Below are 144,179 nucleotides of genomic sequence, written 5' to 3' on the forward strand. Positions count from 1 at the left end.
GACTAGAGCTGTTTTATTTTCAACACACCAGCCTTATTTGCTACTCACGCATGTGCGGACTCTCATTCACACACACACACACACACACACACACACACACACACACACACACACACACACACACACACACACACACACACACATACACACACACACACACACACACACACACACACACACACACACACACACACACACACACACACACACACACACACACACACACACACTTGAAAAACACTTGCAAGTTGCTGCCAAGAACACACATGTAGACAAATGACAGAGAAAGACAGATCACCAGATCACCACATCTTAGTCATATTTCTATTAGTATGACTAAGTTTGTTATGACTAGATAATATTTAAAAAATGTCAAGCAACACAATGTCAACAACGTGTTCCAAGTCATAGGCTACGTAATATCAGAGCATTATCACAGCATCACAGACATAATACATGACTAGTCACAGAGTTCACAAATAGTCAGTCAGTGGCTCTCTAAGGCTGTGTTGACACAGTTAGCCCAATTCTGATATTTTTCCACAAGTTGGTCTTTTGACCAATCAGAGCTGATCTGATTGGTAAAAAGACCAATTAGTGAAAGAAATATCAGAATTGGGCTGCCCGTATGCATGCAGCCTTACTCTCCCAAGCTAATTGTTAACTGAGTTAACCCAGACCATTTTTTATCTAATTTTGAATTATTAACCTGCTTGAATTATTCAACACGCATAATTAGTCCTGAACGCACACTAATAAATAATTGAGTGACAATAATTTAAAAGGACATTTTCTGGGGAATGGTATAGCTTGATGCCTGGCAGTGTATAAATAGGAGCTGACATTTTAGAGCAGGGTTCCCCAACTGTGAGCTGAATTTGGCCCAAAGGTGGTTTTATTTGGCCCCAAGTTTTCTGAGCACATCAAAATAAAAAAAGTATATATTTTTATATTTTCATTGCTGGACATCAAAGACTGTAAAAACACCAGGAAATCAGCTCCAAATGATTTTATTTTATGAAATCTGTTCCCAAGTATTCCCACACATAATAGAAAGACACGTGATAGTATACAAATATTTTATGTTTTAATCAAATATTATATCCGTTTGGGATACTTGTGGTCAATTTGCAGTCCACAAATGATTTTAAATTGTGTTCCGGCCCCCGACCATCTGCTCAAGAAAAAAAAACGGCCCGCGGCTGAATCTAGTTGATGGTCCCTGTTTTAATGACAGAGCGGGTCCAGGCTGGGGCGAGGTCACTGTCTCACCCCTGACCCTGATTTACACCATGTAAATGTGTCCCTGGACACATTTATTATAGTTAGCCCCCATCATATCCAATAGAGAGACAGTTACTGTAGATAACCGCATGAGCACAGTAACGAAAGAAAGTTCTCCCTCTAGTTCTCTTTCAATTATTGTCACTATTGGGATTACTGGTATAACAATGGTAGAGGAAGATAAACACTTTTTCCTCGGGATTATAATGTAATTATTAATTAATGTACAGTCAGGGAGAAATTCTGGAATGCTTTTAGAAGTTTCAGAAGTTATGACGGCTAGGGATAGGTTAGCTGTTGAATCGGAGACCCGTATATGGAAAAACAAAGCCATATTACAACCTATATGTGATAATTGTGTTTTTGGCTCTATAACCTGTTAAATTCATAAGCCTTGCAACCGTAATATATACAGCCTAAAGGCCCAGACAATAAGAAGACACTGTGGCAGAATAAATTCAACTACGCCTTTGTTTTTATCACAAAACCGGATAGCAACCTCTGTCCAGTGTTGTGTCTTTGGCTATGCCGGATTAAGTGATATGACATGCTATTCTATAAAATCCTTTCTCCGTAATTAATATTACCTGATTGAGCTAATCATGTAAATGTAATTAACCTCTAGCGTTGAGCAATCCCGTATCCGGGAGCGTAATCATAGCCTCAAGCTCATTACCATAACGCAACGTTTCCTATTCATGAAAATCGCAAATGAAATGAAATAAATATATTCAAACACAAGCTTAGCCTTTTGTTAACAACACTGTCATCTCAGATTTTCAAAATATGCTTTTCAACCAAAGCTACACAAGCAATAGTATTGATAGCCTAGCATAGCATTAAGCCTAGCATTCAGCAGGCAACATTTTCACAAAAACAAGAAAAGCATTCAAATAAAATCAGAACTTTGGATGTTTTCAATGACGAGACTCTTAGTTAGATAGCAAATGTTCATTTTTCCCAAAAATATTATTTGTGTAGACGAAATAGCTCCGTTTTGTTCATCACGTTTGGCTTAGAAAAAGACCGGAAAATGCAGTCACTTACAACGCCAAACTTTTTTCCAAATTAGTTCTATAATATCGACAGAAACATGGCAAACGTTGTTTAGAATCAATCCTCAAGGTGTTTTTCACATATCTATTCGATAATCTATCAGTGGTGGCAGTTGGCTTCTCATCAGAAGCAAAGGAAAAATACTGCAGCTGGAGATTACGCAATAATTGCGACTGAGGACACCAAGCGACCACCTGGTAGATGTAGTCTCTTATGGTCAATCTTCCAATGATATGCCTACAAATACGTCACAATGCTGCAGACACCTTGGGGAAAACGTGGAAAAGGTAAGCTGACTCCTAGCTCCTTCACAGCCATATAACGAGTCATTGGCATGAGGCGGTTTTAAAAAATGCGGCACTTCCTGATTGGATTTTTATCTGGGTTTTTTCTGTTACATCAGTTCTCTGGCACTCACAGACAATATCTTTGCAGTTTTGGAAACGTCAGAGTGTTTTCTTTCCAAAGCTGTCAATTATATGCATAGTCGAGCATCTTTTTCATGACAAAATATCTTGTTTAAAAATTCCCCGTTTTGGGTAACACGCGCCATAGTCTGTTAGCCCGTTATACTAAGTTCTAATCAATAGCCTTGAATGTGTTTTTATGTATGTGTATCTTTTATCATCATTTTAGCTTTATAGTAAATACATACTCAACTAAGATTGGTGTGGTACGAACTCATTGGTGAGTCCCGGGTCCGTGCAGATTCCCGGATTATGCGACGTTCAGAATGAGACTGTAGAGGAAACTGATTAATTAGCGACTGTTGTAAAATCGACATTCCGATATTCTTTGAGTTAATTTGGGAAATAGAAACTCAATAAAACTACATTTCCCATGGTCCCCCAGGTTAATGAGTTCATAATTGCTTGATTCAGTTAGTCACGCAATTAGAAACCTTTTATTTAATTTTATTTAATTAGGATCTCTTTTAGTCCCCATTTGGACTAATCTTCCAAGAGTCCTTAACATTAAAATACAATTTATAATACAAACACACTTTCACATATAACACACTATTACAAACATACAAAATACACTGGCATAATGACCCAATAAATACTCAATCTAAAAAAATATTGATTCTTCATCTACTATAGTCCCACATTTCTATATACTATATTTAAATTGTTTTTAAATAATGTTTAAACCTCTATATTGAAAGGTTTCTAGTTTGCTCAGTTAATTTATTCCATTTCTTTATTGCTCTAAATCGAAATGTTCTTAAGCCCATTTATTTTTTCTGTCTGGATAACGCATAGATGGTGGACAATCTATTCCTAGTATTTACGGAATGTCTGTCTCTTACCAACTGAATACCATTGTGAATAGAACTTGGCCGTTGTAAGTGATGTATATTATAAAATAAGATAGGCATGTTTTTTTCAATTATCTTGTCGATTGATGACCAACCAAGAACACTGCGCATGACTGCAACAGAAGAACCATATCTCCGCCTTAAAACAATCCTTGCTGCTTTATTCTGTGCATTCTGCAGCCTCCTAACTTCACTAGATGATGCATTTCCCCAGACCACCGAACAATAGTTCACTTGACTCTCAACCAATGCCTGTGTTATTTGCTGAAGGATTTTCCCTGGTAAATATTTAGCTATCCTTCTGATTATGCATGCTGTTTTAATATTTTTTTACATAGATTAGTTATTTGAGACGACCATGATAAGCAGTTGTCTAGCTGCACTCCCAGTAGTTTGGTTTCTGCCACTTCTTCAATTTGTACTCCTCCCATACTTAATTGTATCCCATGCTGTTTTGGCCTTTTCCTAGTTGAACAGACCAACATAACTTTGGTTTTCTTGGTGTTTAAAGCAAGTTTGTTTTGGCAAACCCATTTCCTGATAATCTCCAAATCTCCTTGCAAAGCTTGCTGTACCTGTTGAACCGATTGTCTTGCTGCAGAAATTGTAGTATCATCTGCAAATATAGTAGTTTGAGTTTCAACCAAGGCACAGGAAAGGTCGTTGGTGTATATTAAGTAGAGAAGTGGCCCAAGGCAGCTGCCCTGCGTTATTCCACAGTTTAACACATTAGGGGAAGAAAATGAACCATTGATATAGGTAGACTGTTTCCTGTCAGTTAGATATGACTGTACCCAATTCAATGCTACCTCCTTAAAACCATAATGCATTAATTTTGTCAAAATAATTTCATGATCCACTAAATCAAATGCTGCACTGAAATCTAAAAATAGTACACCTACAAACCTGCCATTATCCATAGCATTGAACCACTGGTCAGTCATGTCAACCAATGCAGTGGTAGTGGAATGGTTTTTGCGATAAGCATGCTGATTGGCTGTAATCAGATCATTCTTTTCCATATACTCCCACATTTGTCTACTCACAATACCCTCAGATATCTTACTGAGTGTAGGGAGTAGACTAATTGGTCGACTATTGGCAGGAGTACTGGGTTCTTTGCAGTATTTTGGAATAGGACACAGTTTCGCATGCTTCCATACATTTGCAAACAACCCCTTTTCCAGTGACCAATTAAATATGTATCTCAGTGGAACTGCAATCTGGGGAGCAGCACAGCGAAGCAAAAAATTGTCCATAAGACCATAGATTTACCATCAGGTAATGACTTCAATATCATGACCTTTAATCATTCGATGAGCAACAGTCGTCACATTAACTAATACAACATCACGACATGTACCTTCGTGCAAGTATAACAACATGTTGACTCACCCTACTTCGCCAATGCCATCATCCTCTCTTTCGTGTTGACGAAACAGTCTATCACTCATACAGTACATACATACAGTACACGCTTTTATTTTTTGCTGTCATAGGCTACCAGGCTAAATTGCTTGCTCGCTAGCCTAACTTCCATTCGTGGGCAACATTAGCTAGTTAACATTAGCCTTCTACATCTAGCTACATATTGAACTTCCATCCTCTCAGGCCAGGGGCTCAACAATGTATGAATTAATGGTTGGATCAGAATTGCTGTTATAATCATTGACCAGTAAGGAGAATCAAGTAAAATCACAAGTCCAAATCCCTGTCTCCATCCATGGCTAATTTAAGAAAGGGACCATTTAGGAAGCTGGCTAGCTAGCCACAGGAGGACAATAACACAACTAGATGAAACAATTCAAGTTTTTCTGTCAATGAAGTATTGATATGAGTGACGCCAAATCCAATCTGGCTTCCCTTGACACTTTATTTTGGTGCGCCAGGACCATTCGGAGTTGATCTTGCTCAGTTTAGCTCAAAGCTGACTGGCAATTTATTTATTTTGGTGCGCCAGAACCATTCGAAGTTGAGCTCGCTCGGTTTAGATCAACCCTGATTTGCAATTTATTTAATTGTATAAATAAATTGGCTGACTTCCCTTGCCTTCAATACTACGGGCGGCAACAATGTCACACTGGTTTGGACCGAACAGCAGATGCAAAATATAGTATTTGTTTCTCCCCAGAAAGTGATCCAGGCAATAATATATTTAGATTTTGTTTCCTAAAAAAGAAGGTTCAGGCAAGGTTGAGAGAAGCTGATCCTAGATCAAGCCTTTGCTATTAACTCCCCCTGGAGCAGGTACCACTGTTGAGTTCATCACTATTTAGACATGTCCAAGAGCTATGACATGCTACTGTTTTGTTAACTTCAGTGCGGCTTCTGACATTGTCAATCATAGTCTGTTGATGGAAAAATGTATGTGTTATGGCTTTACACCCCCTGCTATATTGTGGATAAAGAGTTACCTGTCTAACAGAATCCAGAGGGTGTTCTTTAATGGAAGGCTCTCCAACATAATCCAGGTAGAATCAGGAATTCCCCAGGGCAGCTGTCTAGGCCCCTTACTTCTTTCAATCTTTACTAATGACATTCCATTGACCTTGAGGAAAGCCAGTGTGTCTACATATGTGATGACTCAACACTATACACATCAGCTACTACAGCGAGTGAAATCACTGCAACATTTAACAAATAGCTGCAGTTAGTTTCAGAATGGGTGGCAAGGAATAAGTTAGTCCTAAATATTTCAAAAACTAAAAGCATTGCATTAAGAACAAAACAAAAATATTGTAATAAATAATGTGAACATTTAGCAAGATGAGGTGACTAAACTGCTAAACATGTTGATACAACAGTAGCTAAGATCGGGAGAAGTCTCTCCATCATAAAGCACTGCTCTGCCTTTTTAATAACACTATCAACAAGGCAAGTCCTACAGTCCCTAGTTTTGTCACACCTGGACTACTGTTCAGTCATGTGGTCAGGTACCACAAAGAGAGACCTCAGAAAATTACAATAGACTCAGAACAGGGCAGTACGGCTGTCCCTTAAATGTACACGGAGAGCTAATATTAATAATATGCATGTAAATCTCTCATGGCTCAAAGTGGAGGAGAGATTAACTTCATCACTACTCGTTTTTGTAAGAAGTGTTGACATACTGAATGCTCTGAGGTGTCTGTTTAAACTACTAGCACACAGCTTGTACACCCATCCATAACCCACAAGACATGCCACCAGAGGTCTCTTCACAATCCCCAAGTCAAGAACAGACTATGGGAGGCACACAGTACTACATAGAGCCATGGATACATGGAACTCCACATTCCACAGCAGGTAACTGATGCGATCAGTAGACTTAAAAACTGATAAAAATACACCTTATGTAATAATGGCTACTGTAAAGAGACACACACACACAGGCACAGACACACATATACATGAAAAGACACGCACTCTACACACACGTACACATGGATGTTGTATTGTAAATATGTGATAGTGGAGTAGTGGCCTGAGGGAACACGCTAAATGTATTGGGTAAAGTGTTATGAAATGTAATGTCATATTTAAAATAGTATATCACTGCCTTCATTTTTCTGGACCCCAGGAAGACTATCTGCTGCCATGGCAGGAACTAATGGGGATCCCTAATAAAATACCAAAGTACAAATAGTGTTCCACCCTTACATGACCTCCGTCCTCCTCCTCCTGGCCAGTGATGATGACCTCACAGTACGGTTGCTCTATGTGCAGTTGTTGCTCGCCAGGAGAGCAGTTCCATTTCATTACAACCACAGTCCCTTAATTCATCCAGCCCATTAGAGTCATGTCCATTCAATTCATCCATTTGAAAAGAGACATACTTATTCAATAAAACCATCAAACCATGACTGTGGCTTCTGCTTGTCTCACGCCAATGTCAAACCCAGTCCAATGTCCTTTAGATCAGAGGTAAAAGTGAATCATTGCATGACCTATAATGCCTGTTTGTCCCATCAGCGTTGACTGTGCCCAGACATCAATTAATATTTGATACTGTGTATAGGTTTGAAAGGATTGTTTGCTGTGTATGGATTTGAACTGGATCTGTCTCTGCTCTCTCTGCCTCTTCGTGTCTGTTTTATTCTCTGTATTCATATGTGTTTTCTTCCTAGACTCTATATACAGTATATCTCTGTATGTCAGAGTGTTATTTGTCCTAGGTCTAACAGAGTAAATCTGTATCCGTCCTCTCTGTGTGTGTCTATACCATCCTTTATCTCAGGGCCTCTCTGTATCCCCGTTGTCCATGGTTACCTTCAAGTCTGTCTGTGTCTGGTTGTTTGCTCTCTCTGGGTGTCCATATGTCTGTGTCTGCTCTCTCTGGGTGTCCGTATGTCTGTGTCTGCTCTCTGTGGGTGTCTGTATGTCTGGATCTGCTCTCTCTGGGTTTCCGTATGTCTGTGTCTGCTCTCTGTGGGTGTCCGTATCTCTGTGTCTGCTCTCTCTGGGTGTCCGTATGTCTGTATCTGCTCTCTCTGGGTTTCCGTATGTCTGTATCTGCTCTCTCTGGGTTTCCTTATGTCTGTATCTGCTATCTCTGGGTATCTGTATGTCTGTTTCTGCTATCTCTGGGTATCTGTATGTCTGTATCTGCTATCTCTGGGTATCTTTATGTCTGTATCTGCTCTCTCTGAAACTTTCTCTGTATTTGTCAGTTCCTCCTCTACCTCCTTCTGTTTTCTGTCTGTCCTCGCTCTGGGTTTTGTCTCTGTAGGTCACCTCTGCTCCTGTTTCATTCGTCTCCAGTTAGGCTGCTGTCATTTCTGATCCCCCTCCTGCTGTTCTTACAGCCCTGCTCACCTTCCTCCTAACAACACACTCACGTCCCTAACCCCCTCATTCCCTCTTTCCCTCTCTCTCATTTTCAACCTTTCATTCCCTTTGCTCATCTCTTTTTCTCATTTCCTCTCCATCACCTTCTCTCACATCACCTTTCGTCCCAACCTCCTACGTACTTGTTCTGACTGTGTCTCATTCTGCCCTACAGTGCAGGAATGTGCAATTGTTTATATTACTGATATGAAGAATTATTCTGGTCCATTAGTCTTTTTCTCTCTCTCAGTCAGTCACTCCGATGATGTGATTAATCAGTGACACTGTCGCTCTCATCTGATGAAATATTGAAGCCATTTAAAATATGCTTAATACCTGCAAAAATATCCAACCCTCTTATTCCCCATCTTCCTTCGTAATTAACACTGTGTTGCTGTTCAGCAGGGCTCTCCAACCCTGTTCCTGGAGAGCTACCCTCCTATAGGTTTTCATTTCAACTCCTGTTGTAACGAATCTGATTAATCTTATCAACCAGCTAATAATTAGAATCAGGTGCGCTAGATTATGGTTGAAGCGGAAACCTACAGGACGGTAGCTCTCCAGAAAAAGGGTTGAAGCCCTGCTCTACGGGATCTCTCTTTTGAAAAGGCCAAAGTTTGCCTCCAACTTTGCTCACTTCAATTAATATTACGTCGCTTTTCACAATTAATATTTAATCTGACATAGAGTTGGTTCAATTATTCATCGGCCATGTGTGATTTTCTTCAAACTTTGTGTTGAATTATGAAGAAATGAGACTACAAACTTTATGACGAAGGCCATGAGGCCGACATTTAAGATTAATTTTAAAAAAGGGATATGAGCAGCGTGTAGGTTTCTCTTTTCTTTGAAGTAATTTCATTGTTCCCACCTGAAATGAGATAACTCCGATGTGAGAGTGCTTTTTAGAGTTTTTAGTTATGAAGAAATCAAAGAGAAGAGATATTTTTATTGCATTCCGTTATGGTTAATATGCTAATGTGCGTTCATGTGCTGTCGGAGTTAAGTTCAGAGTTCCGACTGGACAGTTTCACTTGAATGACCCTCCAAGTTGTAATTATAAGAGGGAAACTCAGATATGTAGTTGTTACCTGAGTTGCAACAATTCACCACTAACCTTTCACACTTTCTTCCAGAAGATGAAAGCAAATCCTATTTTAACGATTACAAACTTATCAGTGTGCATAATGTGTAGATATTTTGACCATATTGTCAATCTTAAAGTAACTGTCCGTGAAAATCTCATTTTTAAAAGATCATATTCTGTTTGCTCATACCCAAATAATGTTGTTGACTCATCCTTTACTTTTAGTTACGGCCAAAGCATAAATTAGAGTAAAACCCTCAAACGTGTATTTGAAACAAACCGTTGCTGTATTCGAAACAAATGCTTGACATTTGCTTGAAACATGACATTATCCTCTTTGACCAAGACAGCCCCATCTGTGATTTGTCGAAATGTCCAGCAGCTTTTTCCTTCCCCCAAATTCTCTGGTGTGAAGAAGGTGGGATACACAGGCTCAGGATTGCGCACAGCACACAAGCTAACTAGCTAGCAAGCCAAGCAATCCTCAGCTGGTGTTAGCAAAACTCCTACACAACTATCTTGCCAGCCATGTCAATTTCAAATGATGTAGTTTGTAGCTAAAATTTGGATGTCAAGAGGAAACATAGTTACCTAGGTTGCAGCAGTTAGCTAGCTAGCTTAGCTGCTAGTGAGCATGATTAGCTAGCTAGTTAGCAACTAAAGTGGAATAGTGACAATAATGTGAAATAATCCGTCTGTATTTATTGCTGTTATAGTAAAGTGCCCTAGTAGTTCCATCGTGCATTTCCAAATCCTGAATCCATCAATACTATTTTACTTGGTTTGCTAAAACCTGGGGAAAGGGCAAGCCTGTCGGGCAGTTCGGCAGTGACTCCGCCGAGAGAGGAGATACGGACATGCCTGGTGCCCAAATTGATAACGTACAGTGAGGGAAAAAAGTATTTGATCCCCAGGCTGATTTTGTACGTTTGCCCACTGACAAAGAAATTATCAGTCTATCATTTTAATTTTAATTTTTGTTTTTTTTTGTTGAATTTTTTACCCCTTTTTCTCCCCAATTTCATGGTATCCAATTGTTGTAGTAGCTACTATCTTGTCTCATCGCTACAACTCCCGTACGGGCTCGGGAGAGACGAAGGTTGAAAGTCATGCGTCCTCCGATACACAACCCAACCAGCCGTACTGCTTCTTAACACAGCGCGCATCCAACCCGGAAGCCAGCCGCACCAATGTGTCCACAATCATCTCCTTTGTTTTGTTGAGTGTGAGGTTATTTTCCTGACACCACACTCCGAGGGCCCTCACCTCCTTCCTGTAGGCCATCTCGTCATTGTTGGTAATGAAGCCTACTGTAGTGTCGTCTGCAAACTTGATAATTGAGTTGGAGGCGTGCATGGCCACGCAGTCGTGGGTGAACAGGGAGTACAGGAGAGGGCTCAGAACGCACCCTTGTGGGGTCCCAATGTTGAGATTCAGCGGGGTAGAGATGTTGTTACCTACCCTCACCACCTGGAAGCGGCCCGTCAGGAAGTCCAGTACCCAGTTGCACAGGGCGGGGTCGAGACTCAGGGTCTCGAGCTTGATGACGAGTTTGAAGGGTACTATGGTGTTAAATGCTGAGCTGTAGTCGATGAACAGCATTCTCACATAGGTATTCCTCTTGTCCAGATGGGTAGGGGCAGTGTGCAGTGTGGTTGCGATTGCGTCGTCTGTGGACCTATTGGGGCGGTAAGCAAATTGGAGTGGGTCTAGGGTGTCAGGTAGGGTGGAGGTGATATGGTCGTTGACTAGTCTCTCAAAGCACTTCAAGATGACGGAAGTGAGTGCAACGGGGCGGTAGTCGTTTAGCTCAGTTACCTTAGCTTTCTTGGGAACAGGAACAATGGTGGCCCTCTTGAAACATGTGGGAACAGCAGACTGGGATAAGGATTAATTGAATATGTCCGTAAACACACCAGCCAGCTGGTCTGCGCATGCTCTGAGGACGTGGCTGGGGATGCCGTCTGGGCCTGCAGCCTTGCGAGGGTTAACACGTTTAAATGTTTTACTCACGTCGGCTGCAGTGAAGGAGAGTCCGCAGGTTTTGGTAGCGGGCCGTGTCAGTGGCAGTGTATTGTCCTCAAAGCGAGCAAAAAAGTTATTTAGTCTGTCTGGGAGCAGGACATCCTGGTCCTTGTTTGACGGGGCTGTTTGTATTTAGGGGGTTTTCTGATTAGCCTTGTTAAAATCCCCAGCTACAATGAATGCAGCCTTAGGGTTTCCAGTTCATAAAGTTCTTGAAGTTCAGGGCCATCGATGTGTCTGCTTGGGGGAACATATTTCGGCTATTATAATCTAAGAGAATTCCCTTGGTAGATAATGCGTCTTGTTTTCGACATTTGATTGTGAGGAATTCTAAGTCAGGTGAACAGAAGGACTTGAGTTCCTGTATGTTGTTATGATCACACCACGTCTCGTTAATCCTGTCGGTGCGATGCGTGAAGAAACCAGCTGGCTGCACCGATAGAGTCTCTCGAGTGAGCCATGTTTCTGTGAAGCAAAGAACGTTACAGTCTCTGATGTCTCTCTGGAATGCTAACCTTGCTCGGAATTTCATCAACCTTGTTGTCAAGAGACTGGACATTGGCAAGTAGTATGATAGGGAGTGGTGCGCGATGTGCCCGTCTCCGGAGCCTGACCAGAAGACCGCTTCGTTTGCCCCTTTTACGACCTCGTTGTTTTGGATCGCAGGCTGGGATCCGATCCATTGTCCTGGGTGGAAGGCAGAACACAGGATCCGCTTTGGGAAAGTCATATTCCTGGTCGTAATGATGGTGAGTTGACGTTGCTCTTATATTCAGTAGTTACCCCCGACTGTATGTAATGAAACCTAAGATTACCTGGGGTACCAATGTCAGAAATAACACGTTAAAAAAACTAAATACTGCATAGTTTCCTAGGAACGCGAAGCGAGGCGGCCATCTCTGTTGGCGCCGTGGGAGCACATTTTAATATCCAGGTGTATGCGCATCTCATTGGCTGAGCAAATCAGCTGTTTTTGACCGGTATACACACAAACTACTTTGTTGTTTCATAACAGGCAAAGCAGGGGCAGAGATAAAAACTGCTTTTAACATCCTTATGTCATGACTTCCGCAGTAGTTGGTTCCTCTCCTTGTTCGGGCGGCGGTCGGCGTCGCCGGTCTTCTAGCCATCATTGATCCACTTTTCATTTTCCATTTGTTTTGATTTGTCTTCCCACACACCTGGTTTCAATTCCATCATTACATGTTGTGTATTTAACCCTCTGTTCCCCCCATGTCCTTGTCCGGAATAGTTTATTGTAAGTGCTTGTGCACGTTATGTCTGGAATGCGACGGGTTTTGTACCCATTGTATTGATTGTTTTTGTTTAAGGTGATTTTTATTATTAAACTGCACCGTTGTACAGTATTTACTCTCCTGCGCCTGACTTCTCTTCCACCAGTACGCACCCCTTACACCTTAAAACTTCTTAGGGCTGCAATCCCGTTAAAGGTGAAAGTGAAAGTGCAGGGCACCAAATTCAAAACATCAGAAATCGCATAATTAAAATTCCTCAAACATACGTATCTTATACCATTTTGAAGGTAATCTTGTTGTTTATCCCACCACAGTCTCCGATTTCATATAGGCTTTACAGCAAAAGCACCACAAACGATTATGTTAGGTCAAAGCCAAGTCACAACACAAAGCCAAAGCCAGAACAACACAGCCATTTTTCCAGCCAAAGAGGGGAGTCACAAAAATCAGAAATAGAGATAAAATTCATCACTAAGCTTTCATCAGATGACACTCATAGGACTTCATGTTACACAATACATGTACATGTACAATACATGTATGTTTTGTTTGATAAAGTTCATATTTATATTTAAAAATCTCAGTATACATTGGCGCATTACGTTCACTAGTTCCAAAAACATCCGGTGATATTGTAGAGAGCCACATCATTTTACAGAAATACTCATGATAAATGTCGATAAATACAATTGCTACACATGGAAATTTAGATATACCTCTCCCTAATGCAACCACTGTGTCAGATTTCAAAATAACTTTATGGAAAAAGCATACCTTGCAATAATCTGAGACGGTGCTCAGAAAATAAATAAAATTATCTGCCATGTTGGAGTCAACAGAAATCAGAAATCACATTATAAATATTCCCTTACCTTTGACAATCTTCATCAGAATGCACTCCCAGGAATCCTAGTTCCACAATAAATGCTTGATTTGTTCGATAATGTCCATTATTTATGTCCAAGTAGCTACTTTTGTGAGCGCGTTTAGAACGCAAATCCAAACGCTCGTGCAGGTCCATCCGAACATCGGACGAAAACTTCAAAAAATTATATTACAGGTCGAAGAAACTTGTCAAACTAAGTATAGAATAAATCTTTAGGATGTTGTTATCATAAATCTTCAATAAAGTTTCAACTGGAGAATTCCTATGTCTGTAGAGAAGCCTTGGAACGCAGGTCGCTATCATGTGATATGCGCATGACCATGACCTGGCTCTCTGCCAGACCACTGACTCAAAGAGCTCCCATCTGGCTCCACAACACAGTAGAAGCCTCAATCAAGTTTCTAAAGGTGGTTGACATCTAGTGGAAGCCCTAGGAAGTGCAACTTTATCCATATCCCACTGTGTAGTCAATAGGGGCTGGGTTGAAAATCGACCAACTTCCACTTCCTGTTTGGATTTCTTCTCAGGTTTTTGCCTGCCATATGAGTTCTGTTATACTCACAGACATCATTCAAACAGTTTTAGAAACGTCAGAGTGCTTTCTATCCAATACTAAAAATAATATGCATATATTAGCAACTGGGACTGAGGAGCAGGCCGTTGACTCTGGGCACCTCTGGGCACCTTTCGTCCAAGCTACTCAATACTGCCCCTGCAGCCATAAGAAGTTAATTATATTTTTTAAACATTTGATTCATATTGTAATACATTTGAGGTAATATTTCATAGAAATCTGTAACACTGGACAGATACCTCAAGCAAACTAACTTTATTAGCAATGTTAGCTAGTTCATCTAGCTAGCTAATTTTATTGGTTGAAGATTTCTTCCAAAAAGCACTTGAACACAATCATGTCGGACTTAAGATTTCCTTATTTTTTTATCCCCTTTTTCTCCCCAATTTCGTGATTAAAATCTTGTCTCATCGCTGCAACTCCCAATGGGCTCGGGAGAGGCGAAGGTCGAGTCATCCGTCCTCCGAAACATGACCCGCCCAACCGCGCTTCTTAACACTCGCTCGCTTAACCCGGAAGCCAGCTGCAGCAATGTGTCAGAGGAAACACCCCTCAACCGAAATCAGCCTGCAGGCGCCTGGCCCGCCACAAGAAGTCACTAGAGTGAGATGAGCCAAGTAAAGCCCCCACGGCCAAACCCTCCCCTAACCCAGACGACGCTGGGCCAATTTTGCACAGCCCTATGGGACTCCTGGTCACGGCCAGTAATGACAAAGCCTTGAATGACACAGCCACAGCCTGATGCTTTCTTCAGCACTAATATTTGTAATGGGTGTTTCAGGGACGAAAAGAAATCACAGGAAATGGCCAGAGGACCTGCCAATACTTTGTCTCATGTTTTGCCAAGCCCTAATGTGACAGCCTTCAATTTGATTATGGCTGGATATCACTTCAGTTAAATGAAGGTTGGGCAATCACTTGGATTGGGATATGTTCCACATTGCGTCCAACAACAACATTGACGAATGCGCTGGCAGCTCTTACAAAGTACACAGACAAATTTTCCTCCAAATGGAACGGGAGACACTAAGTTGGTAAGTCTCTTTTCCCCAGAAAAGCAATTATTTCATATCAATAGTCTTAAATAAAATGTCTCAAGCTAAATGGCTATGGAGTGATATACCTGGAGAGGAAAACAGCATATGCCTGGGAAGATAAATTATAATTTCACCCATGAGACTCCACCTGGTTGAAATAGTTTATCTCTATGCATGAGGAGCAAGTGAATACACCAAAAGCATCTACAAGCCCCTATTATAAGTTGCTTTCTTACAATGGTCTCGCCATTTTTCCTAAATAAAACCCTTTTTGGATCGAAAGGTTCCCATCATTGGTAGATTCTGTTCAGTGAGTTTCCTGAGGGGTAGAAAAAGGTTGGATCCCTGGGTCCTCTCTCTCTTTCTCTCTCTCCCGCTCTACTTCCATCCGCCCCTGTCTCTCTCTTTCCCTTCCTCCCCTCCTTCCCGCTCTTGCCTCAGTAGCTACCAGAGTCAGTGGCTTGGTCCAGAGCTGCATGGTGCTAACAGGCACATATCGATCCCAGTCAGGTTGCGCACTAAATCAGACTTCTAAAGGTCTCTTTGGAGATTACAGGCTGATATCAATCAATGTGAGGGCTGGAGGCTTGCTCCCCATCAACACCTTCAGGATCCCTTCAGGAACAGCCTGGCCTGGACAGTAGACTCTGGACTGGATATGGATAGGAGGGACAGTGACTCCGTGTGTATGGATATACTGTACCTGTCTGTCTGTCTGCATGTATGTGCTAATTTAATGTTTCAAAACTGGTTTTGCCTCACCTTTTTTAGTCAGTCTTTTTGTGAAGAAGCCCTCTGTGTGTGTAACTTAGCTTGATAACCGTGGCAGTTAACGCCCTTCCATAAAAAAACAAATCTTGATATTATTGCTTTCACTGTCACTCCTTTGATTGCAACGAAGAAAAGCAATGTAATGCCGTAACAATTACACTGAATAGCATGCAATTGCGAATCACACCGTGGATATTTTACCCACCTCGCCACACAGCAATTACAGCTGAGCCATACGGCAGGAGTGATGGGTGACCCGCTGCACACACAAAAAAGGCCCCAGCCGGTAGCCCGAGGAAGGGTAATTATACATAGCAGGGTGAATAGAGTGTGATTATGGAAGTGTCTATCACAGACCAGGACGAAAGGCCTGGGGAACTGATGAAAAATAGCATGCAGCTCTAAACTAGACTGAAGCTTGAAGTGTCCACCAATCTAGTCCCCTGAGCCTGCTAGGCCAGACAGATGAGGTGAAGTGATAGACTTGTCCCTCTTGTAAGAAAAGAGTCATTACAATGTAATTACAGTGTCATTACAGTCATGCGTCATTGCAAAGTGATATTGACAATGTTTCAGAACATATTTGAATGGATATGATTCATTATTTTGCTCCAAAATAAAGTAGTGATATGTCAAACTTGATCAAAAGATAATCTGTGGAGTATAATTGGCACTGGAAAGTTATCCATTCTATCACTTAAAAAAAGCACGGATGGCTGGGAGTGAGAAACCTATAACTATTTGTTCATTTAGATTCTTAGTTCATTATGCTTATGCAACACCTGCATCAATATGATAAGATATAGCTCTCCTGCCTCCTACAATGCCCCATATGAGTGCTGTAGCTTCACTCAGGTCTGACAGTCAGCCCAGACGAGTAAACACTCACATTTACACTTAGAAAAAGGCTGTAAATTTGTAATCAAGATCCCAGGAAGAGCAGATAATGATAATGATGGAACCTGAAGTATTTTCAAATGTACTCTGTAATTGCCTTATTCGAACCCTGTAGATTTTATAATTCATTTTAAGGGGAAAAAGCTTGAACTGTCCTTGTTGCACTGACAGTGGGAGAGGAACCTTCAAGAATCTTAATTTGTTTCCTGTCATATTCCCGGAAAATTGCAGAAGCCTGGGTCTGGTGATGCACTGAGGCTTATCCTGTTGGACAGGAGTTTATCATGCTGATGTTAAGGTTTTCTTCCGGTGAAGGAGAGGACCAAAATGTAGCGTGGTTATTTTGATTAATCTTTAATAAAAGATAAACACGAACAATACAAAACAAGAAACGTGACATGAAAACCTAAACAGCCTTATCTGGTGCAAACAAACACAGAGACAAGAACAATCACCCACGAAACACTCAAAGAATATAGCTGCCTAAAAATGGTTCCCAATCAGAGACAACGATAAACACCTGCCTCTGATTGAGAACCACTCCAGGCAACCATAGACTTTTCTAGACAACCCCACTAACCACAATCCCATAACCTACAAAAAAACCCTAGACAAAACACACCACATAAATAACCCATGTCACACCTTGGCCTGACCAAAATAATAAAGAAAACACAAAATACTAAGACCAGGGCGTGACAGAACCCCCAAGGTGCGGACTCCCGGCCGCACACCTAAACCCATAGGGGAGGGACCGGGTGGGCGTCTGTCCACTCCAACAAAGTCTTAGTCCGCTTAATTTGCGTCCTTAGATTGGTGACCCTCACCGCCAACCTTGGCCTAGTAGCCCTAACCAAGGACCCCACTGAACTGAGGGGGAGCTCGGGACTGAGGGGTAGCTCGGGACTGAGGGGTAGCTCGGGACTTGAGAGGAAGCTCGGGACTGAGAGGAAGCTCGGGACTGAGAGGAAACTCAGGCAGGTAGATGGCTCTGGCAGATCCTGGCTGGCTGGTGGTTCTGGCAGATCCTGGCTGACTGGCAGCTCTGGAAGATCCTGGCTGACTGGCAGATCCTGGCAGACTGGCGGCTCTGGCTGCTCCATGCTGACTGGCGGCTCTGGCTGCTCCATGCTGACTGGCGGCTCCATGCTGACTGGCGGCTCTGGCTGCTCCATGCTGACTGGCGGCTCTGGCTGCTCCATGCTGACTGGCGGCTCTGGCTGCTCCATGCTGACTGGCGGCTCTGGCTGCTCCATGCTGACTGGCGGCTCTGGCTGCTCCATGCTGACTGGCGGCTCTGGCTGCTCCATGCTGACTGGCGGCTCTGGCTGCTCCATGCTGACTGGCGGCTCTGGCTACTCCATGCTGACTGGCGGATCTAGCTGCTTCATGCTGACTGGCAGCTCTGGAGGATCCTTGCAGACTGGCAGCTCTGGCGGATCCTTGCAGACTGGCAGCGCTGAACAGGCGGGAGACTCCGGAGGCGCTGTAGAGGAGGAAGGCTCTGGCAGCGCTGGACAGGCGGGAGACTCCTGGCAGCGCTGTAGAGGAGGAAGGCTCTGACAGCGCTGGACAGCCGGGAGACTCCGGCAGCGCTGAACAGGCGAAGCGCACTGTAGGCCTGGTGCGTGGTGCTGGCACTGGTGGTACTGGGCCGAGGACACGCACATGAAGCCTGGTGCGGGGAGCTGCCACCGGAGGGCTGGTGCGTGGAGGTGGTACTGGATAGACCGGACCGTGCAGGCGCACTGGAGCTTTTGAGCACCGAGCCTGCCCAACCTTACCCGGTTGAATGCTTACTCTATGGTTCCCAATCAGAGACAACGATAAACACCTGCCTCTGATTGAGAACCACTCCAGGCAACCATAGACTTTTCTAGACAACCCCACTAACCACAATCCCGTGACCTACAAAAAACTCCTAGACAAAACACACCACATAAATAACCCATGTCACACCCTGGCCTGACCAAAATAATAAAGAAAACACAAAATACTAAGACCAGGGAGTGACAGCTGATGGAGCTATGTTGATTTGTATTCACATCCCCAGGTTCCTTTCCTGACCTTTCTTTCTCTTTGTCCAACAGCAGGCAAGGTAGGTAGGTAGATAAATTGTAAAAATGGCAACAAGAAAATCCACATACAGTACCAGTCAAAAGTTTAGACACACCTACTTATTCCAGGGTTTTTCTTAATTTTTACTATTTTCTACATTGTAGAATAATAGTGAAGACATCAGAACTATGAAATAACACATATGGAATCTTCTAGTAATCAAAAAAGTGTTAAACAAATCAAAATATATTTTATATGTGACCGATCAGCTAAAATCGGTCTTATGAAGCAAAATGTTAAATTGTGTTTTTTTGGATAAAAATAGACTCAGAGCTACAAAATGGTATATCATTCACTACAGTTGAGGAACAATGAGAGAGTAATTTTGCTTTGAAAGTTGATAAACTTGTAAACTCACTTTTGAGAAAATGGCCTTTGAATCTTTTGGTACTACTACTGGAGAGCCCTTCTTTGTCTATGCCCATTCAGCATCGTTCACACCCTCTTAAGTTTTAGCCCCACCCATCTCTTTAAGGGTTGATCCGAGCATTCTGTAATAACAACAGAAGTGAAGCACTCTACCAACCCCAGAAATCGTTTCCCTTAGAAATCACAGCCTAAATAAATGCTTCACAAAGTTCAAGTAACAGACACATCTCAACATCAACTGTTCAGAGGAGACTGTGTGAATCAGGCCCTCATGGTTGAATTGCTGACAAAGAAACCACTACTAAAGGACACCAATAATAATAAGAGAATTGCTTGGGCCAAGAAACACATGCAATGGACATTAGACCGGTGGAAATCTGTCCTTTGGTCTGATGAGTCCAAATTTGAGATTTTTGGTTCCAACCGCCATGTCTTTGTGAGATGCAGAGTAGGTGAATGGATGATCTCCGCATGTGTGGTTCCCAACATGAAGCATGGGGGAGGAGGTGTGATGGTGCTTTGCTGGTGACACTGTCTGTAATATATTTAGAATTCAAGGCACACTTAACCAGCATGGCTACCACAGCATTCTGCAGCGATACGCCATCCCATCTGGTTTTCGCTTAGTGGCACTACCATTTGTTTTTCAACAAGACAATGACCCAATGCACCTCCAGGCTGTATAAGGGCTATTTGACCAAAAATGAGAGTGATGGAGTGCTGTATCAGATGACCTGGCCGCCACAATTACCCGACCTCAACTCAATTGAGATAGTTTGGGATGCGTTGGACCACAGAGTGAAGGCAAACTCCTTCAAGACTGTTGGGAAAGCATTCCAGGTGAAACTGGTTGAGAGAATGCCAAGAGTGTGCAAAACTGTCATCAAGGCAAAGGGTGGCTACTTTTAAAAATCTCAAATATAAAATATATTTTGATTTGTTTAGCACTTTTTTGGTTACTACATGATTACATATGTGTTATTTCATAGTTTTGATGTCTTCACTATTATTCTACAATGTAGAAAATAGTCCAAATAAAGAAAGACCCTGGAATGAGTAGGTATGTCCAAACCTTTGACTGGTACTGTACATAAATTCCCATTTCCATTCCATGTAATAAAGAGAGACAAGAGCTGTAACAGGATATTCTGACTAAGAAGACGTTTTTATTTTCACATTTCACTTCTTGCCTACTGCAGGTGTTAGAAGTCTCATTAAATGCTGAAACTGTTTGTAATTAGAACACACAGTGGCAATAAGCATAGCAGGAGCCATGCTCTTTGAGTTGAACCTGTGAACAAGGGCATATAAGCCGGGGGGGACCGAGAGGGCATGTCCCCCTACCCCAATGTTAGAAGCAGGTAAAATGCCCCCCTGTTGTCATAGAGATACAGTAGATGGAGGACTCATCATGGATATAACCTGTATTAGCATGGAGATTGCCACTGAGGGCTTCCACCATTTGAAAGTAGTCAACTGTGTGGTGATTCCTAAGAGTTGGGAACAATCAGCCAATGAAGAAGAATAACATTTACTACATTAAATGGAGATAGCCTCAATAGTGCTGCCCATGCGGTCACAGAAGCTATAATGGGAGAAAAAGCACTGTGCACATCCACCATCATTACTCACCGCACCGGGTAAAGTAATTGATGGCAACAACAAAGTAAGTTTAAGTAAAAAGTGTATGAATGTAAATAACCTTTTATATGTTAGTACAAAAGTCAGCAACCATTAGCTTTCTCCTGGCTATGAGCTAGTTTGTCAGGGATTCCCCTGGTACTGCTGCTCATTCCGTGCACCAGGGGGTCTACGTCACAGGCCTCTAGGCTTCACTGAACTGTTTCATTACACACACCTGGTTCCCATTTCCCCTGATTAGTAATTGTATATATGTGCCCTCTGTTCACCATTGTCTTGTGGGTTACTGTTCCCATGTTCGTCGATCTTGTGTGTACCTGTGCTTTGTGGTTTCTGCTTTCGTGCTGCGTGTATTGTGTACTCGTTATTACGAGTCTCGTCACGTGTATTTATTAGAGGTTTAACCTCGCCCTTTGTTTGGGTTACTTCCCTGTGTTTTTGTGTACGTGTTTGTTTTGGGATTTGTCCCTGTGTCTTTCTTGGCATGTTGTATTTTTGGGTGGAGTATTAAAAAACCCTATTACGTATTCCTGCGCCTGTCTCCTATCATTTATACAACGTGACATAGCTTTACATTTACAGTTGAGTCATTTTTAGCTGTGTCAGGTTTAATCTAACTAGCTAGCGCTGGGTAGTTCTGGCTGTGTGAAAAACTGATGGTGAATGTTATGAAGCCAAGAACTTGCTAGCAACAGAATGACTTGCACAATCACTGTCTCAGTCTTCATTATAGGGTCAGCAAGTTAGCAATGGATGTGCTACCAGACAAGAAGAGAAAATAAAGATGACAAGAGTTTTTTTTCAAAGGAGAGCAAAGGACTGTCAGTAAGGTTCTTGGCAGCTGGCAAATTTGAGTGCTATCAGCTTACAGTGTCTTCGGAAAGTATTCAGACCCCTTTAGTTTTTCCACATTTTGTTACAGCCTTATTCTAAAATGGATTAAATAAATAAAAATACTCAACAATCTACACACAATACCCAATAATGACAAAGCGAAAACAGTTTTGCAAATGTATTAAAAGTATTCAGACCCTTTGCTAGGAAACTCGAAATTGAACTCATGTGCATCCTGTATCCACTGATTATCCTTGAGATGTTTCTACAACTTGATTGGAGTCCACCTGTGGTAAATGCAATTGATTGGACATGATTTGGAAAGGCACACACCTGTCTATATAAGGTCCATGAGGTCGAAGGAATTGTCCGTAGAGCTCCGAGACAGGATTGTGTCGAGGCATAAATCTGGGGAAGGGTACCAAAACATTTCTGCATCATTGAATATCCCAGAGAACAGAATGTCCTCCATCATTCTTACGTGGAAGAAGTTAGGAACAACCAAGAATCTTCCTAGAACTGACCGCCCAAGCCAAACTGAGATATCGGGGGCGAAGGGCCTTGGTCCGGGAGGTGGCTAAGAACCCAATGGTCACTCTGACAGAGCTCTAGAGTTCCTCTGTGGATATGGGATAACCTTCCAGAAGGACAACCATCTCTGCCGCACTATACCAATCAGGCCTTTACGGTAGTAGGGCCAGACGGAAGCCACTCCTCAATAAAATGCACCTGGAGTTTGCCAAAAGGTACTTAAAGACTCTCAGACGATGAGAATAAGATCCTCTGGTCTGAGGAAACCAAGATTGAACTCTTTAGCCTGAATGCCAGGCATCACGACTGGAGGTCTGCACCATTCCTACGTTGAAGCATGGTGGTGGCAGCATCATGCTGTGGGGACGTTTTTCAGCTGCGGGGACTGGGAGACTAGTCAGGATCGAGGCAAAGATGAATGGAGCAAAGTACAGACATTCCTTGATGAAAACCTGCTATGGAGCACTCAGGACCTCAAACTGGGGTGAAGGTTCACCTTTCAACAGGACAACGACCCTAAGCACACAGCCAAGACAACGCAGGAGTGGCTTCTGGACAAGTCTCTGAATGTCCTTGAGTGGCCCAGCCAGAGACGGACTTGAAACTGATCAAACATCTCTGGAGAGGCCTGAAAATAGCTGTGCAGCAATGCTCCCCATCCAACCTGACCGAGCTTGAGAGGATCTGCAGAGAAGAATGGGAGAAACTCCACAAATACAGGTGTGCCAAGCTTGTATCGTCATACCCAAGAATACTCGAGGCTGTAATCACTGCCAAACGTGCTTCAACAAAGTACTGAGTAAAGGGTCTGAATACTCATGTAAATGTGCTATAGCAGGTTTTTTTGAAATATATACATTCGCAACATTTTGTAAAAACCTGGTTTTGATTTGTCATTATGAGGTATTGTGTGTAGATTGATGAGGATTAAAAGCTATTTCATCCATTTTAGAATAAGGCTGTAACGTAACAAAATGTTGAAAAAGTCAATGGTTCTTAATACTTTCCGAAGGCACTGGAGATGTCTTTAACTTCATCAGAGTGATTATGGGTCACGAAGGCGTGTTCCATGTGTTAAGACTTTGTTTGGTGCTATCATGATCATGGCAGGAACAGAGACTGGGGTTTAATGGCGGGAACCAGGTCACAGAGACTTCGCGCTCAAACCCACTCCCGTTTCCCAGGATAAATAACTGTGAGAAACTGGTCAATTATGATATATTATTTATATGTATAGCGTGACATGAAATGAAACTGTTAAATTATATGCAAGGTCTAAATCTGGCTTCTCTATGGCCTTTTCTGCTCTGCTATATACATCAACACTCAGTGTGTGTCTATGGGTGTGTACTCTGTTGTAATAACATATCTTATTCACTTTTTGTTTATGCATATTGTTTATGCTGAAACTGTACACACTACTTTGAAATGCAGTTAATAGGCCTAAAACTGTCTCCCCATTTTTACTTACTGGCAGGGGCGGTTCTAGGAATATTCTGATGGGGTGCCAATGGGGGACCTAAAACCAGTCATGGGTGGCCATGGGAAATCAGCAAATAGTATCACAAATAGCATTGAAAATTGGATTAAACTACAATCAACTGTTAATTTGTATGTTCCCTAATTGATTAAAATAAATACATTTGATCCATGTTAAAGTTAGATACATGTTGAGTGTTGTCTCCCCTCCAAATGTAATAGATGGAGCTATACACCTTTAATGATTGTCCATAACTCTCTTGTGTTTAACAGCCAACCAGTAACACTCGAGGTTGAAGGTCAAGGGGATATGTAAATGAGCAGTCTTACAGTTGGAAGTGTGCCTGCGTTAACAGTGTTAATTGTTACCATGCTTCAGATATAAAGCTAAAAGTATTAGTACTTCAGTCTCCATTGTGAAGTTAATTCTACCGTGCCATCTAGAACAGGACACCAAGGATGCCCCTCCCCCCAAAGGAAGCGACGTTACTGCATTTCTGCTAAAAAAATATATATATTTTTTTTATTTATTTCACCTTTATTTAACCAGGTAGGCAAGTTGAGAACAAGTTCTCATTCACAATTGCGACCTGGCCAAGATAAAGCAAAGCAGTTCGACACATACAACGACACAGTGTTACACATGGAGTAAAACAAACATACAGTCAATAATTCAGTATAAACAAGTCTATATACGATGAGATGTAAAATCTCTCAAAAACTATGTGGAGAACAGCAAATACAAGTAAAAATTACTCCAGCCATTATCACCATAGCTGCTGTAGTGTCATTAATCTCAGTCGATAAATCCTCTTAAGTCGACCCTCTACTTTTTCGAACATTCTGTTAAAAATCGCGCAACATTTTGGCGTCCTGCTACTCATGCCAGGAATATAGTATATGCATATGATTAGTATGTGTGGATAGAAAACACTCTCACGTTTCTAAAACTGGTTAAATCACCGCTGTGACTATAACAGAGCGTCTGTTTCATCGAAAAGCGCAAGAAAAACTGATCACTGAAAACTGAAAAAAATATCCATGCGCCACTTGCATGTATTGTTCAAGGGGCACGAAATTAAATGGGGCCGAGATTGCAAGTCCTACAGCTTCCACACGATGTCACCACTCTTGTCAATTGCCTTCTCGTTGTTTCTTGGTCAAACGAGGAAGAGAGACCACTTTCCATCCGGCCTCCGACAGGAAGTTTTGGAAGAGAGATTTTGGAAGATGATTTGAAAGCGTGGAGCTATTGAATACACATCGCCTCGTGATCAATTTGATAGATTATTAACGTTTACTAATACCTAAAGTTGGATTACAAAAGTATTTCGAAGTGTTTTGTGAAAGTTTATCGTCAACTTTTTTCATTTAAAAAAAAAAAAAAAAAAAAAATGACGTAGCGTTTTGAAACTGTGTTTTTTCTGAATCACACAGTTTCCATAGATGGATATTTTGGGTATATATGGACCGATTTAATCGAAAAAAAGACCCAATAGTGATGTTTATGGGACATATAGGAGTGCCAACAAAGAAGCTCGTCCAAGGTAATGAAAGTTTAATATTTTATTTCTGCTATTTGTGTAGCGCCGGCCACGCTAATTCTTTTGTTTACGTCGCCTTCAGGTATTTCGGGGAGTTGCATGCTATCAGATAATAGCTTCTCATGCTTCTCATGCTTTCGCCGAAAAGCATTTTAATAATCTGACTTGTTGGCTAGATTCACAACGAGTGTAGCTTTAATTCAGTGCCCTGCATGTGTGTTTTGATGAACGTTTGAGTTTTAACGAGTGCTATTAGCATTTGGCGTAGCGCATTTGCATTTCCAGATGCCTAGATGGGACGTCTGCGTCTCAGGTCGACGCAAGAAAACAAACATACAGTCAATAATTCAGTATAAACAAGTCTATATACGATGAGATGTAAAAGCTCTCAAAAACTATGTGGAGAACAGCAAATACAAGTAAAAGTTACTCCAGCCATTATCACCATAGCTGCTGTAGTGTCATTAATCTCAGTCGATAAGGAACATACATAACATTTTATAACAAATTTACAGAAATTAGCTATTAGCTAGCTCAGCACCGTGATTAAACCCGAATTTAGTTTCCTTTCAAGTCAAACAGCAGTTATCTAGCTATCTTCTTGTCTGCACTGCTTTCATCAACTCAAGTGTGAGAGAAGTTGCGCTGTTCGACAACTGCAGCTGTGCACTTCAAAGTCCTAAAGCCAGCCAGCCAGCCAATCAATCAGCCTTCCCACCGGCTCCGAGCCTTCCGCATGGTCCTAAAGTCAGCCACAATACTTCAGAACTGCCTTAACAAACGTACCCTTCTAAAACTGCCTCTGGCTACGGGTAGGGTAGGGTTACATACTGTGTAGCAGAGTTTCACTTTATTCTGCAAGTGCAGAATAAAATGTAGCCTATATATTCAACAAGTGGATTAATCCGACATGCAGGCCCCTACCACCAAGTGCAGACAGGGCGCTTCAGCTACTGCAGAAAAACATCCTATGAAGATGCAGTTTTACCTCAATTTGACGGAAGCACTGGATGAAATTGTAGCAGAAATGGCTGCGAGTGATGGGTTCCCCTACCATGCCATTGCAAACAGCATTGTGCTACACACAATATCTACCTTATCTGCCAGACAGTTCCACCGTGTGCTGCAGTCCAATTTCATCTTGAGCTCTGCAGTCCAATTTCATCTTGAGCTCATTCCTTAACTCTTCATATAACCTACCCCTGTAGCTTGTCATCACTGACCCCTGACTTGTGAAAGTGACACGCAATCTTCCTTACTTTCTTCACTGTGCTGTGCAGGTCTCCTCTTAGCTTGGGTGCAGTTTTATTTATGCTCCCCATCTTCTTCAGCATCAGAAGGCTCACATTTATTTTATTTTATATTGTGGTTATATTTGGATATGATGTAGGCTAGCCTATGTGTTTTGATGAACATTTGATTTGGTGAAACGCTTGATTTGTATTTATTTAATTATCATAACATTTCTATGAATAGCCTATGCCTATGTTAACAAAGAACGCCTTGATGTACCCTTAATTTGTTTTATAAAGTGTTTTGTTCATATGAACCTGTTATTTTTTTGCCTCTGTGATTCAGTCAGTTTAAAAAATACATAAATAAAACATTTAAAACAAGATCTTGAGAGATGACCAATAACTTGAATGATAACAAATGCAATAAGAAAATGTTAGATTTTATTCTCAGAATGGACCATTGGTAAAATAACAGGAAAATATGAAATCCTGACAGAGACGGGCAGAGAGGGGGAGAGAAAGAGGCCACAAACCAACAGGTAAGATAGTGTGAATCAACAGACTGTGACACAATCTTAATTATTGTATGACTTAACTTAATGCAGGTGAGAAGCAGTCATGAATATATTATATTACATTTTTTATAAGAATTTCAGTTTGCCTACTTTTAAAAAATTACAATTGTTTTTGACTGTGTATGTTGCTGGTTATTATTAAGGTATAATAACTAGATTTTAAGTTGAAAATATTATGCTAAATTTGAAGCCATACAGTATGTAGAGCAGCAGTAGTAACAACCTGACAGGGGAAGTGGGAAGAATCCTAGAACATTAATCAGTAGCAGGGAAAGAGTACAAAATGGTTGTTTAATATAATATATCAACATAAACAGTCACACTGGTATTGTGGGATTCTGTGTTTTACATTATAGCCAATACCATATATATGATTAAATATTATTTGATGTTGGCTGTGTGAAGTATCTGCATTTGTGCACTTGAGCATCATCATGAGATTAAACAACTGGTGCTACATCTACTTGTTGTTACGGGTTTCTTCCGCCGAAGGAGAGTCGGACCAAAATGCAGCGTGGTTATATCGATACATGTTTAATAGAAGAATAAACACGATAAATACAAAAAACAATAAACGTACGTGAAAACCGAATCAGCCTAAACTGGTGCAATAACACAGAGATAGGAACAATCACCCACAAACACACAGTGAAACCCGGGCTACCTAAATATGGTTCCCAATCAGAGACAACGAAAATCACCTGACTCTGATTGAGAACCGCCTCAGGCAGCCATAGACTTTCCTAGACAACCCTACTCAGCCACAATCCCAATACCTACTAAAACCCCAATACAAAAACACACCACAAAATGTGAAACCCCCCCCAGGTGCGGACTCCCGGCCGCACACCTAAACCCGTAGGGGAGGGTCCGGGTGGGCGTCTGTCCACAGTGGCGGCTCCGCACTGGGGGAAGCTCAGCATTGGGGGAAAGCTCAGCACTGAGGGGAAGCTCAGCACTGAGGGGAAGCCCAGCACTGAGGGGAAGCCCAGCACTGAGGGGAAGCCCAGCACTGAGAGGAAGCCCAGCACTGAGGGGAAGCCCAGTACTGAGAGGAAGCCCAGTACTGAGAGGAAGCCCAGTACTCAGAGGAAGCCCAGTACTCAGAGGAAGCCCAGTACTGAGAGGAAGCTCAGGCAGGTAGTAGGCTCTGACAGATCCTGGCTAGCTGGTGGTTCTGGCAGATCCTGGCTGACTGGCGAATCCTGGCTGACTGGCGGATCTGGAAGATCCTGGCTGACTGGTGATTGTCTATGTTGATGGCTTGTTTCAGCGCAGCTCGCATTAGCTTCACGGTTGTTATTTTGTTTACTGTTTTTGTATAGTGTTCAGTGTTTTCTTTATTAAAATTCATGATGAGCACATATCACGCCGCATTTTGGTCCTCCGATCCTTCTCGCCTCTCCTCTTCAGATGAAGAGGAGGACGACCGTGACAACTTGCCTGTTTGTGTGTGTGACAAGAACTGAGTAACATGGTGTGACCTGCATGTTGCAAAACTGTAGATAACAGCCCAGGAGATGCTTTGTCCTTGTGTTTGTATGTGACAATATTGAGTACATGGTGTGACTTGCTGTATCTTACAAAGTTGTGGTTAATCAGGTATAGGGAGGGGTGGTCATCACGAGGTTTAATTGAGATGGAAGAATACTGAACCATACAATAGCAGGAACTGAGCAACTGTTATAACTAGGGGGTGATACCAGAACAGTGAGAATCTATACATCGACAGAGGGTGGACTCCAAGAGGCGCCAAGAGGCGGGGACCAGCCTGAGCGCCTGCGATAGGCTGAGCAAGTCTAAACCACGCTCAGCCTCTACTGTGATAGGCCAACAGACGGGTTGGAACTATGTCTATCACAGTATAAGAACAGCTGTTTACGTGCATCCTGTCAGTTCCCTGTTCTGCCCTGCGTGGTATTACAGTGAGCCCGTATATACGAAAATTGCATTTGCCATTTATTGCTTAGCTAATAAAAGTACATAGAGTACAATCAGTGACTCAGTGTTATAACTTGTTCTGATACCAGATTCGAATTGACGCAACCCTAACAGTATTCAGTACAGTATTTCATGGCCATGGTACTAAGACTGATTAGACTGTACCAGATTTTAAGTTCCCCTCTGCAAGGCCCCCCTTAGCCTTGTAAATTTTCCCAATTGTAAATTAAGATTTGTCTGTATTCTTTCCCTTTAAAAAATAAAAATCTATAGAAATTAGCATTTAAAACCTGATAAAAATGTGCAAATGTGTCACAAATAGCCAGAAGAAATCGAGCTAATTTATTTGTACAGCTATTTCACACTGAATAATAGGGTTAGAGTATATGCCATCCCACCCAATAATTATTAACCAATCAGCCCTATACCAATATCAGATGTTGGACAGATGTAGCCTACACGCGTAAAATCAAAACACTGTACTTCATTAGCTATAACTTTCATTACATTTCATATAGCTTTCATCTAAATGCATTTTAAACATATTTACCTGTAGTTTATCAATAATGTAACGTTATCTCGTTTCCCAATTAAACAAACTCAATCATATTCATTCTTTACAGGCACATCTCAGCCTACCTGTTATGCTACTCAGGACCTTTCACAACATCAAGATGGCGGCGTCCATACGGGTGTGCTGTGCCCTCCGAATTACGCTGGGAGGTGAATATATTTCCTAAATTACAAATTTCTGTCACACAGATGTTTTACCCAAAAAGGGCCCTAGAATATGTAATCGGATTTTATACTGAACTGTGCAGTCTATTGGAATAATGTATATTTTCATAGACAAATTCTGCACACTATGCTATGGCTAATACTAGCTAGCTATAGCTTGTCATCCTCGGCTTGTCATTTAGCCAGACAGCCAGCTAGCTATGTAAACTAACCATTCCATCACAATGGGATTCTTATCCGTATTTCGTTTGGATCGCATTCTAATGAATGCCTGGTCCATCGCGTGACGACAATAACTAGTTGCCTAGGCCAGGGGTATTCAACCGGGGGTCGACGAAGGTACTGCACGGAGTCCGCAAAAATGTGAATAAATAAAAAAGTGGAAAAAGGTTAAATGTTTTTATGAATATTGCTAGAAACAACATAATAAACGAGTTTTGAATTACATACCTACACTAGAAAAAACTATATATTCTAATCACCTTTTATTTCTCAAATGATTTTGAGCAAATTAGAGTTGCTACTGTCTTTGGTATTACACTCACTGGAGTGTCTGACATAGGCTTTGAAAAAGCACCAGCGAATTGGCTACCAGTGTGGCAAGTCCTGCTGGCTACCAGTAAGCTTTCTTGACTTGGACATAAATGTTTGCCTACACATGGCTAACATTTGTTTAACCAGCTAAACAGCTGCTCTTGGCGAAAATGTGTTTTGAGTTACCTTTCTAGCTACTAGGTTATGTAAGAGTTTACAGTTCTTCTAATTTATAATGTGGGGAGGTCAAAATAATGAGAAACTTTTTACAAAATTAATTTTAAAATGTTGGTTGCTTCTCCTTGCTGTTATCATTCCACTGATAAGACAAGACTTTAATAGTTTTTTTTGCTAATGTATTATGGGGGTTGACGGTTTGCCTGGGAGGGGTGCTGAGGAATATTTCTGTCTGTAATAAAGTACTTTAGTAGGGAAAACTCATTTGGATTGGCTGATGGTTGGGCCTATGCCCACCCATTGCTGCACCCCTCCCCAGTCATATGAAATTCATAGGATAGTGGAAAATTTATTTATTTCAATTAACTGATTTCCTTCTATGAACTGTAACTCAGTAAAATCTTTGAAATTGTTGCATATTGCGTTTTGTATTTTTGTTCAGTATATATTCACGTCTATTTGTCCTAATCTTTAGCCTCACCCGGGATATACTCACCGGACAGTTTATTAGGTACACCCATCTATTACTAGGTCGTACCTCGCTTTGCCTCCAGAAAAGCATGAATTCTTCGGTGTATTCTACAATATGTCGGAAATATTCCACAGGGTTATTGGTCCATGCTGACGTGAACAGCCTGTTCCGTCTCATCCCAAAGATGCTGTATTGCTTGAGGTCTGAGGACTGTGCAGGCCACTCAAGTAAACTGAACTCGCTTATCATGTTCCAGGCAATGTTTTTCCGCTCCTCAATTGTCCATTGTTGGATATCGCGTACCCACTGGAGCCGCTTCTTCTTGTTTTTAGCTGATAGTAGTGGAACCCGGTCTGGTCATCTGCTGCAATAGCAGCAGGATCGATGAGTTGTGCGTTCTGAGATGCCGTTCTGCACACCACTGTTGTACTGTGCCATTATGTCTGTTTGTGGCCTGCCTGTTAGCTTGCACGATATTTCCCATTCTCTTTTTTGTGTGTATTTTGCATCATTCTCGGTAAACCCTACACAAGCCCAGGGAGGCGGATGTTTCTGAGACACTCGAACCTGGCACCGACGTTCATACCATGCTCAAAGTCACTTAAGTCCCATGTTTTGCCCATTCTAACGTTAAATTGAACAGTAACTGAATGCCTGTATGCCTGCTTTATATAGTAAGCCATGGCCACATGACTAATAAACTGTCTGGTGAGTGTATTTCATCACACAGACAAACAGCCATAGTGAAGGAAGTTTACATAGTGCATAAAACATTGCCACCAGAGGAGCTTACTTCTCTGCTCCGGAGAGATCGCAGGTAGTTGGTCAGAAGGCTCTGGAGGTCCATGGAATATTATCTCTGTAGCAAATGTAGCGAGATGGATAGAGATACTGAATACACTGGAACTAGAGCGAGCTATAAGGGTGCCTTCCAATCACACAAATGGATGCCAGTGTTTCCCTTATATGTACTTAGCAGCGGCGTACCGCCATTGGGGGGAGGAATCATTTTCAGGATGCTAAAAGTTTTCAGTGTATACTTACAGTTAGCAAGACATTTCTGGAGTGGTTGAAAAACAAGTTTTAATGACTCCAACCAAAGTCCGACTTCAACTGTAAATGGCTAAAACCACATAAATTGTCATAAATATAATGGAGCAATATATTTTTAAACAAGATCATCTTTGAGAACTATCACCAAAATAAAAAAAAATAGACAGGGAGAATAAAACATTCCAGAAATATCATGACATCGATGCGGTAAAAATAACTGCAGTTTTGAAGCAGTTTTGAACCACCACGACTCTTCCTAGAGCAGGACGCACGGCCAAACTGAGCAATTGGGGGAGGAAGGGCCTTGGTCAGGGAGGTGACCAAGAACCCGATGGTCACTCATCCTGTGGGGATGTTTTTCAGCAGCAGGGACAGGGACACTAGTCAGAATGGAAGTAAAGATGAACAGAGCAAAGTGATCCTTGATGAAAACCTGCTCCAGAGCGCTCTGGTCCTCAGACAGGGCAAAGGTTCACCTTCTAACAGGACAACGACCCTAAGCACACAGCCAAGACAATGCAGGAGTGGCATCGGAACTAGTCTGTATGTCCTTGAGTGGCCCAGCCAGAGCCCGGACTTGAACCTGAGAGAACATCTCTGGAGAGAACTGAAAATAGCTGTGCAGTGACACTCCCCATCCAGCCTGACAGAGCTTGAGAGGATCTGCAGAGAAGAATGGGAGAAACTCCCCAAATACAGTGTAGCGTTATACCCAAGAAGACTCGAGGCTGTAATCACTGCCAATAAAATAAACGGTTTTTGCTTTGTCATTATGGGGTATTGTGTGTAGATTGATGAGGGGGGAAAGGATTTAATCCATTCTAGAATAATGTAACAAAATGTGGAAAAAGTAAAGAGTTCTGAATACTTTCCAGAGGGACTGTATATGTGATTCTGGATGACAACATAAAGATGTTTGTTTTCAACATTAGGGATCTTTTCCTAAACAAGTTAAATCCGCTTCGTGTTTTGTTTCCTTGCCACGATACTAACGAGTATCACGATACTAACGAGTATCACGATACTAACGAGTATCACGATACTAACGAGTATCGTGATACTGATATCGTTCCGGACCTGTCATTAACACCCAGAATAAACAAGACAGGATCATTTGCATTAGCTGATTTATAACTGTTCTAGGTAATTTTACACTAGTAAATGGCATTACCTCTATGCTGTGTTTCAGGGGTAGCACCACTTCGGACAGCAGGGGGCGCCCTGCCTCTCTCTCACCTAGCCAGACCCACTGCCTCTCTATGTACTGCTACTCCACCAGCCCCTGCTACCTGGATACAGACCAGACATAGCAGTTTCTTCAACAAACGTAAGTGCTGATGTTCCCTAACTCTCAAGTGTCGATAGAACACCTATATTGAAGCTTTCCAATCAATAAAATCATTGTCATTATCAGCTAAGCTCTTCAAGTGAACAAATCAAGTCATTATTTGCTGACATCAGCTCTGACTGTGTTGCTGATATTCACAATGCTAATCATCTCTGACTCGGATCTGGTCTACGAATGTAATATCTTGATACTGCCCCAGTATTACCAGAGGCAGCACTAATATAGGCTTAACTACTTGAGCGTTTTAATAGGACTCACATAAAATGGCCTGAGCTCACTAAGTGATACCTATTCACAGTGGTTGAACCTGTCAAATGCAGAGCTTCCACAGGAAGGTGTGTGTCTATCAGCGCAACACAGCAGTGGCAGGCAGCCACGCTATTTCCTGCAGCATCTCACTGAGATAATTACTCATGCTACATCTGTCACCACCAGCTCCGTCTCAGCCAATGCATGGAAACCCCAAAACACCCACCATTCCTCCCACTTTATTAACCTGCCACCTTCAGTTGACACTCATATTTCTATTTGCAGTGTACGTACTCAAGAGAAATTGTTACTTTGATTGCTTTGTATCATCATACTTTGCTTTGGTGTATACTGATGTTTCGGAACACTTTTTTAAAGATTTTGTTGACAAATGATTTTTTAGCAATGGGTTTTCACAATTGACTGACATCCATTTGAACTTCTTTGGGAAGACTGCTTTGGTTCTTTTTTTGATAGGAAAAGGTCCACTTTTCCACAAAATGTGGAATTGCAGAATTATCACTAGATTCTATGTTACCTTTAGTTAGTTACCTTTATCACATAAGTTGAGCTAAAAACCTAGGCTGATGTGATGCTGGGTTTAGTAATGTAAAAGATGAGGGAAATGAATTGTCCCAGTGGGACTCAAATGATTGTTTCTCTGCCTGACGCCAGGCGCTCTAATAGCTGGTCGTGGCAGCCTAACACGGGATCATTACTACTGCGAATGAAAGATGCTGACTGACGGACTGGTGGCAGAGCAGATGCTGCTGATGCATATATATAGATTTTAAATTGTAGAATCACATAATGGTGTCACATCTGAGTGGCCAGCTTTACTGACTGGCCACAGAGAAGGAATCAAGGGAGAAGGGAAAACAGGGTCCCTCTGCTTGTACATGGTGTCAATGTAAGAACTGTTGTGAAAAGGTATCACTGAGTGATGAACTTTTCAACAGACCTCTGCTAGAGGGCTTGGTGCTTTGAAGATAATATTTTCATTAGTTCATGACATTGTTGGAGATGAGCTGGAATCTTTTTGTTGAATACTCATAACTCTGTTCAGAACTGTTCAGAGTTCATGTTTGATTATATTTAGTCTCTGAACAAACGTTACTGGATTAGAAATGCAGTATGCCTGTTAGCTGCTTTAGTTTGCGTCCTATTTTAAGTTTTGTAGCAAATAAGTCTCCTTGCCATGGGCAAAGTGAGGGAAAACAAACTTGCATACTGAGAGGGAAGCCTGGCCTGTTCTTGTGCCTTTCAACTTGTTTGTATACCTCATCCCTTTAGTGGCATGACTGGCATCTGTTGTAGCATGGTTGTGCCATCCAAAAGGAGAGATGGAGGAAAATCATCAAAGTTGGTGTGCATTGGCACCCCAGGAGTGAGACTATTGAAGCGCTCCAAGCTGCCAGCATAGGTTCGTTTTTTTTGATTGACCGGTAGTATTGTTAAGTGCATTGATCTAGAATGGATTAATTTCCACACTATCTATCTAGGTCTAGGACTCCCTTTTCAGACTTTCCTCACAGCGAGGACACGAGATTTAGCTTCAAGCAAGGTTTGGCTCTTTGACAATCATAGCTTTTATTGGCCTAGTGCCTTGTTGCTTTGCTGTAGTACAAAGCTCCATTAAATTCTCAAACACACTGGTTACATCTCCCTTCACATGCTTTAATTAACTCCTAATCGATTCTCTGTGCGGCACCGAGCATCTCCTTCTAAATCCTTGAGAAGCGAGCAGCCCGGCTGAAAATAGATTTTATTTGGGAAAAACAAACTAGCATTCTCGCTCTCTGAGTAATAGCAGGTGTTTGTTTTGCTGGAATGCATAGTGCGCTCTATCTAGCAGGTTTGATTAGTGTATGACTGTAGATGCAGATTGGAATTATTTCTTCTTTTGTTGGAGGTCGATCCCAGTCTTGTTGCAGAGAGATTGTGCTGCTTCTGTAAACTAAAGTCGAAAAACATTTTTTGTACTTGCAAATAGTAATATTATGCCGACTGTGTTTAGACACTCAGGTCCGTGAGGACAAGGGCGGCCTGTTGCGACGTTAACTAGTTTCCTTGTTTACTTTCTTGGTCTGGACAAGTAAAGCTACATCAAAGAGAAGGTTCAATATATTTCAAACTCTTTAGTGTTCTAATTTTCTATTCCTAGAGTTTTGTAGGTAGGTAAAACATATATATAGGCTAAGATGATCCCTGGTCGTGACCCCACTCTCTGACTGTGTCTCATGGGGAGTGAGATATGCAAAAAACACATTTCCATTTCACACCACGCACGTGTACAGGTGTGTGAAACAGGACAAATATAAGCACCCCCTTTTTAAATATCTTTAAAAAAAATCTGTATCCTACAGGCAACCAGACGATAGTTTTCAATATTCTGGACAAAGATGCTGCATTGAGGTTGCCAGAATAGTTTGATTTGGCAATTAAATTCCCCTTTCTGTGTGTTATCATTGCAGTGACAGCAGAGGAGCTTTGGAGGGGAGTCCTGGCAGAGACTGGTGCCGGTGCTCGAAAGGGCCGAGGGAAGAGGACCAAGAGGAAGATGAAGAAGGATCTGAACCGAGGCCAGAATATCGGAGAGGGTAAGATGGATATATTGTTTTAGATCTATTTCATTCATAGTTAGTTCTATATCCCTGTAACCCAAACATTTGACTTTGTTGGGGAAAGAGTAAACCCACTACGATTGGTTGGTATCATGTATATTTCTGTCTCTAAGGCCAAACCTGAATTCGAGTTTGAATATTGGTGGCTAAAGTTTGATCTGAATTTCCTTATGCTAATGGACAGTAGACTATTCATCTGTTACCAGTAGTATTTTAATTAATTACATTAATTTATAATGAACAGATTAGTCCTCTCTCTTTTCATCTATCTCAGTGCAGTTTAAAAAGTGGAAATTCATTGAGAGTGTTTTATTGCTGAGCTGTCTACGGCCCAGTCAGTCTCCCTCTTTCTTTTCTGGCCCTGTTCAAATCCATCAAACCCTACAGATGTGACAAGATTGTGTAATCAGTACCGCATTGGAAGAGAATAGGCGTGACTTCTCTTCCAATGTTCTTGTGATTTTTGTCTGCACCTCGTCACACTGGTTGAAGTGCTGTCTACTCCCTGTAATCATTGCCCCATTTCTCCCGTCTGTGTCTGTCTCTGAAGACTATTCTTTATACAGTCTGTAACGTATAATAAAGTTGAAGTTAGTGCTCCGTTTGAGTTGAGTTAGTGCAGTGGAGCGTTTAGGACAAATTAATGCTCCTTCCCATAACAAACCCCCTACCCTCTCTCTGTCTCTCTCTCAGGGCGCGGGGGGTTCCTGTGGCCGGGGTTGAACTCTCCCATCCTGAAGAGCGGGACCATACAGATCATGTCTCGCCGCGGGGAGTCAGAGCAACAGGAACTGCAGGCAGAGCTTCTGCGACAGCGTGACGAATGGGATCGCAGGAGGAAGATGAGGGTGAAGAGGGAGCGAGGCTGGACCGGCAACTCCTGGGGCGGCATCAGTCTGGGGCCCCCTGACCCTGGACCCAACGGAGGTACTGCGCGTGTAAAGCATGCACATTAGGGATGTAACGATTTCCCCAATACACATTGGTCCCCGGTTCAAATGTTTAAAATATGAGCGATCCAAATGTAGCATGCATCGGTATGAAAATAGATGAAATGTTATGAATTGGCTGTTTTTAGCTCAAATTACTTTTTTTCTACCTTCCGAAAATACCTCATCTTCTGTGACGACTGCGTCCTCTCCTTCAGTGTCAAACTAAGCATGTCATTATGTTGACAGTTATTGATCTAGAAGTCATTATGCATGCTGAACAACCCAGGCAATACAAATAGCCTAGTCAAACTGCACGCTGAGCAACGAGAGGTAGGCCTATTCCTGATCTGGCACATACAGTGCCTTCAGAAAGTATTCAGACCCTTTGACTTTTACCACATTTTGTTACGGTACAGCCTTATTCTAAAATGGATTAAATACAAAAGAATTATGTGCAATCTACACACAATACCCAATAATTACAAAGCGAAAACAGGTTTTTTGAATTTTTTGTTCATGTATTATTAGATTTTTTTTTTTAAATACTGAAATACTTTTATATAACATTTCAGACACTTTTTTATTATGAGACTCAATTTCAAATTGAGCTCATCTGCATCCTGTTTCCATTGGTCATCCTTGAGATGTTTCTATGACTTGATTGGAGTCCACCTGTGGTAAACTCAATTGATTGGACATGATTTGGAAAGGCACACACCTGTCTATCAATGTCCCACAGTAGACAGTTCATGTCAGATCAAAAATCAAGCCATGAGGTTGAAGGAATTGTCCGTAGAGCTCCGAGACAGGATTGTGTTGAGGCACATATCTTTGGAAGGGTACCAAAAAATGTCTGCGCCATCGAAGGTCCCAGAGAACACAGTGGCCTCCATCATTCTTAAATGGAAGCAGTTTGGAACCACAAAGACACTTCCTAGAGCTGGCTGCCTGCCCAAACTGTGCAATCGGGGGAGAAGGGCCTTGGTCCAGAAGGTGACCAAGAACCCGATGGTCACTTTGACAGAGCTCTGAAGTTCCTCTGTGGAGATGGGAGAACCTACCAGAACGACAACCATCTCTGCAGCACTCCACCAATCAGGCCATTAAGGTAGAGTGGCCAGACGAATGCCACTCAGTAAAAGCACATGACAGCCCATTTGGAGTTTTGCCAAAAGGTACCTAAAGACTCTGACCATGAGAAACAAGATTCTCTGGTCTGATGAATCCAAGATTGAACTCTTTGGCCTGAATTCCAGGCGTCACATCTGGAGAAAACCTGGCACCATCCCTACGGTGAAGCATGGTGGGAGCATCATGCTGTGGGGATGTCTTTTCTGTTCCAGGGACTGGGAGACTAGTCAGGATCGAGGCAAAGATGAACTGAGCACAGAGAGATCCTTGATGAAAACCTGCTCCAGAGAGCTCAGGACTGTTCACCTTCCAACATGACAATGACCTTAAGCACACGGCCAAGACAACGCATGAGTGGCTTTGGGACAAGTCTCTGAATGTCCTTGAGTGGCACCACCAGACAAAGGGTGGCTACTCTGAAGAATCTCAAATATATTTTAATTTGTTTAACCCTTTTTTTGTTACTACATCATTCCATATGTGCTATTTCATAGTTTTGATATCTTCACTATTATTCTACAATGTAGAAAATAGTCCAAATAAAGAATAACCCTGGAATGAGTAGGTGTCCAAACTTTGACTGGTACTGTATATGAAAGTGATGTCTGGGTTTTACATTTTCTATACATTTTCAATCAAAAAAATATTGAAAAAACTATTTTTGCTTTGTCATTGTGGGGTATTGTGTAACGAAAACGATTGAATCCATTGTAGAACAAGGCTGTAACATAAATTGTGTAAAAAGTCAAGGGGTGAGGCCTCTCCCGGGTGTCGCAGTGGTCTAAGGCATTGCAGTGCTAGCTGTGGCACCAGAGACTCTGGGTTTGAGCCAGGCTCTATCGCAGCCAGCCGCGACCGGGAGGTCCATGGGGCGATGCACAATTGGCCTAGCGTCGTCCGGGTTAGGGAGGGTTTGGCCGGTAGGGATATCCTTGTCTCATCGCGCACTAGTGAATCCTGTGGCGGGCTGGGCGCAGTGCACGCTAACCAGGTCGCCAGCTGCACGGTGTTTCCTCTGACACATTGGTGAGACTGGCTTCCGGGTTGGATGTGCGCTGTGTTAAGAAGCAGTGCGGCTTGGTTGGGTTGTGTATCGGAGGACGCATGGCTTTCGACCTTCGTCTCTCCCAAGCCCGTATGGGAGTTGTAGCGATGAGACAAAATAGTAGCTACTAACAATTGGATACCACGAAATTGGGGAGAAAAGGGGGTAAAATTCAACAACAACAAAAAAGTCAAGGGGTCTGAATACTTTCTGAACGCAAAATTAAGCTCTGGAACAGGTTTTCATCAAGGATCTCTCCATTCATCTTTGCCTCGATCCTGACTAGTCTCCCAGTCCCTGTCACTGAAAAGACACCCCCACAGTTGAGTGACAACCATGTATTATTTTTTATTTTTTTAAATGCGCCAATTAAAAATTTGTGATTTACCTGAATAAAAGTAACCTAAGCTACTGCTGGAGACACAACTCATCTGGCTATAGGTAGACTACATGCTGATCGGGCCTTACATTAGATTTTATTTAGATTGTTCAGGTTCACCATTGTTCAAGCAAAACTACCCAAACTGTCAGTGTGTATATATGGTTATTTTTAGATATACAGGGTAAAGTTGATAATTTGGTAACGAGGTCCGATCACTTTTGTTACCCGCACTGCATGGTCGAAGTGGAAGAAGAGACTCACTCCGAGTCTGTCAACTTCCAAACGGTCTTAACCATTCGATCATGAGACGGGGGTGAAATCCAAAGTTGTGCTATGTATTCATTGACTATGGCATAGCAAAAAAAATTAAGATGAATATTATACATTACTAGCTCAAACTTTTAATCTGCAAAAATGTTAAATTAATTAATGGGTGATGGTGATTTCAGATCAAAAGTGTATGTGCGGGGGGCAAAAGGCAAACATTGCCCCCTAACTGACAGTGTGGTGGTAGATGCTCAGTGCCACGCCACGCTCCCCCCACACACACACACACGTCAGCTCAGGAAGATCCAGCTTAAAGGCCCAGCTCATGAGCTCCAACAGCAGATTTACATTTCGAATGGAGAATGAATGCGTTTATGCAGCAAATGTTGAATCGTTTCCCTAATCAAATCAACTTACACCAAATCGTTTCAAACTAAAACATATCGTTCCTGTATTGTATGGAAGCCCATGTTTCTAGATACGTATCAAATCGTTTTAAAAGGGAAAGATGCACATTCCTAGTGCACATACTTTGAAGGTCTGTTTTTACATCAAACATCAATCACTATTATTGTGTAGTAGCATTGCTTTGGATCAGATTGAATATTGTTGCTACGTTATTGAAGCAAAGAGCTCTGCATTCATCATACACACTGATTTGCTTCCATACGTCACCTTTGCCCTAGCTGTACTATAGTAATGACCGAACGTATTCCTCCAGTCAGACATATTCACAACACTGGGCCATTTCTCCCAGCATTCTATCGGCTCTGGTAATCAATACCCCTGGTGGTAGTGAAATGGCAGGTTGGGTCACTCTTTTCCTTCTGAAAGCTCCAAATGCCAACAGCCTCCACAACTCGGCGCCTTTCAAACGCTGCACCACACGGTAAAGGCTCAATCCACTGGGGAGAGCACAGCCCGTACCTCTGTCTGGAAAGGGCAAATGTCACCTGGAGCTAGCAGTTTCCTGCTTGACGTCCTGAGAGCCAAGCGAAACACAATGAAAGGCCAGACAGACTGACAGGTCTCTTTCCCACTAGAGACCCTTCCCCTCCCACCAACCCTCTCCAACACTAAGGCTAACCAAAACATGATGATTTAAATTCATTATATATAAACAATATTTCTATGAAATTATCAAAAAACGTTGAGATTATTTTGATCAAGTCTTTGTCGTTTAAAATTATGTTTGAGATCAAGGCCTGTTGATAGATTCTAGATAAAGTGTAAGTCATTTTAAAGGAGGAAGGATGAGCGGGGTCGTCTGTAGGTCTGAGGGATAGCCCTGCATGCAGGCCCATTAGCACCTCATGACTGATGGAGAGCAAGATTTAACAGGAGGGACAGTGCGGCTTTGTCCACATTTAGAAAGTAATCCCTCTACCACCCACTCACCCCCTCCCTTCCTTCCTCTCTCGTTTTTCAGCTCTGTCCATCTGGCTCTTCACCCCTCCGAGGGACATCTTATTTAGGGCTTGGAATACTAAAGTAGTCAATAAGCTTAAACATTCAGAACTGCAGAACTTGAGAATATAAGTAAGTTGCCTGAGTAACATATTGATGGTGTTCCTCTGTCATAGAGTTCTCTTTCAGTTGTGTCTTCACACTATGTCTCTGCATCCCCTCATATCCCTGTGAGATGAACACTGGTATCAAATGGGTATTGTTCACCTGCCTCTCCAACCTTTCCTCATCCCCCTCCTCCCTCCACCCCTACCACTGTTACTACGGTAACACACCACAGACAGAACAATCTCTGTTGAATTGAAGTCGTCCTCACACCGCACGGCCAGGATTGATTTGTTATACATACACTACCGTTCAAAAGTTTGGGGTCACTTAGAAATGTCCTTGTTTTTGAAAGAAAAACACTTTTTTTGTCCATTAAAATAACATTAAATTGATCAGAAATACAGTGTAGACATTGATAATGTTGTAAATGACTATTGTAGCTGGAAACGGCTGATTTTGGAATATCTACATAGGCGTATAGAGGCCCATTGTTCCAATGGCACGTTGTGTTAGCTAATCCAAGTTTTTCATTTTAAATGATCATTTAGAAAACCCTTTTACAATTATGTTAGCACAGCTGAAAACTGTTGTCCTGATTAAAGAAGCAATAAAACTGGCCTTTAGACTAGTTGAGTATCTGGAGCATGAGCATTTGTGGGTTCAATTACAGGTTCAAAATGGCCAGAAACAAAGAACTTTCTTCTGAAACTCGTCAGTCTATTCTTGTTCTAAGAAATGAAGGCTATTCCATGAGAAATAGCCAAGAAACTGAAGATCTTGTATAACGCTGTGTACTTCTCCATTCACAGAACAGCGTAAACTGTCTCTAACCAGAATAGAAAGAGGAGTGGAAGACCCTGGTGCACAACTGAGCAAGAGGACAAGTACATTAGAGTGTCTAGTTTGAGAAACAGACGCCTCACAGGTCCTCAACTGGCAGCTTCATTAAATAGTAACACCAGTCTAAACGTTAACAGTGAAGACGTGACTCCGGGATGCTGAACTTCTAACTTCTAAGCAGAGTTACAAAGAAAAAGCCATATCTCAGACTGGCCAATAAAAAAAGAAAAGATTAAGATGGGCAAAAGAACACCGACACTGGACAGAGAAACTCTGCCTAGAAGTCCAGCATCCCAGAGTCGCCTCTTCACTGTTGACGTTTAGACTGGTGTTTTGCGGGTACTATTTAATGAAGCTGCCAGTTGAGGACCAATGAAGTGTCTGTTTCTCAAACCAGACACTCTAATGTACTTGTCCTCTTGCTCAGTTGTGACCGGGGCCTCGCACTCTTTCTATTCTGGTTAGAGCCCGTTTGCGCTCTTCTGTGTAGGGAGTAGTACACAGCGTTGTATGAGATCTTCAGTTTCTTGGCTATTTCTCACATGGAATAGCCATCATTTCTCAGAACGAGAAAAGACTGACAAGTTTCAGAAGAAAGTTATTTGTTTCTGGACATTTTGAGCCTGTAATCAAACCCACAAATGCTGATGCTCTAGATACTCAACTACTCTAAAGAAGGCCTGTTGTATTGCTTCTTTAATCAGGACAACATTTTTCAGCTGTGCTAACATAATTGTAAAAGGGTTTTCTAATGATCAATTAGCATTTTAAAATGATAAACTTGGATTAGCTAACACAACGTGCCATTGGAACACAGGAGTGATGGTTGCTGATAATGGGCCTCTGTACGCCTATGTAGATACTCCATAAAAAAATCTGCCATTTCCAGCAACAGTAGTCAAATACAACATTAACAATGTCTACAATGTATTTCTGATAAATTTGATATTTTAATGGACAAAAAATGTGCTTTTCTTTCAAATCAAGGACATTTCTAAGTGATCCCAAACTTTTAACGGGTAGTGTATATTTATTTCCTCCACTCTTCTGGGCTGGGTTGGTTATTACATTTCCTGCCTTCCGATTGCGCTCTCTCTGTCTGCTAGTCACCACAGTGATGGATTACCATGCGATGGCGTGGACGGGAGCCTAAATCACAGCTCTGGATAGGAGCTGGGAACGCTTGACCTTCGACCTTCATCCTCCTCTTTCTCATGCTAGGGTTACCCCACCTCCTCACAGATACCTTCACCAAGCCCTGCTCTTAAATCCAGGAAATGTCCTGTCGCCGCCTGTCTCTGTTAGAATCCCTTGTTAGAGTATTGAGGGAATGACTGACATGTTGCTGTTGGCAAACCTGAGCTAAATCACTGACAGATTTACCTTACTGGATTTATTTACCTCTCATCAAAAGTGGAAAAATGAATCCTCTTATGGTGACCTACCGTAAAACCTTCCATTTAAACTAGCCCCGTGTAGTGAACGTCATGTGTTTGTTAACAATTGGTTTTGGATGGGTTTACCACAGACATTCTCTACTGTTTTAGCGATGGAGTACACTAATAAGCAAGTCCGATTTACCCATGCCATCAAATAAGTCAATAAACCCTTTCCTCTCTCCCTCTGAGAAGTCTGCCTCATCTCCCCTTTATTTGTCTCGCTAAAAGCTGACTGCTAATTTGCTTTGATCAGCTCTGAGAGTTGCTTCTGTGGCTCCTATTACACATGTAATCTAAGGCCAATTTCTTTGGATTGAATTTGCCTCATAAACCCAATCAGCACAGGTGAACCTTGTCATGTTTAGTGTCTGATAGAAGGTGATGTTGCAGTTTAACAGTACACAATCAGAGGTATTCGCATTGGGGAAACAGGGACTTTATCAGTCCAAATAGTTCTTCTCATAAAGGTCATATAAAATGTTTATTTTTTTTAAGTGACATATTGTTTATTGGAAACTGTAACCTGGGTTAACATGTCATGCCAGTGGGAGTCACCTTTTACCTCCATGTTACTCTGTTTTTTACTAACTTATTTTCCTTTCTTTTTTTTAGAGACTTACAATGACTTTGACTCCCGAGTGATCGAGGTGAGTGCTCTTCAAATACTAACCCAAAATGTTGGAATCGGTTACCATGGTATTAACCCAGCCCAAAAGGGTATGTCGGCGCATCTAGCAAAGTCTGTAGTTTTGAAAAAGCAGGGCAGACACAATGCAGTAGCGTAGTGCTATTTGGTGGCTTTGAAGAAAAGTGGATGGGATCCCTTTGATGGTTGTTCCCGGGACTTGGGAGAGCTGGGTTTGATCTGTGGAGGCTGGCTGGGAGTCTGTCTTGAGTGTCCTCTGCTGCTTGTCGTAACTCCTTGCTCGGTGAGGAACAGCACCCAGTTGAGGAGCTGGGTGCTGACGGGCCTCTGAACCTCCCTGATCGAAGAACATGACCCACAGCTGAACTCACCGGGCTAAGACGCAGAGATGAACAGGAGAGGATACGACCATGGAGCGCACGCACACAAACCCTACCACAGTACCCTACCACTATAGTCGGTGTATTAGACACAGTGTGGAAAAAGGGCAAATTAATCGTATGTTTACACTCACCGATACGTCTCACCTCGACATGCATCACTCCTACTCGGGCACAAACTGAAGGTTGGTTGGAGGGGGGGCTACAGGAAACGGCAACCCACCTTCCACCCTCCAAAAATAGAGCATAACATGGTTCCACTTGCATGCTCTCTGTCTCCCAAAGGACTGTTCTATGCCATGGTTGCATGAGAGAGACTGTAGGCATAGCCATGTTGTCAACACCGAGGTCTCACTACAACTCAACCCACCTAACTGAGGAAATGATGTCGTTTTCTATTTTGGTAAATGGAGGAAAGTACGGTGATATGAATATGGTGGCGACATGGATATTACTAACACGTTGTTATCAGGGGCACCCCTCTGTGAGGATATTGGAATATAGACGTAGTCGATTACAAAACACTTTGATAAACAGATTAACAAGCCAACCGTCACCCAAAACAAACTCCTCGCCATCATCATCAATCCTCATTATGTGGCAGAGAGAGAGAGAAGAGGGGCTACAGAGATTCAGGGTTACGTTTAGCTTTCCCATCCAGTCGGAAGAGATCTCATGGTAATGATGGTCTTTCCATTTAGGCTAATTTAATAAAAATTGATGTTGTGGAGGGCCCAAACAAACAGGGACCATCCATAGAGTTTTTCAAAAGAGCTGAAGAATGAGATTTGGTAATCCAATTTGACCTTTTAATCTGGAATAAAGGTTCATTAAGTAAAATTGATGGCAGTATGGGTATAAGGTCAGTTGTTATAATGAGGAGTGTTAAATGTGTATTTATAAGGGATGTATGCAGGCTCTATTTTTAATCTAGCTACCTTTATGTGGTTTACTCATCGCCGTTTCCCAGTGACAGTGTAGAAGTAGTACCATAAACTGTCCAGTCGATGGCAAGGTGTTCAAAGCACTGAAAATACGCATTCTGTGAGCATAATACTTTGGTATGGATCAGAATCATCTTATCTGAATATTTTCTGAAAAAACGGCTCAAAAACAGCCAGATTGATCTGATCCTGAATTGCAAAAAAAGAGGATTACTGAATGCGGATCATTCAAATTCTGAAAACCTGGGCCTAGGGATGTGATACACAGAGCTACTGAAGTCCACCCCAAGGCATTAAGCCATTGTAAGCCATTGTCGGCGCCGACAGAGATGGCCGCCTCGCTTCGCGTTCCTAGGAAACTATGCAGTTTTTTGTTTTTTTACGTGTTATTTCTTACATTAGTACCCCAGGTCATTTTAGGTTTCATTACATACAGTCGAGAAGAACTACTGAATATAAGATCAGCGTCAACTCGCCATCAGTACGACCAAGAATATGACGCGGATCCTGTGTTCTGCCTTACAAACAGGACAACGGAGTGGATTCCATGCAGCGACCCAAAAAGTTGTTACTCTAACTTCCGCGACGCATATAAGGCCCTGCCCCGCCCCCCTTTCGGAAAAGCTGACCACGACTCCATTTTGTTGATCCCTGCCTACAGACAGAAACTAAAACATGAAGCTCCCACGCTGAGGTCTGTCCAACGCTGGTCCGACCAAGCTGACTCCACACTCCAAGACTGCTTCCATCACGTGGACTGGGATATGTTTCGTATTGCGTCAGATAACAATATTGACGAATACGCTGATTTGGTGTGCGAGTTCATTAGAACGTGCGTTGAAGATGTCGTTCCCATAGCAACGATTAAAACATTCCCTAACCAGAAACCGTGGATTGATGGCAGCATTTGCGTGAAACTGAAAGCGCGAACCACTGCTTTTAATCAGGGCAAGGTGTCTGGTAACATGACCGAATACAAACAGTGCAGCTATTCCCTCCGCAAGGCTATCAAACAAGCTAAGCGTCAGTACAGAGACAAAGTAGAATCTCAATTCAACGGCTCAGACACAAGAGGCATGTGGCAGGGTCTACAGTCAATCACGGACTACAGGAAGAAATCCAGCCCAGTCACGGACCAGGATGTCTTGCTCCCAGGCAGACTAAATAACTTTTTTGCCCGCTTTGAGGACAATACAGTGCCACTGACACGGCCTGCAACGAAAACATGCGGTCTCTCCTTCACTGCAGCCGAGGTGAGTAAGACATTTAAACGTGTTAACCCTCGCAAGGTTGCAGGCCCAGACGGCATCCCCAGCCGCGCCCTCAGAGCATGCGCAGACCAGCTGGCCGGTGTGTTTACGGACATATTCAATCAATCCTTATACCAGTCTGCGTTCCCACATGCTTCAAGAGGGTCACCATTGTTCCTGTTCCCAAGAAAGCTAAGGTAACTGAGCTAAACGACTACCGCCCCGTAGCACTCACTTCCGTCATCTTGAAGTGCTTTGAGAGACTAGTCAAGGACCATATCACCTCCACCCTACCTGACACCCTAGACCCACTCCAATTTGCTTACCGCCCAAATAGGTCCACAGACGATGCAATCTCAACCACACTGCACACTGCCCTAACCCATCTGGACAAGAGGAATACCTATGTGAGAATGCTGTTCATCGACTACAGCTCGGCATTCAACACCATAGTACCCTCCAAGCTCGTCATCAAGCTCGAGACCCTGGGTCTTGACCCCGCCCTGTGCAACTGGGTACTGGACTTCCTGACGGGCCGCCCCCAGGTGGTGAGGGTAGGTAACAACATCTCCTCCCCGCTGATCCTCAACACTGGGGCCCCACAAGGGTGCGTTCTGAGCCCTCTCCTGTACTCCCTGTTCACCCACGACTGCGTGGCCACGCACGCCTCCAACTCAATCATCAAGTTTGCGGACGACACAACAGTGGTAGGCTTGATTACCAACAACGACGAGACGGCCTACAGGGAGGAGGTGAGGGCCCTCGGAGTGTGGTGTCAGGAAAATAACCTCACACTCAACATCAACAAAACCAAGGAGATGATTGTGGACTTCAGGAAACAGCAGAGGGAACACCCCCCTATCCACATCGATGGAACAGTAGTGGAGAGGGTAGCAAGTTTTAAGTTCCTCGGCATACACATCACAGACAAACTGAATTGGTCCACTCACACAGACAGCATCGTGAAGAAGGCGCAGCAGCGCCTCTTCAACCTCAGGAGGCTGAAGAAATTCGGCTTGTCACCAAAAGCACTCACAAACTTCTACAGATGCACAATCGAGAGCATCCTGGCGGGCTATATCACCGCCTGGTACGGCAACTGCTCCGCCCTCAACCATAAGGCTCTCCAGAGGGTAGTGAGGTCTGCACAACGCATCACCGGAGGCAAACTACCTGCCCTCCAGGACACCTACACCACCCGATGTTACAGGAAGGCCATAAAGATCATCAAGGACATCAACCACCCGAGCCACTGCCTGTTCACCCCGCTATCATCCAGAAGGCGAGGTCAGTACAGGTGCATCAAAGCTGGGACCGAGAGACTGAAATACAGCTTCTATCTCAAGGCCATCAGACTGTTAAACAGCCACCACTAACATTGAGTGGCTGCTGCCAACACACTGACACTGACACTGACTCAACTCCAGCCACTTTAATAATGGGAATTGATGGGAAATGATGTAAATATATCACTAGCCACTTTAAACAATGCTACCTTATATAATGTTACTTACCCTACATTATTCATCTCATATGCATACGTATATACTGTACTCTATATCATCGACTGCATCCTTATGTAATACAGGTATCACTAGCCACTTTAACTATGCCACTTTGTTTACATACTCATCTCATATGTATACACTGTACTCGATACCATCTACTGTATCTTGCCTATGCTGCTCTGTACCGTCACTCATTCAAATATCCTTATGTACATATTCTTTATCCCCTTACACTGTGTATAAGACAGTAGTTTTGGAATTGTTAGTTAGATTACTTGTTCGTTATTACTGCATTGTCGGAACTAGAAGCACAAGCATTTCGCTACACTCGCATTAACATCTGCTAACCATGTGTATGTGACAAATAAAATGTGATTTGATTTGATAAAGTCAATTTATACCTGCTGCAATGGACCTGCACCGCATTTCCTTTTTTACTGTGTAATTCCACAGTGATTCTTAAAGGGTAGACGAATTGGTTGCCATTTTAATTTTTCATCCCCGAGTTAAGGTGCATAATGCATTTCGGATTGTTTTTGAGGGTCAAGTTGCCGTTTGAAATGTCTGCGGGTATCAGTTTTAAGATGGATAACATGGGTCTGAGAATGCTGCAGTCCTCTCCATTTCAGTCCTCTCCGTTGTACTCCCTCTCCTTCTCTTTTTCCCAAAGTGAGTGCTAGACCCCCTACTCAGCATGATGCTACAGTCCACATTAGATCATCTCCGTGACCCTTGAGCCACTAATAGATGCGGTAAAGAGGTCAATTGAACTCAACCAAAACAATGGAATTTGCCATGGAAACGCTGGAGGTAAAGAGACGTGGGGCAAAGATAGTCTCCTCATTGCCCCCCAGAAAAAATGGCTACATTTTAGGCTATTATTTATATGTGTATTTTTCACTATGTTGAGGTAAAAAATCTGAGTATTATTCTTGTATGGATGTCAACCCCAACACATGTTCATGTCATTGTTGCCAATTAACTGCATTACAGTTGAAAACAACTTTGACTACCATCAATGATTTCTTTATGCTACCATCTTATACGAACGGGAGTTAGCATTACCAGTCACTTCTTCTAAACCTGAAAAGTGTTATGTAGCAAAACTTAAGCACATTGTGGGCTTGTTATAATAGATAAATCAATACGGATTTGATGAATATCCACTTTGTTAGATCAGGTTTGTTGAATGTGTGCCAATCTGGTCAACCTCTGCGTTCCATTGTCTCCTTTACCACATCTATGTGTTTGTTCTGTTCTAAAGACACTACTGCCTGACCAGGTTTCACACACCTCCCTTTTCCAATCTGTCAATCATGTCCCTGAGCTGTGATTGACCAGTAAGCGGCTGAATGGTGTAGCAAGCCACCTGGCAGATGTTTAGTTGGCTGATGAGGCATTTGGATGAAATACAGAGCGGCGATGTCCCTATATCTCTGTTTCTCCAAGATAGAGCAATGCTGTAATTGTTTTCTTAACATGGTGGTGATATTTATTTTGAATCTGAACATTAGGCTGAGTACTTGACATTCCCCTCAAAGCCTGGCAGGCTGATTAAAGCACTCATTCCTTAACATGTGAGCTGTGGTTGCCTGTACAGTATTTACCATCTTCTTCAACATAAAGGTACCGCTATAGATTTCTATTGACTTGGAGACAGAGAGGGAAAAGTGTTGGGAAAATAGAGAGTTAAGATGAAAGGAGCGAAATGAGGGGAACTGAGGGGATGTGAAGGAACGCAATGGATGTTTCTCTTGCGTAAGAGATTTTGCTGGAATGGCCTTAAAGGTCCATGTCGGCCTTCTGTTTTGTTGCTGTTTGTCGTTCATTCTGTTTAGACAGCATTATGACAGCTGTATTCAGAGGTTGGGCATGTGTTGGGCCCAGTGCCCAGCTGTCATATATCGTAATGCGGTCAGCATTGACCCAGGCCTGCAGCAATCAACTAATTAAATATGTCCTGCATTCATTGCACTGATAATCCTCCCCAGCCTCTGCATGTGCTCCTCTTTACATAAATAATACAGAGCCACAGACACTCGTGTCCCCCGGAAACTGATGGATCAGTTTATGAGTTCCATCTCCCTATAAATATACATGAATTATATGAAATGCTTCCTGGAAAGGGGGAGGATTTCTTCCCAAGGACAATAGCACCATGTCATTAGTTAGTCAGTGGGTTGGGACAGGAGAGTGCACTTCCATAGGAGATGGCCTGGCTCCAATGGCACGGAGACTCAGGCCTCTCACAACTCATTTCATTAAAAGGGGATGAATACCATTACGGATGTATTATATAACTACTAGCTACACAACCTTCAAAGTATCCCCAAAAGTCAAAGATTTGTTTGAAAAGATGCACCACTCTTGCAGTAGAATGGAATGTGTGCTTTGTTTTATATACCCATGGTCGTTAATCCATTCCATACAGTAGCTCAGTGATTCTCCAGTATGCACATAGTGAAGTGGAGCACTGTCCATTAGTCCAGTGCCAGCCAACATGGCTCACTGTTTATAGTACTATATTGTTAATTATAAACTGGGCGATTCGAGCCCTGAATGCTGATTGGCTGAAAGCTGTGGTATATCAAACCGTATAACACAGGTATGACAAAATGTATTTTTACTGCTCTTATTACATTGGTAACCAGTTTATAATAGCAATAAGGCACCTCGGGTTTGTGATATATGGCCAATATACCACGGCTAAGGGCTTTATCCAGCAACTCCGCATTGCGTCGTTCCTAAGAACAGCCCTTAGCCGTGGTATAATGGCCATATACCACACCTCCTCAGGCTTAATCAACACATAACAGTAGAGTTTAGTTAAATCTTCCTCCACAGTCCAGGGATGTATTCATTCCACCGATTTATTTTGCTAAATGTTTCTTAAATGGAAGCAAACGAAACGGGTAGGACCTACCTGAATTTGTCCAATAGAAACTCTCCAATAGTTTGCTTCCATTTTGGTTCTTAAACAGTAAACAGTTTTCCTAAAACACTACTGATGAGACCCGCCATGACACTCAGCACCAGCTCCTCTAAGATATCACTTCCCAACTCTCCCTCTCTGCCTCGCATTGCACTGGCAAACTTTCATTGTATGACTTCATGCATGTTTAACTGTTGCAATTATGTTTTCTGCAATGCAATTTGCCAGGGCACGCGCTAACTCGAGTTAAATAAGTATGAGGGTTCTAGAGACAATGTTGGTTCCTAATTGTATCCGGGTGAATAGAAAACAGTTCTCTGCGACTTCGTAATAAGCAGCAAATGGCAACAAGAACATAATGGCAAAGTGGCTTAATGACACTGCCAATACATTAGCTTGCAACTGGAGCTCTCGTTGTCTGACTCTCTCTTTCTTGCTATTCCCCCCTCTCTCGCTCTCTTTTTCTCTCTCTCCCTCCCTCTCTGTGGGTCTAAACACATTCACATTGGGAGTCATGTTTTTATAGTGAAATACCCAGCTGTTATGGTTTCCTCCTTTTTAAATGGAGTCATAATATGTTGGGTTTTTAGCAGGCTTTTAATGTATTGCTGTAATGAGAGCTCTTTCTCTCTCATGCACACACATACACGCCTACCTACCTTCAGACAGACAGGATCTGCAGTGGGGTTGTGTCTCTCTGGCTGGCCACTGGCAGTTCCCTGTCACATAGGGAACAGCTGGCCCGCAAAGGCTAGACAGGGGGGCACAAAGGGAACTTCTGAAGTCGGTGTTGTTGAGTTATGAGCAGAGTTCTGTTGGACCGGTACCAGCTCTACATCTGTTCTGTCTGTGACTGCTGTGAGCCCTGGGAGGATCTCTTACTGTCCAGCTGTACCAGCTCCCATGGGGGGAGGGAGCGAGTGGAGAGGTTGAATTGGATGAGGTAGGGATGAGGGTACTAGTAGGATGGGTTAGGGTGTGATGGGGTTAGTAACCTAGTAGTAGTGGACGGGGTAGGCTAGGACTGGGTGAATAAGCTGTGTGCGTGCAAATAAACGTTTCACGGTTAGTCTACGCCTGTTTACGACGCACATTCTTTTAACCTTTTTATTTAACTAGGCAAAACGGTTAAGAACAAATTCTTATTTACAATAACGGACAATCCCGGATGATGCTGGGCCAATTCTGCGCCGCCCTATGGGACTCCCAATCACGACCCCATGTGATACAGCCTGGATACAATGTGATTTGGTGTGTGTTGGGGGAGGGGAGTTGGTGCATAATAATTATGCTATACCTCCCTCTCGTTTTCCCTCTCTAGCTTATGTATCTGCCTCTCAATCTCATCTCTCACTGGTCTCTCTTTAATCCTGTCTCTTTAACCTCTAAAGAGTCTCTTACCCATCTTGCCACTCATTTTTCCCTCTTCTGGGTTTGGCCGGAAAGGGGGAGAGCTGTCATGGTTTCTTCATGTCTCATCAAACTCCTCCACATCACACTGAAGAGCACAGACACTTATTGTACACACTCAAACTTTCTGGATGTACTGTAGGTAGCCCAGGAGTACACTAGTATCACATCCAGTCTACCACATGGAGGGCCAGGAGTTTTTCTCCAGGGAAACAAACTCTGGAAAAAAATCCCCTCCGTGTAACCTCACACTCACATGCACACACACATAATCAAACATGTTTATTCTTGTTTACTGCTTATATTATGTACAATTAGAATTCATTTGCTTTGTTTTAACTGATCGAACACACTCTTTTATTTGTTTTACCTGCATCCGTGGTGTGGTTTTCCTATAAACCCTTTTGGGCTTCTCACCTGTGCACCGTCTTTACCAGTTTCATTTTTTGGTCTGTACAGTTTTGTCTCACTTAATTTCTTTGGTGCGAATAAATAAAACCTAAAATGGTGGCAGTGATGGTCTATATCAGAGGATATTGTCTCAGTATGTTTGCCGTGTGTGTTCTTGTGCGTCTGTGTGTGTGTTAAATGTATGTTCTATGTCAATGTGTTTGTGTGTTACAGGTGTGAATGTGTGTAGAGCAGCCATTGTCTCTCCTCCAGTGCTGTATGTATGGCTAACCCTTAGCTCTGAAATATGCTCACACTGCCCCCTGCTGCCTCCAATGTCACACTGCAGCTCGTAAATCTGTCCGGAAGGAGGGGAACAGAGTGAATGGACAGGGAAGGCCAGCACTCGTCTGTCTATACCGATCGATGGGAGGCAATTAAATCTTGAGAGGGTGTCTGGGAGGGATGAGATGGGCTGTTTCCCCAGGAGCAAACCCACAGACCATCTCCAGACACCGGCAGGAACTTTACTCAGTCGAAACATCGGACACAAAGTGGACACTGGCGACTCGGGCCTTGAAGGAAAGGTCAAGCCCTCTTAAAAAGCCAAAGTTTTAATAAGGTGCTACCTGCATTATTTTTGATAACAATCATTTGTTCGTTTGATTATACTCTGGTCTGTTTTATCCATAGGACTTTTAGGAGGAAAGCAATTACAAAGAGAGGGAATACGTTTATCACCAAATCCAATGAACCTGGGGCCTGCCTCCCTTTAGTTCTGCCCCAGGGCCCATCCTCTGTTTTATAATAGCATGTATATGGAATTCACTGACATTCTGTCTCCCATAAATACATGTTTCACATTGTTCTGGTCTGCAGTAATGGGTGTTTTTAGTTCTGACTGTCCTCTAGGGGTCAGTCTAAGCTATTTTAACCTGGTGGTGGTTGTTTGAGTTTCAAGTTTTATTATTGACAGGTGAAGAGTGTGTTCAACATGACAGCCAAAGAGGGCCGGAAGAGGTCCATCAGCTGCCTGGTAGCTGTTGGCAATGGGAACGGGGCAGCAGGTGAGTCCAAACCCTGCTGAAGAGTAGCTCCAGGGAGAAGTGGTGGCCACTCCTGAGCTAGCTACACTCAGGTTGCAAAGCCTCTCTACTTTTTCCTCCGTGTGGCACTCGAAAGCTTTCAGTTCACTGAGACAGAAGAGGAAGTGTCTTTCATGGATTGGAAAGGGACTGGTTGATCTGTAGAAGCTGTCAGTTTAATGAATTATAAAAAATGTAAAAAGATCAAGTGACAGCAGCATGAAAAGATGAACCATAAAGCAATCAGATATGGAAACTATGACAGGCAGTGATGCTGATGTGGATGAAACTAAAAACATAATTCTTAAGATTATTATATATTTTTATATACTTATTTCCATCTTTTCTCCTGCAGGTTTTGCCTTGGGTAAGGCGGCAGACCGTCAAACTGCACTGAGAAAGGTAAAATGTTTCCCTGTTACCTGGAAAATACCCATACTGGCACTCTACAGCAGGGCTGCCCAACCCTCTTCCTGGAGATCTACTGTCCTGTAGGTTTTCAGTCCAACCCTCTTCCTGGAGATCTACTGTCCTGTAGGTTTTCAGTCCAACCCTCTTCCTGGAGATCTACTGTCCTGTAGATTTTCAGTCCAACCCTAATTTAGCATATCTGATTCAGCTAGTTAATGTCTTGTTGAGCAGCTAATTAGTAGAATCAGGTGTGTTAAATTCGGATTGGACTGAAACCCATAGGATGGTAGATCTCCAGGAGAGGGTTGGACTGAAAACCCACAGGATTGTAGATCTCCAGGAAGAGGGTTGGACTGGAAACCCACAGGATGGTAGATCTCCAGGAAGAGGGTTGGACTGAAAACCCACAGGATGGTAGATCTCCAGGAAGAGGGTTGGACTGAAAACCCACAGGATGGTAGATCTCCAGGAAGAGGGTTGGACTGAAAACCCACAGGATGGTAGTTCTCCAGGAGAGGGTTGGACTGAAAACCCACAGGATGGTAGATCTCTAGGAAGAGGGTTGGACTGAAAACACACAGGATGGTAGATCTCCAGGAAGAGGGTTGGACTGAAAACCCACAGGATGGTAGATCTCCAGGAGAGGGTTGGACTGAAAACCCACAGGATGGTAGATCTCTAGGAAGAGGGTTGGACTGAAAACCCACAGGATGGTAGATCTCTAGGAAGAGGGTTGGACTGAAAACCCACAGGATGGTAGATCTCCAGGAAGAGGGTTGGACTGAAAACCCACAGGATGGTAGATCTCCAGGAGAGGGTTGGACTGAAAACCCACAGGATGGTAGATCTCTAGGAAGAGGGTTGGACTGAAAACACACAGGATGGTAGATCTCTAGGAAGAGGGTTGGGCAGCCCTGTTATACAGTACGTGTTCAATAATGGAAGTGGCTGTGTTGAAATGTGGATACACTGACAATGGTCTTCTTACCATAACAGGCAAAGAACCGAGCAGTGCACTATTTGTACTACATTGAGAGATACAACGACCACACTAGTAAGTCACAATTTTTGTGGGAGGGTCTCTGCGTGCATTGAGTTTGAGGGTGAGATCAGAAAGTTTTGAGGCTTCCTCTCTCATCCTTCTTACTCCTCCTTCTCCTCTTGGCCCATTCAGACACAGGGCTGTTGAATAGGGGTCTGTTCTGGTTTTTGTGCTTACTGTCTGAACAGCGAACCAGGCTTGTTCTATGCAAACCCTTGTACTGCAAGTGAGCGAGCTGAAATAATATCTTTGCTATTTCGTCAGCATAGACTAATCAAACTATGTCAACGGTAGTCATGTTGCTAAAGGCTTTCTGCAGAGGAGCTGTTGCTACAAATCGGTAGATCAAAGAGAAGTGTTTTCACTCTAGGGGTTTGGGCATATTTCTCTTGTTGTAAGTTTGTGTCTGTGTGAGTGTCTCACTCTCTCACACACACACACACTGAAAGAGGCTGTTCCTAACAGGCCCAGACCTACTGCAGCAGCTACTGTAAATGTTCTGTTCTGTGGGTGATGGGTTCGTGACCAGGGTTCATGACCCAGTCTAACAGAGGCTGGCTCTTAGACTGCCATCACTAACCCACACAGTTACATTTGCTCAAGGCTCTGACTCATCATCCAAGGTTCATCAGGAGTAGGGTTGCAAACAGAGGGTATATTACTGGTAACTTTGAACGTTTATCGTTAACCTTCAAGTTTTTTATTGTATTTTATCACCTGGCATTTAGGGGCCTTTTTGGGTACTTCAGATTGTCACAGGTGTCTGTAATTATCTCTGGCCTGCTGTCTGACATTATCACATAAAATGAAATGTATAAAATAATCAAATAAGATGATTGCAAAAAAAATGAATGACAAAGCTGTAAAACATGATCTTAAATATAAACCATCAACTTAGTGAATACCATTGGTGTATGAGGGTTTCAGCATGAAATATCCTTTATTTGTTTTTACAAACTTTTATCTATACTATGTTAATATGTATTTGTTGTCAATGTTTTGACATAAAAACAGTCAATAATTGGAAGAGTTGCAGAGTTCATTTTTAAAAAATCCTTTGTTGATTAGATGCTTTTTTTCATTAATTAGGCCATTGTCTCTTGAACCTTGTAGTCTATCCACTTGAAACTGATGGACAGATGTAAAAAAATATATATGTAGTTATTCAAGTATAAATTACCAATGTTACCATAGATGACTTATTAATTACCAAATTAGCGATAGTCACTGGTAGTTTTACAACCCTAATCAGGAGAAATCAGAAAATGCCCCCTATTCACTACTTAGTGCACTTTTTTTGGCAAGAGGTAAAGTGCAGGACAGGCTGGGATGAACTGACAGCTGGGTTGACTTTGATGGTTTGTTTCTTCTGTTTTTAACAGTTTACCATGATATCAATTCCACTTTCAAGAGGACTACCCTACTCATGAAGAAACAGCATAAAGGTATAGTAGAGGGGGGGGGGTGTTCAGGGCTGCCCCTAACAGAATGTGTTCCACCTAAAAGAGCAACAAGTTGATGAGAGTTGAACTGACAATGCACTGAGAAATGATACCATGACAATGCTGCTCTCATACCCTATACACAAACACACACAGTCTCTCTGATACTGTTCACATAGACACAGTCACAAATCTATTCACTCACACAAAGGAACCCACACATCTCTCTCTCATTTATGCCCTGTCATGTAAACCGCCTAAGAGGCAGTTGGGGTCTTGTGTAAAGGATTATGAAACTCCAGTGTAGTTGTGACACTGGCTTTTGGAGTAGTATCCACTCAGACCTTTGTCCTCACTCACAACACTAGTGTTAGTGTCTGCTCCCCAGTCTTAGACTCAAGCGATATAGGCACAACCTCTCCTAAATATATCACTTATCAGAGATTAGTTTGGTGTCAGTTAATACTCTTAAACCGTGCATGTTTTTCATGTCTATGAGTATATGTGCTTCTGTGAATGTCATTTGTTCGCATTGGAAGAGTCATTGACAACACCGTGATAGGCATGGAGGTTGGCTACTAGTCTGACTAGTCTCTCTCTCTAGGTTACGGACTACACTGTCACCGTGCGGTCATCACCATCTGTAAGCTGATTGGTATAGAGGACATGTACGCCAAGGTAGAGGGCTCCGTCAACCTGCTTAACATCACCAGGGCTCTGTTCACCGGACTGGCTAATCAGGTGAGCCGTTGTCATCATCGTCAGGGAGACCTGCTGGCTCTGGCCAATCGCAGGAAATCTTCCTGCAAAAACATAGACGAGCTCTAAACACACGCACACAGACACTGCTTTAGACTAACCCTCTCCCCTTCTCTCTGTGTAGGAGACCCACCAGTCCCTGGCTGAAAAGAAGCAGCTCCACGTGGTAGAGTTTCAGCCGGAGCGTGGGCCCCTGCCCCTCATCGTGGCCACCCCTAAGAAGGGTGTGCGACCCGACCCTGAACCTGAGGAGGAGATCCCCAACACGCGGCTCAATTGGGACGACGTCCGTGCCTCTCAGGGCATGAAACGCTCTGTCTGGGCCGGGCTCAAGAGGACCATCTGGTGACCACAACACAACCATAACAGTAGACCCGCCCTATGGACCGGTTGAGATAGGTTAGGGCGATGTTTGGCTGGGTTCAGGTTGTTGGGTTGAGAGTGTTACTAGGAAGGAAGCCTGTCTCTCAGGCATCATACGACTCGTAAGATTGGACCCCAGTGGAAATATCATCAAACCGAGACATTTACTGTATGCATATGTATAGCATCATGACTTAGTATTTCACCAAAGGTTGTGAAATACTCCCAAAAGAGTTTCACATCTAAACAGTTTAATTCAACCAGTGGATCTTTTAGGCTCTGTAAGAATAGTGTTGTTTCAAAATCACTTGTTCATGTGACATTGCTGAAAATCTGAGTTGTCTAATTAAACATTGAAACTCTCCAAAATGGTTTGTGTTGTGATGTATTGCTTTTGAAAGAGCTGTCGGGACATTTTATGCTAAGATCACAGTTGTGATTGTGTGTGTATACCATTTCTCCTCAGCGTCTGTCTGTCGCTCGCTCCGGAGGCTCTTGATGTTTTAGCTTTTCAGGGATTTCGGCCTACACTTCCAGTATGCCACTTCTAACATATTCGCCACATTTTACAAACATGAAAACGAAACTCAGTGGTAACAATGCACCAAGAAAATGGCTTCAAAGAACTAGTGCTTTTAACAGTGAATGACTTGGTAAACACAAAGTATTAAGTTCTGCCATACTTTACCGTACTCTGGCTTTCCATGTTATCTCTCCTTGACTCAATCTGACTGTTAATGTGTATAATTATTCTCTTTAATGGCGCCTGTAGTCAATTTACAAATTATAAATAATTATGTGTGTGTGTGGCAGGGAGTCTCTCTTGGTTTGAAGAAGTATGAAGAAGCATTAATTCACACATGAGAAGTTCTCCAAAGAAGAGATCCTACCAATAGTGCCATCTGTCTTAAGCCGGACAGGCATTTCAATAATGTTCTATTCATGTGATTTTGAATTTGCCTTGAACTTGGTGGTGGATATCATGGTAGGATTCAAACAAAGTAGTAAACTCTTTCAGCTGAAAATGTAGGGTAGCACAGGACTAGGGTTGCAAAGCTACCAGTAATTTACAGAAAAATCTTTGGTAATTGGGTGGGACTTTACATCTTCGTCATACTTTTTTCTTCTTCTGCACACTACTCTTTTACACGTTTAATCTCTACGGGATTGGTGGCCTATTTTTGGACTATTAGGCCTAGTCCAGTAAATCTTGCATGCGTTCTATTCAGTTTGAGAAGGAGAGCATGAAGATGAGGACCGGAGGTCAACTTTGATAGCTTTAAAAACATGTTAATTGCCCATGATGTATTTATCAGAGTTATTGACCTCACAAAAAGCCAGATTTGAGTAATTTACATTGTGGTCCTAAAACTTGAAGCAGCAGCCGTGGCACAAATAAATCGGAAAAGGACCGCTCATGGTGCTGAAAGTAGACACATTTGAGTAGACATAATTAATTTCAAACATCAAATCCGAGACACCCCAATCAGTATGATATGTTAGGTTTTATATGGTATGTATTAATTTTTGGGTGTCCATCACCAATTTTGTATGATATGTTACTAATTAGAATTCATATTGTATGTTACGAATTTGAAAAACGTACAATATGTTATGAATTTGCAGAAGGTATGATAGGTATGAAGGTATGAATTTAGCTAGCTCACTAACTCACTAACGCTCACCCATCCACCCCGACCAACCATCCTACAAACGTAACATATAATACTAAATGGGGTGTTTCAGATTTACGTACAGAATGATATGAAATGCTCTTCGACCAGGTTGCAACAGGATATCAACGTTTCATTTCTTTGACATTCAGAGGCTGAACTACAAACTATAGCCAAGGGGAAGTAACCTAATTTTGTCACTATCAATTGATTAAGCTATTCACTTTTCCATATGGTTCAATATCATTTCTTATTTAACATTTATTTAACTAGGCAAGTCAGTTAAGAACAAATTCTTATTTACAATGACGACATACCCCGGCCTAACCTGTTCTTAACTGACTTGCCTAGTTAAATAAAGGTAAAATAAAATACATTTTAAAAACCCGGACAACGCTGGGCCACTTGTGTGCCGCCATATGGGACTCCCAATCATGGCCAGTTGTGATACAGCCTGGAATCAAACCAGGGTCTGTAGTGATGCCTCTAGCACTGAGTTGCAGTGCCTTAGATCACTGTGCCACTCGGGAGTCCTAAACCCAATACAAAAGACCCATGGGTAGAGTAGACATACCGGCACTGCTAAAACCATGTCATGTTTTACAGCTTTGTCATTCTATATATAATTTTAAATCATCTTATTTAATTATTTCATATTTTAAATGTGATAAGGCCACAGAGGACCAGATATGATTACAGACACCTGTGATAATCTGAAGTACCCAAAAAAGGCCAGTAGATGTCACCTTATAAATTCCTAATAAACTGTGAACGTTACCACAATTCTGGTAGTTTACTGGTAATATACCTTCCATTTGCAACCCTACACAGGACAGGTGCATTGTGTCATGTGACCTCTCCACCACCTGGGGGTGTTACTACTAGTATATCTGATATTCAGGCTTCTCATTATTGTTTGTCTTTATTTGTAGATACAGATAGGATTATTTTTTTGGTCATGATTGATATGGAAAAAAACAACGTAAATGTCTCTATTGAATTATCTTATAGCTCAAGTTCCTTCATGGAAAATCTGTAGATGTATTGTAAAGAATTACAATAGCTGTATCATCAGAGGGACTAGGTTGCTTTCTATAGGTAGTACATGTGACTAAAAGCAGATATGTCACACTTATTGTTAACAGTGGGATCTATATCCATTCTCTGATTGAGTTTCTGTAGTGCTAGCAGAGCAGATACCACAGACTGTGTAAAGGTTCACTAGCAGTGCCGGCATGTTTACTCGAACCCTGGGTCTTTTGTGTTGGGTGAGGCCCTACAGAGGCCCACTTATACTTATACCATTTAAATATTTACATACACCTTTACTTGGCCCTGGGGCCCCACATACAGTCCAGCATGCCCGCTCTCTCATGGAAATGGCTGGAGTTAGGGTTACGTTTGGGGTTGGAGAGAAGGCTAGGGTTAGAGTAGACAGTAGATTATGGTTGGAGACAGGGTTAGGTTAGAAATAGCACAGCCCATTATCTCTGATAAGTAAACACACAATGTACCTAACAAACCTACACACTTAGCACAAGTATGACTTATAACACAATTGACCAACATCATATAAATGCAATCAAGATAATTAAGCATATTTAACAAAACTAGTCAGAGAGCATGGCATGTTGAAATAGTTTTTTTATGCAGTCTAATGAATATCATATAAAGAATTGCTAAACTAAAGAGTAATTTCAGTCGCAAGACTATACCTTTCACTCATTTTGTACCATATCACATTAAACATTCAATAGCCTTTGCCAAAATGAATTGTGCAATAGTTATAAAACATATATCATTGGTAAAAATGTGAATTGGTATGTAAAGTGATGGTAAAAGATGGGGTGCCCAGACAGTGGCTGTTTGGTTAGTCAAGTGTACTTTAAAAAAAGGAATTACAGACATACATATATCACCAATGGACTACAGTATGTGACAATATTGCATATAAAAAACAAAAATAAACAACAGGATGATGAGTTCCTTAAAGGCCCAATGCAGCCATTTTTATATCATTATCAAAAATCATTTCTGGCTAACAATGACCGCTGCCACCCATCCACCCTTGTTTTTGTGTCCTCTGGTGGCGAAGATGACGAACCAGAGGAAGGTCATAATGAAGCAGAACACAGACACAAACAGCCCTGTGGGTTCCCTGGCTTTACATGAGTGGATGCCACCAGGATCCACACCAAACCCCCGAATATCTGTACACTCGCACACACACACACAAACACTCACACAACCACAACAGCCTGCTCAAAAACGAATCAAAACAATCCTGTCCATACATGCTACTCATCTGTACTCTCTACAAAGGTCTCCTGAAGCCTTCATTGACTTGGAATGACATCAAGTGCAAGGCTGTGTCCCAATAGTCTTCAATTACTCTTGTCGGGGATCACTGATTTGTTATGGCTGGAGAGGGAAAAGCAATATGGTGTGAATTCATCTCTTTCCCCCTTCAGTCAGTCTTCTTAGTTCCAACTCAAAAACAGGTAGTAATAATAATAATAATTGATTGGATGTACAGTATATATAAACTCTGCTGTACTCATTTCAAAGAAGTGAGAACCCATCTAAAGCAACTTCTACTGCAGAGCATATACATTTGAACTATTTTGTGATAACAAGAGACTGACAAATGTATGTAAAGTACAGAAAAGAGACAGCGATTGTCTTTCATTATCACCAATCTTCAGATAAAATGATGATCTTTCTGTGATGTAGCACTTAGATAAGTGGCATCTACATATTATGCAATGATGAGGCTATCATCTGGCACTAAAACGACCATACATTACATATGTAAAATGAACTGATGACAAAGTTAAAGCTGCAATCCTTAACTGAAACAATAACAAAGTAGCCAACCTGCCTGTGTTTTGGTAAAAAGCTGAAGGATGGGCTTGGAGAAATGTAACCACTCTCAAATTCAAAGCGAGAGCTATGTATGCAATGACTGACCATCCATAATATCAAAATTCCAGTGTTAACCCTGTTTTGAGGCTATACAGTGTTTGTTTATAATGACTTTGTTTACAAACAGAGTATAATAAGCTTATATTTTAACTAAGCTCATTAGGCATTTATAATTTATATTGTTGAAGAATCAATGCCGTTTATTCAATTTGTAGGTTATATCATTAAGTTATATGTCCAAAAATTGATGTAGCAACTAAAGATTGTAGCTTTAACTTTTTCGACAATTGACAGGAAAAATGTGAAAGAGATCATGCATATTTGAGTGGAATAAAAGCTGTATTGTGAAATTAGGGATGGCGAACGTTCAGGCAGCTGCACATACTCAAAAACTACAATATTATAAGCTCTAGTCAGTGCACCCAGTTCAATTCTGTTTGAGATACTTTTTAAACTCTCTAAATGGTTAAATGAGTAATAAATAGATGTAATTGTTGCAGTAGTTTGTGAGTGGGCAGTACATAGATACAATATACAGTGCATTGGGAAAGTATTGAGACCCCTTGACTTTTTCCGCATTTTGTTACGTTACAGCCTTATTCTAAAATGTATTACATTGTTTTTTCCCCTCACCAATCTACACAGAATACCCCATAAAACAGCCACATTTAATAAGTGTTCTGCTCTCAGCTGTGACTGGACCACTGGCATTGCTCTACTCTAGAAATATTGGAATGAATTCACTTTACATTAACAGAGGGAGATAAAGTCATTTGATTGTTTCATGTAATATTTGGGTATGCATGCATGATGTAATTCAGAGTATACTGTGAGAAAGGAGTTTTACTTTAGAATGGCAAATACTTTGCATAGACTCATACCAAGCACTTAAAGGCAAACTTGTGGATGAACCCTTGCCCAAGAACCCTTGCCCTGTGCCCAAGAACGCCAACGTAACCTGTATAATTCACTATTGCCCCATAGCACTCACATCTGTAGCCATGAAATGCTTTGAAAGTCTGGTCATGGCTCACATCAACACCATCATCCCAGGGTAGCACTCACATCTGTAGGCAAGAAATGCTTTGAAAGGCTGGTCATGGCTCACATCAACACCATCATCCCAGGGTAGCACTCACATCTGTAGGCAAGAAATGCTTTGAAAGGCTGGTCATGGCTCACATCAACACCATCATCCCAGGGTAGCACTCACATCTGTAGCCAAATGCTTTGAAAGGCTGGTCATGACTCACATTAACACCATCATCCAAACACACTAAGACAGTTGTGAAGAGGGCACGACAAAGCCTATTACCCCTCAGGAAATTGAAAAGATTTAGCATGGGTCCTCTGATCCTCAAAAGGTTCTACAGCTGCACCATCGAGAGCATCCTGACTGGTTGCATCACTGCCTGGTATGGCAACTGCTCGGCCTCTGACCGCAAGGCTCTACAGAGGGTAGTGCGCACGGCCCAGTACATCGCTGGGGCCAAGCTTCCTGCCATCCAGGACCTCTATACCAGGCGGCGTCAGAGGAAGGCCCTAAAAATTGTCGAAGACTCCAGCCACCCAAGTCATAGACTGTTCTCTCTGCTGCCGCACGGCAAGCGGTACCGGAGCACCAAGTCTAGGTCCAAAAGGCTTCTTAACAGCTTAACAGCTTAACAGCCATAAGACTCCTGAACATCAAAGGGCTACCTAGACCTCTCTTTTACGGTGCTGCTACTCTCTGTTTATAATCTATGTATAGTCACTTTAACTCTACCTACATCTACATATTATCTCAATTACCTCGACTAACCGGTGCCCCCGCACATTGACTTTGTACAGGTACCCCCTGTATATAGCCTCGCTATTTTTATTTTACTGCTGCTGTTTAATTCAAATCAAATTAAATCAAATCCAATGTATTTATATATCCCTTCGTACATCAGCTGATATCTCAAAGTGCTGTACAGAAACCCAGCCTAAAACCCCAAACAGCAAGCAATGCAGGTGTAGAAGCACGGTGGCTAGAAAAAAACTCCCTAGAAAGGTCAAAACCTAGGAAGAAACCTAGAGAGGAACCAGGCTATGAGGGGTGGCCAGTCCTCTTCTGGTTGTGCCGGGTGGAGATTATAACAGAACATGGCCAAGATGTTCAAATGTTCATAAATGACCAGCATGGTCAAATAATAATGATCACATGCAGAACAGTTGAATCTGGAGCAGCAGCACGGCCAGGTGGACTCGGGACAGCAAGGAGTCATCATGCCAGGTAGTCCTGAGGCATGGTCCTAGGGCTCAGGTCCTCCGAGAGAGAGAAAGAAAGAGAGAAAGAGAGAATTAGAGAGAGCATACTTAAATTCACACAGGACACCGGATAGGACAGGAGAAGTACTCCAGATACAACAAACTGACCCTAGCTCCCCGACACATAAATTATTGCAGCATAAATACTGGAGGCTGAGACAGGAGGGGTCAGGAGACACTGTGGCCCTCGGACAGGGCCAAACAGGAAGAATATAACCCCACCCACTTTGCCAAAGCACAGCCCCCACACCACTAGAGGGATATCTTCAACCACCAACTTACCATCCTGAGACAAGGCTGAGTATAGCCCACAAAGATCTCTGCCACAGCACAACCCAAGGGGGGGCGCCAACCCAAGACAGAAAGATCCCCTCCTAGGGACGGCATGAAAGAGCACCAGCAAGCCAGTGACTCAGCCCCTGTAATAGGGTTAGAGGCAGAGAATCCCAGTGGAAAGAGGGGAACCGGCCAGGCAGAGACAGCAAGGGCGGTTCGTTTCTCCAGAGCCTTTCCGTTCACCTTCACACTCCTGGGCCAGACTACACTCAATCATATGATCCACTGAAGAGATTCCATTGAAGCAGGTCGAAGCAGCGAAGGAGGGACAGCGACAACACTGGAGTTCGCGGCCACGACATAGGCCCAGTCCGGAGCCTCCAGCGATGGTTCCCAGTCCGGAGCCTCCAGCGACGGTTCCCAGTCCGGAGCCTCCAGTGATGATCCATGGCCCGGAGCCTCCAGTGATGATCCATGGTCCAGAGCCTCCTGCGAGGGTTCCCAGTCCAGAGCCTCCTGCGAGGGTTCCCAGTCCAGAGCCTTCAACGAGGGTTCCCAGTCCGGAGCTTCCGGCGACGATCCACGGTCCGGTTCCTCCGGCGACGATCCACAGTCCGGTTCCTCCGGCGACGATCCACGGTCCAGTTCCTCCGCCGACGATCTACGGGCCGGAGCTTCCGGCGACGATCCACGGCTCGGTTCCTCTGGCGACGATCCACGGTCCGGTTCCTCCGGCGACGATCCACGGTCCGGTTCCTCTGGCGATGATCCACGGTCCGGTTCCTCCGGCGACGCTCCATGGGCCAGAGCTTCGGCGACGATCCCCGCACCAGAGTCGCCACCGAAGCGGGAGGCTCCGCGAGCAGAGTGGGGTCGACGTCCCGCACCAGAGCCGCCACCGAGGCTAGATGCCCACCCGGACCCTCCCCTATAGAGTCAGGTTTTGCGGTCGGAGTCTGCACCTTTGGGGGGGTCCAGTTCTCATGGGGTACTGTCACGCCCTGACCTTAGAGATCCTTTATTCTCTATTTTGGTTAGGTCGGGTGTGATTAGGGTGGGCATTCTAGTTTCTTTATTTCTAGGTTGGCTTGGTATGGTTCCCAATCAGAGGCAGCTGTCTATCATTGTCTCTGATTGGGGATCATATTTAGGCAGCCTTTTCCCACCTGTTTGTCATGGGATCTTGTTTTGTGTATAGTTGCTGTTGAGCACTGCATTTACTTCACGCTTCATTTGTTCTGTATTGTTTTGGTGAGTTTAATTTATTAAACATGTGGAACTCTATGCACGCTGCGCCTTGGTCCATTTATTCCAACGATCGTGACAATATGTGAGACAAAAAGTGTCGGGAAAATTAATGATGTGAGAAATGGAGGTGGAAACTATTGACATAATATTAACATAATATCCATCATAACAAAGTAAACTTGGAGTCACTTGATGATATGTTGTGTGGTTTTCCCACTACGACTTGGGGAAAGCATACGGTTTATTAGGATACAGATGAAATAAGTTATGATGAACTTCATAGGATGGTGAAAGCATACGGTTTATTAGGATACAGATGAAATAAGTTATGATGAACTTCATAGGATGGTGAAAGCATACGGTTTATTAGGATACAGATGAAATAAGTTATGATGAACTTCATAGGATGGTGAAAGTGAACGGTGATGAGCTTGATGCTCCATTTAAATATCAAGGATCTTATTCTGGGGACATGATGATCGATGCTTGGCTGCTGTTTGACAAATAAAAATAACCTCGTACTTTTATCCATAATAATATCATCATATCGGCAGTGGTGGAAAAAGTATGCAATTGTCATACTTGAGTAAAGATGCCTTAACAGAAAATGACTCAAGTAAAAGTGAAAGTTACCCAGTAAAATACTACTTGAGTAAAAGTCTAAAAGTATCTGGTTTTAAATGTACTTAAGTACAGTGGTAGAAAAAAGTACCAAATTGTCATACTTAAGTAAAAGTACAAAGTAAAAGTAAATGCTATACATTATATTAAGCAAACTAGACACTATTTTTAATTACGGACAGAAAGGGGCACACTCCAACACTCAGAAATCATTTACAAACACAGTAGTTGTGTTTGGTGAGTCCATCAGATCAGCGGCAGTAGGGATGACAAAGCGTTATATTGATAGGTGCCATAATTCTGTCCTGCTTTAGCATTTTAAATGTAACGAGTACTTTGTGTGTCAGGGAAAAGGTAAGGAATAAAAAGTACATTATTTTCTTTAGGAATGTAGTGGACTAAAAGTAAAAGTTGTCAAAAATATAAATAGTAAAGTAAAGTACAGATACCCCAAAAAATGACTTAAGTAGTACTTAAAAGTATTTTTTCCTTAAGTACACCACTGCATATCGGCTATACCAGCACTGTATCTGCAAGCTGTTGGCTAGAGCACACATGCCAATACCAGAGTGGATCCATTCGCTATACCCACCCAACATTTTTAGTGGCTGTATTGGCATCAATATGGTTACAGATGAAAATATGATGGAAACCCATTTCATTTGTATTTTTTATTTGGTACATGGAAATGAGTATTTTTATGTGCACTACGTCATCACACACAGCTTTTTATCTGCAACAAGTCCGTCTCTGGTGGGAAAATGTGCATATTGTTTTTATGCGGAGATTCAAATATTCACATGAAAATATGTTGCCAATTGGATGGAAACCTAACTAGTGCTAAAGTAAATTGGTTGCATTTCAACCCATTCTGCCATGGGGCTGAGCAAAAATGTAAAATGCTGTAGTTTCAAAGGTAATATCTGCCTATTCTACATATTTCGCCATCTGGCGGTAAGAAACTTTGGCAGTTGTAAAGCTAATTTCCTGCAATTCTACACATTTTGCCATGACTTACGCCAGGTTCATTATATCTGAATGAGTGTGACTAGCAAAATCAATGACTGCCCCGCTGGAGGTCAAGGACCCTGGGCACATGCCCTACTGTATGTGTCTGGTTGTTGATGATTGGGCCAACTACACGGTTTAGATTTGAGTGACTATCAGACTGACATAACAAGTGGAAAACTGCTGATGCACTACCAAATGTCGAAATTGCACCTTGTTTATTCTACCTTTCTAACACTCAACAGTAAATTGAGTACCCCCTCCAAAAACAAAAGTCTGTAATCTGCATATAGGCAGAGGCGCTTCGGTCATGAGGGCCAAACGTCAAGGTTAAATGCACGAATGAGAACTGGAATTTATCTGTGGAGAAACAGTGCCCTCTTGCGTGTAAAAATGAATCTACACAAAGGAGGAGGTCATGGTTAGTGACTCAGTGAAACCATTGTGCATTGTGCACTAGTGCATTTTGCATTTGCCTAAGATCCTACAGACACACTGTTAGTTTGGTGCTGCTACTGAATCTGCTATTTCTGGCACATTTCACACAATACATAATTTCTCAACAGGCGCTTATCGAGCGCCGTGCGCTCCTCACGTTACCACGCAACAACCATCCATGGTCATGCAAGACTGCGCGCGTTGCGTAATGGGAGAATCTCGGTGATGCTGATTCAGAGGAGTAGAGGCGTATAACGGGGAGGATGGAGAATGGTGCAACGATAACCGACACATATGTCATTAACACGACCTCGCACAAGGACTGATGCACCTCTCAAATGCCTCGCGAACCGAGACCCTACAACGATGTCAGAAAATCAGGTCTGGATACAATGTTTTGCTCTTTGTTGAATTGATGTAGATGATCTTGCGGACATAAAGAACATCCAAGGCATTGGCACTTTGTCAATAATGATGCTGAATACAAGGTCGCTCGCTTTGGTATGATAACTTGGGAGAGCAACGCCACTTCGATGCGCTGTTTCTAGAGAATAAAGCAATCTGGAATAGATCACGGTGTCACTCCACAACACAGTTATTGGCAATGATGCCAGATGACGTAAGGAGCTTGAACATAACAATTAGTATTTTTTACATCTATATAACAAGAATAATGAATAATTTAGAAAGGACCATCATAATGCAGACTTACGTCAGTGATTTGAGTCGCTCACACAGGAGGTGTAGTCTTTTACAAGCATCTAGTCGGGTCCCTTTGCATCCGGCTTTCCCGACTATAAACGACATTTCCCAAAGTGCAACTCGCGGCTTACCGTGCAGTGGAACGTTCCATGGCGGCTGATTGACTGATATTGATCCAATGGGTGATTCCTGAAATATGTTTTAGGGGCGGAGTAAAGGTACACAACCTGTCCATTGGGCCAGGAAGGCAGGGCGATGGTGAATGTTGATACTTAGAAAACGTCACTCCTAGAATTAGAACTCTGTATGGGCTGTGCGCACCGCCTGCCGCTTGGATGGTAACCCTCCCTACCCGTTGAGAGAGCGCCGGAACTGCAGTGCGGAGAAAATGTAACAGTAGGAGGAGAATGATAGTAGAGCTTATGGGCCTGGGGACTTCTGTTAGTTGCGATGGAGGAGAGGTTGTGTCTTATGGAATGATATCCAAGGAAAGCCTATTGGAATCAGAACGTTTCCCACCCTGTGATTGTAGCAGTAAGGTGAGAGCGCAAATTACAAGTAATTCATAGGCCCAACATTAGACAGTGCAGTGGCCTACTAAAATGTTACACCCTTTTCCTAATTCTAAATATAAATGTAGCTGTAAAATGTAGCCTAGTTACATACTTGAAAATGATCACAGGGTTTTCTTAGTAGCCTGCTATGATAATTGATTTGGGGTGTTGCAATTGACCAGTCTATTTTTTGTGATGGGGTTCGTTATAGATTTGGAAGAATATAAAGACATGGTTTAAATATTGGCCTACTAAAAGTGTTTTGCCAACACTGGGTGTGTGGTATTGGAGTTGTTCAATCCAAAGTCTCCAATGCAGGTGTAGTTAACTTTAATCACCCAAGTGTAAAAGTTATATTGAAATCAGGTGCTTCGACACAGGTGTGGTTACTGAGTTATTTAAGCAATTAACATTCTATCATGCTGAGGGTCATGTATAAAAATGCCCAGTTGTCCATTATTTTGGCTACCATGACTAGAAGAGATCTCAGTGACTATGAAAGAGGGGTCTAAAAGGAGCATAGGGGGTTTAAAGGGTGTGTGTGTGTGTGTTTATCTCACCAGATCTCAACCCAATTGAACACTCGTGGGAGATTCTGGAGCAGTGCCTGATATAGCACTGTCCACCACCATCAACAAAACAATAAATATGTCATGTCTTGTGGAAAAATTGTTGCATCTCTCCAATAGAGTTTCAGACACTTGTAGAATCTATGCCAAGGTGCATTGAAGCTGTTCTGGTTCGTGGTGTTCCCAACACCCTATTATGACACTTAATGTTGGTGTTTCCTTGATTTTAGTAGTTACCTGTAGGTATGCTGTCTGGCAGGCATCGCAAGCCTAAAGCAGTGTTTCCCAACTACAGTCCTCTAGTACCCCAAACAGCACACATTTCTGTAGTTGCCCTGCACAAACCCACTTATTTCAACTCATTGAGTGCTTGATGATTAGTTGAATCAGGTGTGCTTGTCTGGGGCTACAACAAAAAAGTGTACTTGAGGAGTGGGGAAACACTGGCCTAGAGAATGCCAGCAAGTGTGTTAAATGAGGGGTGCTGCGGCGCTGTCCTTGGCCAGCACGTTGCTGTAATGAGTGGTGCTGTCCAATGTGCTGAAAAGACAGCTTCAGTCACACCTATGCCTATGGATTCCATTTGTAGCAAAATTGCATGCAATCTATCTAATATTTTAGCGCTAACTGTTGTTGTCCCTAGTGCTGAATCTGTGACCAACATATTTGTTTTAAACGCGGGTCGCAGTGCTTTCCGTGGTGCTGAATTGTTGTTAAGCGAGGATAGTGGTGCTGTCTGTGGTGCTGAATGTTTGTTAAGCACGGAGAGCGGTGCTGTCCATTGGGCCAAATTGTTTACTTATGACCAAATAGACATATTTGGGGTTCAGAGACGTTAGTGACATGTCGACAGTTTACCAGGAGACCGAGGCTAAATCTGCTGCTCTTCCTGACATATTGGTTTTGTGGCCTCATTGTATTGTCAAGCTTGTACCTTGTTGTTTTAAAATGAGTTAGTCAGTTTAGAGAATACTTTTTTTATTCATAATGTATGTGTTGTATACTCTATTTGTGTATGTTGTAGCTTACATTACTGTGTTCTTCTTCACAGGTAAATGGCTGAATCAAGTTGGGAGCTGCTGTGTCTCTGTCTGGCCGGCCAATGCAGTGCGTAGGGACGGCCGCCCAGCCCGACGAAAACATGAACGGAGCGGGGGAGCAGGTGGACATCCTGCCCCCAAACTGCTTGGTAAAGGACCGATGGAAAGTGGTGAGTTTGGTTTTATCTTCAGAGACATTTTGACCATGTAATTGACTCTCAGCTGAGTGACTGGTGGAATAATTAAGCAATTGATTAAAATTAAACACATAATGCAAGAGTTGAGAGTCCCTGATTTAGAATGTTCCTTCACCTGATGAGAACTAGCATGGTCACAGATCTGTTGGTGCTGTCTTGCCAAATGATATGGTCATTGTTAGGCGTGACAAATTGGCAAGACAACACCAACCGATCTGGGACCAGGTTAGTGGAGAACTAGCATTTTCTAAATGTTCACTTCAAAGAACAGGCAGCAAACAGTAAGAAGCAGGCATCCACAATCCTGACTTTTCTGCTGTGTTTATTCCACCCTTGTCTCTCCTCTGCCACCATTCCCAGCTGAAGAAAATTGGCGGGGGAGGTTTCGGGGAGATCTATGAGGCGTTGGACCTGCTGACCAGGGAGAATGTGGCTCTCAAGGTAGAGTCAGCCCAGCAGCCTAAACAGGTCCTCAAGATGGAGGTGGCTGTCCTCAAAAAACTGCAAGGTAAGGGCCTATGTGTTTAAGCAGTAACACACAATCACATATACAGCTGTGTTTGTGTGGTTAAGTGGTAACGCCACTAATACAAGCATGTATTAGAAACTCAAAGGTTGTGGGTTCAATCCCTGTGACCTTTGCCACTTTCTCTTCTCCTGCACTATATATCACCCTTTGTGATGAAATTCCACTTTACTGTTATGAAAAAGAAACTGCAAGGTAAGGGCAGGGCAGGCAGATACCGGGGACAGATTGGGTTCACTAAGGACATGATCAATCAATGACAACATCACCTTGTACATGAATAAGCATGGCATGGTTAATTAAGTTGTCTGGCTATGGTCTGATGTGACATCTGTCTGTCTAGCCATTTGATTAGTGTGATAGGCAAGGTTGTAGGTGTGGTGATTGTTTGTTCTGTTCTGGGGTTTGATGAGTTAGCTAGTCAATCAGTTGACATGCCTGCTGCACTGGGGTTTATACTGCTTTGTGCAAAATTATATTTTGGCAGTGAGTGTTTCACATCGTCGATCTCTTAGGCAGTATTTATTTTGGGCTATTTCTGTGTCTGTCAGCTTTGCTTGTTCTGGTCTGTTGTCCCAAAAACAGATGCAAAAAGAAAGTAATCTTAATCTTAAACATCCAATTGAATCAGTTGTTTTACTGTGATGGTACAAGGAGATTCGTAGATAGCTCATTTTATATTGACTGTATAATCACATTTACACTAACCTCTCACTTCTGTCACAGGAAAAAATCATGTCTGTAAATTCATTGGATGTGGAAGGAACGAGAAGTTTAACTATGTGGTCATGCAACTTCAGGTAACCATTTATCAGAACAGTCTGATACAATTGCTTTAGGTAGAGAGAATCGTAGCCAAGGCTACAACTAAGTAGAAAAAAATGAATGAAAAATATTTCTCTCCCTCTATCTCCCCGCTCTCCCTCTCTCCATCCCCCCTCTCCCTCCCCCTGTTTTCTCTCATCTCTCTCTACCCTCCCTCCCTCTGACCCCTCCATCTCACTTTCTCCCCCCACCTTCCCCCTCTTTCCCTCCCCCTTCTCTCCACCCCAGCAGGGGAGAAACCTAGCGGACCTGAGGAGGAGTCAACCCCGCGGCACTTTCACCATGAGCACCACGCTACGCCTGGGCAAACAGATCCTGGAGTCCATAGAGGCAATCCACTCTGTGGGCTTCCTGCACAGAGACATCAAGCCTGTAGGTGGTCCTCTCTGTAGCACTTTACCTAAAGCTTGCAGGTATAAGGAATTGTGATGTGTGGTTATAATGCATTGTAAGACTATTTAATCTATTCTAGAGTTCATAAAGGTCATTGACTCTGGGGGATTCCTGCACTAAGACATCAAGCATGTAGGGGGCACTTTACATGTCAGCGATAGAGAGGGGTGGGTGAGAGAAAGAGCAAAGATGTGAGATAGAGAGAAATGGGGGTGAGATAGAGAGAGTGGGTGTGAGATAGAGAGAGTGGGTGTGAGATAGAGAGAGAGAGAGAGTGTGTGTGTGTGTGTGTGTGTGTGTGTGTGTGTGTGTGTGTGTGTGTGTGTGTGTGTGTGTGTGTGTGTGTGTGAGAGAGAGAAGGGTGAGAGAGAGAGGGTGTGAGCTAGGGTCATGTCTATACAATGACAGAGAGAAACACTGCTTTGGGCTTCACTTGTTGATATGCCTGTGATGTCCTCGACTCAACTCTGTTTTTCTGTTGTTTTTTTCCCAGTCAAACTTTGCCATGGGTCGACTCCCCTCCACCTATAGAAAGTGCTTCATGTTAGACTTTGGCCTGGCTCGCCAGTACACCAACACTACCGGAGAGGTCCGACCGGTAAGTAGCCGTGGAAGGATTTTCTTCATTTAATTTATTATGTTATGAATATAGCAAGAATATAGGACATGGGGTATAAGGTTTGCTGTTTTGGTGTTGAGTTAGGAGGACTAGTTCACACAACCTGGGGGTAGTGGCAATGTTTTTTTTGCACAGGAAATGCTTGGTCCTCAGGGCACAGTGGGTAGGAGAATAGGAAAGCACAGGGCATGTGCCTTTTTGTGATGTGATTAATAGTTGGCTAGCCTGATACAGACGGATCTAGAGTTGGCTAGCCTGATACAGGCTGATGTAGAGTTGGCTAGCCTGATACAGTCTGATGTAGAGTTGGCTAGCCTGATACAGGCTGATGGAGAGTTGGCTAGGCTGATACAGGCTGATGGAGAGTTGGCTAGCCTGATACAGGCTGATGGAGAGTTGGCTAGGCTGATACAGTCTGATGTAGAGTTGGCTAGCCTGATACAGGCTGTTGGAGAGTTGGCTAGCCTGATACAGGCTGTTGGAGAGTTGGCTAGCCTGATACAGGCTGATGGAGAGTTAGCTAGCCTGATACAGGCTGATGGACAGTTGGCTAGCCTGATACAGGCTGATGGAGAGTTGACTAGGCTGATACAGGCTGATGGAGAGTTGGCTAGGCTGATATAGGTTGATGTAGAGTTGGCTGATATAGTTTGATGGAGTTGGCTAGCCTGATATAGGCTGATGTAGAGTTGGCTAGCCTGATATAGGCTGATGGAGAGTTGGCTAGTCTGATATAGGTTGATGTAGTTGGCTAGGCTGATATAGGCTGATGTAGAGTTGGCTAGCCTGATATAGGCTGATGGAGAGTTGGCTAGTCTGATATAGGTTGATGTAGTTGGCTAGGCTGATATAGGCTGATGTAGAGTTGGCTAGCCTGATATAGGTTGATGTAGTTGGCTAGGCTGAAATAGGCTGATGGAGAGTTGGCTAGGCTGATATAGGCTGATGTAGTTGGCTAGGCTGATATAGGCTGATGGAGAGTTGGCTAGCTTGATATAGGTTGATATAGCCTGATGGAGAGTTGGCTAGGCTGATATAGGCTGATGGAGAGTTAGCTAGCCTGATATAGGTTGATGTAGTTGGCTTGGCTGATATAGGCTGATGGAAAGTTGGCTAGCCTGATATAGGCTGATGTAGGGTTGGCTAGCCTGATATAGGTTGATGTAGTTGGCTAGGCTGATATAGCCTGATGGAGAGTTGGCTAGCCTGATATAGGTTGATATAGTTGGCTAGGCTGACATAGGCTGATGGAGAGTTGGCTAGCCTGATATAGGTTGATGTAGTTGGCTAGGCTGATATAGGCTGATGGAGAGTTGGCTAGCCTGATATAGGTTGATGTAGTTGGCTAGCCTGATATAGGTTGATGTAGTTGGCTAGGCTGCTATAGGTTGATGAAGTTGGCTAGGCTGATATAGGCTGATGGAGAGTTGGCTAGGCTGATATAGGTTGATGTAGTTGGCTAGCCTGATATAGGCTGATGGAGAGTTGGATAGCCTGATATAGGTTGATGTAGTTGGCTAGCCTGATATAGGTTGATGTAGTTGGCTAGGCTGATATAGGTTGATGAAGTTGGCTAGGCTGATTTAGGTTGATGAAGTTGGCTAGGCTGATATAGGTTGATGAAGTTGGCTAGGCTGATATAGGTTGATGAAGTTGGCTAGGCTGATATAGGCTGATGGAGAGTTGGCTAGCCTGATATAGGTTGATGTAGTTGGCTAGCCTGATATAGGTTGATGTAGTTGGCTAGGCTGCTATAGGTTGATGAAGTTGGCTAGGCTGATATAGGCTGATGGAGAGTTGGCTAGGCTGATATAGGTTGATGTAGTTGGCTAGACTGATATAGGCTGATGGAGAGTTGGATAGCCTGATATAGGTTGATGTAGTTGGCTAGCCTGATATAGGTTGATGTAGTTGGCTAGGCTGATATAGGTTGATGAAGTTGGCTAGGCTGATTTAGGTTGATGAAGTTGGCTAGGCTGATATAGGTTGATGAAGTTGGCTAGGCTGATATAGGTTGATGAAGTTGGCTAGGCTGATATAGGTTGATGTAGTTGGCTAGGCTGATTTAGGTTGATGAAGTTGGCTAGGCTGATATAGGTTGATGAAGTTGGCTAGGCTGATATAGGTTGATGTAGTTGGCTAGGCTGATATAGGTTGATATAGTTGGCTAGGCTGATATAGGTTGATGTAATTGGCTAGCCTGATATAGGTTGATGTAGTTGGCTAGGCTGATATAGGTTGATGAAGTTGGCTAGGCTGATTTAGGTTGATGAAGTTGGCTAGGCTGATATAGGTTGATGAAGTTGGCTAGGCTGATATAGGTTGATGTAGTTGGCTAGGCTGATATAGGCTGATGGGCCACAGTGGAGATTCCTTCTGCTTTTCTTTTTGCTGACTCAGCCTCCATTCATCGATTAGAAGGGCGGGTCTGTACTGCAGATTTAGAACAGCAACTAGACCACACACACACACACACACACACACACACACACACACACACACACACACACACACACACACACACACACACACACACACACACATACAGTATACATACACACACACACACACTGTTGTAAATTCTAACATGCAGTTTCTAAGGTAATATTCATAGGACTACCTGCCGAATGGAATGGGTGTTATTATCAAGGTCAAACCTGTCATCCTCCACTCTTGAGCCAAAATGGTGATGCAGATTCCAGTTATTATATCACAGATTCCAATGACTATAAGAAACTACAAATATTAGGAAGATATCACAGGAAAATGATACATTTAAATGATGCCTTATGCTTTGTAAATGCATTAGTGCATAGTTTGTTACTGTAAATTACTGCAACATTGTTTCATATATTATGTTCACAAAGGGTTGATGTTAATAAAGCGTTTACAGTTGTTTTGCTGCAATGTGATGCTGTCCTTTTTTCACCTGTGTGATTTTATGTTTTGCAGTTTTGCTGTTCCTTTTTGGCCTTTTCTGTTCGAAGCGCATGCTTGTGATCCGTCTCATCAGTAAGGTGCTTGATCCCATTTCAGTTTTTATTATCTCTCCCTGCCTGAGATATTTTCCATATCCTTCCTTGTCTCTTTTGAGTTTTTTAATTTAAATACTTTATTTTTCTTTCTAGTTGTCAGTGTGAAATTCTTTTAGGTTTCGTGCTGAAAAGAGAATTTACCTAATTTTATTTTTCCAGCCCAGAACTGTAGCGGGATTTCGGGGCACTGTTCGTTATGCTTCAGTAAATGCTCATAAAAACAAAGTAAGTGTCTTTTTGGGTTCGAAAAATGCAATGCACTACAAATTAATTTAGACCTGAGGGTTTTGTGTATCATCAGTTTGTCGGGAAATCCAAAATAACTGTTGCAGATGTACTTCAGGAATTCTAATAAGTCATGAAAATAATTAATTGATTCATTCATTCTTTAACTTCTCAGGAAATGGGTCGCCATGACGATCTATGGTCGCTATTTTACATGTTGGTAGAATTTGCAGTCGGTCAGCTACCATGGCGAAAAATAAAAGATAAGGTGAGCTACTGTCTACTGCAGTTTCAGTTATTTCCAATATTTCTGTATCCTGGTGCAGTGGGCCCAAAGGGTTGCACATTGTTATGTTTGGCCGAGCACTACACACCTGGTTAGACTCAACAGTTCATCATCAAACCTTTGATTAGTGGAATCGTGTGTAGTGTTAGGGCAAAAACTAAAAATCCCTTCTTTGGGTCCCCAGGAACAGGATTAAGAAACCCTGCAGTAGAGAATGGTTACAGGTGTCTACTGGTGTCTTGCTGGGCTCAACTGATTTCTAATGGTTTCTACTGTATCTCTTGTGTGCCACCAGGAGCAAGTTGGTCAGATTAAGGAGCGCTACGACCACAGAATGCTGCTCAAACACATGCCTTCTGAGTTTCATGTGTTCCTGGATCATGTTTTAGGCCTGGACTACTTTACCAAACCAGATTACCAGGTACGTACTGTTCACTTGAAAAAGAAAAGGATAGCCACACACTCTAGGAGCTCAGATGCAATAATTGAATAACCTAATATCCAACGTTTCGACAGACAAGCTGTCTTCATCAGGGTATAATGACAAACACTGCAGGTCACTAGTTTATATAGTGTCAAAGGACACACAAAGGTGTCTGTAATCATGGCCGGGTGTGGCGTGATATAATTGGTTAATTCTTAGACATGAATACGTACTGTTCACTCCCTGCACGTGGATTCACCTTGTTAATCCCCACTGAACCTTGTTTTCCTTGCGTTCACTTCAATAGCAGAGTGAACAAGACCTGGAAGTGTGGCAATGTGAGACTAACTCCCATACCATACCCGCTCTCTTAAGTGTCAGTAATAAAACTACAGTACGTCGAAACTAAACAAAAGTAAATAACTTTTAGTACTTAAAGTAAAGCCTATTATTTTATAGCATTGTAGGTTTGATTGAATTCCACTTTTATACCTTACTTTTTACATTTCTCTGTGATCCTCTTTGCAGTTGCTGATGTCTGTCTTTGAGAACAGTATGAAGGAACGCATCATCACAGAGAACGAGTCTTTTGATTGGGAAAAGGGAGGGACGGATGGAGTGCCTCTGTCCACCTGCACCTCAACGCCCCCTCAACAGAACACACGACAGACCCCCGCTGTGGTCGGGTAAGGAAATCAAAATGAGCTATTTAGGTTTATTACAAACGCATCTGTCACGCCCTGACCTTAGAGAGCCGTTTTATTTCTCTATTTGGTTAGGTCAGGGCGTGATGTGGGGTGGGCATTCTATGTTTTGTTTTCTATGTTTCTTTATTTCTATGTTTTGGCCGGATATGGTTCTCAATCAGGGACAGCTGTCTATCGTTGTCTCTGATTGGGAATCATACTTAGGTAGCCCTTTTTTCCTCCTTTCAGTGTGGGTAGTTATCTTTGTTAGTGGCACTTAACCCTGTAAGCTTCACGGTTGTTTTTCGTTTGTTTGCGACATTTACTAAAATAAAAGGAAAATGTACGCCCACCACGCTACACTTTGGTCCAATTCTTATGACGGCCATGACAGTATCAAAATAAAGATGAAGAAGGCTGACATTTTACGTGTCTCTAACTGATTGTGTTTTTTTTGTTAGTTTCTTTACGTTGTTTGTAACTTATTTCTTTACTTATTTTTTACATAATGTTGCTACTACCGTCTCTTATGACCGAAAAGATATTCTGGACATCAGAACTGTGATTACTCACCACGAACTGGCAGAATCCTTTTTTTCCTTTAACGAGCCCGATGAGCACGACGTGAATGACATACTGCTTTCCCAGGAACAGGCCCAGATGCCCATCAGAAGGCAGAGAAAAAGGGGCCGGAGGGCAGGCTGCCTTTCGAGAATTTGTATGCGATAGAATAAACCCCCACTGCCTTCCATTCTGCTAGCAAACGTGCAGTCTTTGGAAAATAAAATCGATGACCTATGCGGAAGATTAAACTACCAATGGGACATTCAAAACTGTAAAATCTTATGCTTCCCAGAGTCGTGAGTGACGACATTATCAACATACAGCTGGCTGGTTATTCGCTGTATCAGCAGGATAGAACAGTGGCATCTGGTAAGACAAGGGGCGGCGGACTATGTATTTTTGTAAATAACAGCTGGTGCATGATATCTAACGAAGTCTCGAAGCTTTGCTTGTCTGTGGTAGAGTATCTCATGATAAGCTGTAGACCACACTATCTACCTAGAGAGTTTTCATCTGTATTTTTCTTAGCTGTCTACATACCACCACAGACTGAAGCTCGAACTAAGACCACACTCAATGAGCTGTATTCCGCCATAAGCAAATAGGAAAACATTCACCCAGAGGCGGCACTCCTAGTGGCCGCGGACTTTAATGCAGGGAAACTTAAATCTGTCTTACCAAATTTCTATCAGCATGTTAAATGTACAACCAGAGGGAAAAAACCTCTAGGCCACCTTTACTCCACACACAGAGACGCATACAAAGCTCTCCCTCGCCCTCCATTTGGCAAATCTGACCATAATTCTATCCTCCTGGTTCCTGAATAGTGGTCAGATGAAGCAGATGCTAAGCTACAGGACTGTTTTGCTAGCACAGATTGGAATATGTTCTGCGATTCCTCCGATGGCATTGAGGAGTACACCACATCAGTCATTGGCTTCATCAGTAAGTGTATTGATGACGTCGTCCCCACTGTGACCATACGTACACACCCCAACCAGAAGCCATGGATTACAGGCAACATCCACACTGAACTAATGGCTAGAGCTGCCGCTATCAAGGATCGGGACTCTAACCCGGAAGCTTATAAGAAATCCCGCTATGCCCTCCGACGAACCATCAAACAGGAAAAGTGTCAATGCAGGACTAAGATCAAATCGTACTACACCTGACGCTTGTCAGATGTGGCAGGGCTTGCAAACAATTACAGACTACAAGGGAAGCTCAGCCGAGAGCTGCCCAGTTACACAAACCTACCAGACGAGCTAAACTACTGATATGCTCGCTTCGAGGCAAATAACACTGAAACATGCTTGAGAGCACCAGCTGTTCAGCAAGTCTGTGTGATCATGCACTCCGCAGCCTATATGAGTAAGACCTTTAAACAGGTCAACATTCACAAAGCCGCAAGGCCAGATAGATTACCAGAATGTGTACTGCGAGCATGCGCTGACCAACTGGCAAGTGTCTTCACTAACATTTTCAACCTCTCCCTGTCCGAGTCTGTAATACCAACAGGTTTTAAGCAGCCCTCCATAGTCCCTGTGCCCAAGAACACTAAGGCAACCTGCCTAAATGACTACTGACCCGTAGCACTCACGTCTGTAGCTATGAAGTGCTTTGAAAGGTTGGTCATTGCTCACATCAACACCATTATCCCAGAAACCCTAGACCCGCTCCAATTTGCATACCGCCCAAACAGATCCACAGATGATGCAATCTCTATTGCACTCCACACTTCCCTTTCCCACCTGGACAAAAGCAACACCTTTGTGAGAATGCTATTCATTGACTACAGTTCAGCGTTCAACACCATGGTACCCTCAAAGCTCATCACTAAGCTAAGGACCCTGGGACTAAACACCTCCCTCTGCATCTGGATCCTGGACTTCACAACAGTGTTAGGCCTGATCACCGACAACGATGAGACAGCCAATAGGAAGGAGGTCAGAGACCTGGCCGTGTGGTGCCAGGACAACAACCTCTCCCTCAACGTCATCAAGACAAAAGAGATGATTGTGGACTACAGGAATAAGAGGACCGAGTGGAGCAGGTTGAGATCTTCAAATTCCTTGTTGTTCACATCACCAACAAACTAACATGGTCCAAGCACACCAAGACAGTCATGAAGAGGGCACAACTAAACCTATTCCCCCTCAGGAAATTAAAAAGATTTGGCATGTGTCCTCAGATCCTCAAAAGGTTCTACAACTGCACCGTCGAGAGCATCCTAACTGGTTGCATCCCTGCCTGGAATGGCAACTGCTCAGCCTCCGACCGCAAGGCACTACAGAGGGTAGTGCATACGGACCAGTACATCACTGGGGCAAAGCTGCCTGCCATCCAAGACCTCAATACCAGGTGGTGTCAGAGGAAGGCCCTAAAAATGGTCAAAGACTCCAGCCACCCAAGTCATAGACTGTTCTCTCTGCTACCGCATGTCAAGCAGTACTAGAGCGCCAAGTCTAAGTCCAAGAGGCTTCTAAACAGCTTCTACCCCCAAGCCATAAGACTCCTGAACATCTAATCAAATGGCTACCCAGACTATATGCATTGCCCCCCCCCTCCCCTTTTTGCACCGCTGATACTCTCTGTTGTCATCTATGCATATTCACTTTAATAACTCTACGTACATGTACATTTTACCTCAATTACCTCAACTAACCTGTGCCCCCGCACATTGACTCTGTACCAGTACCCCCCCTGTATATAGTCTCGCTATTGTTATTTTACTGCTGCTCTTTAGTTACTTGTTACCTTTTATTTCTTCTTCTTATTTGTATTTTACATTCTTTATAACTGTATTGTTGGTTTGGGGCTCGTAAGTAAGCATTTCACTGTAAGGTTCACTGTTGTATTCGGCACATGTGACTAATACAATTTGATTTGATTTGATTTGAACAGTATCCACTACTTATCTACCAGATTAAAAAGCAGAAAGGAAGTCAAATGGGATCACACTTAAGAACATTTTGGACACATTAATATTAAATATTAAAACATCCAGCTAGCCAAGAGATTGTACAATTCCCATTACCTGTAGCCTAATTTACATTAAAAAATCAGGAACAAATAGTCCAATGCCTTGTTGTGATAATTCATTCAGGATTAGAATGCAACTATGAGAATTTGTAGCACACTGTTTGCATTTGAAGTGGTACAGGATATTTTCGACAACACAAATCTATTTAATCACCTGGTTGTTTTGTAAAAGAGAATGTCAATAACTTACCTGGTTAAATAAAGGCAATCAATAAACAAATAGTAAAAATGTCAGTGTATGTTCTGTGCTTTCCCAGGGTCGTGAACGTGACTCTGATTCCTGGGGAGCTGCCGAGGGAGAACACAGATGACGTTCTACAAGATGAGCACCTGAGTGACCAGGAGAATGCTCCACCTGCAGTACCTAGCAGGCCTTGCGAGGGGACACGACCCCAGGCGGAAGGCGAGGCATGGAACGACACTGACTTCAACCGCAACCAACTCAGGATCAGCATCAGCAAGGTACAGGAGGGCACCATCTAATACATCCTCTGTGTGTCTCACTTTGGTGATGGCAGCACTGTAAAACATGGCCTTACATTCTTTAAATATACTCAAAGTTAGAAATAAATTAAAAGGGCTAGTTTACTTTCTTGTTGGTTTTCAATTACCATCTATTACATTCAGAGGATATAGATATACCTGGTTGTAGATAGGTACTGTGTTTACCATGAATTTACAGTGCTCAAACATGGTAAAGCAAATAGTAACGCATTTACAGTACAATTCAAGCTGCTATATACCTAGAATTCTTATTGAAATTAGTCAACAGAATAGGTCTAACTCTTGACAGTGCTTTCTAACAGTGGTAACCCTAGAAACCCTCATTCCCCCAGGGACAATTGGCTGCGGAGGAGGAGCCTGCTAGAGGGGTGTGTCCTGAGGCCACTGTGGGTGGAGCTCCCCCAGAAATGACTGGTGCTCAGGTCTGTGCTCTGCGGTACCGGAGGATCAACAGCCCAGAGTCAGACCGTCTGTCCGGCGCAGATGGGAGACCAGATGTCTACGATAAACGAGGGTGAGGGCTCTATAGAGTGCAGACAAGTTATAATACACTTTTGTGCAGATGTATACTTTCTGTACACCATACATGCATGAAATGTATTTTATAAAGACCTTTTTGCATCCGCACCAGCCTCAAAATCAAATCAAATCCAATCTCATTTGTCACACGCTCCGAATATAACAGGTAGACCTTACATTGAAATGCTTACTTACCAACAATGCAATTTTAGGATTTTTTTTTTTAAGCTAAGCGATAAGAGTAACAAATAATTAAAGAGCAACAGTAAATAACAATAGCGGAGCTATATGCAGGGCATACCGATGTTGAGGTAATTGAGGTAATATGTACATGTAGGTATACTTATTAAAGTGACTATGCATATATAATAACAGATAGTAGCAGCGGCGTAGAAGAGGGGGGGCAATGCAAATAGTCGGGTAGCCATTTGATTAGCTGTTCAGGAGTTTTATGGCTTGAGGGTAGAAGCTGTTTAGAAGCCTCTTGGACCTAGACTTGGCGCTCCAGTACCGCTTGCCGTGCGGAAGCAGAGAGAAGAGTCTATGACTAGGGTGGCTGGAGTCTTTGACAATTTTTAGGTCCTTCCTTTGACACCGCCTGGTATAGAGGTCCTGGGTTGCAATAATCTTGGCCCCGGTGATGTACTGGGCCGTACGCACTATCCCCAGTAGTGCCTTGAGGCCGAGCAGTTGCCATACCAGGCAGGGATGCTCTCGATGGTGCAGCTGTTAAACCTTTTGAGGATCCATGCAAAATCTTTTCAGTCTCCTGAGGTGGAATAGGTTTTGTCGTGCCCTCTTCATGACTGTCTTGGTGTGCTTGGACCATGTTAGTTTGTTGGTAATGTGGACACCAAGGAACTTGAAGCTCTCAACCTGCTCCACTACAGCCCTGTCCATGAGAATGGAGGCGTGCTCAGTCCTCCTTTCCCTGTAGTCCACAATCATCTCCTTATTGTCTTGATCATGTTGATTGAGAGGTTGTTGTCCTGGCACCACACGGTCCTCCCTATTTTTTTAAATTGTACTTTATATTTAACTAGGCAAGTCAGTTAAGAATAAATTCTTATTTTCAATGACAGCCTAGGAACAATGGGTTATCTGCCTTGTTCAGGGGGCAGAATGACAGATTTTTACATCATCTCGGGGATTCGATCTTCCAACCTTTCGGTTACTAGTCCAACGCTCTAACCACTAGGCTACCTGCCGCCCATGTGTTGGTGATCAGGCCTACCCCTTTTGTGTCATCAGCAATCTTAATGATGGTGTTGGAGTCATGCCTGGCCGTGCAGTCATGAGTCAATCAATCAATGTGTTTTTAAAGCCCTTTTTACATCAGCCAATGTCACAAAGTGCTATATAGAAACTCAGCCTAAAACCTTAAACAGCAAGCAATGCTGGTCAAGGTCAAATAATAATAATCACAGTGGTTGTAGAGGGTGCAACAGGTCAGCACCTCAGGAGTAAATATCAGTTGGCTTTTCATAGCCGATCATTCAGAGTTAGAGACAGCAGGTGCAGTAGAGAGAGTTGAAAACATCAGGTCCGGAACAAGGTAGCACGTCTGGGGAATAGGTCAGGGTTCCATAGCTGCAGGCAGACCAGTTGAAACTGGACTAGCAGCACGACCAGGTGGACTGGGGACAGCAAGGAGTCATCAGGCCAGGTAGTCCTGAGGCATGGTCCTAGGGCTCAGGTCCTCCGAGAGAAGAGAAAGAGAGAAAGCGAAAAAGAGAATCAGAGGGACCATACTTAAATTCACACAGAATACCGGATAAGACAGGAGAAATACTCCAGATATAACAGACTGACACTAGCCCCCGGACGCATAATTTCTGGAGGCTGAGACAGGAGGGGTCTGGAGACACTGTGGCCCCGTCCTACTATACCCCCGGACAGGGCCAAAGCATAGCCCCCACACCACTACAGGAATCTTCAACCACCAACTTACTACCCTGAGACAAGGCCGAGTAGCTCACAAAGATCTCCGCCACGGCATGAACCCAAATGGTGCCAACCCAGACAGGAAGATCACGTCAGAGACTCAACCCACTCAAGTGACGCACCCCTCCTAGGGATGGCAATGAAGAGCACCAGTAAGCCAGTGACTCCGTTCACCTTCACACCCCTGGGCCAGACTACACTCAGTCATAGGACCTACTGAAGAGATGAGTCTTCAATAAAGACTTAAAGGTCGAGACCGAGTCTTCGTCTCTCACATGGATAGGCAGACCATTACATAAAAACTTAGCTCTATAGGAGAAAGCCCTGCCTCCAGCTGTTGCTTAGAAATTCTAGGGACAATAAGGAGGCCTGCGTCTTGTGACCATAGCGTACGTGTAGGTATGTACGGCAGGACCAAATAGGAAAGATAGATGGGAGCAAGCCCATGTAATGCTTTGTAGGTTCGCAGTAAAACCCTAATATGATCACATTTTTTGCCTCTAGTCAAGATTTTAGCAGCCGTGTTTAGCACAAACTGAAGTTTATTTAGTGCTTTATCCGGGTAGCCGGAGAGCAGAGCATTGCTGTAGTCTAATCTAGAAGTGACAAAAGCAGAAATTCATTTTTCTGCATAATTTTTGGACAGAAGGTTTCTGATTTTTGCAATGTTACGTAGATGGAAAAAAGCTGTCCTTGAAACAATTTTGATATGTTCGTCAAAAGAGAGATCAGGGTTCAGAGAAACGCCAAGGTCCTTTACAGTTGTATTTGTGATGACTGTACAACCATCAAGATTAATTGTCAGATTCAACAGAAGATCTCTTTGTTTCTTGGGACCAAGAACTAGCATCTCTGTTTGTCCGAGTTTAAAAGTAAAACATTTGCCGCCATCCACTTCCTTATGTCTGAAACGCAGGCTTCCAGGGAGGGCAATTTTGAGTCTTCACCATGTTTCATTGAAATGTACAGCTGTGTATCGTACAGGGAGTACAGGATCGGACTGAGCACGCACCCCTGAGGGCCCCCGTGTTGAGGATCAGTGTGGTGGATGTGTTGTTACCTACCCTTACCACCTGGGGGCGGCCCATCAGGAAGTCCAGGATCCAGTTGCAGAGGGAGGTGTTTAGTCCCTGGGTCCTTAGCTTAGTGATGAGCTTTGAGGGCATTATGGTGTTGAATGCTGAGCTGTAGTCAATGAATAGCATTCTCACATTGGTCTTCCTTTTGTCCAGGTGGGAAAGGGCAGTGTGGAGTGCAATAGAGATAGTATCATCTGTGGATATGTTGGTGTGGTATGCAAATTGAAGTGGGTCTAGGGTTTCTGGGATAATGGTGTTGATGTGAGCCATGACCAGCCTTTCAAAGCATTTCATAGATACAGACGTGAGTGCTACAGGTCGGTAGTCATTTAGGCAGGTTGCCTTAGTGTTCTTGGGCATAGGGACTATGGTGGTCTGCTTGAAACATGTTGGTATTACAGACTCGGACAGGGAGAGGTTGAAAATGTCAGTGACACTTGGCAGTTGGTCAGCGCATGCTCGGAGTACACGTCCTGATAATCCGTCTGGCCCTGCGGCCTTGTGAATGTTGACCTGTTTAAAGGTCTTACTCACATCGACTGCAGAGAGCGTGTTCACACAGTCGTCTGGAACAGCTGATGCTCTCATGCATGTTTCAGTGTTACTTAACTCAAGGCGAGCATAGATGTTATTTAGCTCGTCTGGTAGGCTCATGTCACTGTGCAGCTCTCGGCTGTGCCTCCCTTTGTAGTCTGTAATAGTTTGCATGCCCTCCCACATCCGACGAGCGTTGGAGCCGGTGTAGTACAATTCGATCTTAGTCCTGTATTGATGCTTGGCCTGTTTGATGGTTCGTCGGAGAGAATAGCGGGGTTTCTTATAAGCTTCCAGGTTAGAGTCCCACTCCTTGAACGCAGCAGCTCCTTGAAAGCGGCAGCTTAAACCCCAAAGAGCAAGCAATGCAGAGGCAGAAACACAGTGGCTAAGACACACCCCTGAAACGCAGGAACCTAGAAAGAAACCTAGAGAGGAACCAGGCACAGAAGGGTGGCCTGTCCTCTTCTGGCTGTACCGGTTGAGATTTAAGAGTACATGTGACCATTAAGGCCATATCGTTTTTTCAAAATGTTAAAACGTTCATTGATGACCAGCATGGTCAGATTAGTAACCATGATGGCTATAGAGCAGCCATGCTCAACAGGCGGTCCAGATCCGGACCCGGAATGGGGTCAATACGGACCGCAGGTCCCGACACAGAAAGAAAAGAAGAGCGATAGAGGGGGAGTAGTGGGAGAATGCATTAGATCACAGTACACCAGATTAAAAAATATATATATATTTTTAAATTTTACCAGGCAAGTCAGTTAAGAACAAATTCTTATTTTCAATGACGGCCTAGGAACAGTGGGTTAACTGCCTGTTCAGGGGCAGAACGACAGATTTGTACCTTGTCAGCTCAGAGATTCGAACTTGCAACCTTTCGGTTACTAGTCCAACAAGCTGACCCTAGCCCCCTGGCACATACAACCTATTGCAGCATAACTACTGGGGACTGAGACATGGGTCAGGAGACACTGTGGCCCCGTACAACATCACCCCTGGACGGGGCCAACCAGGAAGGAGTTAACCCCAACCACTCTTCCAAAGCTCAGCCCCCACACCACTTAAACCTAGAACCGCCTGACCTTTCAGCCTATAAATACCCACTAGAGAACGTTGTCGGTCTTCCTCTTTAGCATATGCATCAGATGCATATAAATCTGCAAGATGCAGCAAACCTTATATTTGTGTAAATATAGTGCATTTGGAAAGTATTCAGACCCCTTGACTTTTTCCACATTTTGTTCCCTCAAATCAATCAACCAACAATACCCCATAATGACAAAGCAAAAGCAGGTTTTTAGATTTTTTTGCAAATGTATAAAAAATAAAAAGCTGAAATATCACATTTACATAAGTATACAGACCCTTTACTCAATACTTTGGTAGCGATTACAGCCTCGAGTCTTCATGGGAATGACGCTACAAGCTTGGCACATCTGTATTTGGGGAGTTTCTCCCATTCTTCTCTGCAGATCCTCTCAAACTCTGTCAGGTTGGATGGGGAGCGTCACTGCACAGTTATTTTCAGGTCTCTCCAGAGATGTTTGATCGGGTTCTGGCTGGGCCACTCAAGGACATTCAGACACTTGTCCCAATGCCACTCCTGCATTGTCTTGGCTGTGTGCTTAGGGGCGTTGTCCTGTTGGAAGGTGAACCTTCACCCCAGTCTGAGGTCCTGAGTGCTCTGGATCAGGTTTTCTTCAGGGATCTCTCTGTACTTTGCCTTTTCCATTCATCTTTCCCTCGATCCTAACTAGATTCCCAGTCCCTGCTGCTGTAAAACATCCCCACAGCATGATGCTGCCACCACCATGCTTCACCATAGGGATGGTGTCAGGTTTCCTCCAGAAGTGACACATGAAATTCAGGCCAAAGAGTTCAATCTTGGTTTCATCAGACCAGAGAATATTTTTTCTCATAGTCTGAAGTCTGTAGGTGCCTTTTGGCAAACTCCAAGCGGGCTGTCATGTGCCTTTTACTGAGGAGTAGCTTCCTTCTGGCCACTCTACCATAAAGGTCTGATTGGTGGAGTGCTGCAGAGATGGTTGTCCTTCTGGAATGTTCTCCCATCTCCACAGAGGAACTCTGGAGCTTTGTCAGAGTGACCATCGGGTTCTTGGTCACCTCCCTGACCAAGGCACTTCCCGATTGTTCAGTTTGACCAGGCGGCCAGCTCAAGGAAGAGTCTTGGTGGTTCCAAACTTCTTCCATTGAAGAATGATGGAGGCCACTGTGTTCTTGCGGACCTTTAATGCTGCAAAAATATTTTGGTATCCTTCCCCAGATCTGTGCCTCGACACAATCCTGTCTCGGAGCTGTACGGACAATTCCTTCGACCTCATGGGTTGGTTTTTGCTCTTACATACACTGTCAATTGTGGGACCTTATATACACAGGTGTGTGCCTTTCCAAATCATGTCCAATCAATTGAATTTATCGCAGTTGGACTCCAATCAAGTTATAGAAACATCTCAAGGATGATCAATGGAAACAGGATGAATCGGAGCTTAATTTCGATTCTCTTAGCAAAGGGTCTGAATACATATTTAAATAAGGTATTTCTGTTTAGTTTTTTTATACATTTGCCCCCAAAAATGAAAAACCTGTTTTCGCTTTGTGATTATGGGGTATTGTGTGTAGATTGAAGATTGTATATTTTTTTAAGTCAAGGGGTCTGAATACTTTTCAAATGCACTGTTTATAAAAATATATATATATAAAAAAAATAACAATAGTTATTTGTTTAGATAGAGTCATGGATATGTTTTGTGTAAGTCTACAAAGTCCTAGAAAAAACGTAGGCCTATAGCCTATTTTAGTTTCCCGTACAATAAAAGCATTACAGTGTAATCAATTTGATCAGCTTTATTTGCAGATTCGATTAGTAATAGAGTTATAGTAATATAGTTATAGTAATAGAGTTATAGTAATAGAGTTATAGTAATAGAGTTATAGTAATTCATAAAGTCCGGTTACAGCTGGACTTTAATAAAAATACAACCAGCCAGGTGCACAGGTGAAATGATTTACTGTATTCCTGAACAAAAGCACCAGTGCATAAACAACTAAAATATGAATTGCATAAATAAATAGCATATTTTAAGTTTATTATGTTACTAGTTTTTGCTTAGAAGCCAGATCAATGCTTCCGTGCGAGTGGTGCTGAATGCATGGACAGCATGGATATTCTTTGAAAAAGTGAAATTTGGAAATAGAGCTGGACCTCTTGAATTATGAGTTATTTGACAAAGGTATGTGTAATAGAAACTGCAGAATATTCTCTTTCTAACATGCTGACCATACCGCTCGCTCAATAAAATGTACACATATATGTTATTCAATCTTTGCACTCACACTGCTTGCGTGCGTCAATGAGCATCTGCGTAGCCAGGCGCTAAAATAGAACTTGGTTTTATTTGTGGCGCTTGACGCGCTGAAAGTCCCGGCTCTCCCATCTCCTCCTTGGTTTTTAGAAGCATATAGCCACGTGGGTGATTGAAAGATAACTGAGGTCCACACTCCAGTCCAGAGTTGGTAGTACAGTTGTAATCCACCTTAAAGTTGGTTGCCAACCGCAATATAAAGACCAAAGAAGAAGAAGCCTGAAGGAGGATAGATTACTAGAATCAAACTTCCCCTTTATTCTGTGGATTAATTGTTGGAGAAGAGGACCTTGTGAATTTCAGGTAAAATAACAACCCAATGTTTATATCCCAAAAGAAATTACCTAGCAACAGCAAGCTAGCCAGCTAAATTGCCATAAATGTTTAATGCTTTTCGACCTCTCCCCAAATTAATATAGTTGGTTGAGTTCATTTTTTATATTTCAACCTGTGTGTCCTGATCGCGTCTGGTGTGGGTGAACAAAATCAAGATGCGCGCGATATCCGTGGGCGGTCTGATCAGCATGTAATACTAAATAGAAATCACAATGTTTTACCTGCATGTGACTCTGAAGGAGGATTTGATTAAGTGATGCTCCTTTACATGCATCTGTTAATTACAAGATGCGCCCATCTCTTAATGTACAATTTAACAACTGATAGGCCTAATATTGTCACTCATTACATTATTGTCAATATAATCTTGTCTATAGGTTAAGTGTTATTATGTGTGAAATTAGCTTGGGTATAGTTTTGGTATAGTTTCGGTGTAGTGTTGATGTTCAGGTTGACTGGCATCGTTTCTTTCCCGCTCATCAAGTTGGATGCAGTTAAGGATATGTTTTTCATTATTCTAAAGTCCCAAAGCAACACACAGCATGTTTTCGTTTCCCTTACAATACATTTGATTAGTAATAGAGTTATAGTAAATAAAACAGTTCTGTAACAGCTTCCTTTTACAAATTAAAATGTAAAAGAGAATGGTATCAACCCGCAAGGCGTGCGGTCAAATTATTAACATGAGCGCCAAACATAGATAAATAAGCATAACACAAACTCATCGTTACACTATTGTTGTTTTAAATTAAAACGCCCTCTTCACCCTCATCATTCAGTTAGGCCTAATTCAGATTCAGTTGTGAAGTAAGGTGCACAATTAAATCGCCCATTCATCAGTTTGGTCATTCATACAGTGAGGAAAGAGAAGCATTAGCATCTGGCTGGGTACCAGCGTCTTACAGCACATGGTCTTGGCGGATTGAGTTAGGAATAGGTGTGGTAAAACAGGTAAAAAGGCTCCAAATACATTTCTGTTTGTGATTTTAAAAGTCTGACAAATTAGCAGTGTAAAATACAAACATTTAGGAAAAGTCAGGGAAGTAGCAGGACATAGTTTTCTGGGGGGTGATTCTTTTATTTATTCACAAAATTAAATTAAAATTAAAAGGCGGTTCTAGTGTTAAGGGATGTGAACAGACCACTAACTTACTACCCTGAGACAAAGTTGAGTATAACCCAGGAAGATCTTCCCCACCTACTCACACACACACACACACACACACACACACACACACACACACACACACACACACACACACACACACACACACACACACACACACACTGAAAACGCAACACACAGTCAAGTTGCCAAAATTTTGGACAGTGATTTTTTTGTCTCCCCACCAGGTCTCGTATGGACATCCTGGGATCCCCGTCCCGCTACGTGCACTCCTCCCAGCCGGCCCAGATGCACTCCCTGGAGGGAGGAGGTGGGGGCCGGCAGGGTGGCGGTGGGAGACCAGGCCAGGAGGTCTCCGTTGCCTCCGCGGCTGACCCCGAGGCCCACAGTAACGCCTTCATCCGGTCTGTACCACTCGCCGAGGAGGAAGACTTTGACAGCAAGGAGTGGGTGATCATTGACAAGGAGACTGAGCTCCAGGACTTCCTGGGTCTCCTGGGCCCGGGTGCCGAGCCCACCACCTCGGGGCCCACCACCGATGAGGAGCCCGAGGAGCTGAAGCCCCTGGATGAACTGGAGGAGTGGAGGAGGTTACGGGAAGCTGGAGGTGGAGAGGTGGTGGTGAGGCCTAAGATGCGAGCAGGAGGCATAGTGGCACTTCCGGAAGGGGAGGGGTCTAATGGGGCTAGTCCTGGACACTCGGGTTATCACACTCTGCCTCATAGCCGTGGACAAAGACCACGGCCACAGTCGGAGCACTTTGGAGCTCAAGGACAGGTAAGATCAAGGGACTGCGGGGTGGAGAATTGGTGTGTGTCTTGGTGTGTGAGTGTGTTTGTATGGGTTGGGGTCCATTTGAACTGAATTGAAATTCTAATTAAATTGAAATGTACTTGGCCACCTGTCTGTCTTCGTCTGCATCTGTGTTTGTCTTTCTGCGGGTATATGTCTATGTTATCTTGGGCCGTGGGCCATTTCCTGTTATTTCCTGTGTCGACAATGTAACTGGACACAATTTGAATGAATGGTATACTTATTCTTAATCTTCTCAGCCATTGGTTGTTACTTTTTGAAGGTCAATTTATGTACACCCAGTGTTAATTTGACCAATAACAGTGCATTACATAGCTTACTGTATTTTTGCTTCATCTATCCACTGACTAAAGCCTATAATTACCAAGCTGTCATAAAGTCAATGGATAATGTTTTATTTATACCGGTAGTATTGTATTTAATAAGTCATCCAGTGTGTGCAAGAGGACTGCAGATTCCTATCTCCTATGAAGAATGAATTCCCTCCATCCGGGACACACAGCTGTGCAAGTGAAACACACTTCATGAAGCACAGCAGTGTGGAGGAACAGTTATCTGCAATGGTTAAATTCTGGCCATAGTTTTAATAACAGTAATTTTGGCAGCTACTGAAATGGGTGGAGCGAACGTTCCTTGTAGTTTGCTTTTTTTTATTGATTTATCCATGATTGTCTCATTGATACAAAGAGTTATTTTGCAAGACAGACCTGTTCAAGATAGCAATCATTGCAACCATTTTGTGCTGATGATGCAGGATAATGCTGTTGTGTGAATACATGTTCTGATAGAAGATATGTTATGGGTTCAGATGGTAAACTGTTCCAGACAGTTACACAAAAACTGTTTCACAAAACAAGTAGGGATATGTTTCTCCTCTCTCTCCTCTCTCTCAGCGCCAAGTCAATCTCAGCCCCTTGGAAACCCCATTCAATATCTTGCCAGAACAACTTTGGCCCTGTGCCTGCATATCCATATCCAGTGACAGTCGGCAAACACTGAAATGCTCGAACATCTGTTTTTATCCATTCAAAATAAAACCCAACCCAAACCATTGCGCTTCGGTCTCGTTTATCCCTCCCTAAAAAAAGAGATTGAAAAAAGAGATCCCTCCCCTTATATTTCTGCTGTATGTGCGTGTGTGTGTGGTGTGCTCACTACAACATGCACACAGACACACAGAGACCCAGACATTCCCCTGCCAGCAGAGATAGAGAAGAGACGGAGTCTTCTTGGCCACACCCCGCCTGATGCCTTTCTCCTCCACTCTTATTGGTCTTTTTCAGTTGGAGGAGGACAGGCCCCACCCCCACCACTCTTTCCCGAGGCCCAACCAATTGAGGAGATTGGCGTCGTACGTGTTCTCGTCCTCTACCCTGGAGACGGAGCAGTATCCCCATGGTAATTCGGAAGCTGGGGCGTTGATCCAGAGAAGCCGCTCCGCCGAGAGCAGCCCCGCCCGTCTCCCCTCGCGGCGCCACATACCCCTGGTACCCGGCAGCCCCGGGGGGTCGCGACCCAGACACTCTGTCCTCAACCTGTCCCGACTCCAGATACAACAGATGCTGGCCAAACTAATGAATAAGACGTGATCGGATAAAAAACCCAGTAAGGGTTGTAGCTAGCGTTTTGTGTAATCACATACAGCGCTTTTTCCCAAACCACAACAACAATACATTCTGCTCCCTCCTCCACCTCGTCACAGAAATAAACACAATCCTGGCTATATCTAAGTGGACTGGAGGGTTTAACAAAAGGGAATATTACAACAAATATAACTTTTTTATTTATTGTGCAATAAACTGGGGCCGGCCTGTACCCTGTGCTCCAGACAAGCCTGTGGGCCTGTAGACCAGAAGTAGTATGGTCGGGTTTCGTCCTTCTGGAGGAAATGCAGGCAAGGTCACTGGATACGAACCCCAGGCTCCTAAAATGGCCACTCCACGAGGCATACAGCTCAGTGGATATTGTGGATGTGGAGGGAGAGAATAGAGCTGGGAAGATAAACCGAAGATTATCAACACCGACCACAACGATCACTAATCGCAGGCATTTTGCTGATTTTGTTCATTACGATAAGTAGCCTATACTAGAGAAATGTGAAGTTTGAAATGAAATATGTTTGCTAATATGGGTGATTGTATGGAGCGATTTTAGTGCCAACAGAGCCAAATTCATAGTTAGAAAATTCATGTAACATGCAACATTGGCTTCAGAAACCGCCAGAAGTTTCTACCACAGGAGAGAGTTTGATTCTGTCTGTTCTCCTTTACCTGTCCTGACTGGCAAAGTACCAGGATGTTGTCTATGGTTTTGAATCTGAATTTAGAGAACTGAATTTGAAAACTGAATCTGAGCGCATCTGAGAAGTTGAATATATGAAACTTTGATCAACTTGAAATAATAGTTTGTAAACTTCATACACAGACAATGAATGCAATATCGGAATATCTAAATATTGAATTTGAATATTCAATTAAATTGAAAATTAATTTTAAATATTCATTCAATTCAGTTTAAAATCATGAAATACTAGTTAAATTTATGAATTAAATTATTACATTTGTGCATTACAAATTCAAATATATTCAATTCAAATGCAATATCCTAATACAAATAAAAAATTATGGAATTCAAATACAATTTCTGTTGGCACTGAAATCACTCCATGTGATTGTTCATGGCACAATTGATGGCTACAACCAAGTTAGTAGTAGTAGTCGTTTAAAGAAGAATAAAACAACTGTGGTGCAATTTTATGTTACAAACTTTTTATAGTTTTTACATAAATTTGGGCAATTTATTGCGATATGGATTTTTGTCTATATCACCCAGCTTTAAAAGAGAGACAGAGGGAGAGATAGGTATTGTGAGAAAAGAGAGAGGAGAGAGAGAGAACGATCCACATGTTTCAAAAACTTGTACACCACAGACACTGTACACTCCACTTTACTGTACACTCCACTTTACTGTACACTCCACTTTACTGTACATTCCACTTTACTGTACACTCCACTTTACAGTACATTCCACTTTACTGTACACTCCACTTTACAGTACACTCCACTTTACTGTACACTCCACTTTACTGTACACTCCACTTTACAGTACATTCCACTTTACTGTACACTCCACTTTACAGTACACTCCACTTTACTGTACACTCCACTTTACAGTACACTCCACTTTACAGTACCCTCCACTTTACTGTACACTCCACTTTACAGTACACTCCACTTTACTGTACACTCCACTTTACAGTACATTCCACTTTACTGTACACTCCACTTTACAGTACATTCCACTTTACTGTACACTCCACTTTACAGTACACTCCACTTTACTGTACACTCCACTTTACTGTACACTCCACTTTACAGTACATTCCACTTTACTGTACACTCCACTTTACTGTACACTCCACTTTACAGTACACTCCACTTTACTGTACACTCCACTTTACTGTACACTCCACTTTACTGTACATTCCACTTTACAGTACATTCCACTTTACTGTACACTCCACTTTACTGTACACTCCACTTTACTGTACACTCCACTTTACTGTACATTCCACTTTACAGTACATTCCACTTTACTGTACACTCCACTTTACTGTACACTCCACTTTACAGTACATTCCACTTTACTGTACACTCCACTTTACTGTACACTCCACTTTACTGTACACTCCACTTTACTGTACACTCCACTTTACTGTACACCCCACTTTACTGTACACTGACATTTGTTTTTTCAAAGATGCTGTTTTTCTTCAAGCGCTGAGTACTGTAGCTTTGTTAGAGGTTTCTGCTCATTTCTGCTCTGCCCAGGCTTTCATCTGCACATGCTTAAAGTGCTTTAGGACTGGCTTTTGTGTGTGTGTGTGTGTGTGTGTGTGTGTGTGTGTGTGTGTGTGTGTGTGTGTGTGTGTGTGTGTGTGTGTGTGTGTGTGGGGGATAAGTATTATTCCCCTTCTACTCATTATTATCATCATCACCACAAACACTATTACCCTCTTCATCACCATGTATTGTTCTTGTTTGATCAAGTTTAAGGTTTTGTTATTTAAAATATCGGAGCATAGCAAAAGGTTGAATGGCTATTCCGGATGCTGCTTCATCATAGTCAATGTGCCAGGATGTTGAGATGAACAGAGATGGATTCTATATGATTGTTTACTGTCTGAGGGTCAATTATGGGTCATTATAGGCAATAGATTCATAGGCAATAGATTGATAAGCAATATATTGATAGGTAATAGATTCCATCATTTTAGTGGAATGCTGCTTTGTCTTACCACATATAAATGTTTATAACATGTATGTAGAATGCCTATAACATGTCTATAATATTGTATTATTCATATGCACACAAACAATTGCATCTGGTTTTTTTTCATGTCAGTTTTGACAGTTTTACCAGTGTTACCAGCAATAATTATTCATTTTTCATAATTTTATAGTTTATAATGTTTATTGTTGTCAATCGTTTCATTTCTCTTGCCTTTGATACTGCTGTTTGGACTCTGGATAGAAGACACAGATCTTGTTGCTTCAAGAACATGCCTTCATTTTGCTGCACCAGTCACAACTATAGATTTTTTAAATTGTCCATATTGTCAATATTTGTTGCTCACTTATGTAATTGTTTAAAAGGAGGCGATTAAGGACGAAATTCAATTGAACCTGTCCTAGCTATGTTTATGCAATGTTTGTTTACAAACATAAATACTTGTGAGAGGAGTCTACCTGGTAATAGTAGTAGATTTGACGGAATTTCCGAACTCCTTTAGTAATAATTGTTTCATGACAGGATAGGAGCAGAAGAAGGGAGACAGAGTAGAGGGAGCAGAAATAGCTCATGCAAGGATCAAACTGGGATCCATTTTGCAGGGGGATGAAGGCCTTCAGTGCATTCGGAAAGTATTCAGACCCCTAGACATTTTCCACATTCTGTTACATTACAGCCTTATTCTAAAATGTATTAAATAGTTTCCGCCCCTCATTAGTCGACACACAATACCCCATAATGACAAAGCAAAAACTAGTTTTTAGAATTTTTTGCGAATGTATAATAAAAAAAATCAGGGAGAATATCACATTTACATAAGTATTCAGACCCTTTACACAGTACTTTGTTGAAACACCTTTGGCAGCAATTACAGCTTCTTGGGTATGACGCTACAAGCTTGGCACACCTGTATTGGAAGAGTTTCTCCCATTCTTCTCTGCAGATCCTCTCAAGCTCTGTCAGGTTAGATGGAGAGTGTTGCGGCTCAGCTATTTTCAGGTCTCTCCAGAGATGTTTGATCGGGTTCAAGTCCGGGCTCTGGTTGAGCCACTCAAGGACATTCAGAGACTTGTTCCGAAGCCACTCCTGCATTGTCTTGGCTGTGTGATTAGGGTCGTTGTCCTGTTGGAAGGTGAACCTTTGCCCCAGTTTGAGGTCCTGAGCAGGTTTTCATCAAGGTTCTCTCTTTAGTTTGCTCTGTTCATCTTTCCCTCGATCCTGACTAGTCTCCCAGTCCCAGCCGCTGAAAAATATGTCCACAGTATGATGCTGTCACCATCATGCTTCACCGTAGCGATGGTGCCAGGTTTCCTTCAGAAGTGACACATGGAATTCAGGCCAAAGAGTTCAATCTTCGTTTCATCAGACCAGAGAATCTTGTTTCTCATGGTCTGAGAGTCCTTTTGGAGCCTTTTGGCAAACTCCAAGCGGGATGTTATGTGCCTTTTACTGAGGAGTGGCTTCTGTCTGGCCACTCTAGAAATAAAGTCTTTGTTGGTGAAGTGCTGCAGAGATGGTTGTCCTTCTGAAAGGTTCTTCCATCTACACAAAAACTCTGGAGCTCTGTCAGAGTGACCATTGGGTTCTTGGTCACCTCCCTGACCAAGGCCCTTCTCCCCTGATTTCTCAGTTTGGCCGGGCGGCCAGCTCTAGGAAGAGTCTCTTGGTGGTTCTGCTTCCATTTAAGAATGATGGTGGTCACTGTGTTTTTGCGGACTTTCAATGCTGCAGACATTTTTTGGTACCCTTCCAAAGATCTGTGCCTCAACACAATCCTGTCTCGGATCTCTATGGACAATTCCTTGAACCTCATGGCTTGGTTTTTGCTTTGACATGCAGTGTCAACTGTGGGACCGTATATAGACAGGTGTGTGCCTTTTCAAATCATGTAAAATCAATTGGATTTACCACAGGTGGACTCCCATCAAGTTGTAGAAACATCTCAAGGATTATCAATGGAAACATGATGCACCTGAGCTCAATTTCGGGTCTCATAGCAAAGAGTCTGAATACTTGTGTAAATAACGTTTATTTATTTTTATTTTTTTACATTTGCAAACAAATCTCAAAACCTGTTTTTGCTTTGTCATTATGGGGGTATTGTGTGTAGATTGATGAGGGTTTTTATTTATTCAATCAATTTTAGAATAAGGCTGTAACGTAACAAAGTATGGAAAAAGTGAAGGGGTCTGAATATTTCCTCGAATGCACGGTATATGGTTCCAGAGCAGAGAGTCTCATCTGCTTGCTTTAGGCCAGTAGTAGTAGGATTTAACCATAGAGATCCAATAAACATTGATTGATGCTCAATGTTAAATTCCAGTCTTCCTTCCATCAAATCTAAGCCGATGTGACACCCATGTCGATGAAACTTTGCAAGTAAACTTGGTTGGAGGTACACAACATATTCCCTCCCTCTCATCATGATCCATTTGTATTCTAATTCCTAATTCTATGGATTTAACAGTACCCAACACCGCTCTGTCATTTCATTTGACCATGGGAAAGGAAGAGCTATGCTGCGTAAACAAGACAATGCAGGTTTAATTGAATTGAGACCATGTAAAGATTGTTATAATGAGCAAAAAATATCTTATAATACACTTGCCTTTTTGGTCTTCCATCAATTTCACTTTTTCAGAGATCTAATAATGAAACTCACTGAATGTATTTCTCAACCTCTGGTTAAGCTCAGTTCTGAGGCTGTATGTATCCAGCAGCTCAGAATACAAGTGCTGATCTAAGGTCAGGTACCCCCGTCCATGTAATCTTATTAGTTAGGATTTAAAATGAAAAATATATCCTAGATCAGCACTCCTTATCTGAGACGCTTTGTGAATAGGGGCCCTGATCTCAGTTCAGTTCTCACAATAAACAATAATGGTTGCCACTTTGCTTGAACTATATTTGGTCAAGTCTGATTTGTATGTGATATGTCCTTGTGTACGTTGGTCTAGAGTTCATCTTCTGCACTTTGGTTTATTTCCAAACCAAATAAGGATACTCAAGGATCAGAGATTACCTTAGTAGGCTTGGTAACCATGTGTTAAAAACATGCATGTCAAACATTTTGTTTGGCTGGTAACGTTGAAATGCGTTTTGGGAGTTTTCCTGCCGAAGCATTTTCATGTAAAATTACATGCAATCATATACTGTAATGATGCTGCTTTAGCCTGTATTCTGTTGCCCCGGTCTTGTGTGTAGGTCAGAGGAGGCTGGTGGGAGGAGCTACAGGAGGACAGGCTCTTTGTAATGACTGGAATTGAGTCAATAGAATGGTACCAAATATCAAACACTTGGAGACAATATTTTTGACTCCGTTTCATTGGGGCCTCTTCTATGAAAGTCCTTCCTGACCAAATTCTTCCTAGGATGTATAATGATTTGCAGTACTTGCATACCTGTGCTTATGATCTCCTCCAGTTCATTGCAGATAATGTATGTGTGCGGTGGGGTGGGTTGGCATGGGAATGTGTAAGATAATACAGTAACAATCATTATTTTCTAACACTTTGGAGTGAATGTAAAAGATGTCAACCATTATTTGAACAACATCGTGATCTGTGAGTGTCTTTCTCAGTAAAGGAGGACGGGACAGTCCCTATCGCCTTTTGTGAATATATTATAAGCATTTGTTTTTGTATCGCAATAACCCTGTAGAGTCATGTATTACATAATGTATTTAAAAGCATGTATATCAAGCAATTCTTTCAATAAATGTTTAAAAACATGTATATTAGTACATTGCTGGATCAACAACATTGCAACACTTTAATGCCAGCATGTCATGTGATCTTGTATATCTGCTTCACACCTGTACATACATTTGGCAACACACTGTTTTTAATCATGGCTACACCTTGGCCACACTTGAAATCAAACCTGGTTTGAGCATTTTAAAAGAAAACAGAGAACATAACATGTACCTACAGACAGTATGGACTTTCCGTGCCTTTTCTATCCATGGATGTAAACTATACTAGACAATCCTCAGACGCTTGTATACAACCAAAATATGATTAAAGGATTTGAGGAAGTACTTTGTGGAAATGTTGTCTTTGCGTGAGCTGTTTTGATGCTAGGATAGTCATTTTAAACGTATCTGAATTTTTCTAATAGATTCATATTTTTAAGGTCATACACTGGTTCTGCTCTGCAACTGTTTACAGGTGTCTGCGTTCATATGTGTACTAAAGTCTTTGTGACGGTGTTCTTCAAATATGTTTGTTCTGTTTCATTTCAGTAACACATTGTTAGATAATACATCTGATATTTCATTATTATATATTGTATGTATTATGTCCTAGGCTTCAGGGAAAGTGTTTCCTTTTCTTTGATACTCATGTACTACAGCCAGCCTCTCTCTTTGTCATATGTTATAGGCCCAGGAGCAGATCAACACATACCAGGGTGGCAGTGTGGAGGACCAGCGAGAGAGACCTGACCTTACCATGCTGGCCCAGCATCGCATACATCGGGTGGACTTCCTCTCTGCCATGCTCACCGCCACCCTTCCACCTCTCCAAACCTCTTTTGAGGTTGGTTCCGGAACCCTTGTTGAGCAGGATCGTGATGGGGATATGAATGGGGCCGGGGTTGGGTCCAGCGGTGTCGGGAGCCCCAAAAGTAGCGAGCACAGCCAGGAGGGTGATGATGGAGCGCCCTCTACTCTCCTTGCAGACGAGCCTCCTCTGGACTACCCTCACCTGGTCTCTGCGGGAGTGGGGTTGGGGGGTGATCCGGACCTGGAGCTGGAGGAAGGCTCCAAGACCCTGGTGCTCTTCTCCCCTGGAGACATGAGGAAGTCCCTTGCCGTGGTGGGCGATCTGCCCCCTGACGATACCGTGAGCCACCAGGGGACCCTGGCAGCCGTCACACCCCAGTGTGAGCGAGCCCTGGGAGCTCTGGGAAGCCTGCTGGACGTATCTGAGCCAGGTACTCTGTCCTCCCAGCTGAAGTCCGAGCCCAAATTGTCTTTGACAGCCGTCACTGCCATCCTGGTCAATATGGCATCCAATGTGGTTGCTCCCACTAGCACCTCTCCTCCTTTCACCAAAGTGGAGCGTACATTTCTCCACATTGCCGAGACCACCCACCATAATGTGATGAGCTCCTCGGGGACCCTGCAACCCAGGCTGCTGCTCCCTGGGCTGGTGGAGGAGCCCACAGCTGAACAGGAGGACTGCTTGGAGGGAGAGAAAGAGGAGGATCTCTCCGATGGAGAGAAAGAGAAAGGTAGGGATAGCAGATCCAATGGGGACCTTTCAGGAAATGACGTTGAGAAGGGGACGGAGAGGGAGTCTGAAGGTGAGGTCCCAAAGACATACAACGTACACAGGAGGGAGAGTGGATCAGAAGGCAATGTCTATGAGAAAGTCGAGGAAGGGGACGAAGAGAACAGGTTTGAGGAGAACATTCCAGAGAGCGACAAGGAGGATGAGAAAGATCCGGATGAGGAGAAGAGAGATGGTAGGTCCAAGGAGGAAGTTCCAGAGAGAGAAACCCCAGGTTCCCCAGATGGAGACATAGCTAAGAAGGAGGAGGAAGAGAATGTTGCAAAGAAAGAGGTTGAGGAGTTAATCTCTCCAGAAAAAGAGAAGGAAGAAGAGACGGAACTTGGGGCGGAGGCTCTGCCAGAGATACAGTCAAACCTCTCCTCTCCCATTCTCTGTCCCTCCGAAGAACCTGAAGCCCAGGATGTCCTGGTCGTTTCCACAGAAACCAAGTTATACTCTGAACAAGAGGATACTCCTATTGCCGTTTCCCCTGAGAAGGCACCTGCCCAAGACGTGACAATGGCAGAGATGGAGAACCAGGTCCAGCTCAAACAAAACATTGAGGCTTCTCCACAAGAAGAACCTAAGGACTCTGGTGATCCAGAAACATTGGCAGTGCACCAGGTAGAGAGCAAAGAAGTGGCAGAGACTAGCAAACAAACCAGGCCTCGTAAACTGAGCCGAATCCCGGTTCTCTCCCGGTCTGAGGAGGACACTGGCTCGGATCAGGACCAGTCGGCGGCGTCCCAGTCACTCAAGACTCGTCAGAAGGCCAAGCGACCTCACTTAGCCCGGCTGGTCATGGAAAGGACACAAGGTCGTATGCTAAGACTGGCTTCTGTTTCCTCAGCTTCGTCTGTTGATGATGGCTGTAAAGCAGCAGCAGAGACTCAGTCGGAGGAAGACACCCATGATGAGGACGACTCTCTGCCCAGGAAGGAGAGGGGTGTTGGCTGGGAAAGGGAGAGGCGTGGTGGGCGTCAAAGAAGCAGGATACCACGTCCCGTCACGCCTGTTAAGCTGCAGGGTCCCTCTGTTACAGCATCTGATGCCATCTCCCAAACTGGCACCAATGCTAGTGTCCACAAGCCACAACTTTCAACTGTATATACTAGGTGGGTTCAGTTATAACATATCTGACAGGAAACACATGCTCTTATCAATTCTCAATCTATAGGGGCTCAAGCCAAGGCTGCCTTCTGTCGACTGTGTTGTTCACCCTGTCCTTTGAATAATATTCTGCATGGATAATAATATTCATGTTATTTGAAAGACTCCATATTATAAACTCAAAGCATCCTTCTAGAACATAGGATTCAAAGCATCATTCTAGATCTATGACTATTTCTGTGTTGTGTTTCTGTCTTTCAGGCATCAATCTCACAAATCCAGGACCCCAAGCACGAATGTTCCACTGCACCAGAGGTCCCAGACTCTGCAATCCCGACCTGGACCCGGGGCTGACTCCACCCTATTCTCCACCTCCCGAAACCCCCTGCGTGGGGTCATCTTCCGAGCCCCTCACTCTGCATTCCCCTCCCCCCGTAGCCTCAGCACCTCCCCCCGCAGCTACTCCACCTCCCGGACCGACAGCCCCTCCCCTCAGCGCCCACGACGGGGGGCTGCAGTCACAGAGGTCCGTAGGCAGCTCATATCTGTGCGGGCGCAGACTGCACTTCCGCTAAAACCCAGACCGCCTCAGACCGAGGACTCCTCCGTCACTGGGATGCCCAGAAGGCGAGGCAAATTTTACCCATCGTCATCTACATCCACACCCACTAAAGGGAAGTCAGATGCTTCTGAGAGCAAGACAGCCACCAGATAATATAGGCTAGCCCAGGGCAATCTATATATCAGTCTATCCAAACCTCACTTCACACACCCCTTTATCTACTGTATGTCAGAGTAACTCCACAACCACAAACGTGTTTGTCGCAAATTGTGCAAAAACGCTTTGTTTTAACTCTCAGCTTAAGAATACAAAGAGGGGTCTGCTTCAAATTACAATTAAGCCCAAGAACAAAACAAGTAATAGGGAGCACTAGGCAGCGGTGTGACCCCCAACGCTGCACAGACTAGGGAAGTGGGTGTTACTAACCTCTTTCTGCAGCTAAGGCCTCCCTGCTCCAGTCTAGGAACATGTTCTTTAGCAGGGTTCGAATTACACATTGACTCTTGATGGCTCTGCACGACAATGGTGCCCAACGTCCATGTCGTTGACAAATGTGGGGTCCCCGGTTTGTTATGGGGGGGTCCCCTAGCCCCTCTGTAATTAAATCCTGATCCTGGAGGAATCTAATGGAGTCTGACTCAGTACAACAGCCCTCAAAAGCCTTAATAAGACCTGTTCTAAGACCTGTTCTTATCTGCTCCTCCCATCACAAATGCTTCCAGGGACAAAACAAGAACTGTAACAGGAGAGCAGCAGCCTCATCTGATCTTACTGACTAGTTTGCGTAAAGAAGTGCTTTAAATTAGAATGATCATGTGTGATATGAACATAATATATAGCTAAATTATAGGATTCACTTTATATAGGTCAGACCTCAGAAGGAATTTAGGTAACACTTTATTTGACGCTCCTTCTTATGAAGGGTTATCAACTGTTGTATTGCTTTACAAGCATTCATATCACCTTAAAGATTAAGTCAAATAAACTGTACAATAAAGCAATAAGGTGCCAGAGACTGTTATATATCATTAATGTCAGTCTCATGCCTTATTACCTGTATTGTAAAGTTTCACAATGCTCAATGACTGTATCTATGAGCTGCATTCATGTTTTAAAGCATTATAACACATAAGGGGGATCAAGTAGAGTTTTACCTTCATGTACTAAAGAATCAGATCTGAAATGGTGTTTGATTATAAAAAGGCAATGTGCAGTTTACACTTGGCGTTATTATTTATCTCTCACACCCAATCAGGGACTATCACAGCTGGTAAGTCTGCATTTGGAGTGAAAAAGTGTGCCGTATCAATGATAACCATTATAGAGTATTTATTATACAGTCTTATTAAGCCCTACGAATGCATCTATAAAGTGCTATGAATGTGCTTATTAGACCATATAACACTTCACGAGGAACTGCTTCAAGTGTTACTAAATGTTACCTACAGTAGGCCTATATCGCCATTTGAAATAACGGTAATACTACATTAGGTAAAGTATTACAGAAATAAGTGTCATTATTACTCTTTCTTTGTTCATTGAGATAGAACAGGATTTTGGGGGGAATCGAAATGAATGCGTTTTGCAAGATGAAGTCGATGTATCTACTTGTGGCTTTGTAATGGTCCGCATGTGTTCTTGTCTACCTCGGGAGATGGTTTCACCCAGATACGATCACAAGTGGCTTTTCTTTAGGGGAATTCACTGGATGTACCCAGAGATGAATATTACGTCCCAAATCGCACCTTATTCCCTATATAGTGCGCTACTTTTGACCAGGGCTCATAGGGGTCTGTTTAAAAGTACTGCACTAAATAGGGAGTTGAGTGCCATTTGGGGCGCAAATCAGAAACAAATTTGAAGATAGATACTGTGGAATGTGTCCAAATGAACATGATTTCTGTTAATTTTGTATTACAGCTAATACGCATGAATAGGGGGTGCTAGCTATACAGTTTCACAGAATCTTTACTTCAGGTGTAAAATCATCAGTCAATCATTCACATTTCAGAGATTTTGCTAATTCCTTGTTTTTTTTTCAGTTACAAAGAACTATTATTCTGAACATATATGTCCCCTTACTACATGCTGCATATTAAAAACGTCACTGTAGAATATGATTTATTTTGCACTTTAAATGTCACTGTTTATTTGTCTTCTCTTACTGTTAGTCTGCACTTCACATAAAACGTGTTACCATTTAACTTACGGAAATCATAATTTCTCTCAACAAATGACAAGGATAATGCAACTTACAATATAGCGATACATCTACAATAGTACAATGCAATGTTTTAAAATTAATTTATTTTGCTTCGTACAATATCCCAATAACAATACCACAACAAAATGTCTTGAGCAATTTAGTAAGACATGCAATCAGGTAGAGCTGCTATGTGATGTCAATCATTCACAGCTTAATAAGAAGCCATTTCATTGGCTCACACCAATAAAAGTTTGCTTTTAATTGGTCCATCTATAGTGTGCACCAATTAGCACTTCTAAGAAATTTGCCATGCATTTGCCATGCCTTGCCATTGAAATATACTGGTGTTCCATAATAATTTACCCATAGTGTATTGTACATAATATAGTTACTTCTAGAGACAATAAGTTATCTTTATTTTTATTTGATAAATCAAATATTTAGAAAAAAAATGTGTACTTGCATTTGTTTCACTTACTTTCATTTTCAGAAGTGTCAAATTGTTGAACGAGACCTCAAGCTTTGACAATACTGCTTCATTCAAACTAACAAGTCAAAATGTGTTTAAAATTTCTGTGGTGTTAAATATACAGCATTTGTTTAGTTTGACATGATTCAAAATAATGTTTGGTGAGAAAGAGAACCTATGGAAAGTTATCAGAACAAATACTTGCAGCAATGACAAACTACAACATTCATAATTAAATATGGTATGTAAATTGAAGTGCAACAAAATGCTAACCAATCAAGGGTATTACGGACTACATGTAGCTACATTTTAAAGAACATCAAGATACAGTATCCAATGTAAACAGTGAACTATTGTACATGTACTTAATCTTTAACTTTGATTAAAGATCTATCGAAAAACAAAAGTAATGAATCGATGAATACATAAAATGATGGTAGGAAGAGGGAGAAATTATATTATTCTGTTATGGGTACATTCAAGACGTTTTCTGTCCTCAATCCACGTTTACTTATCTGGACTATTGATCTTCCCAATCTAGGACAGACTTTGCATGAATGTGTTTCATGAATCAAATCATTATCAAATAAACTGCTTATTATATGAACTAGCTTGCTGACAAGTTATCTATTTCATCAATGATGACAGACAATAAAGACCTGCTTCGTTCATGTTGGTATTGACCATTGTCTTGGTTTGAATCGATTGCCTTGTTTAGCTCACCAACATGGATACCCTACATGTAGATTCTTTGCATCATGGTGGCATATACATTTCCTATTGGTTTTCCAAACTGGTATTGCACCTTTTATATACGTAACATGCACAACATTCTAACAATCGTTGCAGTGAAATTATGCACTGAAATGTGTCTAATGTTTGCTATGGTTTAAAAGAAATCAAACAAATGGCTAATATTCTATGTTTAGATGTTCTAGGATTTTATTAACATGTAAAGGAAAGAGGGCCACCTAGTGAAAAAGATGCACCTTTGCCTTTGTTCTGTTCACGTCATAGTCAAGTACAGTCACGTCTAATATTATTGGAACCCTTGATAAAAATGAGCTAAAAATAAATGTTTCAAATACTGAGCTATATTGTAAGCTCAAAGAAATTGGGAAATTATCTTATTTTATACTAACACAGTTGCTCAGAGACAGAGATTTTCTTTAACAAGTCATTTAAATTAAAGGATAAAAAAAGATATGTCAAAAAATGATTGGCACCCCTGTTTTCAATACTCTGCACCCTCCCTTTGCGAGGATAACAGCACTGAGCCTTTTTCAAAAATATTTTATGAGATTAGATGACACATTGGGAGGGATCTTAGACCATTCCTCCACACAGAATCTTTCCAGGTCCTTGATATCCTTCATCTGCGCTTATGGACTCCACTCATCAATTCAAACCACAGGTTTTCAATGGGGTTCAAATCTGGAGACTGAGATGGCCATTGCAAAATTGTGATTTTGTGGTCAATTAACCATTTCTTTGTGGATTTTGATGTGTGCTATGGGTTATTGAGGCAACCAGGTTTTTGTCTAAAATGTCCTGGTACTTGGTAAATGAAGTTCATGATGCCGTTGCCCTTTAAACCTGTTAAACTCTGTTTGGGGGATATATCATTTGAAAGCTACAGTCCTTGTCTTTTTGAAAATTGAACTCAGGTCTTACTGCTGGCAATGTCATAAGAATCTTCCCCCACCACCCCAGTCCTCATGAAGGCCTTAAATCATGTGCTGTGGTCATATTCATAATATATGCAATGTAGGTCAAGTCACCAAAGTGGCAACATTTAGTATGCATGGAAAGGGTACACCCTGATGGTCATTGTAAAGCGAGGCATTTCCTTCTCCATCCACATGACTTTGTGTGCATCCTCCACATGCGCCGTTGTCCTATAGCTCATTGTTTACAATAGGAAAAGTAAATAGGAAAATAAGTTTGACGTTTCCTCAGCTGTCTGTGTCTTCTTTTTTTCAACAAACTCCAAAAATAAAAAGCCCTGGTGACTAAGGTCATTGTAAGATGTCAGGCTTGAAAATCCATTAGGCCATTTTGGCACAGTCACTCAAATCAAATCAAATGTTATTGGTCACATACACATGGTTAGCAGATGTTAATGCGAGTGTAGCGAAATGCTTGTGCTTCTAGTTTTGACCGTGCAGTAATATCTAACAAGTAATCTAACAATTTCACAACAACTACCTTATACACACAAGTGTAAAGGAATTAATAAGAATATGTACATATAAATATATGGATGAGCGATGGCCGTGTGGCATTGGCAAGATGCAGTAGATGGTATAGAGTACAGTATATACAGTTGAAGTCGGACGTTTACATACACTTAGGTTGGAGTCATTAAAACTCGTTGTTCAACTACTCCACAAATTTCTTGTTAACAAACTATAGTTTTGGGAAGTCGGTTAGGACATCTACTTTGTGCATGACACAAGTAATTTTTCCAACAATTGTTTACACAGAGATTATTTCATATATAATTCACTGTATCACAATTCCAATGGGTCAGAAGTTTACTTACACTAAGTTGACTGTGCCTTTAAACAGCTTGGACAATTCCAGAAAATGATGTTGTGGCTTTAAATGCTTCTGATAGGCCAAATGACATCATTTGAGTCAATTGGAGGTGTACCTATGGATGTATTTCAAGGCCTACCTTCAAACTCAGTACCTCTTTGCTTGACATCATGGGAAATCAAAAGAAATCAGCCAAGACCTCAGAAAAAAATTGGAGACCTCCACAAGTCTGGTTCATCCTTGGGAGCAATTTCCAAATGCCTGAAGGTACCACGTTCATCTGTAAAAACAATAGTATGCAAGTATAAACACCATGGGACCACGCAGCCGTCTTACCGCTCAAGAAGGAGACACGTTCTGTCTCCTAGAGATGAATGTACTTTGGTGCGAAAAGTGCAAATCAATCCCAGAACCACAGCAAAGGACCTTGTGAAGATGCTGAAGGAAACAGGTACAAAAGTATCAATATCCACAGTAAAACGAGTCCAATATCGACATAACCTGAAAGGCCACTCAACAAGGAAGAAGCCACTGCTCCAAAACCACCATAAAAGAGCCAGGGGGACAAAGATCTGCACATGAGGACAAAGATCGTACTTTTTGGAGAAAGGTCCTCTGGTTTGATGAAACAAAAATAGAACTGTTTGGCCATAATGACCATTGTTATGTTTGGAGGAAAAAGGGGGAGGCTTGCAAGCCAAAGAACACCATCCCAACCGTTTTTGCACAGGGGTGGCAGCATTATGTTGTGGGGGTGCTTTGCTGCAGGAGGGACTGGTGCACTTCACAAAATAGATGGCAACATGAGGGAGGAAAATGATGTGGATATATTGAAGCAACATCTCAAGACATCAGTCAGGAAGTTAAAGCTTGGTCGCAAATGGGTCTTCCAAATGGACAATGACCCCAAGCATACTTCCAAAGTTGTGGCAAAATGGCTTAAGGACAACAAAGTCAAGGAATTGGAGTAGCAATCACAAAGCCCTGACCTCAATCCTATAGACAATTTGTGGGCAGAAAAAGTGTGTGCGAGCAAGGAAATCTACAAACCTGACTCAGTTACACCAGCTCTGTCAGGAGGAATGGGCCAAAATTCCCCCAACTTATTGTGGGGAGCTTGTGGAAGGAAACATTTGACCCAAGTTAAACAATTCAAAGGCAATGCTACCAAATACTAATTGAGTGTATGTAAACTTCTGACCCACTGGGAATGTGATGAAAGAAATAAAAGCTGAAATAAATCATTCTCTCTACTATTATTCTGACATTTCACATTCGTAAAATGAAGTGGTGATCCTAACTGACCTAAAACAGGGAATTTTTACTAGGATTAAATGTTAGCTATTGTGAAAAACTGAATTTAAATGTATTGGCTAAGGTCTATGTAAACTTCCGACTTCAACTGTACATATGAGATGAGTAATGTAGGGTATGTAAACATTATATAAAGTGGCATTGTTTAAAGTTACTAGTGATACATTTATTTCATCCCATTTTTTTATTATTCAAGTGGCTAGAGTCAGTATGTTGGCAGCATGTTGGCAGTATGTTGGCAGCAGCCACTCAATATTAGTGATGGCTATTTATTAACAGTCTAATAACCTTGATTTGTTCTGACCTCGCCTTCTGGATGATAGTGGGGTGAACAGGCAGTGGCTCGTGTGGTTGTTGTCCTTGATGATCTTTTTGGCCTTCCTGTGACATTGGATGGTGTAGATGTCCTGGAGGGCAGGTAGTTTGCCCCCGGTGATGTGTTGTGCAGACCTCACTACCCTCTGGAGAACCTTACGGTTGTGGGCGGAGCTGTTGCCGTACCAGGCAGTGATACAGCCCGACAGGATGCTCTCGATTGTGCATCTGTAAAAGTTTGAGTGAGTGTGAGTGTTTTCGGTGACAAGACAAATTTCTTCAGCCTCCTGAGGTTGAAGAGGCATTGTTGCACCTTCTTCACCACGCTGTGTGTGTGGGTGGACCATTTCAGTATGTCCGTGGTGTGTAAGCCGGGGAACTTAAAAACTTTCTACCTTCTCCACTACTGTCCCGTCGATGTGGATAGGGGGGTGTTCCCTCTGCTGTTTCCTGAAGTCCACGATCATCTCTATTTTGTTGACGTTGAGTGTGAGGTTCTTTTCCTGACACCACACTCCGAGGGCCCTCACCTCCTCAATGTAGGCTGTCTCGCTGTTGTTGGTAATCAAGCCTAACACTGTAGTGTCATCTGCAAACTTGATGATGGAGTTGGAGGCGTGCATGGCCACGCAGTCATTGGTGAACATGGAGTACAGGAGAGGGCTGATAACGCACCCTTGTGGGGCCCCAGTGTTGGGGATCAGCAGGGTGGAGATGTTGTTTCCTACCCTCACCACCTGGGGGCGGCCCGTCAGAAAGTACAGGAACCCAGTTACACAGGGCAGGGTCGAGACCCAGGGTCTCAAACTTAATGACGAGTTTGGAGGGTACTATGGTGTTAAATGCTGAGCTTTGGGATAGACAGAATATGCTTTCAGTATTAGATTCATTCTCTGATCCTTTGATTGCGTGGACAACATGTCAGTTCATGCGGCTAGAGCTCTGACAGGTTGGAGGACTGAAGTTGTCATAATTACTGTGTAAGTCTATGGAAGGGGGTGAGTACCATAATCCTCCTAGGTTTTGTATTGAAGTCAACGTACCCAGAGGAGGACTGAAACTATCTGTCATCCGGCTACACCATAGTGCTACTCCAGAGAGTACTGTTGAGGCTATTGTAGACCTTCATTGCAAAACAGTGTGTTTTAATCAATTATTTCTCTCGTCTGCTTTTTCTTTGTCCATGAGTGATTTAGCAATCTGCACAGATTTTTCAGCAAGGCACTTACTTTGAGGGTGATGTGTGCTTGTGGTGACATGTGTGAACTCCCATGCTTTTGTGAAGGATTCAAACTCATTTGATTTGTAACAGGGGCCATTGTCAGATATTAAAGTCTCTACAATGCCATGCCTGGCAAAGGCTGCTTTTAGCTTGTGTATCACAGCTGCAGCTGTGATGCTGTGAAACTTGTCGAGTTCAAAGTATCTGCTATAGTACTCCACTGTTACGATGTAGTCCTCGTTGTTCCAGGTGAACAGATCAGTTGCCACGACCTGTCAGGGTGGGTCTGGGATACAGTGAGGTAACATTGGCTCTTTGGTGTTTGAGGGGCATCGTTCAAGACAGATGGCGCATTTACCAACAATGTCCTCTATTTGTTTGCACATTCCGGGCCAAAACAAAATGTCCCGTTCTCTCTGTTTGCACTTTTCCATGCCCATGTGTCCAGCATGGATCTTTGTCAAAATCTCTTCTCTAAGACTGGTAGGAATAATGATTTTCTCTCCTTTGAAAATCATTCCGTTGATCTGTGATAGTTCATCACGAATTCTGAGATGCTCTGAGGACATTTTCTTCTCTCCTCAGGCCATCTATCCTGTATGACTTTCCTGTGTTGTGAGTCCTTTTCTGTTTCTGCTCGGATCTCCTTCAGTTTTGTGTCACTAACTGATAAATTGCTGTACACAGTGTGCACTTGCATGTCCATGCCTTCACTGAGGCTGCTGTCCTTATAGGTAAGAAACTTCCCGGAGAGTGTGTCTGGAACATGGATGTCTTTGCCTGGACGGTGAGGGATTGTGAAGTCGTATTTATGTAGTTGAAGGATCATTCTCTGTAGCCTTGGCGGGGCAGCGGCTAGTGGTTTCCTCATTATTGACTCAAGGGGCTTGTGGTCGGATTCCAGAATGACTTGTCGTCAATATACGTACTGATGGAAACATTTACATCCGAACAGAATGGCATAGAGCTCCTTTTCGATTTGAGCGTAGTTGATTTCACAGTCTGTGAGAGATTTGGAAGCGTAGCCGATGGGGTTTCCTTCTTACAGTAGCACTGCACCTAGTCCATACTTTGACGCGTCCACTTGGAGTCTGAGCTCTTTGTTGGGGTCATAGTAGCAAGGATTGGTCCTGATTCTCTCGTGATCAAGTCTTTCACACTCTGGAAAGCAATGTCATGTTGTTTGACCCAGAGAAACTCACTGGACTGATTTAGCAGTTGACGCAGGGGTGCATTAGCATTGGAGAGGCTGGGTGCGAACTTGGCTAAGTAGTTGACCATGCCAAGCACTGTTTCCGGCTCTGCACGGTTCTTTGGTGGCTCCATTTCTTTTATGGCTAAGATCTTCTGTGGATCTGGCTTGATTCCATTCGCTGTGAGAAGATGTCCGAAATAGCTGACCTCTGTAGTGCCGACTGTGCTCTTCTCAGGGTTGAGCCGGACTCCTCTCTCACGGGACCTTTGCAGCATCGTGTGGAGGTCTCGGTCGTGCTCCTCTTTGGTTTGACCATAGACAAGGATGTCGTACACAATTGCCACAACTCCGTCGAGGCCTTCGTATACTTCGTCGATCTTTCGCTGAGACTCGTTTTGGGCTGAGATAATCCCAAAAGGCAGGCGACGGAACCTGTAGCGTCCACACGATGTGTTGAATGTTGTGAGCTTAGATGACTCTTCTGTGAGCTTGATAGCCCAGTAGCCTGATCTAGCATCCATGACACTGAAGTAGTGTGCTCCCGCTAGCTTGTGTGTGATGCCATCTAGCGTCGATAAAGGGTAATGGGGGCGGTTGATAGCCTTGTTCAAGTCTCTTGGGTCGAGACATACTCGGAGCTTGCCTGTGGTTTCCCCACCACCACTAACACGTTTACCCAGTCAGTCGGTTATGTAACCTTGGTGACTATGTCAGATTGCTCCATGTTCTACAACTCTATTCAGACATGCACGGAGAGCAAGGGGAATCTTTCTCGGTGGGTAGACCACAGGGGTTGCGTCTCGGTCAAGGTGAATGGTACATTCTCCTGGGAATAATCCTATTCCTGTAATAACATCAGCAAACTCCTCCAGTACATTTTCTGTCTCTACTGGTGCTGTCACTGATAAAACTAGCTTGATGAGGTCCATGTCTAAACATGCTTTAAGACCTAGCACTGCAGGTGCTCTAGTGTCAACAACGTAAAAGTCCAACATCATGTCACTTTCCTTGTATTTGCATTTGAAAGTGCATGTGTTTTTACTGGGAGCTGTTCACCACCATAACCAGTCAGTCTGCACGTGGTGGGCTGTAGCTCGCACTCAGATGTCAAGCTGCTGTATTTATTCAGAGGAATAATGTTTACTTGTGCACCAGTGTGTAGTTTGAACTTTAGCTCTGTGCCTTGTGTTCCTATCTCAATGTCAGCAAAGGCTTGCTCTGTCTCTGATATTTGACTTTTCTTTGTCACTGAATCAACAAACAGTTCATCAGCATTTGACTCTTTGATTGACATTTCATCTTCACTCACTACATATACTGTTTTTCCACGGTAAGCTCTGCACACTTTTGCAAAGCGATTCCATTTTCCACATTTAATACACGGTTTGCCTTTAGCTGGGCAATTTCCTTGTTCGCGATACACTATGTATCCACAATATCCACATGTTTTGAGTCTGTGTCGCTCTGTTTTGGAGTTATGTCTCTCTCCGTTCTAAAACGTGCTCTCTGTGCACCGGAGGTGTGCTTTCATGTCTGCCTGACTGCCTGCACTGCTTGTTCACGTGATGCGCTCGTGCTACCGCGCAAAATAGTTTTCATCTGAGCCTGTGCTAGCTCGTGAGATCTGGCTATGTCGATAGCTTTGTCCAGCATTAGCTCAGACCCAACATTCAAAAGTTTCTCTCTCACTCACGGTGAGTGTATTCCAAAGACAATACGGTCCCTGACCATCTCATCCTTGTTTGCATAATCACAGTCTTTCACAAGCAGACAGAGCTCAGTCACAAACTGTTCAAAAGACTCGCTAGCTCCCTGTACTTTCTCATGAAATTTGTACCTAGCGAAAATCGTATTGGTCTTCGGCACAACATATGCTTGAAAACGATCGTAGCATGTTTTCAGTAAATTTGATTCAGCCTCGGTAAGTGTCCATGTGTTGTAATGTCTCTCCCTTTTTCACCGATCCACAGGAGCAGGTAGCTGCACTTTTCCTCTTGTCTTTCCTTCAGAGGACCCGTGAACATTAGCTAGTACTTACGCCATGCATCGGGTAAGTTTGTAGACTCCCAGTCCATTGGAGGTGAAGGAACTCCAGCGAAATCCATATTTTAAGACCTTTTACTCTGACACCATGTCTAGTTTTGCACACAATAATAAAATGCAGTACTACAGGATATTTCTTAACGTAGCTACAACTGGCATGTTCATGTATCTCCAACCGACCATGACCTAACCATCTGGGTGGTCTTAACCAACAGTATGATAAGGCAGTAAAATGCATCCAATTACAATTCAGTATGTTTACACATATGAATATTACATAGGGTATAGTGTATGTTGTGTGTGAATGAAGGAGAATAGATAAGTAAGTAGATGTATATAGGGGTGTAAATGTATCTATGAAAGACGGGAGGCGGAAAGACGGAGGTGGGTCAGGGTGGGTAAGGATTGGGAGGGGGGGACCAGCTTGGCTTGGGTGGGCAAGGGTGAGTAAAGATGGGAGGTGGGGATAAGCTTGGCTTGTGTTGGGTAAAGGGGGGAAACTGGAATGGGGTGGTGGAGAGGGACGGATTTGGTTTGGGAGAGAGAGAAGGAAGCACTTAATTTTACTACAATGTAATTATATATATATATTTTTAAAACTTGTACACCTGTTGTAAGAGTTCTGGAAAGATTGGAAAGGATGTTGAATCATTGTTTGTCATTACAACTAAGATTTAATCGTGGTTATATCCGGGGGATTGGGATCAGGTGACTGGTAGGGCATCAGACACTTCTCCGAGGTGTGAGTGGGGCCTCCACCATTCCATTTCAGTCTCTCGGAGGATCCACTCAGTCCAAGTAGAACCCCACCAGCCAAAATACTTTAATTTAATTTATAAGCTAATACTCATATTAAACATCTCCAATCCAAAATTAAATCTAGAATCGGCTTCTTATTTCGCAACAAAGCCTCCTTCACTCAAGCCGCCAAACATACCCTCGTAAATCTGACTATCCTACCGATCCTTGACTTCGGCGATGTTATTTACAAAATAGCTTCCAATACTCTGCACAGCAAACTGGATGTAGTCTATCACAGTGCCATCCATTCTGTCACCAAAGCCCCTTATACCACCCAACACTGCGACCTGTATGCTCTAGTCGGCTGGCCCTCGCTACAGAAGCTTGTTTGTCATGGTCTGAGAGTCTGTGGGTGCCTTTTGGCAAACTCCAAGCGGGCTGTCATGTACCTTTACTGAGGAGTGGCATCCGTCTGGTCACTCTACCATAAAGGCCTGATTGGTGGAGTGATGTGTAGATGGTTGTCCTTCTGGAAGGTTCTCCCATCTCCACAGAGGAACTCTAGTGCTCTGTCAGAGTGACCATCGGGTTCTTGTTCACCTCCCTGACAAAGAACCTTCTCCTCCAATTGCTCAGTTTGAGTCTTGGTGGTTCCAAACTTCTTCCATTGAAGAATGATGGAGGCCACTGTGATCTTGGGGACCTTCAATGCTACAAAAATGTTTTGGTATCCTTCCCCAGATCTGTGCCTCGACACAATCCTGTCTCGGAGCTCTACGGGCAAATCCATCGACCTCATGGCTTGGTTTTTTGTTCTGACATGCACTGTCAATTGTGGGACCTTATATAGACAGGTGTGTGCCTTTCAAAATCATGTCCAATCAATTGAATTTACCACAGGTGGACTCTAATCAAGTGGTAGAAAGATCTCAAGGATGATCAATGGAAACAGGATGCACCTGAGCTCAATTTCGAGTCTCACAGCAAAGGGTCTGAATTCTTATGTACATAAGGTATTTCTGTTTAGTTTTTTATAATTTCGGAAAAAAAAAAAACCTGTTTTCACTTTGTCATTATGGGGTATTGTGTGTAGATTGATGAGGATTTTTACTTATTTAATCCATTTTAGAATAAGGCTGTAACGTAACAAAATGTGGAAAAAGTCAAGGGTTCTGAATATTTTCCGAAGGCACTGTAAATCAGAATTAAACAGCAGTTTTTCTAAACTATTTTAAAAGGCTTACTGATCACATGACTGCGCTGAGATCGGAGGATTTAAAAAATTGCCCACTAGCTGGCGCTTCCGAACTAAATTATGCAGATAATAAAAAGTTGCTAAATTTCAAAGGAAAAATGTTGCAGCAATCATTGCTGGCGACATTGCTCAGCATATTGCCACAGATGGAACAATGAGACAGATATTTCACCGGATGTATGAAAGTGAAGCATGTGGTTGGCATTCCACTCAGTACCAAATATGGTAGTGAGAGGAAGCCCAGTGGCCGTCACTGGGGGAAGATGGAACAAGATGGATTTTGGCCAACAATCTGCTAATTTACTCATCAATGAAACATTTGATTGCAATACAGTTTTCTGTTGCCAAAACAGCAATATTTCACTAACAGAGTGGACTAAGTTTTGTTGACTACCTTTGCCAAAGTGTTAAGAAATTGCCTTGTTTAGAAGGAGTGCAACTGTGAATTTAGTTATTGCATACGTGCACTTCACAGAATAGGCATTCCCCAATGGAAATATGCAAATGAGTGCTAGAACACGCAAATATGATCTCGCTAACTCATGCTTGGCTCTGCCCACCTCCTTGCAAGGAAATCAGTCAATTAAAATACATTCAAATTATGTCCTAGTCGATGGATTCCACATGACTGGGCAGGGGCGCAGCCATGGTGGGCCTGGCTCCCAAGTGGGTGGATCTATGCCCTGCCAGGCCCACCCACTGGGGAGCCAGGCCCAGCAATCAGAATTAGATGTTCACCCACACGACACCATACATGTGGTCTGCGGTTGTGAGGCCAGTTGGATGTAATGCCAAATTCTCTAAAACGACGTTGGATGTGGCTTATGGTAGAGAAAAGAACATTACATTCTCTGGCAACAGCTCTGGTGGACATTCCTGCAGTCAGCATGCCATACCCCCCCAGACAACTTGAGACATGTTGTGGGACAAAACTGCACATTTTAGAATAGCCTGCACATTTTAGAATAGCCTTTTATTGTCCTCAGTACAAGATGCACCTGTGTAGTGATCATGCTGTTTAATCAGCTTCTTGATATGCCAAACCTGTCAGGTGGATGGATTATTTTCACAATGGATAAAATGCTCACTAACATGAATGTAAACAAATTTGTGCACCAAGCTATTTGTGCGTATAGAACATTTCTGGGATCTTTTATTTCAGCTCATGTAAACATAGGACCAGCACTTTACATCAGTGGAGAATGCTGAGGGGAGGACGGTTCATAACAAATAAAATAAAATGTATTTATATAGCCCTTCGTACATCAGCTGATATCTCAAAGTGCTGTACAGAAACCGAGCCTAAAACCTCAAACAGCAAGCAATGCAGTTGTAGAAGCACGGTGGCTAGGAAAAACTCCCTAGAAAGGCCAAAACGTAGGAAGAAACCTAGAGAGGGACCAGGCTATGAGGGGTGGCCAGTCCTCTTCTGGCTGTGCCGGGTGGAGATTATAACAGAACATGGCCAAGATGTTCAAATGTTCATAAATGACCAGCATGGTCAAATAATAATAATCACAGTAGTTGTCGAGGGTGCAGCAAGTCAGCACCTCAGGATTAAATGTCAGTTGGCTTTTCATAGCTGATCATTAAGAGTATCTCTACCGCTCCTGCTGTCTCTAGAGAGTTGAAAACAGCAGGTCTGGGACAGGTAGCACGTCCGATGTACAGGTCAGGATTCCATAGCCGCAGGCAGAACAGTTGAAACTGGAGCAGCAGCACGGCCAGGTAAAATGGGGACAGCAAGGAGTCATCATGCCAGGTAGTCCTGAGGCATGGTCCTAGGGCTCAGGTCCACTGAGAGAAAGAGAGAATTAGAGAGAGCATACTTAAATTCACACAGGACACCGGATAAGACAGGAGAAGTACTCCAGATATAACAAACTGACCCTAGCCCCCCAACACATAAACTACTGCAGCATAAATACTGGAGGCTGAGACAGGAGGGGTCAGGAGACACTGTGGCCCCATCCGATGATACCCCCGGACAGGGCCAAACAGGATGGATATAACCCTACCCACTTTGCCAAAGCACAGCCCCCACACCACTAGAGGGATATCTTCAACCACCAACTTACCATCCTGAGACAAGTCCGAGTATAGCCCACAAAGATCTCCGCCGCGGCACAACCCAATGGGGGGCGCCAACCCAGACAGGAAGATCACATCAGTGACTCAACCCACTCAAGTGACGCACCCCTCCTAGGGACGGCATGAAAGAGCACAAGCAAGCCAGTGACTCAGCCCCTGTAATAGGGTTAGAGGCAGATAATCCCAGTGGAGAGAGGGGAACCGGCCGGGCAGAGACAGCAAGGGCGGTTCGTTGCTCCAGAGCCTTTCCGTTCACCTTCACACTCCTGGGCCAGACTACACTCAATCATATGACCCACTGAAGAGATGAGTCTTCAGTAAAGACTTAAAAGGTTGGAATGGAGTCAATGGAATGGTACCAATCACATCAAAGACGTGGTTTCCATGTGGTGGATACCACTCCGTTGACTCCCTTCCAGATATTATTATGAGCCGTCCTCCCGTCAGCAGCCTCCTCTGCTTTATATGTTGCATTTATATTTTTGTTCAGTGTATATTCAAGCTGGAGAAGGTAAAAACAGAATGTTGTGATTCAACAAGTACAGAAATTATAACAGTAAACGAGAAGCTCAAATATGAACTATGATAAAACACAAGAAGTCAACAAATAGGCAACAACACGGTGGACATCATGAGTTCCTGGTTCATCATTTTTTTAAATCGCTTTGGTGCAATTTCACAAGTATGTGGTACATTTTCACTACTGTAGTACAAAACACAAAACAAATCATCAAGAAGTCAGGTGTTTCAAAACTCTAAGCATATTTTTTATTGATTAAGTACAACACACAAAATCATATAGTCACTTTTCACCAAACTTAATCAGTGTTTCATCTAGAAAGATATATTTCACATTACAATACATGTTCAAATAAAGTAATTGCCTTTCACAATGGGAATCAAACCAGCAGTACCCAGTGGGACCTCAATGGGACTCGAACCCACAACTCTGGTGCTGCTAGTGTGAACCCACTGAGAATCGAACCCGCAACTCTAGTGTTGCTAATGCCATACTCTTATGAACTGAGCAACGTACAGGACCACTACAATGCATAAGTACATTGCAATACTGTAACATGCAGTACACAATTACAATACAGGTGGAAGATGTATAATTACCTCCTTCAGGCCATGTATGAGGCATGCAATGACATAATCTTTATGTCAGGCTTGGATTCGCCATACTAAAGGGTTTTTCCCCAGGTGCATGAACAATGAGGATATTTACTGCCATTTTGATGAGAACCTATGGCCAACTGCTCAAGCCAGGCTTGATGCAAACTAGTGCCTGCTAAACATAATGTTTCTTTCATTAGATTACATTGTGAAACATGGCTTCAATGATCACACATTTGATCACACATGCAATAGAAATGATGGAAATTTGATGTTCCGTCAATTTAAATGGTTAGTGCAAATGTATTGCCTAATGCGAAAACAGTGTAATGTACTGTAATTTGCAGTACTGAGGCATACTAAACTCAGCAAAAAAGAAACGTCCCTTTTTCAGGACCCTGTCTTTCAAAGATAATTCATAAAATACAGATCTTCATTGTAAAGGGTTTAAACACTGTTTCCCATGCTTGTTCAATGAACCATAAACATAAACAATGAATGAAAATGCACCTGTGGAACGGTCATTAAGACACTAACAGCTTACAGACGGTATGCAATTATGGTCACAGTTATGAAAACTTAGGACACTAAAGAGGCCTTTCTACTGACTCTGAAAAACACAAAAAAAAGATGCCCAGGGTCCCTGCTCATCTGCGTGAACGTGGCTTAGGCATGCTGCAAGGAGGAATGAGGACCGCAGATGTTGCCAGGGCAATAAATTGCCATGTCCGTACTGTGAGACGCCTAAGACAGCACTACAGGGAGACAGGACAGATAGCTGATCGTCCTCGCAGTTGCATACCACGTGTAACAACACCTGCACAGGATCGGTACATCCGAACATCACACCTGCGGGACAGGTACAGGATGGCAACAACAACTGCTCGAGTTACACTAGGAACACACAATCCCTCCATCAGTGCTCAGACTGTCCGTAATAGGCTGAGAGAGGCTGGACTCTCTCTTGTAAGCCTGTTGTAAGGCAGGTCCTCACCAGACATCACCGGCAACAACGTCGCCATGGGCACAAACCCACCGTCGCTGGACCAGACAGGACTGGCAAAAATTGCTCTTTTCTGACGAGCCGCAGTTTTGTCTCACCAGGGGTGATGGTCGGATTTGTGTTTATCGTCGAAGGAATGGGTGTTACACCGAGGCCTGTACTCGATTTGGAGGTGGTGGGTCCGTCATGGTCTGGGGCGGTGTGTCACAGCATCATCGAGACTGAGCTTGTTGTCATTGCAGGCAATCTCAACGCTGTGCGTTACAGGGAAGACATCCTGTGGTACCCTTCCTGCAGGCTCATCCTGACATGACCCTCCAGCATGACAATGCCACCGGCCATACTGCTCGTTCTGTGCGTGATTTCCTGCAAGACAGGAATGTCAGTGTTCTGCCATGGCCTGTGAAGAGCCCGGATCTCAATCCAATTGAGCACGTCTGGGACTTGTTGGATCAGAGGGTGAGGGCTAGAACCATTCCCTCCAGCAATGTCCGGGAACTTGCAGGTGCCTTGGTGGAAGAGTCGGGTAATATCTCACAGCAAGAACTGGCAAATCTGGTGCAGTATATGAGGAGGAGAGGCACTGCAGTACCTAATGCAGCTGGTGGCCACACCAGATACTGACCACCCTTTGTTCAGGTACACATTATTCCATTTCTGTCTGTGGAACTTGTTTAGTTTATGTCTCAGTTGTTGAATCTTGTTATGTTCATACAAATATTTACACAGGTTAAGGTTGCTGAAAAGAAATGCAGTTGACAATGAGAGGACATTTACATTCATAGTTTACATTCATAGAGCAATTTTCAAACATGTATCTTAAATGTGTTGCTATTGGTTTAACTGGTTGTTAAAATAACCTAATTGAGAATATATCATTATGTTGTGTTTGGTGATTATACTTTTATTAAAATGAAAGTTTTTGAATGTAATACTGGCTTCGTTACCAGTGTTACCAGTTTGCAGTTTTGTATTAAGAGTTTTGAAAATTCACCACTTACTTGTGAAAATAGTACCAAAGCTATTGAAAAAAAAACGGTATGAGGAAAATCATTACAATCAAACCAGTATTGGATGAAACTAGAAAGTCAAATTTAGTTGTGTGTGCGTGCATGTGTGTGTGATCACATACTGTAAAAACAGCTGGAGGAAAGTACATCTAACCCTTGATGGCACCAGAGAGACCTGTCTGGTTTCTAGCCTCAATTTCACCTCAGAGTTGGTTTGCTCTGAACTTCAACCCAGCAATGATGGTGCAAAGGAGGAAGAGCACTGCATTAACAGTTTTGGCCATGTAGAAGAGTGGCCATAGAAGAACACCATTGGTTTTCAAGACATGTCAGCAAACAGCAATTCAACAAAGAATTTAAAGGGCGAACAACAACATACAAAGAGATTCAGGGAAACATACTCAATATTTAATCATTCATATCTTAGTAATATTATATCAGTATCCTTGATCAAAATATTTGTCTACTGTCAATCATTGGAATTAAAAATAAATTGAGTGTCACACCCTGATCTGTTTCACCTGTCTTGTGCTTGTCTCCACCCCCTCCAGGTGTCTCCGATTTTCCCCATTATCCCCTGTGCATTTATACCTGTGTTTTCTGTTTGTCTGTTGCCAGTTTGTCTTGTGTCGTTCAAATCAAATCAAATTTTATTTGTCACATACACATGGTTAGCTGATGTTAATGCGAGTGTAGCGAAATGCTTGTGCTTCTAGTTCCGACAATGCAGTAATAACCGACAAGTAATCTAAGTACCAATTCCAAAACTACTGTCTTATACACAGTGTAAGGGGATAAAGAATATGTACATAAGGATATATGAATGAGTGATGGTACAGAGGAGCATAGGCAAGATACAGTAGATGGTATCGGGTACAGTATATACATATGAGATGAGTATGTAAACAAAGTGGCATAGTTAAAGTGGCTAGTGATACATGTATTACATAAGGATGCAGTCGATGATATAGAGTACAGTATATACGTATGCATATGAGATGAATAATGTAGGGTAAGTAACATTATATAGGGTAGCATTGTTTAAAGTGGCTAGTGATATATTTACATAATTTCCCATCAATTCCCATTATTAAAGTGGCTGGAGTTGAGTCAGTGTCAGTGTGTTGGCAGCAGCCACTCAATGTTAGTGGTGGCTGTTTAACAGTCTGATGGCCTTGAGATAGAAGCTGTTTTTCAGTCTCTCGGTCCCAGCTTTGATGCACCTGTACTGACCTCGCCTTCTGGATGATAGCGGGGTGAACAGGCAGTGGCTCGGGTGGTTGATGTCCTTGATGATCTTTATGGCCTTCCTGTAACATCGGGTGGTGTAGGTGTCCTGGAGGGCAGGTAGTTTGCCCCCGGTGATGCGTTGTGCAGACCTCACTACCCTCTGGAGAGCCTTACGGTTGAGGGCGGAGCAGTTGCCGTACCAGGCGGTGATACAGCCCGCCAGGATGCTCTCGATTGTGCATCTGTAGAAGTTTGTGAGTGCTTTTGGTGACAAGCCGAATTTCTTCAGCCTCCTGAGGTTGAAGAGGCGCTGCTGCGCCTTCTTCACGATGCTGTCTGTGTGAGTGGACCAATTCAGTTTGTCTGTGATGTGTATGCCGAGGAACTTAAAACTTGCTACCCTCTCCACTACTGTTCCATCGATGTGGATAGGGGGTGTTCCCTCTGCTGTTTCCTGAAGTCCACAATCATCTCCTTGGTTTTGTTGACGTTGAGTGTGAGGTTATTTTCCTGACACCACACTCCGAGGGCCCTCACCTCCTCCCTGTAGGCCGTCTCGTCGTTGTTGGTAATCAAGCCTACCACTGTTGTGTCGTCCGCAAACTTGATGATTGAGTTGGAGGCGTGCGTGGCCACGCAGTCATGGGTGAACAGGGAGTACAGGAGAGGGCTCAGAACGCACCCTTGTGGGGCCCCAGTGTTGAGGATCAGCGGGGAGGAGATGTTGTTGCCTACCCTCACCACCTGGGGGCGGCCCGTCAGGAAGTCCAGTACCCAGTTGCACAGGGCGGGGTCGAGACCCAGGGTCTCGAGCTTGATGACGAGCTTGGAGGTTACTATGGTGTTGAATGCCGAGCTGTAGTCAGTGAACAGCATTCTCACATAGGTATTCCTCTTGTCCAGATGGGTTAGGGCAGTGTGCAGTGTGGTTGAGATTGCATCGTTTGTGGACCTATTTGGGCGGTAAGCAAATTGGAGTGGGTCAAGGGTGTCAGGTAGGGTGGAGGTGATATGGTCCTTGACTAGTCTCTCAAAGCACTTCATGAGTGAGTGCTATGGGGGCGATAGTCGTTTAGCTCAGTTACCTTAGCTTTCTTGGGAACAGGAACAATGGTGGCCCTCTTGAAGCATGTGGGAACAGCAGACTGGTATAGGGATTGATTGAATATGTCCGTAAACACACCGGCCAGCTGGTCTGCGCATATGCTCTGAGGGCGCGGCTGGGGATGCCATCTGGGCCTGCAGCCTTGCGAGGGTTAACACGTTTAAATGTCTTACTCACCTCGGCTGCAGTGAAGGAGAGACCGCATGTTTTCATTGCAGGCCGTGTCAGTGGCACTGTATTGTCCTCAATGCGGGCAAAAAAGTTATTTAGTCTGCCTGGGAGCAAGACATCCTGGTCCGTGACTGGGCTGGATTTCTTCCTGTAGTCCGTGATTGACTGTAGACCCTGCCACATGCCTCTTGTGTCTGAGCCGTTGAATTGAGATTCTACTTTGTCTCTGTACTGACGCTTAGCTTGTTTAATAGCCTTGCGGAGGGAATAGCTGCACTGTTTGTATTCAGTCATGTCACCAGACACCTTGCCCTGATTAAAAGCAGTGGTTCGCGCTTTCAGTTTCACACGAATGCTGCCATCAATCCACGGTTTCTGGTTTGGGAATGTTTTAATCATTGCTATGGGAACGACATCTTCAACGTACGTTCTAATGAACTCGCACACCGAATCAGCGTATTCGTCAATGTTGTTGTCTGACGCAATACGAAACATCTCCCAGTCCACGTGATGGAAGCAGTCTTGGAGTGTGGAGTCAGCTTGGTCGGACCAGCGTTGGACAGACCTCAGCGTGGGAGCTTCTTGTTTTAGTTTCTGTCTGTAGGCAGGGATCAACAAAATGGAGTCGTGGTCAGCTTTTCCGAAAGGGTGGCGGGTCAGGGCCTTATATGCGTCGCAGAAGTTAGAGTAACAATGATCCAAGGTCTTTCCACCCCTGGTTGCGCAATCGATATGCTGATAAAATTTAGGGAGTCTTGTTTTCAGATTAGCCTTGTTAAAATCCCCAGCTACAATGAATGCAGCCTCCGGATAAATCGTTTCCAGTTTGCAGAGAGTTAAATAAAGTTCGTTCAGAGCCATTGATGTGTCTGCTTGGGGGGGGGATATATACGGCTGTGATTGTAATCGAAGAGAATTCTCTTGGTAGATAATGCGGTCTACATTTGATTGTGAAGAATTCTAAATCAGGTGAACAGAAGGATTTGAGTTCCTGTATGTTTCTTTCATCACATCATGTCACATTAGTCATAAGGCATACGCCCCCGCCCCTCTTCTTACCAGAAAGATGTTTGTCTCTGTCGGCGCGATGCGTGGAGAAACCCGTTGGCTGCACCACCTCGGATAGCGTCGTTCCAGTGAGCCATGTTTCCGTGAAGCAGAGAACGTTACAGTCTCTGATGTCCCTCTGGAATGCTACCCTTGCTCGGATTTCATCAACCTTGTTGTCAAGAGACTGGACATTGGCAAGAAGAATGCTAGGGAGTGGTGCACGGTGTGCCCGTCTCCGGAGTCTGACCAGAAGACCGCCTCGTTTCCCTCTTTTTCGGAGTCGTTTTTTTTGTGGGTCGCTGCATGGAATCCACAGTCCGTTGTCCTGTTTGTAAGGCAGCAGAACACAGGGATCCGTTATGAAAAACATATTCTTGGTCGTACTGATGGTGAGTTGACGCTTCAAACACAGGATCCTGTCGGCGCCGGAAGTACCAGCGTGTATTTCGTGAAAAACATATTCTTACCTTTTGGTCCTGTTACTGATGGTGAGTTGTTTTTCTGCTGATCTTATATTCAGTAGTTCTTCTCGACTGTATGTAATGAAACCTAAGATGACCTGGGGTACTAATGTAAGAAAAATGGTGTGTGTTGTTACCCCTGGACACGTAAAAATGAAATTGTGTGTTGTTAACCCTGGACTCCATGGTGTGTGTTGTTACCCCTGGACTCCATGGTGTGTGTTGTTACCTCTGGTGTGTGTTGTTACCTCTGGACTCCATGGTGTGTGTTGTTACTCCATGGTGTGTGTTGTTACCCCTGGACTCCATGGTGTGTGTTGTTACCCCTGGACTCCATGGTGTGTGTTGTTACCTCTGGACTCCATGGTGTGTGTTGTTACCTCTGGGGTCCAGAAAAATCTAGGCTTTTATACAATTTTGAAAACATTACAATACATTCACAACAGAATATCTACAACACAAAATCCATGTGTATGTGTGTGCATAGTGTGTATGTTATTGTGTGTGTGTATTCATGTGTCTGTGTCTATGTTTGTGTTGCTTCACAGTCCCCGCTGTTCCATAAGGTGTATTTTTATATTTTTATTGAATTTTACTGCTTGCATGAGGTACTTGATGTGTAATAGAGTTCCATGTAGTCATGGCTCTATGTAGTACTGTGCACCTCCCATAGTCTGTTCTGGACTTGTGGACTATGAAGAGAACTCTGGTGTTATGGTATGCATGGTGTCTGGGCTGTGTGCCAGTAGTTCAAACAGACAGCTTGGTGCATAGTAACAATGGACAGTGATTCTCCCTTCCTCTACTCTGGTCACCTCATTTTGGTCCACATGGGGTTTTGGAGTACCTGAACACAGAGGTTTAGATAAAAAGGAGATCCGGAGCAGGCCTCTATTAGTTCTGAGTGATCAAGTGTGTTTTTTGGTAACAACCGACCACTTCCAAAATGGATAGAGAACAGAAAGTACAGTATACCAACATTCCTCAGGTCAATGACATGAACAGTAATGGTGATACCATTACCAGGAAATGTAATTTGTGAAAACAGGCTATTGCTGATTGTGTCATCATTACTGCGAACTACCTATTCTGCTTTACTGAGTTGTAAGGAATCTTACCTGGAGTGACAGACAGGTCGAACCATCCTGTCCAGACATCTGATCTTAACGATACGAGATGATGGTGGACCACCCTGTCTTCACATACACAGACTCAGCACCTGAAGAGAAAACAGCAGAAAAACACATTAAGATGGGATTCAAGCCCATCTGCACACAGCAGAAAAATCCCATGACATCTGCACCATAGGAAACATTGCTAATAGAGGTATTATTATTGATAAGACAATGTTTGCTAGTCCATCTGATGCTCCTGTCTTCAGCGTTTCAGCATGTACCCCGTCCCTGACGTCACAGAGCAGTGCACTGAACCATAAGACTTCATAGGAACATATCACCCTTTTTCAGAGTGAAAAATATGAGGAGGTAGAGGGAGAGAGAGAGGGACAGGAAGAGTTGGGGATCCATGTGTGGGTATGATTGTAAATATGTCAAGGACCAAGACACCAAAGATAATGACTGTTCTTCGCATTGCTGGCTGCCTATTATCTACTTAGACATCACTGTTTCTATCTCTCTTACTGCTGCTGTTGGTGTACACATGCCCCCTTCAGTGGTAGACAGGGACTATTTACATATATGGACTTGTTTAATCCAAGGCTCCCAGTCACTGATGTGCTTCTCCCCTCTGCTGGATCATAGTAAGCATTACACAAAGATAAATGGCTGCAGAGGTGCCAAATGTGATAGCTGTGTCCATTCTGCACGGACTCACGAGGAGGCACAAAAGCCCATGTAGACACAACAGCAAAACACATTAAGGCTAAGAATCAAAATATGGCCACCACAGAAAAGTCACCATGAAAAAAAAAATGATATCTAAACTTTATTCAAAAAGACAATGTTCACTTTGAGAGATGAAACTGTATTTTTATGTTATCTCTCTCAGAACTGAAACATTTTCTTCTACAGTGACATTTGAACCCTTCAACTGAACCATATATGGCTTTTTCATTTTCAGGTGTCTATTGATTTTGTATATTATTATAAGTTTACTGTAATGTCCAAAGTTCTCAACTAACATGTGAATGTATTGTTCATGTTATCCATTTATAGTCTACGTGTAATATCAGGACTGAGTGTTCATATCAGCTATGAACCCATGAACATAATCAACTGAGCATGTTTCAAACTATCATTCTACAACAAAGAGCTGCTAAAGCCCTATGAAAATAAATCCTTATTCAAATGAAAGGTGCTTCGTAAAGAACAGGTGTAGGCTAACAGTGAAATGCTTACTTACTTCCCAACAATGCAGAGAGAAAGACAATAGAGAAATAATATACAAGTAAAACACATAATAATAAATACACATTGAGTAACAATAGCTTGTCTATACATAGGGTACCAGTACCGAGTCACTGTGCAGGGGTACAAGGTAATTGAGTGACGGATAGTAAACAGTAGCAGCAGCGTATGTGCCGAGACAAAAAAGTGAATGCAAAAAGGGTCAATGCAGATTGTTAAATAGCTCACCAAATAGCTCCTCGAACGAAATATTTAGCAGGCTTGGGGGTAGAAGCTGTTCAGGGTCCTGTTGGTTCCAGACTTGGTGCATTGATACCTCTAGCCTTGCGGTAGCAGCGAGGACTGTCTATGACTTGGGTGACTGGAGACTTCAACAAATTTTAGGGCCTTCCTCTGACACCGCCTGGTATAGAGGTCCTGGATGGCAGGGAGCTCGTCTCCAGTGATGTACTGGGCTGTACGCACTACCCTCTGTAGCGCCATGCGTTCTGATGCCAAGTAGTTGCCATACCAAGCGGAGAGGCAGCCAGTCAAGATGCTCTCAATGGTGCAGCTGTAGAACCTTTTGAGGATCTGGGGCCCATGCCAAATCTTTTCAGCTTCACGAGGGGAAGAGGCATGGTCGTGCCCTCTTAACCACTGTGTTGGTGTGTTTAGACCATGATAGATCCTTTGTGATGTGGACACCCGCTCCACTACAGCCCCATCGATGTGAACGGAGGCGTGTTCAGCTCTCCGTTTCCTGTAATCCACGATCAACTCCTTTGTCTTGCTGACGTTGAGGGAGAGGTTGTTGTTCTGGCAGGTCTCTGACCTCCTCCCTATAGGCTGTCTCATTGTTGTCGGTCATCAGGCCTACAGTACCACGAAAGTGTCGTCGGCAATCTTAATGATGGTGTTGCAGTCGTGGAAAAACAGGGAGTACGGGAGGGGGCTAAGCAAGCACCCCTGAGGGGTCCCGTGATGAGGGTAAGCGTGGCTGATGTGTTGTTATCTACCCTCAACACAGGGGGTGGCCCGTCAGGAAGTCAAAGATCCAGTTGCAGAAGATGGTGTTCAGTCCCAGGGTCCTTAACTTTGTGATGAGCTTGAAGGGCATTATGGTGTTGAATGCTGAGCTGTAGTCAATGAACAGCATTCTCACATATAGTGCTTTCAGACAGTATTCATAACATTTAAAAAATATATATATCATTCCATTTTGACATTATTCGGGTAATGTGTGACAGAAAAATCCAAATGTAATCAATTTTAAATTCAGGCTGTAACACAAAAAAATGTGGAAAAAGTAAAGGGGTGTGAATTTCTATTTATTTATTTTTTATTTGAAAAGTGAATACTTTCTGAAGGTCCTGAAGTGTTCTTCTTTTCCAAGTGGGAACAGTCAGTGTGGGAGTGCAATAGAGATTGCGTTATCTGTGTTGTTGGGGCGGTATGGGAATTGGAGTGGGTCCAGGGTGTCTGGGATGATGGTGTGAGCCGTGACCAGCCTTTCGAAGCATTTCATGGCTACAGATGTGAATGCTTTGGGGCGATATACATTTAGACAGGTTACCTTGGCGTTCTTGGGCACAGGGACTATGGTGGTCTGCTTGAAACATGTAGGTATTACAGACTGGGTCAGAGAGATTGAAAATGTCAGTGAAGACACTTGCCAGGTGGTCAGGCAATGCTCTGAGTACACGTCCTGATAATCTGTCTGGCCCTGCAGCCTTGTGATTGTTAACCTGTTTAAAGGTCTTACTCACATCGGCTACGTACAGTGTTCACACATTCCTCTGAAGCAAACATAGAAGGTATTTAGTTCGTCTTTTAGGCTCGCGTCAGTAGTCAGCTCATGGCTGGTTTTTCATTTGCGTGCCGTGATCATTTGCAAGCCCGGCCAGAACCAACGAGTGTCAGAGCCGGTGTATTAGGATTTGATCTTAGTCTGGTATTTTATTAATGTTTTAATGTATTTCATTTGTATTTCATTTTAAAACATGCAATCCACCTGTACTGTAGTCCACCTGCTCAACATTTACATTACATTTTAGTCATTTAGCAGGCACTCCCATTCAGAGCGACCCACAGGAGCATTCAGGGTCAAGTGCCCCACTCAAGGGCGCATCGACAGATCCTTCCCCCAGTCGACACGGGGACCCAAACCAGCAACCTCTCGGCCACTGGCCCAACGCTACTAACTGCCAAGAACCCCCCACAGTATGTTTCTCCATGCGTTATATTGTATGTACTGTATGCACAGTGTGTGTGTCAAGGAACAAGGCACCAAAACAAAACGACTGCACTTCCTATTATATACTCAGACATACCTGTCTATAACTCATCCTGCTTCTGTTTGAGTGTATATGCCCCACTCAGTGGCAAAAGCAGCTATTACATGGACTGGTTGTATCACAAGGTTCAAAGATGCTACAATTGATTGATTATTTTTGTATTAGGCAATTTTTCTAAGTTATATGAAATAAAACCAAATATAGTGTTACTATAGAGTAGCCGGAAGCCTATTTCGTTTTTTATGGATTAGCAAAAGGTGAGATGAGTCAGAGGTTCAGGTACAAAGAGATACAGATGACCAGAATTATGAAAGATATTTGACAAAATAATAAACTGACTTGAGGACGAATGCAAAATGCTTCAAACGCATGGCAAAATCCCCAAACTCACACATTAGTATGCCTATGGCAGAGCTACAAGCAGTTGTCCTTGAGTGAAGGGGTCAATGTAAGCTTATTATACTCTAATGTTTTTAAACAAAGTAAATATAAGCAAACACTGTATAGCCTCAAAACATTGTTAAAACTATGAATTTGTGAGTGGTAACATTTCTCCAGCCCCATTCCTTAGCTTTTCAAGGAAACAGTGGCGTGGAAAACACTTTGTTTCCCATTTATTGGCAATACTATTGCACAATAAAAGTGCAATGGCCAAATACTTAACTCGTTAATGAAAACAAAGTTATCATTTGCATTGACATTAGTGTTTCTGATAATCAACACCCCTTTAACGAGAGAAACCAAATAATGAGAGGCTAGCAACCTATGGTTATTGAAGCTGTGAACATGACATGTGCCCGCTATTCTAGGACGCCAGTTCAACAGCATTAGGCCTAGAGGCAGGTGTTTGTGTTCAATCAAAATAGTACAAGGCAAAGCCTACCCAAGGCAAAGCCTACCCACAACCAGTACAAACTGGTTGAATCAACATTGTTTCACCCTAATTTTGTCAATGTATTGTGACAGTGAATCTACAGTTTGTGGAAAATACATTGAAACTGTTGTTTTGGGGGTCAAATATCAACCATGGGATTATGTAATCAAAGTAACCAAATTTCAACATAGACAAAAATGTGTTGAATTTGTTACATTTAAAGGGGAACTGCACCTGCTGATTTGGCCTCGTTTTTTGGCTTGATGATCAAGAAATGTTGGCGGCCATGACAGAAGCCAAACGTCAGTTGGCTAGAGGGTGTGGTTTGATGTGGGTGTGTCCTTGCCACCACCAGACACACCCATCTGTCAGAACCTTGCCTGCCACTGTCTCCCCCCACTCAATCTCCGGGAGCCAGGGTTGTCTGGGCCAACAGGGAGCCACCAAAATCAACAACAGACCCCCCTGATGGACCTTCTCCACGGTGGCTGATGAGGACGGTGACGAGGGGGGCTACAGGCGCTATTGTGCAAGAAATGCAGTCTATAATCTAGATCAGTAGCATAAACAAAACAAAAAAGTGACCCAATAAAATACTATTTGAGTTAAAGTCTACAAGTATTTGGTTATAAATATATGTAAAAAATAAATACATAAAAATGTTTGTGTTTAGTGAGTCCACCAGATCAGAGGCAGTAGGGATGACCAGGAATGTTCTCTTGATAAGTGTGTGAATTGGACCATTTTTCTATCAAAATGTAACAGTTACTTTTGGGTGTCAAGGGAAATGTATGGAGTTAAAAGTACATTATTTGTTTTAGGAATGCAGTAAAAGTAAAATTTGGCAAAAATATAAATAGTAAATTACAAATACCCCAAAAAACGACTTAAGTAGTACTTTACTTAAGTACTTTGCACCACTGCACTGTATCCCCACGAGGAAGCAGACCCAGTCTGTATGACACTTCAATATATTGTCCATTGTTCATTCATTGGCGTGGTGTCATCATTGTCAAAATGTCCTGGACCATAGGCAACATAATAATAATGAAGTACAATGCTGTGTTCCTTTTACTCAATTGAGGCTGCATGATTGTGCATGGATAGGATATCTCAATATTGAGCCAGTCAAATTGGGGTTAGCCTAGATCTCTCAGCTTGTTCCCTTGTGTGTGGTGCCTGATGTGTTTCTCCTTGGCAGTGGGAAATGTGTGTCTTGTGTTCTGGAAGGGCCAGATATAGGTTGACCTCTGTTTCAGCAACTCGGCACTCAGATCTGGGTAGATGCTGATCCTCTTCCCAGCATAGGTCAGAGCCTCCGATTCGTCCAGACTACACTAGGTTCTTCAAAGAAGAGAGCTAGATTGGATGGATATTTTTGGACCGTTGTGTGGACGAAGAGAAATTGGGCAACTGCTGTATCCAAGAAGGGATGATGTGAGTCACATGACTACAGGGAGGAAACAAACTGTCACACGAAACAAACAGAAGATGCAAAAAAGGTTGCTGACAAACAATGGAGAATCTACACAGGAAGTTTCTCTCAGAAAGTCAAGACTCTATCTCCTACTGTTCTGCACCTATAGGCCATTTTGGGTTGTGGCACCAATGGAAGCTGATCGTGAGACGTGCCAATGGAAAACCCACGAGAATCTCAAATTCATGGCTGACAGCCTTTATAGCCGTGGGCTTTTATCATCCAAAAACTCCAGTGAAAGGCACAATGAAGATGCATCAGGTGATAAGTGTGTTGCCAGGTCACATCAAGTACAGAGACATAACCTGTCTCTGCCAAAGATGAGGGGTTCATGGCCTGTCCCTGCTTTGAGTTCAAAGAATAAACTCTAGAAGCTGCTGAGGCTCCAAAATCAACTCTAGCAGCTGCTGAGGCTCCAAAATCTGTGTGCACCATTGAAACCCCGTGGCGACCAGAGTCCATTCACTCTCAACATATTGCTCAGTGGTGTGTGGTGTCCTACGACAATGAGCCATACCCAGGAATCATAACAGATGTGGAGGAGGATAACTTCCAGGTCAAGTAAATGCACCGTAATGGAATAAACAAATTATTCTGGCCAAGCCCACATGACATGGTACCTGCTGACCACCAGGTAGTATGGCTGATCCCAGAGCTTGGAGGTACATAAAAGGTACATAAAAGACCTCTTTGGAAACCATTGAACTACAACTGGAGCAAAGGGACTTGCAGTATGTGGAGGGGGGATGGAGTGGAATGGAGAAAAGGCGAGAGAGGGGTTGAGGGGGAAGGGTTTTGGAAGGGAGTGAAGTGGAGGAGAGGTGAGGAGGTGAGAGGGAAGAAGGGGATGATGGGACTTTGGGAGGGGGGGACTTTTTAAAGGTTTATGTATGCTTATATGTATGACATATTTTATAAATCTTGTTAAAAAAAATTGAATAACCATTTTATTTAGCTTGAACCGTGAGTCCAGAATTGTTAGGAGAAAATGAGTAGGTCTGTTAATCATAAAATTGTCTGTTTATCATAAAATGCCTGATTAGTGTTATTAAACGTGAACTAACAGTGATTTTCAAATCAAATCCAATTGTTTTACATGTAGTTCTAATGCAATACTGTCACGCCCTGGTCTTAGTATTTTGTGTTTTCTTTATTATTTTGGTCAGGCCAGGGTGTGACATGGGTTATTTATGTGGTGTGTTTTGTCTTGGGGGTTTTGTAGGTTATGGGATTGTGGAGTATAGTAGAGTTGTATAGTAGAGTTGTCTAGGTAAGTCTATGGTTGCCTAGAGTGGTTCTCAATCAGAGGCAGGTGTTTATCGTTGTCTCTGATTGGGAACCATATTTAGGCAGCCATCTTCTTGGGATTGGAATTTGGTTGTGCTTTTAGATGGTTTAAAGCATAGTGATAACACATAGTTATATTACCAATATTTTTGAGTGAGTGAATATAGGCTGTAAAGTTTAAGGACTCTTGAAAGATTAGTCCAAATGAGGACTAAAAGAGATCCCAATAAAATCAGAATCAAATCTCATTGATCAACATCTCCACCAAATATTACCCAATTATCCACATTGAAAGGATTTGGTGTGCCCAGTGGGTAAAGTTTGAGTGATAGCATAGCCACAGTATGCCTAAGGTTTAGCAATAAATCAGTCTGTTTGTGTGGGGAGAAATTGTGGGAGCTCACAGGCACATCGTCACATAGGCAAATAAAAAAAAATGTAATGGATGAATCAATGTACAGTTTGAGCATGATGATTTGTATGGTGTGATTGCATCTAAACGTGCTCTCTGAATCCTTGGTTCTTTAATCAACATACAGAGTAATTAAAGAGGTTCTCCAGTATTTTTGCGTACTTCTTAGCCAGTAGTTCTCAAAGTAGCACTCACGAGCCAGAAGTGGTCCCCAAAATGTGCGTACTACGTTACCTATGTGCAGTTATGTGCACCGCATCATTGCTCTCTGTCTCTCGCTCTGCTGTGTGTGCATGGTGTGCGTCTTGCTAGCTGTCACTCAAATGGCGAGGTGCTGAAGATCATTGGTTGAACTCGAATTGCTAGGGGGCTGGCCCACATGGGGGAAAATGTAGGGAAATTGGCGCTGCACAGCCTCCAAAAAAACAGTCGCTTTCAAACTAGGGATTTCGAGGCCTATTGAGGTAAGACAATAATTCTGCTCATAGAGCATAGTTCTGGAGAATATCCTTAAGAAAGATTAAGATTTTTCCATCCAACTTTAACTTCTAATTAACGATATTATACAATAGAACACTGAAGATATGTGGGATAGACCTAAAAAAAAAAAAGATATTATTGTCAGATACTCCAGGCATTCAAGAATAAGGGCAGGGCATTTTATCCCACCACAAGGATGTGCAGCTGTTGTCAGCTTAACACAAGGCAAGCTTTGTCATTAGAGCAGTGTGTATCGATTGGTTTTCCTATTTTGGCTATTAAGTCATCACAATTGAACTTATCAAATGTGCTCAGGATATATTTTGTTGTCACTTATTATACATATAACCTGTAAATGCCACTGTTGTCGCACAGTAGGCGTATCAGTAGTGTAAGGGTTTTCCTGTGGTGAAGGAGAAGCAGACCAAAATGCAGCATGGTTGTTATTCATGTTCTTTAATAAAGGAACTAGACATGAAATAACTAACAAAACAATTGATGTGCGAAAACCTAAACAGTCCTATCTGGTGCAAACACAGAGACAGGAACAATCACCCACAAACACACAGTGAAACCCAGGCTACCTAAGTATGATTCTCAATGAGAGACAACTAATGACACCTGCCTCTGATTGAGAACCATACTAGGCCGAAACATAGAAATACCCTAAACCTAGAAAAACAAACATAGACTGCCCACCCAACTCACGCCCTGACCATACTAAATAAATACAAAACAATGGAAATAAAGGTCAGAACGTGACAGTACCCCCCCCCCAAAGGTGCGGACTCCGGCCGCAAAACCTTGACCTATAGGGGAGGGTCTGGGTGGGCGTCTGTCCGCCGTGGCGGCTCTGGCGCGGGACGCGGACCCCACTTCACCATTGTCTTAGTCCGCCTCATTGTCCGCCTCCGTGGCTCTCTAACCATGGCAACCCCTCTCAATGACCCCACTGAACAGAGGGGCAGCTCGGGACAGAGGGACAGCTCGGGACAGAGGTGCAGCTGCTCGGGACAGAGGGGCGGCTGCTCGGGACAGAGGGGCGGCTGCTCGGGACAGAGGGGCGGCTGCTCGGGACAGAGGGGCGGCAGCTCGGGACAGAGGGGCTCTGGCGCCTCTGGGCTGAGGGGCTCTGGTGCCTCTGGGCTGAGGGGCTCTGGCGCCTCTGGGCTGAGGGGCTCTGGCGCCTCTGGGCTGAGGGGCTCTGGCCCCTCTGGGCTGAGGGGCTCTGGCGCCTCTGGGCTGAGGGGCTCTGGCGCCTCTGGGCTGAGGGGCTCTGGCGCCTCTGGGCTGAGGGGCTCTGGCGGCCCCTGGCTGACTGGCGGCACTGGCGGCCCCTGGCTGACTGGCGGCACTGGCGGCCCCTGGCTGACTGGCGGCACTGGCGGCCCCTGGCTGACTGGCGGCACTGGCGGCCCCTGGCTGACTGGCGGCACTGGCGGCCCCTGGCTGACTGGCGGCACTGGCGGCGCTGGGCAGACGGGTGGCTCAGATGGCGCTGGGCAGACGGGTGGCTCAGATGGCGCTGGGCAGATGGGAAGCTCCGGCAACGCTGGAGAGACGGGTAGCTCAGATGGCGCTGGGCAGACGGGAAGCTCCGGCAACGCTGGAGAGGAAGGCTCTGGCAGCGCTGGACTAAGGAGCTCTGGCGCCTCTGCAATGAGGGGCTCTTGCGCCTCTGGACTGAGGGGCGGGAGCTCTGGTAGCGCCGAACAGGCGGGAGACTCCGGCTGCGCTGGACAGGCTGGAGCACCTGTAGGGGTGAGACGGAGAGACAGCCTGGTGCGGGGGGCTGCCACCGGAGGGCTGGTGTGTGGAGGTAGTACCGTATAGACCGGACCGTGCAGGCGCACTGGAGCTCTTGAGCACCGAGCCTGCCCAACCTTACCCGGTTGAATGCTCCCGGTCGCCCTGCCATTGCGGCGAGGTGGAATAGCCCGCACTGGGCTATGCAGGCGAACCGGGGACACCGTGCGCAAGGCTGGTGCCATGTAAGCCGGCCCAAGGAGACGCACTGGGGACCAGATGCGTAGAGCCGGCTTCATGGCACTTGGCTCAATGCTCACTCTAGCCCGGCCGATACGCGGAGCTGGTATGTACCGCACCGGGGCTATGCACCCGCACTGGGGACACCATGCGCTCCACAGCATAACACGGTGCCTGCCCGGTCTCTCTCGCCCCCCGGTAAGCAAAGGAAGTTGGCGCAGGTCTCCTACCTGGCTTTGCCACACTTCCTGTGTGCCCCCCCAATAAATTTTTGGGGCTCCCTCTCGGGCTTCCTTGCCGGCCGTGTTCCCTCATATTGCCGGCTCCTCTCTCCGGCTGCCTCTGCTCTCCTAGCTGCCTCCAGCTGTTCCCATGGAAGGCGATCCTTTCCCGCCAGGATCTCCTCCCAGGTGTAGCAACCCTTGCCGTCCAATACATCGTCCCATGTCCATTCCTCTTTGCGCCGCTGTTGCCCATTACCACGCCGCTTGGTCCTGTTGTGGTGGGTGATTCTGTAAGGGATTTCCTCCTCCTCTTCCGAAGAGGAGAGGTGAAAAGGATCAGAGGACCAATATGCGGCGTGGTAAGTGTCCATGGTTCTTTTAATACGAAATAGTACACATGAACAACTGAATACAAAAACAAGAACCGTGAAAACCCCAAAACAGTCCTATCTGGTGCAAACACAGAGACAGGAACAATCACCCACAAACACACAGTGAAACCCAGGCTACCTAAGTATGATTCTCAATCAGAGACAACTAATGACACCTGCCTCTGATTGAGAACCATACTAGGCCGAAACATAGAAATACCCAAAACCTAGAAAAAAAAACATAGACTGCCCACCCAACTCATGCCCTGACCATACTAAATAAATACAAAACAAAGGAAATAAAGGTCAGAACGTGACAAGTAGGTAGATAATTTCTTAAAATGCTACTATATTTTGTACCACAGATATTCCCTCTAGCCTCTTATGCCCTAGATGAACAGTCAACCAGGGTAATTGTCAGCCAGTAAAAAGCAACAACAGTCAAGCCACACAAAGCTGCATGCCTATACCCACTGGGCACAGACATCAATTCCACGTTGGTTCAATGTAATTTAATTGAAATTTTGTGGAAAAAACACAGATTCAACCAGTATGTGCCCAGTGGGTATGATGTAGAATGCCGGTTCAGAACACTATTGTATTTAGAACTGCTTGGGGTGGAACTCTTGCTCAGAACACTTGACTGGAGGGCTCTAAGTTTATGGTTCCAAGGCAGAAACACAAGCATGGGCGGATAGAGAGAGCAAGTTGTTGTCAGAAGCCTAGGATTCTCACCTCTATCTATTGCTGTATACACACAACTGTTGGTTTATCCCATTTCCCTACGATTAGACCTAATTGGGTGAGTGTGATTGAAGTGACACAACACCAAGCATCAGATTTTAATTACAGCCCAATGTTTATCTGTCACAGTTTGGTGCCGGTTTCTAGATAATGTCATTTTATTTTTGACCTCACAGTTAATCCAGGCGTGTAAATGGGAGAGGTAATTTACATGGTTGTTGGGGTGAACATTTCCCATATGTAGACCTCTCATTAAATATTTAATTAATTAATAAGTAGGTCTAATCACATTCTATAGGGAACGCGTTCTGAAAATTTTACACTGAAATGACTGTTTAGCAACACGTGTTCCACGTCGTAAGGTATGGTATATCAATACACCGTAGACCGTTCTTATTAAAAAGGACTCCCTTACACCACATACTCATTGCACACAATCATACATATTCCAATGCAATAAAAACACAATATTTAAAAGGAATTTAATAAAGTTAACTTACAAAATATGATCATGAAAACAAACACATTCCTCAGTAAAAAAAAAAAAGGTAATCAACCAGCGGTCTAACTGCCCACAACAAAACATCCAACTTAAAAGAGTTCTGGAGATCATTCCACAAGTAAGGTGCAAGAAAACTAAAAGCAGATCTACCTAACTCAGTGGCAAACGAAGGGATCTCCAGAGTTAGCCATCTCTGAGACAGGGTCTGGTAGCTCGTACTTATGAAGGAAGGTACGGTGGAAATTTGTGCAAGAGGGCTTTAGAAACAAAACAAGTGCAATGCCTCGATCTACGAGACTTCCACAAGAGCCAAACTACTTTCTGATACAGAAAGAAGTAATGTGTACGGAACCTGTCGCCCGTAATAAAGTGCAGTGCGCTATGATAAACTCTGACCTATGGTTTCAATATAGCGGCAGCCGCTCATTCAGATGATATCACCATAATCTATAGCCGGTAATATCATCGAAATGATTTGTTTTCTGCTTTTTAACAAAACGCATGCACTTTTCCTATAAAGGAAGCCAATTGTAATGATTTACTTTTTAACTAACTCATCAATATGCTTTTTGAAATATTAAACTTTTCGTCAACCCAGATACCCAGATATTTATAAACGGGGACACGATTAATGTGGGCAGCGTCCAATATGCATAATTCATCAGATACATTTTGAAGCTTTTTGGAAAATAAAATGTCATTAGTTTTACCTGCATTAAGTACCAATTTCTGTTCAACAACGGCAATCTGGAAAGCAAAAAAGGCAGATTGTAGTTCTGAAAGAGCCCTGTCAACAGAAGTGGCAACAGAATACACAACAGTAGGGTAGTATTTTCAATTGTTTTATTTAACCTTTATTTAACTAGGCAAGCCAGTTAAGAACAAATTCTTATTTACAATGACGGCCTACCAGAAGGCAAAAGGCCTCCTACGGGGACGGGGGCTAGCGACTGGTATGAGCTGCAACAAACACTCAAACTGGACAGTTTTATCTTAGTCTCTTCATTCAAAGACTCAAACATGGACACTCTTACTAACAGTTGTGGCTGCTTTGCGTGATGTATTGTTGTCCCTACCTTATTGCCTTTGTGCTGTTGTCTGTGCCAAATAATGTTTGTACCATGTTTTGTGCTGCTACTATGTTGTGCTGCTACCAGGTTGTTGTCATGTTGTGTTGCTACCATGCTGTGTTTTCATGCGTTGCTGCCTTGCTATGTTGTTGTCTTAGGTCTCTCTTTATGTAGTGTTGTCTCACTTGTCATGTTGTGTGTTTTGTCCTATATTCATATATACACCACCATTCAAACGTTTGGGGTCACTTAGAAATTTCCTTGTTTTTGAATGAAATTTTAAAAAATGTGTCCATTAAAATAACAACAAATTGATCAGGAATACAGTGTAGACATGTTAATGTTGTAAATGACTATTGTAGCTGGAAACGGCTGATTTTTAATGGAATATCTACATAGGCGTACAGAGGCCCATTATCAGCAACCATCACTCCTGTGTTCCAATTAGAGGTCGACGATTATGATTGTTCAACGCCGATACCGATACCAGTAATTGGAGGACAAAAAAAAAACATGCCGATTAATCTGCCGATTTAAAAAAATGTATTTGTAGTAATGACAATTAGAACAATACTGAATGAACACTTATTTTAACTTAATATAATACATCAATAAAATCAATTTAGCCTCAAATAAATAATGAAACATGTTCAATTTGGTTTAAATAACACAAAAACAAAGTGTTGGAGAGAAAAGTAAAAGTGCAATATGTGCCATGTAAGAAAGCTAACGTTTAAGTTCCTTGCTCAGAACATGAGAACATATGAAAGCTGATGGTTCCTTTTAACACGAGTCTTCAATATTCCCAGGTAAGAAGTTTTAGGTTGTAGTTATTATAGGACTATTTCTCTCTATACCATTTGTATTTCATATACCTTCATATGCCTGCGTGCAATGAACGCAAGTGACACAATTTCACCTGGTTAATGTTGCCTGCTAACCTGGATAACTTTTAGCTAAATATGCAGATTTAAAAATATATACTTCTGTGTGTTGATTTTAAGAAAGGCATTGGTGTTTATGGTTAGGTACACGTTGGAGCAACGACAGTCATTTTTTGCGAATGCGCACTGCATCGATTATATGCAACACAGGACACGCTAGATAAACTAGTAATATCATCAACCATGTGTAGTTATAACTAGTGATTATGATTGATTAAGTTTAATGCTAGCTAGCAACTTACCTTGGCTTCTTACTGCATTCGCGTAAGGCAGGTGGTTAGAGCATTGGACTAGTTAACCGTAAGGTTGCAAGATTGAATCCCTGAGATGACAAGGTAAAAATCAGTCCTTCTGCCCCTGAACAAGGCAGTTAACCCACCGTTCCTAGGCCATCATTGAAAATAAGAATGTGTTTGCCTAGTTAAATAAAGATTAAATAAAGGTGTAAAAAAAAACAGTGAAGAGGCGACTCCGGGATGCTGGTCAACAACATACATGGCAGCAGCACAACATTGTAGCAGCACGAAACATGTTACAAGCATTATTGAGCACAGACAATCTTCCCCCCCGGATTGAGGGAGATTATAGGTGGTCTTGTATGTCTTCCATTTCCTAATAATTGCTCCCACAGTTGATTTCTTCAAACCAAGCTGCTTACCTATTGCAGATTCAGTCTTCCCAGCCTGGTGCAGGTCTACAATTTTGTTTCTGGTGTCCTTTGACAGCTCTTTGGTCTTGGCCATAGTGGAGTTTGGAGTGTGACTGTTTGAGGTTGTGGACAGGTGTCTTTTATACTGATAACAAGTTCAAACAGGTGCCATTAATACAGGTAACGAGTGGAGGACAGAGGAGCCTCTTAAAGAAGAATTTACAGGTCTGTGAGAGCCAGAAATCTTGCTTGTTTGTAGGTGACCAAATACTTATTTTCCACCATAATTTGCAAATAAATTCATTAAAAAATCATACAATGTGATTTTCTGGATTTTTTTTTCTCATTTTGTCTGTCATAGTTGAAGTGAACCTATGATGAAAATTACAGGCCTCTCTCATCTTTTTAAGTGGGAGAACTTGCACAATTGGTGACTGACTAAATACTTTTTTGCCCCACTGTATATAAGCATCAACCACTGGGTCTTGCGACAAGTATACAGAGATGACCAGTTTACAGAGGAGTATAGAGTGCAGTGATGTGTCCTAAAGGAGCATTGGTGGCAAATCTAATGGCTGAATGGTAAAGTACATCTACCCACTCGAGAGCACCCTTACCTGCCGATCTATAAATTACGTCTCCGTAATCTAGCATGGGTACGTAATCTAGCATGAGTAGGATGGTCTTCTGAATCAATTTCGAACGAAGAAACCAAGTCTAGATTTACCCTGCAACGTTGATATGTGCTGAGAGAAGGACAGTGTGCCGACTAGCCATACTCCCTAGTACTTGTATGAGGTGACTTCCCCCTGTAATTCAGATAAAGACCACAATATGTCTCAATTATTTCCCCAGCACTTTCCTTGGCTGTCACTGTTCTTGGTGAACAAAACTTTTCTTCTGTGTCGTCACAACTCATGAGCCCACCACCTGCACTACTCACACCTAATCCAGTCCCCACCTGTGACTGAAAACAGGGGGAGATGCCAATTGAAAAGCTCTCTCTTAAAAATGTAGATAGCTATGTAGCTACAGTTGAAGTCAGAAGTTTACATACACTAGGTTGGTGTCATTAAAACTCGTTTTTCAACTATTCTACAAATCTCTTGTTAATTAACAAACTATAGTTTTGGCAAGTCGGTTAGGACATCTACTTTGTGCATGACACAAGTAATATTTCCAACAATTCACTGTATCACAATTCCAGTGGGTCAGAAGTTACACTAAGTTGGCTGTGTCTTTAAACAGCTTGGAAAATTCCAGAAAATTATGTCATGGCTTTATAAGCTTCTGATAGGTTAATTGACATAAATTCAGTCAATTGGAGGTGTACCTGTGGATATATTTCAAAGCCTACCTTGCTTGACATGATGGGAAAATCAAAAGAAATCAGCCAAGACCTCAGAAAATGAATTGTAGACTTCCACAAGTCTGGTTCATCCTTGGGAGCAATTTCCAAATGCCTGAAGGTTCCGTGTTCATCTGTACAAACAATAGTACACAAGTATAAACACCATGGGACCACGCAGCCGTCATACCGCTCAGGAAGGAGACGCGTTCTGTCTCCTAGAGATGAACATACTTTGCCCACGAAAAGTGCAAATCAATCCTAGAACAACAGCAAATGACCTTGTCAAGAAACTGGAGGAAACAGGTACAAAAGTATTTACATCCACAGTAAAACGAGTCCTATATCGACATAACCTGAAAGGCCGCTCCTCAAGGAAGAAGTCACTGCTCCAAAACCTCCA

The 144,179-nt window shown here is 43.0% G+C and overlaps 2 protein-coding genes across 4 annotated transcripts; both read left to right on the plus strand.

Annotated features, from left to right (window-relative positions):
• The first annotated feature begins 29,884 nt into the window (after positions 1-29,884).
• mrps5 (mitochondrial ribosomal protein S5) lies at positions 29,885-58,947 on the plus strand. The gene is made up of 11 exons (XM_024428763.1): positions 29,885-29,990; positions 33,431-33,568; positions 36,313-36,438; positions 37,156-37,389; positions 44,626-44,660; positions 54,450-54,540; positions 54,914-54,960; positions 55,966-56,023; positions 57,394-57,456; positions 58,058-58,194; positions 58,337-58,947. The coding sequence occupies exons 1-11, from the start codon at positions 29,912-29,914 to the stop codon at positions 58,559-58,561; spliced, it is 1,233 nt and encodes a 410-aa protein (XP_024284531.1). The 5' UTR covers positions 29,885-29,911; the 3' UTR covers positions 58,562-58,947.
• A 10,137-nt stretch (positions 58,948-69,084) lies between these two features.
• Positions 69,085-107,587, plus strand: LOC112255925 (tau-tubulin kinase 1-like). Of its 3 annotated transcripts, none has more exons than XM_042324850.1 (15): positions 69,085-69,437; positions 71,933-72,091; positions 72,479-72,626; positions 73,371-73,444; positions 73,698-73,841; positions 74,356-74,460; positions 77,676-77,741; positions 77,917-78,009; positions 78,323-78,448; positions 78,980-79,137; positions 83,001-83,205; positions 83,580-83,761; positions 92,405-92,954; positions 101,663-103,671; positions 103,928-107,587. In XM_042324850.1, exons 2-15 carry the CDS (start codon positions 71,984-71,986, stop codon positions 104,379-104,381), a joined length of 4,422 nt encoding a protein of 1,473 aa, XP_042180784.1. In that variant the 5' UTR covers positions 69,085-69,437; positions 71,933-71,983; the 3' UTR covers positions 104,382-107,587. The 3 variants fall into 3 exon arrangements, with proteins under 3 accessions (XP_042180784.1, XP_024284544.2, XP_042180787.1); XM_024428776.2 differs by having other exon boundaries at positions 73,701-73,841; XM_042324853.1 differs by lacking the exon at positions 69,085-69,437 and adding an exon at positions 70,130-70,297.
• Positions 107,588-144,179: the final 36,592 nt, after the last annotated feature.

The sequence above is a fragment of the Oncorhynchus tshawytscha genome, linkage group LG01 (genome assembly GCF_018296145.1).
Source record: "Oncorhynchus tshawytscha isolate Ot180627B linkage group LG01, Otsh_v2.0, whole genome shotgun sequence".
NCBI classification, from domain to species: Eukaryota; Metazoa; Chordata; class Actinopteri; order Salmoniformes; family Salmonidae; genus Oncorhynchus; species Oncorhynchus tshawytscha.

Excerpts from the sequence above, each read along its gene's own strand:
- mrps5 (XM_024428763.1), top strand. The coding sequence starts at position 29,912 with ATGCTACTCAGGACCTTTCACAACATCAAGATGGCGGCGTCCATACGG. Across the intron at positions 29,991-33,430 it reads CCTCCGAATTACGCTGGGAG|GGGTAGCACCACTTCGGACA; the intron begins GTGAATATATTT and ends GCTGTGTTTCAG. Across the intron at positions 36,439-37,155 it reads AGGCCAGAATATCGGAGAGG|GGCGCGGGGGGTTCCTGTGG; the intron begins GTAAGATGGATA and ends TCTCTCTCTCAG.
- LOC112255925 (XM_042324850.1), top strand. The coding sequence starts at position 71,984 with ATGCAGTGCGTAGGGACGGCCGCCCAGCCCGACGAAAACATGAACGGA. Across the intron at positions 74,461-77,675 it reads CTACCGGAGAGGTCCGACCG|CCCAGAACTGTAGCGGGATT; the intron begins GTAAGTAGCCGT and ends TTATTTTTCCAG. Across the intron at positions 77,742-77,916 it reads TAAATGCTCATAAAAACAAA|GAAATGGGTCGCCATGACGA; the intron begins GTAAGTGTCTTT and ends TTAACTTCTCAG.